General features: G+C 42.5%; 2 protein-coding genes across 2 annotated transcripts; one reads left to right on the top strand and one right to left on the bottom strand.

Moving 5' to 3' along the window:
• Nucleotides 1–228: 228 nt before the first annotated feature.
• On the bottom strand, nucleotides 229–31,984 carry zpax2 (zona pellucida protein AX 2). The gene is made up of 21 exons (XM_055232085.1): nucleotides 31,802–31,984; nucleotides 31,677–31,726; nucleotides 31,457–31,543; nucleotides 30,203–30,324; nucleotides 29,218–29,346; nucleotides 28,936–29,028; nucleotides 27,660–27,833; nucleotides 27,464–27,566; nucleotides 23,622–23,842; nucleotides 22,833–22,989; nucleotides 22,001–22,212; nucleotides 18,943–19,063; nucleotides 12,912–13,105; nucleotides 10,541–10,655; nucleotides 7,658–7,827; nucleotides 6,626–6,714; nucleotides 6,428–6,558; nucleotides 5,232–5,421; nucleotides 2,365–2,500; nucleotides 930–1,017; nucleotides 229–322 (listed from the first exon to the last, which is right to left on the bottom strand). Exons 1-21 carry the CDS (start codon nucleotides 31,822–31,824, stop codon nucleotides 267–269), a joined length of 2,661 nt encoding a protein of 886 aa, XP_055088060.1. The 5' UTR covers nucleotides 31,825–31,984; the 3' UTR covers nucleotides 229–266.
• Nucleotides 31,985–40,946: 8,962 nt separating this feature from the next.
• Nucleotides 40,947–67,471, top strand: kcns3b (potassium voltage-gated channel, delayed-rectifier, subfamily S, member 3b). Its single transcript, XM_033991030.2, has 3 exons — nucleotides 40,947–41,092; nucleotides 61,744–62,103; nucleotides 66,327–67,471. Exons 2-3 carry the CDS (start codon nucleotides 61,748–61,750, stop codon nucleotides 67,465–67,467), a joined length of 1,497 nt encoding a protein of 498 aa, XP_033846921.1. The 5' UTR covers nucleotides 40,947–41,092; nucleotides 61,744–61,747; the 3' UTR covers nucleotides 67,468–67,471.
• Nucleotides 67,472–121,896: the final 54,425 nt, after the last annotated feature.

The raw sequence follows: 121,896 nt of genomic DNA, 5'->3' as shown, positions 1-121,896 counted from the left end.
GAGATGGATACATTTAATGCTATACTGGGAAACATTCTAGGCTATGCATCAGCAAATGGTGGATCCTCTACGGAACATTTACGAAGCTCTTTTAAAATGATTTGACAGAAGCTGTAACATATCTTCGACAAATCCTTTTCTGATATTTCACACCAGATGTCCTCTCAGGAAAAACTCTCCATGAATCTGGCCGCGGAGAAATGCTTTGTAAAACATGACAGAAGCACATTAGTATTAAAAGCCTTTTATTGTGATAAAAGTTTGGTTCAGCTGATGAAGATGGGTCCTGAGGAGACTTCTTCCTGTGCAGACACTCGGGGACCTGAGGGAGAGGACTGCATTAGGAAACTGAGGAATGACTTCGGGGGAAAAAAAGTAAACAATGTTTTTTTTGAAGACCTGTTGAGCTTATGTGTGCTCTATAGTTATAATCTATGACAACTGTGAATCATTGTTATAATTTGCATATTTTGAATCTCAATATTGATCTAAAATGACTTCAACAAGTCGGCTGATTTCTGCGTTAGAAAACTGTGGTGCCAATTGGGGCTGACCTCGCCGTGAACATCACAAAGCGCCACATTCTCAGCACCCCCAATAGACAGCTGCACATCACACTAGTGATCTGGATTTGTCTTCATTTGTATCAAAATGACTACGTAACCCTGCTGAATCTGAAAAATCCAGATGCATAAAAGTGAAGCACAACTTTGAACAACTGCAAACTTTCACATTTACATGATTTTTTTTATGGTGCAATCCTCATAATCTCTTCATAAGTCTCTGATATAAAGCAGAGACTCGAAAAGTTTTCACATCAAGTACCAGAAAAGGTTTAGATCTGGAGGTACTCAAATCTAAGTCTATAATAGTCTAAAACATCATACACAGAGGCAAACCCATAAAGTTGAGGGCAAGCCTGCTCTCACCTTGCAGCTGGCCGGAGCACTGTCCAGAACACACGGGGTCCATAGGGTTCCTGGGGTCACAGATGGTCACGTCACAGTGGACAAAAAGCTGCAACACACACCACTGTTAGACTGGCCACTGACAGTTTTTACCCAAATCAGAGCTCAAAGGTTTTGGAGGCATCAGTTTCAAATTGCTCAGCTCAACCCAATAAACACATTTTTCCACCTCTGACCAATAATGCAAGTCACCATTTGTATTAAAGACCTATTGTGCAAAATTGACTTTTCAGAGTTTTTAACCATGTTATAATTGTAGACTTACTTAACTTTATTGTCCCCAAGGGGAGATTCCTTTCCACATACAGAGCACGTCTGACATACACACAGATAAACACCAAACATCACAGTCACATAAACACATTACAAAAACAGACATTATGCCTCAGCGGGGCCTGTTTAAAAAGGCAATGGCTGCTGGGATCAGGCTTCTACCGAACTGTGCCCTCCTGCACCTAATCCCCCTGTACCTCCGTCCTGAAGGCAGAGGGATTAGATGGTCCTGGAGGGGGTGAGTGGAGTCCTGTGTTATGGCGAGTGCGAAGCGTCCAATAGCCCAATTATTTAGATCTGTGAGATTGGGTGTGGGGAGTCCTATGATTTTAGCAGCTATGCGTGTTACTTTTATGAGTTTGGTCTGGTTTTTAACAGTAAGCATGTTATAGAAGCAGGTGGAACAGTACAGTCCGATGGGCTGAATGATAGATTTATACAACAGTAATAACAATCAGATAATAATAAATAATAGTTGTTTCCACTCAACATTTAGCTTCTCGAAATTGCATTTGGAGTGATTTGTGCACGTTTGAGCCATCTTTAAATAGCTTATTTTCAACAAGATGCCTTTGGAAAAAAATCTCTGTAGTGTGCACATCCAGAGGTGCTGACAACTTCAAGGCTCTTTGTTGTGATGCCATTTACTGCGACATCAGCTCCCATTGGGCACTGCAGTTTTCTAACGTGGACTTGTTTCTTTCAAGTTGTTTTTGATGAATATTGCAATTTAAAATATTCAGATTCCACAGGTAGATTATAACTAGCACAAGCACAATAGGTCTTTAACGCTTTGAGAAAAATTTGCATTTGATTTGCTCAGGACACCAAAATGCAAACTTCTGCACCAAATAAAAAAAAAAAAAAAAAAGGCAAAAGCCCTCAACTACAACGTTAATGTATCAAGACTACACCTGCATGGGAGTTCATGCAAAATCAGTTATTTAACAAATTACACCGTTTCCTAGCACAGTCAACAGTCACAATTTAAATATTTCACACTTTTACTAAGACACCATCGACCAATTTAACTGACTAAATGACCAAAGGCCTTCAGCCCTACAAAATCCATTTGCAAGTGAACCAAGGCTGACAGTTTTCAGACAAATGGGGCATGCCTTACCTGATGACTGGACCACTGGAAGGTTGACAAGGACAGACGCAGCTCAAACCTCTTGAGTTGAGGTGGGAAGGAGACTCTGGAGTCCTCCCAAACGGGGATAAGCTTCACCGGAAGAGGGCTGTCCGGGTTGACGCAGCTGCAGGGACACGGAGGAAGATGACATAGGTTAAATGACAGGACTCATGGACAATCAGCACACTCATCAAATCGATTCTGCTTGGGAAGAATTGAATGATTTTCCTATTTTTTATTAATGCGAAAATAGCAATGGTGAACCAACTTGCTATATAAAATGTTTAAATACACTAATGCAAAAATAACTGATTAGAATTATATTTCAGGTTGAACAGTTATTTTAGGTCAACCTACTACACCATAAATGAGATGGGGGTTGGAGCAGAACAATCTATGACCCCCTTTAGACCAAAAAGCACTTTCTGTCCTCAAGTATCAAATCCTTCCATTAACACATTTTGTAGATTGGTTGAACGAGATGCTATGGATCTATGCAAAAATAAGTATAATTATACTGATAATTTAACAAAGGAAGAAAAGAAAGCATTACATGAGTTCATGAATGATAAAGATATAATAATAAAGCCAGCGGATAAAGGGGGCGCAATTGTCATACAAGACATGGATAAATACGAAGCAGAAATACACTCACAGCTATCTGATGTTACCTATTATAAAAGACTGCCTGCAGATCCCACTTTAGCGTTTCAGAGTGAAATATTCCAGTACTTAGAGACTGCATTATCACGTGAGTGGGTGACCAAATCGGAGTTCCAGTTCTTGTGTTGCAGTAATCCTATTATACCGTTTTTTTACACACTGCCAAAAATACATAATATTGATAATCCTCCGGGCCGTCCTATTGTAGCACAGATTGGCTCGTTATTGGCTCCTTTATCGGAATATGTGGACTTTTATATAAAAGAACATGTACAAAAACTACCAGCATATTTAAAAGACTCTGCCGATATTTTATTAATAAAATCGGTAGTCACAGACCTCCCTGAAGATGTGCACTTACTCACGCTGGATGTCTCCAGCCTTTACACGAACATCCCACATGAGGAGGGGCTGGACGCAATGAACTTTTTTCTACAAACGCGTGAACTGTCTGAGAAGCCCCCTACTGAATTCATCCTGAATCTGGCGACTTTCGTCATGAAATACAATTACTTTAGTTTTAATAAGACATTTTACCAACAGGTGTCAGGTACAAGCATGGGCACGATATGCGCACCTAATTATGCCAATCTTTATATGGGTTATTTTGAACATCTGTATATTTTCAACCCTGAGCATAACCCTTATCACAAGAATATTCTGATATATTTCAGATACATTGATGATATATTCTGTGTTTTTCAAGGCAATCATGAGCAGGTAACAGACTTTGTGAATTTGATGAATCACTTTAAACCTAATCTAAAATTCACAAGTGAAGACAGCAAAAGGAAAATTCATTTTTTGGAAATGTGGATTGAAATTAGGGGCGGTCTCTTGAGTACAACACTGTATCAAAAGCCTACGGACAAGAATACTCTCCTACTGGCCACGAGTGCGCACCCCACGCACTTAAAAAGAGGTCTCCCTAAAAGCCAGTTTTTTCACCTCAGACGGGTGTGCCAGAGTACAGAGGACTTTATAGAAAAGTCCATAGAGATGAGGGCAAAATTCATGGAGAGAGGATATTCTCAACCGTGGATAGAGGAGGCTTATCAAGCTGCGTTATCCAAACCAAGGGACGCACTTTTAACGAACAAGGACTCAGTGAATGAGAGACGTTTTTCTGCAATTTTTAATACAGTGTACTCACCCCAGAGCCACAAAATCAAATCAGTCATTTTGAAACACTGGCACATTTTAAAGACTGATCCGGAATTGACACAATTATTCAAAGATCCACCTCTGTTCACATATAGAAGAGGCAGAAATCTGAGAGATGCCTTGGTACATTCAGACTTCTCTTATGGCATAAATACACCAAACGCGCAAACTCTTATTGCCCCTCTTCCTAATGGTAATTATAGGTGTGGCAGTTGCGCACAGTGCCATAATACCATCAAGACCTCTCATTTCTGCCAGCCTTGTACTGGAAAGAAGTTTCAAGAGTGTCATCACGTGCGCGTCAACCCACGTGGTGTACCTGTTGCGTTGTCCGTGCGGTCTTGCATATGTGGGAAAAACCACACGAAAACTAAAAACCCGCATCAGTGAACACAAAAGCGCGATAAGACGCCAAGATGCGGACTCTCCTGTAGCTGCCCTCTCTCTGAGTTATGAGGGAGATGTAATGGAACCTTTTGGGGGGGTCAGTTATGTCATTTATGTCAATTATGCTGTTTTTTACGAAAATCCAAAGTATATAGTATATATCTGCTATTTTTTTCTGATTGGTAATAATCATTATATTTTTCTGGTTATTATCCATGTATTTTAATTCACAAAAAACGTTCGTAAAGGAAATTATGCACAATCTTGCGGGTGTTTTTTGGGTTCTGATTGTGAATACATGTGTCTTACGACCATTGGTTGATTAAACTATAGGGGGCGGTCCCTTGATTTATATAAGGGGAGCGGAAGGGGCTGTCCTCATACCTGAAGGTCAGAGCGACCGAAACGTTGTATGGAATAAAATTGCATTAAGAGTGAGACAGTGTGCGGGAGTTTTTCTTTAATTTTTAGACAAGTGCTTCACCTCCTACGCACCTGTCGCCCAGTTGGGTGTGCGGAGTTCACACAGAAACGAGGTCAACCTACTACACCATAAATGAGATGGGGGTGGGAGCAGAACAGTGGGGGAGGGGCATGAGCTGTTGATAGGCCATAAATGAGGTCCCGTGTATGTCTGGTACCCATTGGAGATTAGGTCCCATGCAGGCGTCAAGGTCCGGTCCTGGTCCTCCGTAGCCCAGCATTTCTCCAGCTCTAGAGAAACACTCCCCTTCAGCGCTGGCTCCAGCTCCACTTCAAACCACAGCACCTCATGCTGGGCCTTGGAGAGCGGGAAGTCCTCATCTGTGTAGAACTCCCGGAAAGACTCATCTGGAATAGCATCATGAGCAGGCACAAAGATTGAAAATAATACTAGATACAAAGTCCTACAAATTACTCCTAAAAAGGGGGGTCCTCAAATGTTTTCAGTTTAGTTTGTCTTCAGATTAAATAAAAACAGCTAATTTTTGAGTGGCCAGGATTGTTGTCATTGGTAATCTCTGGACTTCTGCGCAGTTTTTAAGCCCATCAACCATTACTGGACTTATTCTACTAGGCTCCATTAGCAAAGCAGTCACTCTCACCTAAATACAGTGGGCCAAAAAAGTATTTAGTCAGCCACTAATTGTGCGAGTTCTCCCACTTCAACTATGAAGTGTCCCTATGATGAAAATTACAGACCTCTCTCATATTTTAAGTGTACCCAAGTTAGAAAATGTGACATATTTCCGAAGGTGTCTCAATGTTTAGAATTGAAGGACGCAAACGTTAACACTATAAGAACACAATGTGTTCTCTAAAGATGTATTGTAGACAAAGGTCTAAACTGGAACTGGCGAGTGGATCGAGAACTATTTTAAAGCAGCACTTCAGCCAAAGACTAATGAGTACCACCAAAGGAGAGCCTCCAACCACAGTTTACTCTAAGAACTAGTGATGGGACCTTTGGCTCCTTTGAAGTGAACTGATCCAAAAGATTTGGATCTCACAAAGAGCCATTCAAAAGACCAGCTTACTGTAATACTGTAGTGCAATTACATTGCACTACAGTATTACAACTAATATAACAAATATATAACAAATATATTTTGTGTACAATTCTCGTACTCATTTTGCCTGCACTGGTTATGTACCGACTCTTATGTTGGTTCAGCGTTAACCAGTGTAAAACAGCATAAATATTAGAAATAAAAAGTCAGTTCTTTAAAAAAGATTATTCAGTTACAGCTGTTCACATTGAGGAACCGTTCAAAAGAGCCAACTCGTTCATTAACATTACTATCAAGAACTGACAAAACTCTAATTTACCCATAAGTAGAGCAACAACAGTCCTCACCGCGAGCCATCCTCATGTGCACCTGTAGCTGGCCCGTGGCGCTCTCTGCAAAGGGCTCACTCGCCCGGGGGCTGACCAGGAGAGAGAGTGCAGAGGTGGTGTTTGTGTCGTAGAAACACGTCACCCTCAAACTGGAAACAAACATCCACATTCACAATGAGCTTGGTGAATAAAAGTATGTTTAAGAATTAAACTCACTGATACTCTGCGTCGTCTGCATCCCTCTGAGCCAGCCCTTCATCAGGCAGAGAGATGTCGTTTTCATAAACCATACTGTTGCCCACAAACTGAAAATAGATTTTAAAAAGGATTATTGTTGCAAAATGTGCCCCAAAAGTCACATATTTGTGATAAACAGCACACAGACTAATGTGTTTTTGCTGATGGGGAGGTTTGTGTGAAGTCAAGGCTCCACACTGCACATCTAAGGCTCATCTCCCTCAGATATTTAGCACAGTCTGGAGAAGAGGACTGGGCTGTGAAAACATTATGGAGGCAATCACTGCTCATCTCACAGATGTTGGGGGGTACTGGGACGGGGTCTTAATCATTCTGAATACTGAATATTGGATTTTAAAAGCGTAACAAAAAAACAAAAATTAATGTAATTACACTGAGCTAGAGGAAAGCAAAGATAAGCCATAATTACCACAAATGCCTTTTTTTGTAAAATTATATGGAGCTTGCGCTCTTACTGTTCAGAACCTCCAGAATTCACTCAGACTGCACTAGCACTGACTAGCTGTAGGTGCTGGGGTTTAGATAGGGACAGAATAGGGAGTCCTTTTAGTTTTAAAGAAACTGGATTTCAGCTTTGAGCTTGGCAACCCAAAAGGGAGACTCATACTGTATGTGTGTCACTCTGTTTTCTGGCATTTTGGCTCTCAACAAAATTATCAAAATTATAACATCAATAAATGTCCAATGTTTTTGTAATCAAGAATAAAAAATCAGCATGGCATTTTTTATAAGTAAAAGCTATTTGGTTTAATTTCATATCAAGGGCCAAGTTTATGGAACTTCAAATCAAAATCTTGAGTTCTTTTAAAAAACGTCTACAGTGTAAAGACTTGAGTCAAGTGATACTGAATCAAGTTGTTTTATTTACATGTTCTATCTCTAGAGAAATTTTTAATAGTAATACTGTTTAATACAATATTATATATTTGCACTGTTTTTCAGTCACTATTGGGGTTAGGGTCTGTCTAAAGTTAGATAAAAAGACAGTACCTTGCGGGTGGTGCCACAGGAGTTGGCAGTGAAGCTGAAGTAGGCGTAGTGCTTGGTGCTGAAACGGGCTCTACATGCAGGGTCCAACAGAGTGAGCTGACCAAGATCCAGACCAGGGACAGACTCCAGCATCAGAGCCAGGGCCGTGATGGTGCCATTAGAGAAACACTCTGCACACAGGGATAGGGCAGTTAGGGAAGCACTCTGGATATAAGGGGTCATATCATGCCGTTTTCTGATACATGTTATGTTGTTTCCTCATCAAAAACATAACCAGAGATGCAGGTTTTGTGCATTAAATGTGTGAATGAAACAAAACGCATGTTTAGGCTGACTGCTTTAACTCCCCTGTATGTATGGCAGATTGGGGTCCCAAGGTGCTCTCGTGACACCAATCTGCCGTACACAAGGGGAGTTACAGATGTTAGGCCCCCATTCCTTTTCCTCAGACATCATTCATCCCCCATTTATAACTCCATCCTCAGATGTCTGTGTAGTCTGTCAGTTGTCCAGGTATGATCCAAAGTAAAAAGAAAAATGCATATCTATCTAACGGACAGCTGAAGGTCTACACAGACACCTATTAGTACTGTCTATATCTGATCCATAGCAAAAGATGAAGTTCACATCTGTCAAGTGGACAAATCATTTCCAGTTTCAGCTGATTGTGCAGTAACAATAATAGAGGACCAGCGACTCCAGGTAGAAGTCTTCAGAATGCCCAAACACACTGGCTTGATTCAGAGATTTACACCATCCACTGCAGCACAAACTCAGAGTGATCCGTACTCTACAAGAGAGCTTAAGTGGTGCCTACAAACCCAGAGGAAAAAGTGAAAGAGGAGCAACATATGTAGAAAGCCCTCTCTGTTGTGGATATCCAAAATGGGCCTTCAACAGATCTAAAAAAAACACAAAACAGGACAACAGGGAATCTGAACCCAGGAGGAAAGGTGTTACCATCCCTTACACAGCGGGTGTGTCTGAAAAACTTCAGAGAATTTTCAGACAGTACGAGATTCCTGTCATTTTTAAATCCACAAATACTTGATTCTTGAAACTGATTCATCCAAAAGGACAAAACCCTGAGCCATAAACAAAGTAATGTAGAGTCTACTCCATTCAGTGTAGTGAAGAGTGCACTGAGCGTTACATTGGAGAAACTAAACAGCTACTCCATTAGAGGATGTACCAACACCGCCATGAGAGTTCCTCTGGACCCCAGTCCACCGTACATCTCCATCTTAAAGCCACCAACCACTCCTTTGAAGATAGTGAAGTTCAGATCTTAGCCAGAGAAAAGAAATGGTTTGAGAGGGGTGTTAAAGAAGTCATTTTTGTCAGGAAAGAGAATCCTTCCTTAAACAGAAATGGGGACCTGAGACATAACCTCTTCCCCATCTATAACTCCATCCTCAGACCCAGAACAATGAGAATAGTAGGGTCATTAAGGGCTGAATAGGGTAGTCTCAGCTGAAACTGGAGACAATAGCTGTTTACAGTTTCAGTGTGGTTAGCCCCTCCCTCAGATAGATATAAGGCAGTGGCCACCAGCATTCTGACCAGAACTGAAGAAGCAGCTTGGATGAGCAGCCAAACATCTTTACTCCTACAACAATTTGTCCAGTTGACAGATTTAAACTTCATCTTTTGCTACAGCGCTAATAGGTGTGAAAGCATCCATTAGGGGCCTGAATGATTATGCCAAGTATGACTCAGGCACAGTGCAGTTAGGGCAGCAAAATAGACCTCACCCACAAACTAACTAAACCGGTGTTTTAGTTTCAGTGTAGTTAGCTCCTCCCTTCAGACAGATATAAGGCAGTTTCCAGCAGTAATCTGACCAGAACTGAAGAAGCGGCTTGGGTGAACAATCAAATTGACAGATTTTACTTTTTCTTTTACTATCCATCCTCAGACCTAAATCAAAACAAGGAAAACAATAGTGATAGCTAGTATGCTAATAAGTGAGCACCCATTAGGGGCTTGAATGATTATACACAAGTGTAAACTGCGCTCGAGTCAACAGACTTAGCCTACATATGGAAACTAAACAAAACTTAGTTTCAGTGTAGTTAGCTCCTCCCTTCAGATAGATATAAGGCAATGTCCACCATTAATCTGACCAGAACTGAAGCGTCTTCATTCAAAAACTTCTGTCAGTTGAGACTTTTTGTTTTATGTAACATAGGAACTTTAAAAGATGTTTTGATGCCTACACATTAAGGAAACTCCAATCTCTACTGAACAAAAAGTATAAAATAGATGTTAACTTGAAAAGTATTGCTTCATGACATAAGGAGGAACAGAGCGTTTTGAGCTTTGGAGATGTAGACTAATAAAGGATTACTCTAGCATGTGTGAATGAAACAAAACTCCAGTTTTGTCAGCTTTAAGCTATGTTATGTTACCACATCAAAAACATGAGTCAATTTTAAAAACACAGCTTAAAGTTGTGTTTGGTTTCATTCACAAGCACAAATCCTGCAGATTTAGGCTGAGTTCTTCTCTCAAACTGCAAACACTTGTGATGTAATTTGTCAATACAGGAAGTGCTCCACTGTGTTTTTAAACTCCACACACCTTCACTTGTATCATTTGGATGATTTCAGCCCTGGAATTGCCAATCTCTACTGAACTAAAGGTAGCTGTGATGTCATGTAGTGGTAGTTTTAAGTTTACAAGTTGAAACAGGGAATTTTGAGCTTTGGAGATGTAGACAGACTGAGTGAATGAAACAAATCAAAACTCCAAGAATGTTTTTGATGAGGTTACAACATTCTAACATGGTTGAAAGTTCACAGCAGTCAATTTGTGTAATATAGGACCTTTAAGTAAAAAATGACTGCATGAATGAAAAAAATCTCCAGGAAAGAGTCAAACCAGTGAGAGTGGTGTAGAATTTGCAACTCAGAGAGAAGTCCTTGATGCGGCGGTTGTCCTCAGGAGAGACCAGAGTCAGCTCCAACCGCGCTGTGACCCAGGACGCTTCAATGGCCTGGAACATGCACACAGGAGGCGGCTTTAATACACCACTTTTTTGGAATTAACTATCACATACAGAGATGAATATAGCAGCTTACAATTAACAAAATGTAAAATGATAATCCTAATTTTAAACTAACAATACCTCAAACCTCCATGTTTCCTATTTGAACCCAGTTCTGGTGAAAACTCCCAAAATCTCAATTCTAATTTGCGTCGAGGACACATCCGATACAGATGCCATAGCCACCTCAACTTGGACATGGAGCAGTTCCTCTACTCTTAGCTTCTCACCTTATCTCTAAGGGTAAGTCACCATGTGGATGGAACATTTCAACCGCTTGTATCCATGATTTTGTTCTTTCATTATCATAGGTGAGGGGACTACTACTACTACAGTCCCTGACAAGTCTTGTCGCCTATCCATTTTGTAGAAACAAAAGCTTATAACCTGACTTTAAATTAATTGATTGGTTTTAGAAATGTCTCATATGAAAGCTAAAACCCTCCCAAATTAACTCAATATACTAAAATAAATTTGCTTCACTGAAGAAAGATTGATCATTTAATGAACACAGAAAGGGCAGATTTTGGCAAGACAAAAGTTTTGTTGCCTACAGAAAATTGAACAAATAATTTACTTCAAATACAAAAATATGTTGCATAATGTCAGTGAATTAAGTAGTGGTGCTGTGAGATCCATATTTAATATCTTATATGACTTCCATGAGCTTGAAGGACTGCATCCATGCGGTTCGACAATGATTCATACAATTTGTTGAAGTCATCAGGAATAGCAAAGAAAGCAGTCTTGCATGCCTCCCAGAGTTCATCAAGATTCTTTGGTTTTGCCTTCCATGCTTCCTCTTTCATTCTACCCCAGACATGCTCAATGATGTTCATGTCTGGTGACTGGGCCAGTCCTGGAGCACCTTGATCTTCTTCGCCTTGAGGAACTTTGATGTAGAGATAGAAGTATGCGATGGAGCACCATCCTGCTGCAAAATTTGACCCCTTTTATGGTTGGGAATGTAAGAGGTAGCTAATACTTCTTGATATTTTAGGTTATTGATATTGCCTTCCACTCTGCAAATGTCTCGCACACCCCCATACTGGATGTAACCCCAGACCATGATTTTTCCGCCACCAAACTTAACTGTTTTCTGGGTGAGTCTTGGATCCATGCGGGCTCCAGTAGGTCTCCTGCAATATTTGCGGCTGCTGTGATGTAATTCAACCGAGGATTCATCTGAGAAATCCACCTTCTGCCACTTTTCCAGTGCCCATCCTTTTAGCAGGCTTTGGGCCTTGGCAAATGCCACACGTTTTTTTAATTGCCTTTTGTTTAGTGCTGGTTTCTGTGCACTGATTCGACCATGGAGGCCATTTCGAGACAGAATTCTCCAAACTGTTCTGGTTGACACAGGGACTTGAGGTGACCAGGCCTGGTGGAGCTCTGCTGCAGTGGAAAAGGGGCTGGCCTTGGATTTTCAAATCAACAAACGGTCCTCCCGAGCAGTTGTCTTGCGGGGTCTGCCAGATCTGGGCTTGTCAAAAACATCTCCAGTCTTTTCAGATCTTTTTCTTATTCTTTGTACTTGACGCTGAGACACATTGAAGGTGTCAGCCACCTCAGCAGTGGATCTGGTCTTCAGCCTCTTGATAATTAACGCTTTGGTCTCAGGGTGGATCTTAGGCATGTTGTCAGAGGTCAAGTTGCAGTTGATGTGAAGGTCTGTGCTGGGGTTCTTTTTATACACACCCACTAATTGACTGATCAGTAACTGATCACAGGTGAGGCTGTAATCTGGGATTGGGTGCATCATATGACAAGGCGACAAGACTTTTGCCTTGCCAAAATCTGACCTTTCTGTGTTCATTAAATGATCAATCTTTCTTCAGTGAAGCAAATTTATTTTAGTATATTGAGCATAATTTGGGAGGGTTTTAGCTTTCATGAGACATTTCTAAAACCAATCGATTAATTTAAAGTCAGATTATAAGCTTTTGTTTCTACAAAATGGATAAGCGACAAGACTTTTGTCAGGGACTGTATACTATGATAAACCACTCCTCGGGGACAAATACTACTACTAATAATAATACATTTTATTTATATAGCGCTTTTCAAGATACTCAAAGACACTTTACATAGAACAATTAAAAAAAATACAAATATACAAACATTTAAAATCAACACTCATTATAATTAAAGATTAAAAGCAGCTTTAAATACTGATTGATTTATAGTCCAAGCTGATCTTCGTACCTCATATATGACATCCGGCGCGAGGATGGGCACAGTGAGGGAGAAGTGCGTGCCATTTTCCACAAAGCCATAGTGTTTGGCCAGATCCGAGGTCAGTGCGCTCTGACCCACCATCATCTGGAACTGCTGAGAGCCGGACTGGACCACGACCAGGAAGTTCTGACCATCACAGGCACCGCTCACTGAAGGAGGCACTGACACACACACACACACACACACACATCATGTCTCCATACTGTGCGGAGACATTACATTGCATCATAACCTTAGCCATAATCACCACTTCCTTAACCTAAACCCTAATCTTAACACATATCTGAACTTTAAAAAGGTCCTATATTACACAAAGGATTGTTGCGAGTTTCATTACTTTTTGCTTACAGGATTACATGTCATTTTCAATGTATAATATACTAGTATAAGTTTTCCAACAGGTTTGTGTTTTAAAACATGTGAATGAAACAAATCAAAACTCCAGGTTTGTGTTTTAAAACATGTGAATGAAACAAATCAAAACTCCAGGTATGTCTTGAAAGAGCCCATATTACTTTATTGATCTGTTTCCTCAAAGTGCACATGACTGGTTAGACTACTAATTTCACTAAAAGTCTTAAAAGCAAAAACCTGAGAGCCTTTAACCATGCTATAGTCATTTCCTCTTATTTACCCTTTTGAAGTTGTATTTGGAGTGACTTGAGCATATTTAAGAAAAATTTTAATTACTTATTTTTCAAGACACCATATTACTGATCAACCCAGGTTTTCGGCGCAACCAGTACATGCCTGCTGCTCGGTACTTCGTTCTCCAATTAAATTTTCTTAATCAGTGATACGTGTAGGATTTAGAAGTGTCATGTAGTCATTTTGTTTAAAAAAAAAAAAAATCTGCTACTCGCTAGTGTGATCTGCAGCTATCCAACGTAGAAGCCAGTAACTTCACGGCTCTTTGTGGTGCCCAATGGGAGCTGACGTACATGAACGTCATCACAGCAGTTTCATAACATGGAGTCCGTGTACTTCTCTGGCCCCCTCCCAACCTACACCAATTGTGAAATGTACAGCCGCTTTTCAGCAGTCAACCAGTGGTTGACCAGTTGGTGCCCACAGAATGGTGTCGTCTTCATAGATAATTGGAGGGCATTTGAGGGGAAGCCTAGGCTTATACGTAGAGACGGCATCCATCCCACGCAGGCTGGCTCCGCCCTGTTAGCTCAGAATATGACTGCTAGTCTAGATTGACCAGGTAAGACTAGCACGCAGAATAGCTCAGGGAAGCACAGTGATAGTGACGTTAGGGAGCAGTTTAGACCAGTGAAGCACAGCTTAGTCAAAGGGAACAGCTCCAAACAGACAGACTGTATGTGCCCCACGTACAAAAAGCACAAAAAAAACACCTCTAAACTCTGACAAGGAAGCTGTCAGAACTTAATAAAAATAAATAAATGTGCCGCAAATAAACAAAATGATAAGTGTGTAAAATGTGGACTGCTAAACATCAGGTCTCTTTCCTCCAAATCTCTTTTAATAAATGAGCTAATTGGTGACCTTAATATTGATCTGTTAGCCCTAACTGAAACATGGCTTCGGGAAAATGACTGTTAGACTAAACAAATCTACACCATCAAGTCACATGAACTTTCAGAGTGCCCGGAGCACAGGTCGAGGTGGTGGTGTGGCCGTCATCTCTCATTCCAGTCTAATTCTCGGCCCCAAACCCAACTATACTTACCTCTCCTTTGAAAGCCTCGCACTCTCCATTACGTGCCCCAATTGGAAAAACCAAAAAGCTGTTATATTTATAATAATTTATCGACCTCCTGGTCCATATGCCGACTTCCTGACAGTTTTCTGATTTCATTTCAAGTTTAGTCTTGAATTGGGAAAGGATTGTTATAGTTGGAGATTTCAACATACATGTAGATAACGGCAGTGATTGCCTCAGTAATGCTTTTGGCGCGCTCCTGGATGGGATCGGTTTCACCCAGAGTGTGAATAAGCCGACTCACTGTCACAATCACACTCTAGATCTCGTTCTAACCTATGGTATTGAGATTAATGAGATTAAATTGTCCTTCCTCAAAACCCTATACTCTGACCATTTCTTAATTACCTTTCAATTTATACTAAAAGACTATCCAGTCCCACAGAAAAAAAACTAATGAAAAGAACATTATCAGATAAATTGGTTACAGAGTTTAAAGAAATTGAGCCATTACTAAAAAATATGTCATGTGACAATGAAAATTTTAATCCAATTGTCACTGATCAATTGGTTGACAGAACAATGCTCACCTTAAAATCTGCTCTCGATGTTGTAGCTAAAACAGAAAAGCATTAAACCAAGACCTCCGGCTCCATGGTACACGTTACAGCTCAGGACACTCAAACAACATGTGAGACGCACAGAGACGCTTTGGCGCCGCTCGCGCTCTGAGCAGTCTCTGAAGGCATGGAAGCTCTGCCTGCTCACTTATAAGGCCGCTCTGCGGAAAGCCCGAACTAGATACTATTCAAATCTAATAGAAGTAAACAAAAATAACCCCAGATTTCTGTTCAGCACTGTAGCCAGGCTGACAAACTCCCACACTGCTAATGAGTCTCTTATCCCCTCCAACATTAGTTGTGATGACTTTCTTCACTTCTTCAATTACAAAATTACAACCATTAGAGACAAAATCAACAAAGCTACTCCAAAAATCAGCTCTGAGCAAATCCAGTCTGTAATGCCAATATCCCACATGGATCCTCTAATATTAGATAAATTTACTCCTGTTGATGAGGTGGAGATTACCTCAGCCATCATGTCGTCCAAACCATCAACCTGTATGCTCGATCCTATTCCAATCAGACTCCTCAAAGAATCCCTCCCCCTAATAATAGATTCCATCCATAACATAATAAATATGTCGTTAGAAAATGGCTACGTTCCTCAGTCCTTTAAGTATGCTGTGATTAAACCCCTTTTGAAAAAAACCTAACCTAAATCATAATGAACTAGCCAACTACAGACCTATCTCTAATCTTCCCTTCCTCTCAAAAATTCTAGAACGAGTGGTGGTGAAACAGCTCTGCTGCCACCTGCAGGACAATAATATATTTGAAAAATTTCAATCTGGATTCAGAGCTCACCACAGCACAGAGACTGCACTGCTTAAAGTAACAAATGATTTACTACTAGCTGCTGATAACGGGCTGGCTTCAGTCCTGGTCCTACTGGACCTCAGTGCAGCGTTTGACACCATTGATCACAACATTCTACTGCAGAGGTTAGAATGTGACATTGGAATCAGAGGGACCGCCCTCAAATGGTTTAAATCCTATCTATCAGATAGGTACCAGTTTGTTAGTATAAACCAGAGCACCTCTCCCTGTTCTAAAGTAGCCTGTGGTGTTCCACAAGGATCTGTGCTTGGTCCAATCCTATTTACTCTGTATATGTTTCCATTGGGTAACATTAAGAGATTCTCTGTCGGACCAGATAATCTCACTCGACAATGTGTAGCTTCTAGCCCTACTGTAAAAAATCTTGGAGTCCTATTTGATCAAAATCTCTCATTCACAGCCCATATAAACCTAGCTTGTAAAACCGCATACTTTCACCTGCGAAATATAACTAAAATTAGAAATATTTTACCTAAAAACGATGCTGAAAAACTCATCCATGCATTTGTTACTTCCAGACTTGATTACTGTAATTCTCTGCTCGCCGCCTGCCCCAAAAGTACTATAAAGTACTATAAAGTACTATAAGGAGCCTCCAGTTGGTCCAAAATGCAGCGGCCAGAGTCCTAACAGGAACTAAAAGAAGAGACCACATCAGTCCTGTACTAAAATATCTGCACTGGCTTCTTGTCGAGCTTAGAATAAAATTCAAAGTCCTCCTCCTGACATACAAAGCCCTAAACGGTATGGCCCCATCCTATCTGCAAGATGCTATTGTCCCGTACCAGCCAAACAGAGCACTCCGCTCTCAGAATGCAGGACTATTAGTGGTTCCTAGAGTGTCCAAAAGTACAGTGGGAGGGAGAGCATTCAGTTACCAAGCTCCTGTGCTATGGAATCAACTCCCTGCTGATGTTAAACAGGCCCCCACAGTCTCTGTATTTAAGACCAGGCTTAAAACCTTCCTCTTCGGTATAGCGTATGACCAGGTTACATAGTGAGGGAGTTAGGGACATTAAAACCCGGGATAAGACAGGCTGCAGTAGGAGATAACTAGCTGGGGGAAGTATGGCAACCTGAGCACTATCCTCTGCTTCCTCCTATTTTCTCATCAGCAATGCTATTCTGTTGTCCCCTGTCCCACTCCCCCTGTGGAGTGTAACTTTCAGATGCCCCGATGACAGCTGGACCCTCTCCTCCTCCCCGCCTGGCTCTCATCCTCCTCGCCTGGCTCTCCTCCTCCTCCTCATCTGGTCTTCCTCTTCCTCGCCTGGCTGATTTTTCCTGTTGTTTTGTTTTTGTGTGTAGGCAGCACGGTGGCTGAGTGGCAACACTCATGCCTCACAGCAAGAGGGTTTGGTTCGATCCCCGGGTCACCAGGCCCTTCTGTGTGGAGTTTTTCATGTTTCTCCCCGTGTCTGGATGGGTTTCCTCTGGGTACTCCGGTTTCCCCCATCAACCAAAACATGAACGCCCTTCGAGACAACTGTTGTTGTGATTTTGGGCGTTACAAAAATAAATGAATTGAATAACACGGAAGTGGACTTGTTTTTTATTTTTTGTCTTATTTTTGGTGTAGTTTATAATTGGGATCCAAGCATGAATGTGTGAGGAGGGTGAGTCAGCGACACATCCAAGAGCCCTGTTGTAAATGTACAATTTTGGGGGAAATGGCAAAAAAACAAAACAAAAAAAACAACAAGCAGTAAACATGCTATATTTATAGACAAGTGGTATCGAAAATTAGAGTTCAAGAAGCTCTAATTTTGAGTAAAGTCCTATAAAAATATTGAAAGACAGCCCAGTAGTGCCACCTCAAGAATCGATTTATATTGTACCAATGGGAGCCCGGCCCAGAAAAATGTCATCACAAATGAAACCTAATAGCATCAAAAATGGATCACGTCAGGATGTGTAAAAAAATATTATGGCCCCACCCTCAAATTTCATTTTAAACAATTCAAAAAAGCCATCTATCTGTCATGGCCTTGTGAAATAATTTACAGAGAGGCTCTTCATAATGGATAACAATGTGACAAAGTCCCATAATTCTAATTTATCCTTTACACATGAAAAAATTATTTCCGCTAGCTAAATTGTCCAAGAGACAGAAAAATTCGTCAAAATCTCAAAATTAGAGATTGACTAAAATTTAAGTTGCATAACAAAGCCAAGAATTCTAGTGGCAGGATGGCTCAGTGGCGCCCTCTTGAAAATTAAAATTGGCAGATACATAGAGCTTCTCAAGAGACAAAACAAGTATATTATGGCCCTGCCCTAAAACACACAGGATGTCGGCCATATTATATCAAACTTGAGACGTCCAAAATCTAGAGCTTGTTCTTTAACGAACGTGTCCTAAAGTTTTGATCAGATGGACTCCAAACTGAGGCAGCATCATCAGGACATATCTGGGATCAAAAGTTGTTAAAAGAATTTACAAGTCTCAGGGTGTGATCATGACGATCTCTTAACGAAGCATCCATTTTGAAAGCATAAAAATGTCTAACTTTTTTAAACCTCAAGAGCTGATTATATAATATTCATGTTTGCAAAATTCAGCTAGGTTCTGTCTGCATTTTATTGTAATCTGAAATAATCTGAAAGAGTGTGGTTAGCATGCTAGTAAGTGAAATTCCACACTGGTCTCAAAGTCATCAAAAGCACTTAATTAGGTTAATTAGGATGCTCGGAAAGGTAAGTCAAGAATAGGTTTGTACCACAGCAAATCATTTAAAATGAACCATTTCTATTTTTCACCTTTTTAAAACTTGTACCTCAGTTCCAAAGGAAAGTGTCACCCTTTGCAAATTATATATAGATTACTTAAAAGTAATGATGTTGCATAATGTGAGTTAACAGAACTAACCTGTGTCCATGAGTTGAGCCTCCAGAGACGTAGAGAGGTAAAATGACTGGAGCTCTGGTAACACCAGGAAGCCAAATGTCACGTGGGCAGAGTAAACCACGAGGTCCGAGTGCTTCTGCATCTAGAGATTAAAACACACACTTTACCAGATCACTCAGTTGCTATAATAATAATACATTTTATTTGTTAGGCGCCTTTCAGGGCTCTCAAGGTCGCCGTACATACATATATACACAATACAAATAGAACAATGTAAAATGATTAAAAATACATTTAAAAACAAATATAGATTAAAAGACAGAGCAGTTATGTCAGAGTGGTCAGGATGAGAAGGCCTTTCTAAACAGATGAGTTTTGAGTTTAGATTTGAAGTGTGGGAGTGAGTGTGTGTTGCGGAGGTCATGGGGGAGGGAGTTCCAGAGCCTTCAGCTGCTCTGCTCCCCATAGTGACAAGACGGGCAGGAGGGACAGTGAGGTGCAGGGAAGAGGAGGAGCGGAGGGAGCGGGCAGGTGTGAAGATGTGAATGAGGTCGGACAGGTATGGAGGGGCCAGGTTGTGGAGAGCTTTGTATGTGAGGAGTATGATTTTGTAGTGTATGCGGTGCGTGATGGGGAGCCAGTGGAGCTGGTGCAGGACAGGTGTGATGTGGTGATGGGAGGGTGTGTGTGTGATAATGCGGGCAGCTGAGTTTTGGACCAGTTGGAGTTTATGGAGTGATTTCTGTGGGAGTCCGAACAGAAGAGAATTGCAATAATCAATACGGGAAGTGACCAGGCTATGGATGAGGATGGCGGTGGTGTGTGGGGTGAGTGAGGGACGGAGGATGTTTCTGATGTGGAAATAGGCGGACCGGGTGATGTTGATATGGGAGGTGAAGGAAAGTGTGCTGTCGAGGATGACACCCAGACTCTTTACCTGAGGGGAGGGGGAGATAGAGGAGCCATCAATAGATATGGAAAAAGGATTTATTTTGCTTAGGGTGGATTTGGTGCCGACGAGTAAGAGTTCTGTTTTATTGCCGTTAAGTTTGAGGTGAACCAGGTTTGTAATTCTGTGAGGCAGTCTGTCGGGGAGGAGGGTGGAAGTGTAGAGTTGGGTTTACTGGAAATGTAGAGCTGGGTGTCATCCGCGTAACAGTGAAAGTGAATGTGGTGTTTTCTAAAGATGGAACCAAGGGGGAGAAGATAGATTAGAAAGAGCAGAGGACCAAGGACAGAACCCTGAGGAACACCTGATGTGACAGGGAAGGGGTGTGAGGTGAATGACTTGAGCTGAATAAACTGAGAGCGATCTGAGAGGTAGGAGTGGAACCAGGAGAGGGGAGTACCAGAGACACCAATGGAGGAAAGTCTGTCAAGGAGGATGGAGTGTGAAATGGTGTCAAATGCTGCACTGAGATCTAGCAGGAGGAGGATGGAGAGTGAACCAGAGTCAGCAGAGAGGAGGAGGTCGTTTGTGATATATATAGTTATAATCTATGACACTCTTAGAACATTGTTATAACTTGCACATTTTAAATTGCAATCTTCATCTAATACGACTAAAAATAAACAAGTCTGCTGATTTCCGCATTAGAAAACTGCGGTGCCCAATGTGAGCTGATGTCATCGTAAATGTCATCACAACAAAGCGCTACCGTCGGCCTCTCCTATGGATAACTGTTGAAATATTCAAGTTTGATTTAACCTCCTGAGACCCGAGCTCTTGCATGACATGCTTTAATTTCTCTTTGTATCTCACAACATGGGGTCAAAATGATCACAAGAACAGTGAGCAAAAATCCCAGAACCACACGGGGCGACCTAGTGAATGACCTGCAGAGAGCTGGGACCAAAGTAACAAAGGCAGCATCAGTAACACCACGCCGGCCAGGGACTCAAATCCTGCTGTGCCAGACGTGTCCAGACGGGCTTAGAGATGTACAGGCTTAAGCAGGTGAAGTTTGCTAGAGAGCATTTGGATGATTCAGAAGAGGATTGGGAGAATATCATATGGTCAGATGAAACCAAAATAGAACCTTTTGGTAAAAACTCATCTCAAAGATTGCCAAGTTGCATCCAAAGAACACCATACCTACTGTGAAACATGGTAGAAAGATCATGATTTGGGGCTATTTTTCTGCAAAGGGACCAGGACGACTGATCTGTGAAAAGCAAAAGAATGAATGGGGCCATGTATTGTGAGATTTTAAGTTAAAACTTCCTTCCATCAGCAAGGGCACTGAAGATGAAACGTGGCTGGGTCTTTCAGTATGACAATGATCCCAAACACACGGACCGGGCAACGAAGGAGTGGCTTTGTCAGAAGCATTTCAAGGTCCTGGAGTGACCTATCCAGTCTCCAGATCTCAACCCTATAGAAAATCTTTGGAGGGAGTTGAAAGTCCGTGTTGCGCAGTGACAGCCCCAAAACATCACTGCTCTACAGGAGATATGGACCAAACTACCAGCAACAGTGAGTGAAAACCTTGTTGGCAATGACAGAGATCAAACATTCTCTGCAAGTCTTATTTTCCACCATAATTTGCAAATAAATTATTTAAAAATCAACGTGATTTTCTGGATTTTTTCTCATCCTGTCTCTCATAGTTTAAGTGGTTGGTGGCTGACTAAATACGTTTTTGTCCCATTGTATGTTGTTAGCTCCTCAATATATAGTCATTTCCTTCACACATTTTTGAGTAACGTCTACATCTCCAAAGCTCAAAATGCTCTGTTCCACCTTGCGATGTCATGTAGTGGTATTTTAAAAACTACCTTACCATTTGTTCAGTAGATTTGCAGTTGCAGGGCTGTAGTCATCCAAATGATCCTAGTGAAGGTGTATGGAGTTTAAAAACACAGTGGTGCACTTCCTGTATTACCACATGATGACATCACGAGGAGGAACAGAGGATTTTCAGTTTGAGAGAAGAACTCATTTAACACACAAACCCTGTATATTTAGACTGTGTGAATGAAACAGCTCCAGGGAGTTTGATGAGGAAACACCATATTTGATTTAAAAGGCCTATATTAAGCCATTTTCTGATCTATATTATGATGTTATTTGGCTCACCGTCTTCAGCACTGCTGTGTCTGTGAGAGGCAGGTGAACAGAGAAGGTCTTCAGGCTGCTGTGCGCCTGGGCCTGCTCCTGCACCTTGAACCCTCTGGAGATGCTCTGCTCCAGGCTCAGGCTCTCCGAGGGGAATGAGATGTTGAGCAGAACCACGTCAGGAGCAAAAGGTCCAATGGAGACCTTAAAAATTTTCTCTGGAGGATCTGTATCTGAGAGAGGGAGGCTCAAATAGAAGGTAGCAGAGTGAAGTACTTTAGATTGCATTGACACTTTGCAGGAACATCTCACAGACCTCTACATGTATCTCTATGGTGGACTGTTCAGCATCACCAAGGTAACAGAATGCACATTAGCAAACACTTCCAAAAAGCTTAAGATAGTTTGAAAACTCAATACAAAATGGATTTAAGCAACACATTTCAGCAGCCTGAGATGAATTTAAGCGTTCATGGTCCTGTCTAGGTGTTTGATTTTCAATAAAAAGCTGACAGTTACTAACTGAAAAACTGTTAGCTAACGCTAGCTAGCAACTAATGTTATTTGAAGGGGACTTGTTTAACAGCACAAATCAGCTCAACTTTTGTCATTTCAGCAAAATTAGGTCAGATTATGTTTAAACAAAGCTCAGATTAAAGTCTAACTTGAGTAACAAAGCTTCAATTCTGTCTGAGCATGGGTGACGTAGGCTTGTGGGCGGACCTTGTACAGGTTCGTACTACTGCCAACTCTAACCCTAACCATGGGAGACTTGGGAGGCAGGTAGAGCAGGGGGGGGTTCTTTCTCTGGGAGACTTGGGGAGGGGTGAGTATGGCGGGGGGTGGTTCTTACCCTGAGAGACTTGGGGGGGCAGGTGGAGCAGGGGGGTGCTGATGGGGAACAGGACCTTGTATCGGGTGCGTTCAAAGGACATGTCCTCTGTCCACAGCAGCTCTATCATGGGCTCTACGCGGTAGGACATCAGGTACATGCCGTCCTGCACCACACTCTGAAACACACAGGTTCCTATTAGGTTAAAAAAATGAAATACCTGAAAATGCATGTATTTTGTTGTTATTTTAATGTTGCAGATGGTTTTAATCATTTAAAAAGGTTCTGTACCTGATTTATACAGACTTAAAAAGCAAGAAAAACAGAACTAGTTCATTTTAAATGGTTTGCAGTGGTCAAAAGTTACTCAACCTTACACATTTAGAGCATCGTAACTATTCATGATGATTATGAGCACCTTTCTTAGAATACAGTAAAGCTGGCAAGTAGCATGCGAACAGCACACTTCCTGACACTCAAACAGTACACAGAACACCTTTGACCTCAAGAACTGCTTATACAATATATCAGTACCGGGACAAGCCACATTTTGCTCAAATATGTGGGAAGAAATAAAAATTTAGATGAGCTATTACACTTTGCTACATAATTCCTTATATCTTACTTCATATATTTGAAGTCTTCTGTATGTATAGAAAATGTAAAAAGTAGTAAAAAAACAAGATTGAATGAGAGGGTGTGTCTAAACACTAACAGGTTGTGTATATCTCCATAATCTTGCACAGAAAGAAATGTTGCTTAATTTTTCTGTAATTCAATGATACAAGATTTGTTTCATTAATAACATACCTTGTAGTGGCCTCCTTCGGCTCCAATGGGGATCTGCACCACGATGTAGGGGTCCCCCACAGTGAGAGTGTACCCACGGGCCTTCAGGTCAGCGGGCCTCAGCCTCTGCCCATTCACGCCCATCCCCACATCCAACAGAGTGATCTGACCTGAGGACAGCAGGGGGGAGATGCGCCAGGGCAGTGACCAGTGGATGGCGCTGTCCCTAAACAAGACACCACCTGCGCACAGAGAACCAAGAATCAATGCCCAGCAGTTATATATCAAATATATCAATTTCTAATGGGGGAGTCCATCACCTTCTCACATCAAAATGGTACTGCTTTGCCTGGAATGTTCCACAGTAGGGTGCACGATACTGGACATTTTTGTGATATGGCTGTTAAGAACTGCAATATCGATATCACTGCGATATTTTAATATACTCTTTACTCTGTAATTTGCTATATTAAAACATACTGTCAAAATAAAAACTTAAATCCAGGACTAAATCTGGGCTAATTTTGAACTTGAAAATCATTGAGTTTTTCTTTATCATATTTTAAAATGCATTTTTATCATAAGCAGAGGAGAACCTCAGTGCCTTGTGTGATATTGAGTTTGTTGCAATATAAAATGTGTCTGCCAACCATATTCTACAGCAGTGTTTTTCAACTACTGTGTCGCAGCACACTAGCGTGCTGTGAGATATTGTCTGGTGTGCCATGGGATATTATCCTATTTCAGCTAATTGGGCCAAAAATATATTTTTTGAAAACAAATTATCTGCAAATAATGTGCCGTTGTCGAATGTTTGCCATCTAGCGATTGGCAGAATAACCATGTAATACTCTTCTATATCAGTAGGTGGTAGCAGGTAGCTAATAAGTAGCTGCCAATTGATTTCACTTTGAGTCAAGAGAATTAGTAATACATGGATGCGTCAGGTGACAGTGGCATTGTGACTAGCGAGACTATACGTTGAGAGTGATGCAAAAGTTTTTGAAAAGGAAAGACGCCAACTTTGAACTGGACCCTGGGTAAAACGCAGACCCAGATGAAGGCCCAAGTATGAGTGGAGGTCAAAAGAAAGCAAAATCTCTAGTGCAAAGCAATACAGCTAAAGCTACATTTCATTTGTATTTACCTTCACTGGAAAACCAATAAAACAGACTCTGTTGTGCTTGGTGTGTGGTGAAAAGCTATCCAACAGTGCTTTGGCCCCAAGTAAGCTTAAACGGCATCTTTAAAACAAGAATGTGGACTATTTTGTTCGCCTGTGTAAACGCATGGAGAAACAGGCAACTATCATGAGGAAAAACAATGGTAAATGAGAGAGCCCTTAAAGCTAGCTACCACATTGCTGAACTTGTAGCGAAGTCAAAAAAGGCACACACTGTGGCAGAGACATTAATACTTCCCGACTGCAAAGCCATTATGAGATGCTCGGACCTGAAGCAGCTAAAGAAATAGCCAAAGTTCCTCTCTGATGACAATTTCCAGACGTATGACATGTCTGCAGATATTGAAAGTGTGGTTTTGGAAAAGATCCGTATCAGTAAAAATTTGCATTGCAGCTTGATGAGTCTGATATTAGTGGGCACGCTCAGCTCTTGGTCAGTGTGTGTTTTATTGATGGAGACGTGATCAGAAAACTTTTTTGCAAGGCATTACCAGAAAAAAACAGATGAAATTTTTCTGGTCATATCAGAATATCTTGAACAAGGAGGACTTAAGTGGGAAAACTGCTCAAGTGTTTTAACTGATGGAGCTGCAGCTATGGTCAAGCGCACCAAAGGCTTTGTAAGCAGAGTGAAGGAAAGAAACCCAGATGTGATTGTTACGCACTGTTTTTTACACCGTGAAGCCCTTGTAGCCAAGACTTCACCAGCAGATCTAGTTCCTGTGTTGGATGTTGTGCGCATGGTAAACTTTGTAAAGTCACGACCCGTGAAAAGTGGCTTATTTGCATCTTTGTGTGAGGAAATGGGAGCGGAGCATAAAGCCGTGCTGTTTCATACTGAGGTCCAGAGATTGTCATGCAGCAAGGTATTGGCCCGTGTGTATGAGCTGCAGGAGGAACTTAGACGTTTCATTTGTCAGAAACACTAATTATGCAAAACTGCTGGCAAGTGATGAGTGGTGTGCAAGGCTGGCATACTTGGTAGATATTTTTCATCATCTGTATGAACTGAACACACAAATGCAAGGCCGAAATGAAAACCTGCTTACAAGTACATATAAAATAAATGAATTCTGTTCAAAGGTAAAACTCTTAACATTTCAAGATTACCACTTTATACATGTTGCCACTCACCAAGCAATGGCAAGATGTTAACACTGCTGCATTGTGATATAATAGTTAAAATTACAGCTTCTCCTCAAAAGTTTTTAAATGTTTTTCTTCAGCCTCCACTGGGTTAGGGACCCCTATAGCTCAGCATCAGATGGTGGAAAGGAAATGACTTTACAGGAGCAGGAGGAACTAAAACAAAACTGTGGTTTAAAGCTAAGCTTCGCTGATTTACCTTTGGACAGTTTTTGGTTAGCCACTGCCAAGGAGTTCCCCATTATGGCAAACAAAGCTATTTTGACATTGCTCCTATTTTCCACGACATATCTGTGTGAGGTGAGCTTTTCAAGCCTGACTGCTATAAAAATTAAAAATGGAGAGTGTCTTTCTTCAATTCCTGCCAGGATATCAGCTCTATGTTCATCCAAACAGGCCCAGGTTTCACACTGAGTGAGTAGAAATATTTTGTTATAAAATGCTTTTTCTTTGATTCCTATTCAAAACACTTCATAGCCTATATTTACAATATAAAGTCATTCTTATCAGTTTAATTTTTTACATTTTCTGCTGATGGTGTGCCTCGTAATTTTTTCAATGAAAAAAAAAAATGTGCCTTGGCTCAAAAAAGGTTGAAATACACTGTTCTATAGCATGGTATAAATGGATCTACCTTTAAAATGGCCTATATTAGACCATTTTCTGATTTTTGTAATATCTCATTACAAACATGCCTGAAGATGTGTCTACATCGTTGCAGATGTATACAGACTAATAAAGGATTAGTACAGAATATTCCCCATTCTCAGAAGTTGTCATACTGTGGAATATTATGACAAAAGGAACAACATTTCCATATAAACAAGCAGGAAGAGGCCCTCTATCAGGCCAAATGAAGAGACAGGCTTGTGGATAAGGATAAGGACATTCATAGGCTTACTCACAAGGAACATAAACAACATATTGGTACTCACTTGGGTATTGACACTGGAGATAGAAATGTAAGGAGCAGAGAGCCCGACGAGCAGAGAGCCCGACGAGCAGAGAGCCCGACGAGCAGAGAGCCCGACGAGCAGAGAGCCCGACGAGCAGAGAGCCCGACGAGCAGAGAGCCCGACGAGCAGAGAGCCCGACGAGCAGAGAGCCCGACGAGCAGAGAGCCCGACGAGCAGAGAGCCCGACGAGCAGAGAGCCCGACGAGCAGAGAGCCCGACGAGCAGAGAGCCCGACGAGCAGAGAGCCCGACGAGCAGAGAGCCCGACGAGCAGAGAGCCCGACGAGCAGAGAGCCCGACGAGCAGAGAGCCCGACGAGCAGAGAGCCCGACGAGCAGAGAGCCCGACGAGCAGAGAGCCCGACGAGCAGAGAGCCCGACGAGCAGAGAGCCCGACGAGCAGAGAGCCCGACGAGCAGAGAGCCCGACGAGCAGAGAGCCCGACGAGCAGAGAGCCCGACGAGCAGAGAGCCCGACGAGCAGAGAGCCCGACGAGCAGAGAGCCCGACGAGCAGAGAGCCCGACGAGCAGAGAGCCCGATCCGAGGATGCAGGAAGGTGCAGAGCAGTGGATAATTGACCTGGCAGGATGGGACAGGCCGCTGCAGCATTGACCTGAGAGGTCAGCCACTTGGTCCCAAACAGAGTGGAGGTCCTCAACACAGTCATGGGCACACTGGACACCTACAGGCGGATACAGGGATGTCCCTCAGCAAACCACCAAAACTAAATGTATGATTTTTATGGGGAAGCACCATTAGAACATGGTTTGCTGACCTGCTGGACATAGGTCTCTGCTGTGGACAGGGGGCTGCGGAGGACGAGTCTGCTGTGAGTGAGCCTGAAGCCGTATCCTCTGCTAAGCACCTCAGTCACGTCCAGGGAGCGCTCCTTGTCTGATGAGAGGAATAGCACAGTGGTGGAGAGGAAGCCTGGGTCCATGGGCTGCTTCTGAGGGACACATATGAGCTTTATGGGGTATTGTGCAGAATTTATTTTATTTTTTTTTAGCTTACTACCATGTTATAACATTGTCCCCTCATTAAAAAAACATGCCAGAAGAGAGGTTTTAAATGTTATCCATGCATTGAGTATTTTAGAGTTCTCTCCCGAGCCCTAATTGAACCCTCTTTACGTTTAGCTGTAAGATTCTGTGTAATGCTCCACCCACAAGCCTACGTCACCCATGCTCCCACATATTTCTCTATAAATATACAAAAGCAGGATACAAAACTATACACAGCAACTTGACAAAGCTGGTGTGATGTGCAGTAGTTTCTTTAGTGAGTTGCAGTTGATAGGGTTGTGATTGAGCTCACACCAAAGAGAGAGGAGACTCAGCGTATTAACATGATTCATAACTATTGATGCTGTTTTCAGCAAATATAGCATTTTCAAAACAGTAAAAAATAACACTGATCTAAATGTGTGTTAGGAGTTAATAGCCCATAGTAAGGAAAATACACAGCTCATTAGCCACACAGTAATATACAAGCAGTGACAAAGTGACAGGTTCACTGTCACTTCTCTGGTGGTGGGTCCATCACTTGCTGGTGTCCATGGAGAGGTTTTCATTTTGATTAGAATGTTCCACAGTATGTGAAACTTCTCCATTACCATGGAGACAAGAAGGTGACGCCACCAGGCCAAGTTAATAGTCGGATCTGATGCAATGAGACCCTGCTCACATAATACATGCACTGCAGCAGATCTGTTTGTAGTGTTCCAAAATGATTCCTCACTGACCTTATGCATTCAGAGCATCCTAATTATTCACCGTGAGTTTCTAAGTGCTTTTCACAACTCTCAGGAAGTATGTGTTAGTGCGCTAGCTCTTGTTAGCTTTAGCATCATGGCACAGCTTTGGTCCCTGATCAGCAGACTTTTGATCTCAAGAGCTGCCTACACAGTATATCTGTACTGCGGCAACACACATTTAGCTGAAAAACAGGTACAGGGCAAAAACATCAATGAGCAATAACATCTCCATGGAAAGTTGGTAGAACACCCTCCATCCTTGAATATACATGTGTGCATGATCAGGTACTCTCACCTGTGCCTCTCGTCTGGGATCCAAGGACCTACTCTCATAGGTCAAGAACTTTGGTAGGATGTGGTCATCTGGCAGCACCCTTTGCACTGACACCTGAAACCACACACAGAGTACTGATTGGGTCTGGACTAGACCTTCACTACACCTGGACAGGTTCAGGTACTGGGCTGATTCAGATTAGTTCAGACAGGTTTTAAATTGGTTCTAAAAATCATTACTGTATTTTAATAAAAATCTCTTGAGGGAAAACTCACAGATTCAGAGTCCTGACGGAGTACCTACCTCCATGTGGTCACTGTGGCAGAGCACCTCCCTCGAGGCCCAGTCTCTGTACTGGCAGCTCTGTGAGACGTTGTAGACCTGGTTTTTCGACAGTCTCAGTTCCAGCTCCAGACTGAACTCCTGGTCCTTCTGTTCCACATGTGAGGATTGTGTTTTTTACAGGGCACCAGTACACTGCCAGAGTATAACCCACGTCTATTCACTTCCACTCAGGGGAGCGGTCTGACAGGGGGGACCGGGGCAGTCTGTCAGACCGCTCCCCTGTCAGACCGCTCCCCTGTCAGACCGCTCCCCTGTCAGACCGCTCCCCTGTCAGACCGCTCCCCTGTCAGACCGCTCCCCTGTCAGACCGCTCCCCTGTCAGACCGCTCCCCTAACCCCTGTCAGACCGCTCCCCTAACCCCTGTCAGACCGCTCCCCTAACCCCTGTCAGACTGCTCCCCTAACCCCTGTCAGACCGCTCCCCTAACCCCTGTCAGACCGCTCCCCTAACCCCTGTCAGACCGCTCCCCTAACCCCTGTCAGACCGCTCCCCTAACCCCTGTCAGACCGCTCCCCTAACCCCTGTCAGACCGCTCCCCTAACCCCTGTCAGACCGCTCCCCTAACCCCTGTCAGACCGCTCCCCTAACCCCTGTCAGACCGCTCCCCTAACCCCTGTCAGACCGCTCCCCTAACCCCTGTCAGACCGCTCCCCTAACCCCTGTCAGACCGCTCCCCTAACCCCTGTCAGACCGCTCCCCTAACCCCTGTCAGACCGCTCCCCTAACCCCTGTCAGACCGCTCCCCTAACCCCTGTCAGACCGCTCCCCTAACCCCTGTCAGACCGCTCCCCTAACCCCTGTCAGACCGGCATACTTATGTTGTTAGAATATTGATTTTAGGCTTATATTCATTGCATTTGGTTGCTCTACCAGTCTTCATAATCTACTTGTCCAAGTAGCTACAGTCTTTCCTGCTGGTCCCTGCACAGACAGTTAGCAGACCTGGTTGTGGGCGAAGCAGCTGAGCACAGAGGCATAGATGTGCACTGTTCTGGAGGAGTCCATGTTGAAGCTGAAACCACACTGAGAGGCCAGGCTCCGGGTCAGGACCACCCAAGATCCATCTGAGAAGTCAGGGGGCAGGAGAGGGGGGGCAGGAGAGGGGGGGCAGCAGGAGGGGGGGGGGGGGGGGGGGCAGGAGGGGGGGGGGGCAGCAGCACAAAGCCAAAGGGTTAGCAGAAGAGAGATAGACAGTCCAGTCCCAAACCAGAGACAACACACAGGCGAGAGTAGGGCTGGGTGATACTGTGATAAAAATCTAATTGTGGTCTAGTCTTCATATTATGATTCAACATTTCTCGTTTTAATTATTATGTTATAATTTGCACATTTTAAAATCGCAATATTTATCTAAAACAACAGGTCTTTTTACTACCAGATCAGAAAACTACAGAGCCCAATGGGAGCTGACGTCGTCTTAAACGTCATAAAAACAAGACCATAAAAGTTGTTGGCACCTCCTATGGATAACTGCACATCACACTAGCATGTAACAGATTCTTTTCTTCATTTGTACCTAAATGACATGACACTGCAGAATCCTACATGTATCACAGATTAAGAATACATTTGTAGAACAAAGTAGAACACAGTGGACGTGTACCAGTGGCGGTGAAAACGGGAGTTGATCAGCAATGTGGGGTCTTGAAAATAAGATTAATGATTGCTCAAGCATGTATAAATCACTCCAAATGCAACTTCAGAGGCCAGATGTATCTCATCCCTGTACAGATATATTGTATAAGCAGCTTTTGAGGTCAAAATATTCGCTGTGTCTGCTGTCCTCATCTAATTCTAAAGGTCTTTATTGTCCGGTAATCAGGAAGTGTCTTTTAGCATGGTAGTTGTTGTTAGCATTACTGTGATGGCAAAACTCTGCACAGCTGTCTGAAAGTTCTGCAAAGAGCTTATAAACTCATTAGGATTATTTGTGATTATTTATGTTTTTATTTGTGTGATTTTAATGTCCTTCTTATTCTGTAAAGCACTGAATTACTTTGTGTACGAATTGTGCTATACAAATAAACTTGCCTTGCCTAGGATGGTTGGAATGTATAAGATAATTGAGGAATAACTTTGGACCACTCCAAACTGTTTTAAATGAACTCGCCGTTTGTCACATAAAAAAGAAAATCTGATACAGTGCCTTTAAATAAAACTCTTTTCATGACAGCTTTTTATATATTTTATACTCACTGTAAAACGCAGCTATCTCCAGTCTGCTTCCTGTTACCGGGCCCACATCAAAACGAAATAGGTTTCCCAGACACTCACTGTAGATATCTGCAAATGGACAGTTATGTTTTCAATCACATTTTCAAATTTATATTATGTATATATATATATATATATATATATATATATATATATATAAAATTTTATTTTTTTAAGGCTAAATATGAAAAAAATTACTCACGTATGGGTGGCTCCTTCTGTGCACAGACTGAAGCTACAACAAGTATCCACCTACAACATTGACAACACTAAACAATGATAATATGTTGTAAATTAATTTGCATTTCAGTTGACAAGGACACTGACCGTAGCATGAATCCTAATCCCATTTTAAAAATACTGCAGTTTTTTTGCTTCTTAGTGAAATAAAAATGAAACAAGTCTAGAGAGAGTAGCAGCTGGAGTCCTGTTGACTGCTCCAGGCTGGCACAGGTGGATCCAATCACAGGCTGATGGAGCAAAGCAGTGTGGGAGTGTAGAACTGTAGAGGGACCGGGCTATGCTCTGTGGCAAATGTGGCGGCCATCTTGGGACAGTTAAGGATTGTTTTAATGGTCTACAACTTACAACAGAGATAGATTTAACAGAAAACACATATTAATTACTAAGCAGTGGTGGAACGTAATGAAGTAAAAGTAGTAGTGTACTGTATGTAAGTACAAACTTTAGGTATCTGCACTTTACTTAAGCACACTTTACAATGGTAAGTAGTATCTATTCTTTCTACTCGACTACATGTTTGCAGTGGACTGAAAAGTAAAAGGATTTTTTATGATTGTTTGAGACCTGCTGAAAAGTCGCAGAGTTTATTTTTAACACCTTTATAATTTGAGCAACAAAAATACACAGATAAAAACGGGTAGAAAATGATCTACCTCTACCTTAGACCTCCAAACCTACACTAAATGCATTTTCTTTTCACTCTTTAAATACATTTTAAACAGGTACTTTAATACTTTTACTTAAATAGATTTTTTTTTTTTAATGTGATATAGTATTTTTCTTTTTTGCTCCGGTATCTGTACTTTTACTTAGGTAACAGAATTCATTACTTCTTCCACCACTGTATTTAAGTGAGATAAAGTGTTAATGTGGTTATTTCAAACAGTGAAGGAGGACTGAGAACTCAAACTGTGAATGCTGATTAATGTGTTATTGATCAGTGACTGAAAGTTCATTAATATATGCAAGATTATGTAAATAAGCAAAAAGTTTAAAGCAGATCTATTCTGCAAAATTTTATTTTATTTTTGTTATAGTTGTTTTCTTCTCAGTGACCCTCTGAAGTTGTTTTTGGAGCGATTTGTGTATGTTTGAGTAATCTTTATTTGTTTATTTTCAAGATGCCATTTTTCTGATTACCCTTGTTTTTACTGCCAGCAGTACACACCCACTTTGATGTACGCACTTCATTCTTCAATTTTATTTCCTTAATTGATGATACTCGTAGGATTCGACAGTGTTGCGTAGTCATTTTGGTACATGTTACTAGAATGATCTGCGTTTATCTATAGGAGGGACCAACAGCTACACGGTGAACTCAGCTGACTTTAGCACAGTCGGTCTTCTTTAATACAAAGTTTAAAAGTTAAGAATACCAGAGCTGCCCTAGTGCAGTACATTATCTACACCCCTGTGTGCAGTGGTTGTATGCAATCCTGAGCCAAATTCAGAGCGCCTGACAGACCCCCGTCCTCCTCCTGTCACTTGCACATTGACTACAATTGTAGTACAGTTGTGAAGTTGCTTTGTACTGTTTTGTATATAGTATTTATGGAGTACTGTCGTGTGGGAGCTTGGGTGATATAGGCTTGAGGGTGGAGCACTGCACAGAATCTTACAGCTAAAAGTAAAGAGGGTTTGAATAGGGCCCTGGAGATATGGCTAGATTACTCAATGGAAGACATCTAAAAAAAAAAAACCTCTTCAGGCATGTTTTGATGAGGAGAAGCATTATAACATGATGAAAATATGCAAAAATTCCAATCCAGTCCAATCCAACTTTATTTCTAATGCACTTTAAAAACAACAGAGTTGACCAGAGTGCAGTACACAACAGACATTTTAAAAAACATGGATAAATGACAAACATACAAATAAATAACTACAAACTGTACACTATAAAAGTCAACATATCAGTCAAAAGCTAAAGAAAAAAAGTGTGTTTTAAGAACTGATTTAAAAGTAGACAGTGACTCAGCCTGTCTAATGTGCAGGGGCAACGTGTTCCACAGTTTGGGACCAGCCACAGAGAAGGCAGGGTCTCCTCGAAGTTTCCTCCTCATTTTGGGGACCACCAACAGTGAAAGATCTGCAGACCTGAGTGAGCGAGCAGGAGCATAGGGTTGAAGCAGGTCAGACAGATATTGTGGAGCGAGGCTGTGGAGGCATATGAAGACAAACAGAAGAATTTTAAAATCAATTCGATGAGAGACAGGGAGCCAGTGTAGGGACATCAAAACAGGAGTAATGTGTTCCTGTTTTTTGTACCAGTTAAAAGGCGAGCAGCTGCATTTTGAACAAGTTGGAGACGTGCGAGAGAAGTTTGGTTCAGACCAATATAAAGAGCATTGCAGTAATCCAAACAATTGGTGATAAAAGCATGAATTAAAATCTCAAAATGATGCTGTGACAGAACAGGTTTGACTTTCGCGAGTTGACGAATTTGAAAAAAGCTAGTTTTGACAACAGCGCTAATCTGGACATCAAGTTTTAAATCATTATCCAACCTCACACCAAGATTTGTCACAACAGGTTTCACATATTGAGCAAGATAGCCAAGATCAGTATTTAAGGTGTTTGCTTCACTAGGCCCAAACACTACAATTTCATTTTTTTTGTCATTTAAGAACAGCAAGTTTAAAGACATCCAATTTTTGATTTCCTCAACACAGTCTCTGAGTGTTTTAGCACTGTAGGAATTTTCCTTCTTAAGCAGCATGTAAATTTGTGCATCATCCGCAAAAAAATTGATTCTACATAGTACCCCCTCTCTCTCTGTCTTCCTCTTGCTGTCCCATCTCCTCTCTTTGATACTCCCTGACTCTCTCTCTTGCTCTTCTCTCTCTCTCTCTGCCCCATTTCATTTGCCTTACTCCCTCTGATAGGTTCACCTTTTTAACCTATATTACAGTTCAAAAGAGAAGACAAGAGAGATTATTTTGTCTCAATATTGAGGAGAAAGAGCGGGGAGGCAGCACCTTCAGTTACAACCTCGCACTCCTTTCTGAAGTCTCCACCCTCTTTCTCCTCCTTTTATTTACTTAGGAACCCTAGTTACAAATGCACTCTCAAGGGATGGGGGACATACTTTACATACTTTGCAAGCAGTGTAAAAACATATGACAAAATTCACAGAGAAATATATTTTGTTTTTTGCATTTCTAAAGGTCATTCCCAAGATATTTCTGTTTTGCAAGTTCAGAGTGACATTCTTCCCGTGGGATCCTGCAACTTTCAAAAGACATTTTCTGCAAGACTCAAGAACAAACATTAGTGCAGATTACATAGTTTACATAGTTGAAATGAATATAATGATTATAGTACCTACAGTTACATTACAGTACCTACAGTACCTTTAAAATTAACAGTGAGATAACATAATATAACTTGAATATATATTTTGAATCCATCACCCTCTCTCCCCCTCCTCTTCTCTCCCCCTTCCTCTGTCTTTTGGACAATATATAAATGTAATATTGCTTACTTTCTTGCTTCTGTTTTCCATGCAGCAGTGGCCATATATCAGAATCAGAATCCTTTTATTGCCATCGTTTGTGAACACAGTTCACAGTTTAAAAATCAAATAAAATACTTAAAGAGAAAAATATATAAAACAGCAGCATCAGAACAACAGTGCAAACATGACTTATTAAAGTGACCGGTGTTATAAAGTGTCCACTATAGTGCAGATATTATAAAGTGTTCATGAGACAAACTGCAGAGGGGAAGAAACTGTTCTTATGACGAGAGGTTCTGGTCCCAATGGACCGTAGCCTCCTGCCAGAGGGAAGTGGCTCAAATAGTCCATGTCCAGGGTGAGAGGTGTCAGCTGCTATACGGCCTGCTCGCCCCTAAGTCCTGGAGACGTACAGGTCCTTTATAGATGGAAGGCTGCAGCCACTCACCTTCTCAGCAGAGTGCACAATGCGCTGCAGTCTGTCTGTCCCTGGCAGTGACCCCAGCGAACCACACAGTGATGGAGGAGGTGAGGATGGACTCAATGATGGCCGTGTAAAACTTCACCATCATCTGGACTGGCAGCTTGCGTTTCCTCATCTGTCGCAGGTGGAACATCCTCTGCTGGGCTTTCTTGATGAGGGAGCTGATGGTCAGCTCCCACTTGAGATCCTGGGTGATGCAGGTGCCCAGGAAGTGGAAAGAGTCCACAGTGGTGATGGGGGAGTCCGTCAGGGTGAGGGGAGGCAGGGGGGCTGTGACTTTCCTGAAGTCCACGATCATCTCCACTGTCTTCTGGGCGTTAAGCTCCAGGTTGTTGCTGCTGCAACAGGACACCAGCCGGTCCACCTCCCTCCTGTAGGCAGACTCATCGCCATCCGAGATGAGTCCAATGAGGGTGGTGTCATCCGCAAACTTAACCAGTTTGACGGAGGAGTCAGGCACATTGAGCTGAGCGAGCTTGTCCTGGAGCAGAGCAGGGAGGATGGTGTTGAATGCAGAGCTGAAGTCCACAAACAGGATCCTGGCATAGGTTCCCGGGGAGTCCAGATGCTGGAGGATGAAGTGAAGGGCCAGGTTAATGGCGTCGTCTACAGAACAATTGGCTCTGTAGGCAAACTGCAGAGGGTCCAGGAGGGGGGAGGTGAGGGACTTGGGGTGGTGCAGGACAAGGCGCTCAAATGACTTCATGACTACAGACATCAGCGCCACAGGTCTGTAGTCATTAAGTCCAGTGATCCGAGGGGGTCCGAGGTGGGTTTGGAGGTAATGTACATGTTGGTGAGGGGGGGGGGTGAAACTTCAAACCTTGCATAAAATCTGTTTAACTTTTCTGCTAGTTGTTTGTTGTCCAAGGCGGGAGGGGCTTTGGGCCTGTAGTTGGTGATTTGGCTAAGCCCTCTCCAGACAGAAGCAGAGTCGTTGGTGAAGAATTGCTGCTCCAGACGTGTATTGTACTTTGCTTTAGCCTTTTCCACCTCTTTGCTAAAAGCATACTTGCAACGCCTGTAGCCTTCACGATCTTCTGCCCTGAAAGCCATCTCCTTTTCCCTCCTCAGATGTCTCAGTCTGGGTGTGAACCAGGGTTTGTCATTGTTAAAAGTCGCCCTGGTGCATGATGGAATGTGTACTCATCCAAACTGTCTGTGGCAGCCTTGAACACATCCCATATCACCCCACTCTGGGTATTATAGAACACTGATGCAATCACATTGTTTGAATTCCTGATGTGATCACATTGTTTGACTGCTTTAAATTTCCATAGAATCCATAGAATGTTAACGCCCACTCTTCGAGTAATATAAAACAGTGGTGCAAGCTCACCTTCCTCAGATTCTGTTAGACTCTGTTAGACTCTGTTAGTGTCATAACGACTGACAGGAGGACCAAAGATTCAGACACGGGTGAACAGTTTAAACAAAGTTTATTTACAGATAGTGGAATGCAAATGAAGGTTGACGGAGCAGACAGTTGAGAGCGGGGTTGTATGCAGTAGACTTCAAACGGATCGTGGGTAGCGTGGTCAGAAACAAGGAAGACCATACTGGGGTCAGAGTGTGAGATATTCTTACCGATTGTGGAGAACTGGGTCGATGGCGGAGATCCTGTGCAGTTTCAGGGAGCAGGATCAGGCGATGAACAAAATATATTCAACTGAGTACAAAAGTCATAAATGCAAAACAAGACAATGCCAAGCAGAGCAGTACCACTGAGGATAGGCGGACAATCTGTCGCTGAGTGTCAGGTGATTTTGAAGGGGCCCAAGAAGCGAGGAGAGAGTTTCCGGGAATCTGTTTTGAGAGGGATATTTTTATCCCTTTACATATTGGGGAGCGGGAGAACCGTGTTTGTCTGCAGCTGCCTTCATCCTGGCCCCAGATTGGAGAAGGGCTGCCCTGGTTCTTTTTCAGACGCTGTGGCAACGTTGGAGATGTTGTTGGACGGAGGGCAATACCAGGTCCTTCTCATCAGACAGAAGAGTGGAGGCTGGTAGCCTAGAGAGAGTTGAAAAGGGGATAGGCCGGTAGCAGAACTCACCAAAGAATTGTGAGAGTATTCGATCCACGTCAGGAAGGTGCTCCAGGTAGAGGGATTAGAGGAAACCACACAGTGTTGTGCCGTCTCCAGGTCTTGGTTTGCTCACTCAGTCTGTCCGTTGGTCTGGGGGTGAAAGCCAGAGATAAGACTAACCGATGCGCCCATGCCCTCAGGAACACCACACTTGGCCATGAATTGCCGATCATGGACCACCAGAAGTGCCGTTTTAACAGTGAGAGTGTTCAATTGACCCCTGGATGGCAGGCAAATCATGAGCAATGAACCCACTCCAGTACCTTGGAGCGCAACAGATTTGGAACAAAGAGTGTACCGGGAGGGCCATTACCTGGAGCAGGCTGAGTATGTTGAGCCTCCCGGACCAGATCTTCAGTCTCCCAGTAAACAGCCGCGACCACCCACGTGAAAAGTGCATCTGGCTTGATATTGCCGGGTCCTGGACGATACGAGAGGATGAAGTTAAATCTACTGAAAAAGAGTGAGTAATGGGCTTGCTGGGAATTCATTCGTTTAGCTGACTGTATGTAAGCTAAGTTTTTGTGATCAGTCCAAACCAAGAAAGGATGCCCCCCTCCAACCAGTGACGGCATTTTTCCAGGGCAAGCTTAAGTGCCAATAGTTCTCTACCCCCCCCCCCCCCCCCATCATAGTTATTCTCTGCTGGTGTCAGGCGTCATGAGAAAAAGGCACAGGGATATAAGCTCTCTGTCCCATCTTTTTTGCCTTACTCCCTGTCTCCTCTTCTCTCCCCCCTCTCTCTCTCTGTCCCATCTCTTTTGAGTTACTGCCTCTCTCCTCCCCTTCATCTCACCCCCTCCCCCTCTCTCTGTCCCATCTCTTTCATGTTCCTCTGTCTCGTCTCCTCTCACCCCTCCCTCTCTCCTCTCTCACTGTCCCATGTCTTTCACGTTCCTCCATCTCTCCTCTTCTCTCCCCTTCCTCTCCTCTCTCTCTGTCCCATCTCTTTCACGTTTCTCCCTCTCTCCCCTCCTCTTCTCTCCCCTTCCTCTCCTCTCTCTTTGCCCTATCTCATTTGCATTCCTCGCTCTCTCCTCTCCTCTCTTTTTCTCTGTCCCATCTCTTTCATGTTCCTCTCTTTCTCTCTCTCCTGTCACCACTCCCTCTCTCCTCTCCTCTCTCCCTCTCTGTCCCATCTCTTTCACGTTTCTCCCCCTCTCTTTCTCTGTCCCATCTCTTTCACATTCCTCTCTCTCTCCTCTCACCCCTCCCTCTCTCCTCTCCCCTCCCCTCTCACTGTCCCTTCTCTTTCATGTTCCTCCCTCTCTCCTCTCCTCTTCTCTCCCCTTCCTCTCCTCTGTCTTTGTCCTATCTCGCTTGCGTTCCTCCCTCTCTCCTCTCCTTTCTCTCTGTCCCATCTCTTTCATGTTCCTCTCTTTCTCTCTCCTGTCACCCCTCCCTCTCTCCTCTTCTCTCCCCTCTCTCACTGTCCCATCTCTTTCACGTTCCTCCCTCTCTCCTCTCCTCTTCTCTCCCCATTCTCTCCTCTCTCTCTGTCCTATCTTGTTCACGTTCCTCCCTCTCTTCTCTCCTCTCTCTCTGTCCCATCTCTTTCATGTTCCTCTCTCTCGCTCCCCTCCTCTCTCTCTCTCTCTCTGTCCCATCTCTTTCACGTTCCTCCCTCTCTCCTCTCCTCTTCTCTCTCCTCTCTCACTGTCCCATCTCTTTCACGTTCCGCCCTCTCTCCTCTCCTCTCTGTCCCATCTCTTTCATGTTTCTCTCTCTCGCTCCCCTCCTCTCTCTCTGTCCCATCTCTTTCATGTTCCTCTCTCTCGCTCCCCTCCTCTCTCTCTGTCCCATCTCTTTCATGTTCCTCTCTCTCGCTCCCCTCCTCTCTCTCTGTCCCATCTCTTTCATGTTCCTCTCTCTCGCTCCCCTCCTCTCACCCCTCCCTCTCTCCTCTCCTCTCTCCCTCTCTGTCCCATGTCTTTCTTGTTAGTCCTTCTCCCCTCTCCCCCTCCTTTCTCCTCTCTCACTGTCCCATCTCTTTCATGTTCCTCCCTCTCTTCTCTCCTCTCTCCCTCTCTCTCTGTCCCATCTCTTTCACGTTCCTCCCTCTCTCCTCTCCTGTCTCTCTCTCTGTCCCATCTCTTTTGAGTTACTCCCTCTCTCCTCCCCTCTCCCGCTCCTTTCTCTCTGTCCCATCTCTTTCACGTTCCTCCCTCTCTCCTCTCCTGTCTCTCTCTGTCCCATCTCTTTTGAGTTACTCCCTCTCTCCTCCCCTCTCCCCCTCCTTTCTCTCTGTCCCATCTCTTTCACATTCCTCCCTCTCCCCTCTCCTGTCTCTCTCTGTCCCATCTCTTTCACGTTCCTCCCTCTCTCCTCTCCTCTCTGTCCCATCTCATTCGCGTTACTCCCTCTCTCCTCTCCTCTCTCTCTGTCCCATCTCTTTTGAGTTACTCCCTCTCTCCTCCCCTCTCCCGCTCCTTTCTCTCTGTCCCATCTCTTCCACATTCCTCCCTCTCCCCTCTCCTGTCTCTCTCTCTCTGTCCCATCTCTTTCACGTTCCTCCCTCTCTCCTCTCCTCTCTGTCCCATCTCATTCGCGTTACTCCCTCTCTCCTCTCCTCTCTCTCTCTGTCCCATCTCTTTCACGTTCCTCCCTCTCTCCTCTCCTGTCTCTCTCTGTCCCATCTCTTTTGAGTTACTCCCTCTCTCCTCCCCTCTCCCCCTCCTTTCTCTCTGTCCCATCTCTTTCACATTCCTCCCTCTCCCCTCTCCTGTCTCTCTCTCTGTCCCATCTCTTTCACGTTCCTCCCTCTCTCCTCTCCTCTCTGTCCCATCTCATTCGCGTTACTCCCTCTCTCCTCTCCTCTCTCTCTGTCCCATCTCTTTTGAGTTACTCCCTCTCTCCTCCCCTCTCCCGCTCCTTTCTCTCTGTCCCATCTCTTCCACATTCCTCCCTCTCCCCTCTCCTGTCTCTCTCTCTCTGTCCCATCTCTTTCACGTTCCTCCCTCTCTCCTCTCCTCTCTGTCCCATCTCATTCGCGTTACTCCCTCTCTCCTCTCCTCTCTCTCTCTCTGTCCCATCTCTTTCGAGTTACTCCCTCTCTCCTCCCCTCTCCTCTCTCCCTCTCGCTGTCCCATCACTTTCGCGTTACTCCCTCTCTCCTCCCTTCCTCTCTCCTTTCCTCTGGCCCCTCCCTCGCTCCTCGTTTTCTGCATAAGGAAGCAAACCGGCCTCTCCCGGCTCTGTCCCGGCTCTGTCCCGGCTCTCACCGCCTGTCCCGTGAGGAAGCGCTCGGAGCAGCGGTGCGCACTCTCTCCGCTACCACTTTACCGCCCGACAACATGTGAAAGTACAATAACTACTTCTAATTCCATGGAAAAACGCCTTCTTTTCCAGGTATTCTTTAAATCTTACTCGAGCTGTACTTCGCGCTGACTTTGCGTTCTCGGAGTGCCATTTTACATAGAATTTGTTTAACGTTAAACGGCGCGTAATATGTGCGTAATTTGGCTCCATACTTGTTGATGTTGTTTGGCGTGGTTGTGGGACAAACCCGGTCTCGCTCCGTCTCCTGGCTCGTTTCCTGTGAGCGGTGTATCGATTTTTCTTTTCCCTTCGGAGAATTCTCTAATGCGGTGTGCAAACAGCGGCAGTAGCGCCAGAGGCGGGTGGTGAACGCTCGTACATGGGTCCATTTGTCAGAGTGGCTGCAGTGGGTCTATTAGAACTAAAGAATTTCAACGGAAAGTGTTAAGTTTGTGGAGTCACTTTGAAAACTTTGGCTCTGCACCACTGAAGTTCTCAAACTGCGGTGCAGGACCGCAGTTTTTTTTGTGATATCGACTTTTATGAGCTTATAGCCATAGTAGAATGCTGTTCCCTCCTCAAAAACAGACCTGGAGTTGTTTTCATTCACACATGTTTGAGTAATATTTTATTATTAGTCTGTCTATATCTGCAAAGCTCAAAATGCTCTGTTCCACCTTATGATGTTGTGACGTGGTAGTTTTCAAGTTAACAGCTCCTTTTACCTCTAGTTCAATAGAGATTGGCAATTCCAGGGCTAAAATGATCCTAATGATTCTAGTAAAGGTATATCTACAAAATAGAACTCCAGGTCTGTTTGTGATGAGGAAACTACATTAGAACAGAGATCAGAAAAAAGGGCAGTACAGGCTTTTAAACCTAAAAGGACTCTCTGGCTCCATCCGCGCTGAAGGCCAAATCAGATTTTTTTTTTACCCATATATGACCTCTATCTGATTTTTTCATGTCAGTGTGAACAGCTCAATTTAGATTGTTTAAGTCTGATCCAGGCCTTATTCATGTGTCATAAATCCGTATCTGATATCCGATATGACTGCAGTCTGGATTGGTATTGGTGCGACTCACACGTCATGAAAGGATGACATTAAAATAGTGTTGTGGTGTGGTGGAGTTGGGGAAAAGCGATCACGTACGTAGACACATGTTCTCTTGCTCATCCTGAAGTCCCATATTCCACATCAGTGCTCCACGGCTCCGACTCCTCATCCATACGCTCCTCCAAATGGGGATGGCAGAAAGGGCCTCACAGACTGGCATAACGGTAATGCCCTCTTCCATCTTGCTATGTTTCATGAAATCACTCAGTTAAGGAAATGTTGGCTCCAGTTGCTCAAATAACTTGAAATAGCCACAAATGTGCCAGGACTGAGACGACTTGGCCATGTTTACTTAGACAAACACAACACGCTGCATGTTCTCTTGTGTTGTGTTCGGCTGTGTTCTGTTGTATTTTCTTCTGTTGTGTCGTGTTGTGTTCTGTTGTGTCCTGCTGTGTCATGTCGTGTTCTGTTGTGTTCTGTCGTGTTCTGTTCTGTCGTGTTCTGTTCTGTTGTGTAGTGCTCTGTTGTGTAGTGTTCTATTGTATTGCGCTCTGTTGTATTGCGCTCTGTTGTGTTTCTCTCTGTTGTGTTGTGTTCTGTTGTGTTCCATTGTGTTCTGTTTCTGTCAGTGTTCTGGTTTAGTGTGGATTTAGTCCTGATTTAGTCCTGGTTGAGTCTGGTTTTGTCCTGGTGTAGTGTGGATTTAGTCCTGATTTTATCCTGGTTGAGTCTGGTTTTGTCCTGGTGTAGTGTGGATTTAGTCCTGATTTTGTCCTGGTTGAGTCTAGTTTTGTCCTGGTGTAGTGTGGATTTAGTCCTGGTTGAGTCTGGTTTTGTCCTGGTGTAGTGTGGATTTAGTCCTGATTTTATCCTGGTTGAGTCTGGTTTTGTCCTGGTGTAGTGTGGATTTAGTCCTGATTTTGTCCTGGTTGAGTCTGGTTTTGTCCTGGTGTAGTGTGGATTTATTCCTGGTTTTGTCCTGGTTGAGTCTGGTTTTGTCCTGGTGTAGTGTGGATTTAGTCCTTATTTTGTCCTGGTTTAGTCTGGTTTTGTCCTGGTGTAGTGTGGATTTAGTCCTGATTTTGTCCTGGTTGAGTCTGGTTTAGTCCTGTTGTAGTGTGGATTTAGTCTTGATTTTGTCCTGGTTTAGTCTGGTTTTGTCCTGGTGTAGTGTGGATTTAGTCCTGATTTTGTCCTGGTTTAGTCTAGTTTTGTCCTGTTGTAGTGTGGATTTAGTCCTGATTTTGCCCTGGTTTAGTCTGGTTTTGTCCTGGTGTAGTGTGGATTTAGACCTGATTTTGTCCTGGTTGAGTCTGGTTTAGTCCTGATTTTGTCCTGGTTTAGTCTGGTTTAGTCCTGTTGTAGTGTGGATTTAGTCCTGATTTTGTCCTGGTTTAGTCTGGTTTAGTCCTGTTGTAGTGTGGATTTAGTCCTGAATTTGTCCTGGTTGAGTCTGGTTTTGTCCTGGTGTAGTGTGGATTTAGTCCTGATTTTGTCCTGGTTGAGTCTGGTTTTGTCCTGGTGTAGTGTGGATTTAGTCCTGATTTTGTCCTGGTTGAGTCTGGTTTTGTCCTGGTGTAGTGTGGATTTAGTCCTGATTTTGTCCTGGTTGAGTCTGGTTTTGTCCTGGTGTAGTGTGGATTTAGTCCTGATTTTGTCCTGGTTGAGTCTGGTTTTGTCCTGGTGTACTGTGGATTTAGTCCTGATTTTGTCCTGGTTGAGTGTGGTTTTGTCCTGGTGTAGTGTGGATTTAGTCCTGATTTTGTCCTGGTTGAGTGTGGTTTTGTCCTGGTGTAGTGTGGATTTAGTCCTGATTTTGTCCTGGTGTAGTGTGGATTTAGTCCTGATTTTGTCCTGGTTGAGTTTGGTTTTGTCCTGGTGTACTGTGGATTTAGTCCTGATTTTGTCCTGGTTGAGTCTGGTTTTGTCCTGGTGTAGTGTGGATTTAGTCCTGATTTTGTCCTGGTTAAGTCTGGTTTAGTCCTGATTTTGTCCTGGTTGAGTCTGGTTTTGTCCTGGTGTAGTGTGGATTTATTCCTGGTTTTGTCCTGGTTGAGTCTGGTTTTGTCCTGGTGTAGTGTGGATTTAGTCCTTATTTTGTCCTGGTTTAGTCTGGTTTTGTCCTGGTGTAGTGTGGATTTAGTCCTGATTTTGTCCTGGTTGAGTCTGGTTTAGTCCTGTTGTAGTGTGGATTTAGTCTTGATTTTGTCCTGGTTTAGTCTGGTTTTGTCCTGGTGTAGTGTGGATTTAGTCCTGATTTTGTCCTGGTTTAGTCTAGTTTTGTCCTGTTGTAGTGTGGATTTAGTCCTGATTTTGCCCTGGTTTAGTCTGGTTTTGTCCTGGTGTAGTGTGGATTTAGACCTGATTTTGTCCTGGTTGAGTCTGGTTTAGTCCTGATTTTGTCCTGGTTTAGTCTGGTTTAGTCCTGTTGTAGTGTGGATTTAGTCCTGATTTTGTCCTGGTTTAGTCTGGTTTAGTCCTGTTGTAGTGTGGATTTAGTCCTGAATTTGTCCTGGTTGAGTCTGGTTTTGTCCTGGTGTAGTGTGGATTTAGTCCTGATTTTGTCCTGGTTGAGTCTGGTTTTGTCCTGGTGTAGTGTGGATTTAGTCCTGATTTTGTCCTGGTTGAGTCTGGTTTTGTCCTGGTGTAGTGTGGATTTAGTCCTGATTTTGTCCTGGTTGAGTCTGGTTTTGTCCTGGTGTAGTGTGGATTTAGTCCTGATTTTGTCCTGGTTGAGTCTGGTTTAGTCCTGATTTTGTCCTGGTTGAGTCTGGTTTTGTCCTGGTGTACTGTGGATTTAGTCCTGATTTTGTCCTGGTTGAGTGTGGTTTTGTCCTGGTGTAGTGTGGATTTAGTCCTGATTTTGTCCTGGTTGAGTGTGGTTTTGTCCTGGTGTAGTGTGGATTTAGTCCTGATTTTGTCCTGGTGTAGTGTGGATTTAGTCCTGATTTTGTCCTGGTTGAGTTTGGTTTTGTCCTGGTGTACTGTGGATTTAGTCCTGATTTTGTCCTGGTTGAGTCTGGTTTTGTCCTGGTGTAGTGTGGATTTAGTCCTGATTTTGTCCTGGTTGAGTCTGGTTTAGTCCTGATTTAGTCCTGGTTGAGTCTGGTTTTGTCCTGTTGTAGTGTGGATTTAGTCCTGATTTTGTCCTGGTTGAGTTTGGTTTTGTCCTGGTGTAGTGTGGATTTAGTCCTGATTTTGTTCTGGTTGAGTCTGGTTTAGTCCTGATTTTGTCCTGGTTGAGTCTGGTTTTGTCCTGGTGTACTGTGGATTTAGTCCTGATTTTGTCCTGGTTGAGTCTGGTTTTGTCCTGGTGTAGTGTGGATTTAGTCCTGATTTTGTCCTGGTGTAGTGTGGATTTAGTCCTGATTTAGTCCTGGTTGAGTTTGGTTTTGTCCTGGTGTACTGTGGATTTAGTCCTGATTTTGTCCTGGTTGAGTCTGGTTTTGTTCTGGTGTAGTGTGGATTTAGTCCTGATTTTGTCCTGGTTGAGTCTGGTTTACTCCTGATTTTGTCCTGGTTGAGTCTGGTTTTGTCCTGGTGTAGTGTGGATTTAGTCCTGATTTTGTCCTGGTTGAGTCTGGTTTAGTCCTGATTTTGTCCTGGTTGAGTCTGGTTTTGTCCTGGTGTAGTGTGGATTTAGTCCTGATTTTGTCCTGGTTGAGTTTGGTTTTGTCCTGGTGTAGTGTGGATTTAGTCCTGATTTTGTCCTGGTTGACTCTGGTTTTGTCCTGGTGTAGTGTGGATTTAGTCCTGATTTTGTCCTGGTTGAGTCTGGTTTTGTCCTGGTGTAGTGTGGATTTAGTCCTGATTTTGTCCTGGTTGAGTCTGGTTTTGTCCTGGTGTAGTGTGGATTTAGTCCTGATTTTGGCCTGGTTTAGTCTGGTTTTGTCCTGGTGTAGTGTGGATTTAGTCCTGGTTTTGTCCTGGTGTAGTGTGGATTTAGTCCTGATTTAGTCCTGGTTGAGTCTGGTTTTGTCCTGGTGTAGTGTGGATTTAGTCCTGATTTTGTCCTGGTTGAGTCTGGTTTTGTCCTGGTGTAGTGTGGATTTAGTCCTGATTTTGTCCTGGTTGAGTCTGGTTTAGTCCTGATTTTGTCCTGGTTGAGTCTGGTTTTGTCCTGGTGTACTGTGGATTTAGTCCTGATTTTGTCCTGGTTGAGTCTGGTTTTGTCCTGGTGTAGTGTGGATTTAGTCCTGATTTTGTCCTGGTTTAGTCTGGTTTAGTCCTGGTGTAGTGTGGATTTAGTCCTGATTTTGTCCTGGTTTAGTCTGGTTTTGTCCTGGTGTAGTGTGGATTTAGTCCTGGTTTTGTCCTGGTGTAGTGTGGATTTAGTCCTGATTTAGTCCTGGTTGAGTCTGGTTTTGTCCTGGTTTAGTGTGGATTTAGTCCTGATTTTGTCCTGGTTGAGTCTGGTTTTGTCCTGGTGCAGTGTGGATTTAGTCCTGATTTTGTCCTGGTTGAGTCTGGTTTTGTCCTGGTGTAGTGTGGATTTAGTCCTGATTTTGTCCTGGTTGAGTCTGGTTTAGTCCTGATTTTGTCCTGGTTGAGTCTGGTTTTGTCCTGGTGTACTGTGGATTTAGTCCTGATTTAGTCCTGGTTGAGTCTGGTTTTGTCCTGGTGTAGTGTGGATTTAGTCCTGATTTTGTCCTGGTTGAGTTTGGTTTTGTCCTGGTATTCTGTGGATTTAGTCCTGATTTTGTCCTGGTTGAGTCTGGTTTTGTCCTGGTGTAGTGTGGATTTAGTCCTGATTTTGTCCTGGTTGAGTCTGGTTTAGTCCTGATTTTGTCGTGGTTGAGTCTGGTTTTGTCCTGGTGTAGTGTGGATTTAGTCCTGATTTTGTCCTGGTTGAGTTTGGTTTTGTCCTGGTGTAGTGTGGATTTAGTCCTGATTTTGTCCTGGTTGAGTCTGGTTTTGTCCTGGTGTACTGTGGATTTAGTCCTGATTTTGTCCTGGTTGAGTCTGGTTTTGTCCTGGTGTAGTGTGGATTTAGTCCTGATTTTGTCCTGGTTGAGTTTGGTTTTGTCCTGGTGTAGTGTGGATTTAGTCCTGATTTTGTCCTGGTTGAGTCTGGTTTTGTCCTGGTGTGGTGTGGATTTAGTCCTGATTTTGTCCTGGTTGAGTCTGGTTTTGTCCTGGTGTAGTGTGGATTTAGTCCTGATTTTGTCCTGGTTGAGTCTGGTTTTGTCCTGGTGTAGTGTGGATTTAGTCCTGATTTTGTCCTGGTGTAGTGTGGATTTAGTCCTGATTTTGTCCTGGTTGAGTTTGGTTTTGTCCTGGTGTACTGTGGATTTAGTCCTGATTTTGTCCTGGTTGAGTCTGGTTTTGTCCTGGTGTAGTGTGGATTTAGTCCTGATTTTGTCCTGGTTGAGTCTGGTTTTGTCCTGGTGTACTGTGGATTTAGTCCTGATTTTGTCCTGGTTGAGTCTGGTTTTGTCCTGGTGTAGTGTGGATTTAGTCCTGATTTTGCCCTGGTTTAGTCTGGTTTTGTCCTGGTGTAGTGTGGATTTAGTCCTGATTTAGTCCTGGTTGAGTCTGGTTTAGTCCTGATTTTGTCCTGGTTGAGTCTGGTTTTGTCCTGGTGTACTGTGGATTTAGTCCTGATTTTGTCCTGGTTGAGTCTGGTTTTGTCCTGGTGTAGTGTGGATTTAGTCTTGATTTTGTCCTGGTGTAGTGTGGATTTAGTCCTGATTTTGTCCTGGTTGAGTTTGGTTTTGTCCTGGTGTACTGTGGATTTAGTCCTGATTTTGTCCTGGTTGAGTCTGGATTTGTCCTGGTGTAGTGTGGATTTTGTCCTGATTTTGTCCTGGTTGAGTCTGGTTTAGTCCTGATTTTGTCCTGGTTGAGTCTGGTTTTGTCCTGGTGTAGTGTGGATTTAGTCCTGATTTTGTCCTGGTTGAGTTTGGTTTTGTCCTGGTGTAGTGTGGATTTAGTCCTGATTTTGTCCTGGTTGAGTCTGGTTTTGTCCTGGTGTAGTGTGGATTTATTCGTGGTTTTGTCCTGCTTTAGTTCATGTTTAGACCTTTAGTTGAATGTAATATCCAGCCTGGTGTAAAATGACTGGATTTCAGATCATGATCATGGGTTTGAGTTTTTATTTTTAATTAATTATGTGATGTAAACCACTGATAATTTAAGTTGCAATTAGAAAATCTATTTTGAAAGTCAAATTTCCCAGTGGGGCGATTGTAGCTCAGTTGGTAGAGTTGGTTGGCGGTCCAAATCCCGCTCTCAACCTAAAAATGTCAATGGTAGAGCGCTCAGATCCACTGACCCACAGATTGGCGGCGCGATTCCAGCTCCCACAGATGATTACTGTTGTTTGTGTCCCTGGGCAAGACTTAATTTATTGAAAGAAGTTAGACAAATCTTGAGTCTAGTTCCATGAGTAAATACATCAAAATGATTATATGTTGAAGTATTATACAAAACTTCTCCCATGTTATAACAATGCACCCTCATCAAAAATATGCCTGAAGAGGTTTTAGATATCATCCAGGCATCTAGCAATCTCTCCCAGGACTTATTTGAATCCTCTTTATGGTTAGTAGTACAATTCTGTCCAAGGCTCCGCCCACACGCCTATGTCACCCATAATCCCACATGATAATTCTCCATAAATATACAAAATATGACAGAAAACTGTACACAACTTCACAAACCTGATGTGATGTGCAATAGTTTCATTAGTGGGACACACGCTCATTGTGTTGTGATAGTGCTCTGAAGAGGGAGGCACTTTGCACAGAAAGCAAAAGGAGGTGGAACTCAGAACATCAAAAACAAAAGTGAAAACTATAAAACATGTTAATACGTTGTTTTGGGTGGACATAACATATTTAGATCACCATGTTTCCTTTTATGGTTTTGAAAATGCTATGTGTTAGCATCTAATACCCCATAGAAGTCAAATACCCCCTCCTTAATACCCCATAGAAGTCCAATACCCCCTCTTTAATACCCATAGAAGTCAAGTACCCCCTCTTTAATACCACATAGAAGTCAAATACCCCCTCCTTAATACCCCATAGAAGTCCAATACCCCCTCTTTAATACCACATAGAAGTCAAATACCCCCTCCTTAATACCCCATAGAAGTCCAATACCCCCTCTTTAATACCCATAGAAGTCAAATACCCCCTCTTTAATACCACATAGAAGTCAAATACCCCCTCTTTAATACCACATAGAAGTCAAATACCCCCTCTTTAATACCACATAGAAGTCAAATACCCCCTCTTTAATACCACAGAAGTCAAATACCCCTCTTTATACCACATAGAAGTCAAATACCCCTCTTTATACCACATAGAAGTCAAATACCCCCTCTTTAATACCACATAGAAGTCAAATACCCCCTCTTTAATACCACATAGAAGTCAAATACCCCCTCTTTAATACCACATAGAAGTCAAATACCCCCTATTTAATACCACAGAAGTCAAATACCCCCTCTTTAATACCACATAGAAGTCAAATACCCCTCTTTAATACCACATAGAAGTCAAATACCCCCTCTTTAATACCACAGAAGTCAAATACCCCTCTTTAATACCACATAGAAGTCAAATACCCCCTCTTTAATACCACATAGAAGTCAAATACCCCTCTTTAATACCACATAGAAGTCAAATACCCCTTCTTTAATACCACATAGAAGTCAAATACCCCCTCTTTAATACCACATAGAAGTCAAATACCCCCTCTTTAATACCACAGAAGTCAAATACCCCCTCTTTAATACCACAGAAGTCAAATACCCCCTCTTTAATACCACATAGAAGTCAAATACCCCATCTTTAATACCACATAGAAGTCAAATACCCCATCTTTAATACCACATAGAAGTCAAATACCCCTCTTTAATACCACATAGAAGTCAAATACCCCCTCTTTAATACCACAGAAGTCAAATACCCCCTCTTTAATACCACAGAAGTCAAATACCCCCTCTTTAATACCACATAGAAGTCAAATACCCCCTCTTTAATACCACATAGAAGTCAAATACCCCTCTTTAATACCACATAGAAGTCAAATACCCCCTCTTTAATACCACAGAAGTCAAATACCCCCTCTTTAATACCACAGAAGTCAAATACCCCCTCTTTAATACCACATAGAAGTCAAATACCCCCTCTTTAATACCACAGAAGTCAAATACCCCCTCTTTAATACCACATAGAAGTCAAATACCCCCTCTTTAATACCACATAGAAGTCAAATACCCCCTCTTTAATACCACAGAAGTCAAATACCCCCTCTTTAATACCACATAGAAGTCAAACATCCCTCCTCAAACTGGAGCGGAGGACTGTTCACATAAATGTCTTAGTATTAGTGTATAATGGTACATGCTTCTCCTCACACAGCAGCGTTAAAACACATTTATGTGAAATCTGAGCTCTCATTTCTACCACAGACTGACATACAAGAGTGGAAAGATGTGCCTAAGCCTGTCACAATAACCAAATTTCAAGTCCAATATATCACTGCAGTAAATGTAGACAATAAAACATCATACTGAAACTCATTTATGCTACTGACATAAAAACCCACGAGGAGATAAAAAACACAACAAACAATTCTAAATCTACAATAGTGTTACAAAAGTCATGAGCTGCAAGAAATAAACAGCAGAATGAAACACTTCAGTTGTGAGTTTGCATGTGTAACGAGTCATTGAAGTTATTTATTCAACCTTTTACAGCTTAAAGGTATAGATGTGCATCCACATACTCTTACCTGTGTGCTGCTGTCATCCCATTGTAGGTCTACTCCAGGATTTCTTCACGTTAGAGTCATGGAGTCAACAGTTATATGCGTACTTATACCTACGTCCTCCCTTCACAAAACTGTGCCCAGTCCTTAAAGTGGGGGTATTATGCAGAATTTTTTTTTTTTTTTTTTTTTTTTTTTTTTTTTTTTTTTTTTTTTTAGATTTCTACCATGTCATAACATTGTTCCCATTTAAAACATGCCTGAAGAAGTTTTAGATGTCATCCATGCATGTTGAATAAGTAATTTATTGATCTCTCCTAGGCCCTGTTGAAACCCTCCTTAGGGTTAGCCAGTAGTGGAAGAAGTACTCGATTTTGTTACTTACACAGGTATCAGAGCAAAAAATGTACTCCAGTAAAAGTAAAAGTATCACATGAAAAAATCTGCTTAAGTGAAAGTATTAAAAGAGTTAAAAGTTAAAAGTATTTCACACAGATTTTCAGATCTAATAAAGCTTCAAATGTGGTGATTTTGATAAAGATTTCAACTGAATTTTGTTCAACAGAAACAACTGAATCTATGTTTTTTCTACCTGTTTTTATTTGTGCTTTTTTTTTTTGTTCAAATTATGAATGTGTTAAAAATAAACCCTCATCCTTTTCAGCAGGTCTCATGCAGGAGGGATTCCACAAAGACACAGTCCCATTAATTAAATTGGACAGACCCCCCTTATTATTAGTGCTACCAGGCCATGACACCCCCCACCCTCAAAAATGGCATCCTCCTTGGGACCAAAACACCACTGGATAACCCAGACACCAAATATTTACACAATCTGGGGGCTGATGTGCTTGGCTAATGAAACTCACGGTGGACTAAAGACATGTCCTACCCATCCACTGGTCAACCAAAAAAGGAGCGTGGCAAAAGCTCTTAAAACTACAGTGGTCCCTTGTTTTTCGCAGGAGTAGTTAGCTTTATTTTTTACAATTATTATATATGTATTTAAGGCTGTAAAACCCCTCACCACACACTTTATACACTTTTCTCAGACAGGCATTAACATTTTCAAAGTTCAAATCTTCGTATATTATATCCCTCTTCCTCGATTATCGCTTTAAATTTGTTTTTCACATGCCTCTGCACCAGCGCTACACGCAGAAGCCCCTCTCCGTGCAGAGAAACATTTTTAAGTTTGAAGTGTTTCTTGAGCAGAACGTTTCATTTACATTGTAGGTTTTGTTGGGGAGAAAACTTGCAAACATACAGCACATTCTGTACTGTACAGGAGACATGGCACAGAGGACACTAATTAACAATGGTCTACAGTCCCTTAGCCAATCAGGACGCAGAACACAATGCACGTTCATACACTGTAAAAAGAAAAAAAAATCACGAAACGGGTGAAAAGGTGAAATTCAATATAGTCAGAGACAGCTTTATTTCGTATCTATGCATCTTATTCAGACTCTCACAAGACTACACCTGGACGGGAGTTTATACAAAAAAAATACTGAAGTGCTGTATTTATATGCTCTCTGTGCTAAGCCCCTTCAGAGCACTATCACAACATAATCCGCTGCCCCCCACTAATGAAACTACTGCACATCACATCAGGTTTGTCAAGTTGCTGTACAGTTTTGTATCATGTTTTTGTATATTTATGGGGAATTGTTGTGTGGGAGCATGGGTGATGTAGGCTTGTGGACAAAGCACAGGACAGAATCTTACAGCTAAATGTAAAGAGGGTTCAAAGAGGGCCCTGGGAGATCGTTAAAGCACTCAGACATGCATGGATGACGTCTAAAACCCCTTCAGGCATGTTTTTGATGAGGGAACAATGTCATAACATGGTAGAGCTCACAACATGTCCTCTCCATTCTACTGTTGTCCTATATATCAAATATAAATAAAGAATTAGTCGACTAATTATGGGATGAGACACATTTTCAAGATACAAGGTTATAGGTCCATGAGAAGGAGACAAGACAAGATTTCGGCATAATGTATAATAGATAAATTGTGGAATTTAGTTGACAATTTTTACCTCACTGTTTTTTTATTTATTAGACCTAAATTCAGGGACTAATTGCTTTCAAAAATCAAGTAGTATACAAGAATGCCATTGACGATATTGAATAATAGAACTTGAGCTCTAATTTTGACGAAAGACCCCGAGAAATGATAATGAAAGACGACTCATTAGAATCACCGTAATAAAACATGCCCGATCATTAAAAAAAATAATATTATGGTCCCGCCTTAAACCTTACAGGAAGTCGGCCATATTGGATCAAACCCGTGACTAGCAAAAGTACACATTATCTTATTTAGGACATCTTCCCCAACAGTTAGTGAACCCAACCCATGAGCCATTAAAGATTCTCAATTAGATCTTTGAAATTTTGAATTTTTTTATTTTTTTTTTCACAAACTTTTAAGTATGAATGTACCCAATAGTTGCGATTTCATTACCTTTTTTCTGTTGCACATTTTGAAGATTTGCATTAGTAACAGGAGGTGGAAACTCATAAATATCCAATCTAGAACCCTTACTTCACATAAAAGTTTATTGGCTCACTTCTAGAGGATTTGGATTTAAGCCCATAACAATTAAAGCACATTTTGGAAGACGGAAACACATTTAGCCGTGTAAACTCATATAGTAAATATAAAACCCATGTGACTGAGGGACTATCAGACTACATACCTGCACTGCACCAAAGTGAAGTGGAGTAGGTATTGGACAAAGTTAAAATAATCCCATCATGCTGCTGTTTCACGTGTTGTTGAGAAGAAAAGAACAGCTAAACATTGTTGCACCACACAATGGTTTAAGTTCAGGCTAAAAACCATTTTTTCCCCCAACTAATAACATGCCCAGAGACACAAGCACTGTTTAATCTTCATTATAAAGTAACTCAAAGTTTATGCTTGTCCAGCATTAACAGTGTAGTGGGACTTCAGCGGTAATTCTTTATCAACTTCAGTGCAGTACTTTGGCAAACACAGAGACAGCAGCCTTTTGCTTGGAGTAAAACATATCTACAGCATTATATTACAGTTTAAAGAGCCGAGAGCTTGAAAGAACCTAATTTGTACATAACACAAATGTCTGCAGTAAATGAGTAGAAATAACAAAGAAAGTGCATCTATCAAAGCCAAACCAATCAGCCACAGTATGTAATCCATGTACCTGTAACTTTAGTAAAAAATTGACTAAAATAAAAGTGTGGGTTTGGTTACGTTTATTGCACTGCATCCTTACTGTGAGTGGGCTTGCATTTCCACAAACCTGATTCTTATTTGGCCTGCGGCAGGGCCTCTGCTTGCTCCTTTCCATGGGAATGTTGCCTATAATCTTCAACAGTATGGTATAAAGCCTATCTCTTTGAACGGTCTGGCCCCAGATTACATCTCGGACCTCATCAAAATTTACACCCCGGTGCGCGCTCTGAAGTCTGAGGGCCAGCTCCAGCTCGTGGTCCCTAAGACCAGACTTAAAACCAGAGGGGACAGGGCCTTTTCTGTGGTTGGACCTAAACTGTGGAACGCCCTGCCCCCCACGTTCAAACAGCTCCCACTGTAGAGTGTTTTAAGTCTCGTCTTAAGACCCACTTTTATTCTCTGGCTTTTAACACCGCGTGAGTTGTGTGGTCCTCTGTGTTTTTTAAAATTTATTTTTATGTGTTTTATTGATTTTATTTTTTATGTCACTTTGTCTCTGTGCAGCACTTTGGAAACAATTTGTTTATGAAATGTGCTATATAAATAAAGTGGATTGGATTGGATCTCCATAGAGATTTCTGTTTGTGCTTTTGTATTCCTCTGCACAAACCAATTTAACATTTCTTTAAGCTTTTCTGAGTTTACAAATGGCCTGTGCATGGCCCGGGGAAATAACTAAAGGTTGTGTTTTTGGAATTTATGCAGAAAATCCAATAAGATTCTGTCACTATGTCAGCTGTAAATGTCACTGGGGCCAAGCGTGTAAAGTGCCAGGCACTGGGGCTAGGCGTGTAGAGGGCTAGGGGTGTAGAGGAGAACAACAGATCATGAGTCTTCACTGGAGAAGAGGTCCATGAATGAGGTAGAGTTGTCATGATACTAACATTCCAAACTCGATTTCCATACACATTACAAAGTATTAGACCGATTCTGATACTGATACCACAATGATAAAAATCACTCTTTCTTTAGACAATAGAATGTGATTTTCACCATTAAATGTTAAGGACTTCCTTTTATGTTACCATGCGCCTGTTCTGTGAACAGGGCCCTAGCCTTTAGGGGGCCCTAAGCTGAATTTGCCCTCGCCACTCTAGTGCCACATACTGATATTTGACAGCATTAAGACATCATCACAATCACATAAAAAGACTGCAAATTCTAGAGGCTCACAACAGCAATAACCACAAGTATAGCAGTATAAAAACCTGTAAGAAAGGGGGGTCTGTCAAAGAAATTTTTTAATTCTGGAAATTTTTGTCTTGGTTTCTGGTGCATTTTAATGTGGTTCCAGTAGACTAAAGTGGGTATATATTTATCGATTCTTTTTGTGACTTAAAGAAGCCAAATGATGTACTTAAGCAATGGCACACTTACTTCAAAATTATATCACTCAGGAAGTACAAAGTAGTGACCTAAGTTAAGAGTTGCATAAGAGAAACAGCCTGGACATAACCTCAGTCTTACAATCAGACTGAACATTAAATAAGAGAGGATTTTAGGATCACATTTTTATGTTTATTGTCAGGTTTTGGATGCTGTGATTTCACATAAATGTATATATTAATGAGTAGGGATGCAGAGATACCAATACCAGTATCGGGTGCCAGTACTCGTACTCGTCAATGGGCTGCTGATACCAAGAGCCGATACCACTGTAACTGCACCGCCTCTTGTTTGATGCTCACAGCTCATCTGTCCACAGAGCAGTAAGCTCTGATCTGAGCACAGAGCAGAGATGGCCATAAACATGCACATTGTTCTGCACATTAAGCGCAGCTGTAATCACATGTGACTGTCACATGAAATTTACAAATATTAAGACTCTAAAGGTTTTTATAGTTCACAGAGGACATCACCGCAGTGCTTGTGTTTACGATAGTGCCGCTGCCGATTATTTGCTTGCTTGTTACTTATTATAATTGACAAAAAATGTACCAACTGAACAGAGCCAAATGGTTCAGACCTTTATAAGAGGTACAGCATATGTGTGAAAGTGTGGCCCTGGTAAAAGAAACAACACTCACTGTTATGCTAACAGTGCCTCATTAACAGGTAGCGAATTAGCAGTTCTGCTAAGAGGAAGTGGTAAATATTAAAGCCAGATGCTAACTACAATGATTTCAGTAGATATGATAAGAATGATAAGATGAAAAAGTATGCTATATAAAATTCTTCCACTTTCGTCCACTTATCCGGGGCCGGGTCGCGGGGACAGCAGTCTAAGCAGGGACTCCCAGACTTCCCTCATCCTGGACACATCCTCCAGCTCCTCTGGTAGGACCCCAAGGCATTCCCCAGCCGAGAGACATAGTCCCTCCAGCGTGTCCTGGATCTTCCCCGGGGCTCCTCTCAGTGGGACATGCCCAGAACACCTCCCTAGGGAGGTGTTCTGGGCAGATGCCTGAGCCACCTCAACTGGTTCCTCTCGACGTGTAGGAGCAGCGGCTCTACTCTGAGCTCCCCCCATGTGACCGAGCTCCTCACCCTATCCTTAAGGGTGCGCCCGGCCACCCTACGGAGGAAACCCATTTCAGCCGCTTGTATCCGCGACTTTGTCCTTTCGGTCATTACCCAGAGCTCATGACCATAGGTGAGGGTAGGAACGTAGATTGACCGGTAAATCGAGAGCTTTGCCTTTGGGCTCAGCTCCTTCTTCACCACAACGGACCGATACAGCGACCGCATCACTGCAGATGCTGCACCGATCCGCCTGTCAATCTCACGCTCCATCCTTCCCTCACTTGTGAACAAGACCCCAAGATACTTGAACTCCTCCACTTGGGGCAGAGACTCCCCACCCACCCGGAGAGAGCAAACCACCTTTTTCCGGTCGAGAACCATGGCCTCGAATTTGGAGGAGCTGATTCTCATCCTAGCCGCTTCACACTCGGCTGCAAACCGCCCCAGTGCTGCAGGTCTTGGCTCGATGAAGCCATCAGGACAACATCATCTGCAAACAGCAGAGATGAAATCCTGTGGTTTCCAAACCAAACCCCCTCCGGCCCCTGGCTGCACCTAGAAATTCTGTTCATAAATATAGTAAACAGAACCGGTGACAAAGGGCAGCCCTGGCAGAGTCCAACATGCACCGGGAACAGGTCTGACTTACTGCCGGCAATGCGAACACAGTTCCTGCTCTGGTCATACAGGGACCATACAGCCCTTAGCAAAGAGCCCCGTACCCCATGCTCCCAGAGCACCCCCTAAATGACACCATGAGGAACACGGTCGAATGCTTTCTCCAGATCCACAAAACACATGTGGACTGGTTGGGCAAACTCCCATGAACCCTCAAGGACCCAATGGAGAGCTGGTCCAGTGTTCCGTAACCAGGACGAAAACCACACTGCTCTCCTCCCAAATCTCATTCTCATGCGATTTAAATGAACTGAACTTTTAGTTTGTAAAACACCCATTCAAATGTCTCTCTGCCGCTTCAGCACACCCACAGCGCACCTCAAGGGGAGGAGCCCTTCACACCGGTGTAAACATGAAGCTGTCCACACCACTGCTCGACTCAAAAAAAAAATGTAGGCAGCCCATGTCTAGCTACTGGAAATAAAATGTATCTAATTGTTTAAGAGGGATATGTAGACGGGTAAAAACAACCGAGTGACATTTAGTTTTCAGAAAAAAAACAAAAAACTTTCAAATCATTATTTTTAATATAAATGTAAGGGCTCTTGGGGGCCCTCTGGTGGCCTCAGGGTCCTAAGTGGCTGTTTAGTCTGCTTATAGGCTGGGCTGCCCTGCCTGTGAATGTGACTTTTTTAGTATTGTCCATCCATCCATTTTTTCCCCACTTATCCGGAGTGGTCGCAGGGGCAATAGTCCAAGCAGGGACTCCTAGACTTCCTTCACTCCAGACACATCCTCCAGCTCCTCCGGTGGGACCCCAAGGTGTTCCCAGGCCAGCCAAGAGACATAGTCCCTCCATCGTGTCCTGGGTCTTCCCTGGAGTCCCTCTCAGTGGGACATACCCAGAATGTCTTGGACACCTCCCCAGGGAGGTGTCCAGGAGACATCCTGAACAGATGCCCGAGCGTGTAGGAGCAGCTCCTGTGACTGAGCTTCTGTCACGATCCCTGTCTGTCCTGCCTTATTTGTTTATCCTTTCCCCTCCCTCACGTGTCTGAGCCTGGAGCTGGGTGGAAATCCTGGCTCCTCCCATGCGCACCTGGAAGCAATCACAATCAGCTGCACCTGCAGTGGATAAGGGGAGCCAGGACCCAACACTGGGCGCCAGATCGTCCACGTGTTCACGTGAATATACCTTCCTTGGCTCAGTTCATGTTTTTCCCTGCTTTTTACCTTGCTTACCGGATACCTTTTGCTCCTCACCTGATCCCGCTCCTTGGACCAGCTCAGGTCTCCTGTCTTTGACTCTGCTTCCCTGTACCGCTACTGTTCTCCCCGTCTCTGACTCAGCTACTCACGCTTTCCCTTGGACCACGGCCAACTCCTCGCTCCGGACACACCATCTGATCTACCGTCATTTGCCTTTTTACATTTTTGTAAATAAACACTGTTAAAACTTCCCAGAGTTCTGTCTTTTTGGTCCCTCGTGCCTACCATTACGACAGCTTCTCACCCTATCTCTAAGGGAGTATTCCTTCCACCGTCAAACGACATCCCCAGTCGAGCTCATCAGCTCTCTGCCTGCACTGCACAGTTTTGGTGAAGCACTGCTTCCTCCTCCTGAGGCGTCGGATGGTTTGTCAGAATTTCTTTGAGGCCGTCCAATAGTCCTCCTCCATTGCCTCTCCAAACTCCTCCCAACACAGAGTTTTTGCCACCACCACAGCACAAGTTGCGGCACGCCCCCGTTATTCCTGTTTTTTATTCCCATGTATTTGAGCAAAATGTGTCTTTCCCCTACAAGCAGCTTTTTAATTATAAACGATCTTATTGTTTGATAAGAAGGACGTGCACTTTTAGCATGCTAGTTTTTGATGGCAGAACCACAAGAGTATTAATAATTCACATTTTTCACAATATTTTTGAGTTTTAGAAACACTACTTAAATGAATGTAGATGGACACTTTTAAAGGCCCTGTACCACGTTTTCTTCAATGTATATATTGTATAAGCAATTCATGCACAACCAGTGCATGAATTGTGATTAAATCTGTCTGCTTCTTCTGAAAGTTCACACTTCACTGCGACTGGGTAAATGCACCTGTCACTCACTCCAAGCATGACTGAGGCTGACTTATTAGGAGGAGTGGGTGGGCATGTTTGTGTTTGAGCATAGAGCTACAGAAAAGCACTACATTAAAGCGTCTTTGCAGATTGGCACAGGGCCACACACTTCTCCATACTGTCATCCCTTTAACACTAACTCCACATCATCTCCACTGTTTCTGGTCGGGCTGCAACAGAAATCGTTATTTGAGTGGTCACATTTAGTAAATTACAAAGACTGCGGTTATTTACTGCAAAGAACAAAACCTCTGATCGTATTGTCTAAAAAATCCCCTGCAAACTAGCTGAGACCTACAAACATACACACCTACAAATGTACATGCTTACAAACATACAGCCTTACAAACATATAGCCCTACAAACATACAGCCCTACAAGCATACACACCTACAAATATACAGCCCTATAAACATACACACCTACAAATATACAGCCCTATAAACATACACACCTACAAAAATACACACCTACAATCATACAAACCTACAAACATACAGTCCTACACTCACACACCTACAATCACACAAACCTACAAACATACAGTCCTACACCCATACACACCTACAAACATACATGCCTGCAAACATACAGCCCTACAAACATACACAACTACAACCATACACACCTACACCATACAGCCCTACAAACATACAGCCCTACAACCATACACCCCTACAAACATACACACCCACAAACATACACACCTACAAACATACAGCCTTACAAACATACACTCCTACACCATATAGCCCTACAAACATACACACCTACAGGCATACACACCTACAAGCATACACGCCTACAAGCACACACACCTACAAAAATACAGACCTACAAGCATACACACGTACAAACATACACACCTACACCATATAGCCCTACAAACATACACACCTACAGGCATACACACCTACAAGCACACACACCTACAAAAATACAGACCTACAAGCATACACACGTACAAACATACAGTCCTACACACATACACATCTACAAACATACACACCTACAAGCATACAGCCCTACAAACATACACACCTACAAACATACAGCTCTAGAAACATACACACCTACAAACATACAGCCCTACAAATATACATACCTACAAACATACAGACCTGCAAACATACAGCCCTACAAATATATATACCTACAAACATACACACCTACAAACATACAGCCCTACAAACATACACACTTACAAACATACAGCCCTACAAACATACACACCTACACCATACAGACCTACAAGCCTACACAACTACAAACATACAGTCCTACACTCATACACACATAAAAACATACATGCCTACAAACATACACACCTACAAACATACATGCTTACAAACATACAGCCCTACAAACATACAGTCCTACAAGCATACAGACCTACACACATACAGCCCTACAAACATACAACCCTACAAGCATACAGACCTACAAGCATACAGACCTACAAACATACAGACCTACAAACATACATCCCTACAAACATACAGCCCTACAAACGTACAGCCCTACACACATACACACCTACAAACATACACACCTACAAACATACATACGATTCTTGTATTATTTTACTAGTCCATATATCAGTCCTATTATGCAAAATCAACTTTATGGAGTTTTCAACCATGTTCTAACATTGCTCCCTAATCAAAACATGTCTGACAATGTTTTCGATGTCATGCATGCATGCTTGAGTCATTTTGTGCTCTCTGCTGAACCCTCCTTATGGTTATTAGCGAGCGCACACCTCTAGTACAAGGCTTCCACAAGCCTATGTCACCCATTCTCCCGCGTGGCCATTTCTCATAAAAGTACAAGAGTAGGATGCAAAACAATACAACCCAATTGTTTTGTGAGGTTCTGTTGTGTTGGGTTATTTAGTGCAGAGAGCAAAGGGAAGGGTCAGAGTCAAAAACAAAGCTGAAACATATTAAACATGTTAATATGTGTTTTCATGAATATAGCATTTTCGAAATTTTAAGAGGTAACAGGGTGATCTAAATATGTTATTTTTTTTGTTTGTTGCGCTTGTGTGAGCTCTGTAGGTATAATCTTGTAACGGTGGGTGTAGCGGACCAAAGATGTGCAGGACTTGGGACAGGTTTACAGTGTTTTATTTACAGGTAGTGAAAGTTCAGTCTTAATAGTTCATGTAACACACACAGGGAGCAGGGAGCGGGAGGCGAACCAGACAGGAGTGGTGCCGAGCAGGGACGAGAAACCAGGAGGAAGAAAAATCCTGCGCTCTGAAAGTCAATTTTCCAGAATAGATCTGCTTTAACAATTCAAACCTCGTACAAGAGTACTGCACCTCTTTAAAGGGCCCATATTATGCTATTCTCTGATCTCTGTTCTAATGTTTTTTCCTCATCACAAACATACCTGGAGTTGTGTTCAGTTTCACATGTTTTAACACACAAACCCTGCATATTTAGGCTGAGTTCTTCTCTCAATCAGAAAAGTCACAATTAGATATTTTGTCCGTAGTGCTAATTGGTCTGTCTCTCATAGGACCATGGGGTTTGGGCAGATCCTCCCGCACTCTGCCTCTGAGGGCCAGGTGCGTCTGAATGTGGGGGGAGTCCGTCACCGCGTGGACCCCCAGACACTGCTGCGCTTCCCCCACACTCGGCTGGGCCGTCTGGTGCTGTGTCGGAGCGAGACGGCCATCTTGGAACTGTGTGATGACTACAGCCCTCTGGAGAAAGAGTATTACTTCGATCGGAACCCGCGAGTCTTCCTGTGTGTGCTCAACTTCTACAACACGGGCCAGATCCACACGCTGGAGGAGCTGTGTGTCTTCTCCTTCAGCCAGGAAATCGAGTACTGGGGCATCCACGAGCTGCACCTCAGCCCCTGCTGCAGCAACTGGTACTACTACTATTACTACTGCTACTGCTGCTGCTACTACTATTTCTACTACTACTACTACTACTACTACTACTACTACTACTACTACTACTACTACTACTACTACTACTACTACTACTACTACTACTACTACTACTACTACTACTACTACTACTACTAATAATAATAATAATTGATCAATCAATCAATCAAATCAAACTTTATTTGTATAGCACTTTACAACAGAAAAACTGAACCAAAGTGCTTTTCATTACAAATCAATAATGAAAAATAATAATACTCCCTCTACTTCTGCTACTACTACAAATCTACAACAACTAGTACTTCTATTACTACTCCCACTCCTGTTATTACTGAATTAATGCATACTTTTATGTATGTGTCATGGCCTCAGGTGTCCAGCCCGTATGAGGTTATGACACTTCATCAATATTAAGAAAGATGTCCATCATTAAAAATACATAACACAAAATGAGTAAATCACATCCTCTGAGGCATAGAGTCTTTAGTCTCAATGTCCAGGCCCTCACCAGAAAACATTTCATTTCCAATGACCCAATACAACATTTGGCCCTCAGACAGCTAAAACAAATCAGGGTTCTTTTGTTCAATAATGTCACAACAATAATCTCTCTGTACAAATTACTACTGCTTCTATTACTCCTTCTACTACTGCTACTACTACAACTCCTAATACTACTACAACTCCTAATACTACTACAACTCCTAATACTACTACTACTACTACTACTACTACTACTACTACTACTACTACTACTACTGCTACTACTGCTGCTACCTGTACTACTATGTGATTCTGATTAGAGGCACATGAGCAATGTTATCTATTACTGGAATTTCCGGATTATAAATCGAAAATGTTTTCATAGTTTGTTGGGGGGTGCAACTTGTACTCAGCTGCGACTTATATGTGAAATTATTACAATTTAAAATTTCACATCTTTGTTATTGTCACAGTGACAATTGCGCAAGGGCACTCTAGGCTTGTGTATCAGTACCACAGCCACGCGAAAGTGGCTCTTCATCTACCGTAAATTTCGGACTACAGAGCGCACCTGAATATAAGCTGCACCAGCTAAATTTGAAGAGGAAATCAATTTTGTACATATATAAGCCGCACCTGAATATAAGCCGCAGGTTTTCATATTGTAACATGAGATATTTACACAGAAAGACGGTGCACCGACACGCTTTTTTTAAAACTGTGCCTGAAAATTGGCACCAACACGACAACAACACGGGATGAACACATCTGCAGGTTTAGAAAATAAAACTGCACCAACACGGAAAATCTGCTTTTATTTCCTCTGAAAACTTTTGTCATCTTTTTACATTGACCAAGTTGGATTCATTGATGCCGAGCTCACTTGCAGTGGCTCTATTTCAGGGGTCGGCAACCCGCGGCTCCGGAGCCGTATGTGCCTCTTTCAGCCTCATACTGCGGTTCTGCGTGGCTGAAGTGTATTTTATTTGTGTTAGCTCTTTTTTGTTGTAGTTTAAATTGGAAGATTATTATGATCTTAAAATAAAATTATATTTTCTTATTTTTCGTTGCTCAAAATAAGCGTCACACTCGCGGAACAATGTTCAAAACAAACACCGCTCACGTCTCACGTCTCACAGACACAGACACAGCTCACAGTCCTGCGTAAAGAGCCCTGATTTTCAGACGCTGTGCACAGGGGTCAGGAGCAACTTTGGCCCGTCCCTAATGACACACTAATAAGCTCGTCCGTAGATGTATCATGAAAATCCTGCTGGAAATCGCCACAGAAATCTATTTGATGTAGTAGCAAGTATATTATCTGCTCTTGTCTCCGCGATGACGTATCACGTATAACACATCAGACACGTCGCCCAAAAGTAGAGCCACAAGCGAGTGAAAATGAGCCAAAACAAAAGTCTTTGGAGAGCTTTTAACAAAGGGGAAAAGGACAACTGAGGAGCCAGAAGAGGAGACTACGACCTCCAAGAAAAAGAAAGATCAATTTAACAGACAATGCCTACTTAAAGTCTGGGTTTGTCGCTACAGGTGACTCTCACGCACAGAGTCCGCTCTGCGTAACATACGGGAAAAGCAAATGAGGCAATGAAACCTTCAAAACTGCTTTGGCACATGGAGAATAAGCACCTGGGATTAAACGATACGCTTTTAGAGTTTTTTTGTTGTTGTTTTTTTTAAAGAAACTGCGGAGCAGAGTAGACATAATCACATAATCAGCTCACACTGATGCAGCGATTTGGTGAGTTGTATTTTTTTAATGCACTTAAGTTGTTTTTGCCATATTTATCTGCCACGTGTAGAAGGCTTGTCCATGAAAATAAAATCTACATTATTCCGTTATATTATTATTTTACACAGTGTTATCTTCATTTTAGATGTCAAAAAGTATTTGCGGCTCCCAGTGTTTTATTTTACGTGGAAAGTGGCTCCAAATGGCTCGCCAGGACAGAGCAGAGCTGGTGATGTTGATGGAGGTCTTGAGGCGAGAGAGGAGGATGGTGTGACTGATGGTGTCAAAGGTGGCAGTGAGATCCAAGAGAATGAGGGTGGAGAGTTGGCCTGAGTCGGAGGAGAGGAAAAGATCGTTTGTTACCTTGAGTAGTGCTGTTTCTGTGCTCTGCTTTTGACGGAAACCTAACTGAAATGGTTCATACAGATTGTTGGAGTTTTTTGTTTAGCTTTGACTTATTTTATTATTTTTAATAATTTTAGATTTGCCAGTGTTTCCTCTGAGGAGCCCTCTGCACCGGGAGCTGTGTTTGGCTGTGGCTCCTGGGCCCTGGCTCCTGGGCCCTGGCTCCTGGGCCCTGGAGGTTTGGTCTTGACCTCATCTCTTCTCTGGGCCCTGGGCTGGTGTCCTGTGGCTGCAGGTGACCCTGCTCCTGGTGCAGATGGTTCCTCTGGTGGTTCTCTCTCATCTGGTTCATCTTTATCCAGCCTATTGCACTTAAACATATTTTAATGAAACCAAAGGTATTTTAACATGTGTTGGGGTGGGGGGTGGGAGTGTGCGTTGGGGTGGGGGGTTGTCTGGTCATGTTTATTGATGTGTTGGGGTTGGGTTGTTTGGCTGTGGGGTGGTTGGGTGGGTTTGGTGGGTGGGACTGTTTTTAATGCACTGTAAAGCACTTTGTGTTACATTTTCTGTATGAAAAGCACTTTATAAATAAAGTTTGTTGTTGTTATACATATAGATAGCAGTATATCTCATATCTAAAAGTTCCTTGAAAATCAAACCCCACAGTCTTCAGAAACGTGAGCACAGAATAAAGCAATGGCATTGTATTGTATTGTATGAGAGTCAATAGGAGCCAGGCTTGGTGGAGCCGGACACGCATCTCTGCTTAATCCAGTGTTGACGCTTGTTCAGAGCAAATTTGCATATGGATGATTTGTGGTTTTCATGACCCGTCTGTGATCCCACTTAAGATTTGCCTGGCTCTCTAGTCCTTCCAGTAGAGTCTGGGACCAGATCAGACAAACATGCAATTTTAGGATGGCGCAATCACAGCCTCCTGTTTGTAGAATGTGTCTCTCCATATAGAAGACTTCGTTCACCTGATATATTTTTTAGGCCTTCGCTCGCTGATTCTGGAGAAAATCCTTATATTTTATGTATTGAATGGCCTATGTATTTCTCTGATTGGTTACTCAGTGTCAATAACTCTCTGAAACAGGTCTGCTTTAACAATCAATACCTCGTAGAAGTGTAATGGCCCCTCTTAAAGTGCCCACATTATGGTATTTTCTGATCTATGTTATAATGTTTCCTCGTCACAGTCATACCTGGAGCTGTGTTTTTTTTAATTCACACATGTTTAACACACAAACCCTGCATATTAAATTTTTCTCTCAAACATAAATCTGTTCCAGCTCGTGATGTCATTTGGTAATACAGGAAGTACTCCACTATGTTTTTAAGCTCCATACAACTTCACTAGAATCATTTGGATAATTTCGGCCCTGGAATTGCCTATCTGTACTGAACTAAAGGTGAAAGGAGCTGTTGAGTTGAACTTGAAAACTCTCTGAAATCATCTTGAGAGAATCAGCTGGCGGGCTCTCCATCAGTCACATGTGCTTGAGTACATGTTGTTGTCAACTTTTCAAAATTATCATCACAGAACAAGAATTTTACAGTTTGAATAATTTATGTAATAATCAGGTTTGCTATTGTGCCTCCTCTCCTTTTCCACAGGTACCATGAAAGGAAGGAGTATGTGGAGGAGCGAGACTGGGACAACCGCAGTGACGACCAGGCACAGCCCAGCTTCGATTCTTCCATGGAGGAGCTCTCTGCGCTGGACAAGGATCTGGCCAAGTTCAAGGGTGCCTGGTGTGGGGAGGTGCGGAGCTACGTGTGGCTGAGGCTGGAAGACCCTGCCCACTCTTGTGCCTCCAAAATCATTGCCGTGGCCTCCCTCAGCGTTGTGCTAACCTCCATCATAGCCATGTGCGTACACAGCATGCCTGAGTTCCAACAGCATGACGACAACGACAAACTCATCGAAGATCCCGTTTTGGCCATTTTGGAGGAGATCTGCATCGCCTGCTTCTCTGCCGAGTTCATCATACGCCTGATTGTTGCTCCGTCTCGCCGCAAGTTTTTGGGGAACCCTCTAAACATTATCGACGTCGCCTCTATTTTGCCCTTCTATGCCACACTCGCCCTGGAAACTGCTGACGAAGACGCGGAGGAGAACGAGGACATCGAAAATGTTGGCAAGGTGGTTCAAGTTCTGCGACTGATGCGAGTGCTTCGTATCCTCAAACTGGCACGACATTCCATCGGACTGCGAGCCCTCGGAGCCACCATCCGTCATAGCTACCATGAGGTTGGCCTGCTCCTGCTCTTCCTCTCCGTGGGGATCTCCATATTCTCTGCGCTCATTTACTTTGCCGAAAAAGAGGATCAGGACGCGGACTTGGGGACCATTCCTTCAGGTTGGTGGTGGGCTACCATCACCATGACGACTGTAGGCTATGGCGACACCTGCCCGGTGACACTGCCTGGGAAAATAGTAGCGACTTTGTGCATCATTTGCGGGCTGCTGGTGGTAGCCTTACCGATTACCATTATATTCAACAAGTTTTCAAAGTACTATCAGAGGAACAAAGCCATGGAAGGTCAGTGTATTGAGAAGCCAGAAAGGAAGGATCCAGAACTTCCATATTATAGCATCCGAGACCTTTTCACAGAGAATTTGTACCCGTTCTTAGGAGGACTGGCCTACAGAGACAGTGTGAGCTCCAGAGGGGAGGACACTGACGCCTCCAGCCTTCAGGACATGGAGATGTACGAGAATGATGGCTGTGAGAAAGTGCCCAAATCAACATGAAGCCATCCACAAAATCTAGACTCATGTACACTGATAGGTGTGGAACCCACGAGAGCTGGGTACTGTTTAAAGGTGGTACCATACCAAATATATATGTTTGGTTACTGTGGATATTTGAACTGAAAATTGGTACCAAAAGTAGGCTGATTGCCATTAGATATGGAATTCCAACAATAGGATTCTGTTCAAAGTTGACATTTTAAATGCATCCACAAAAATTGACAAAAATACTGAACTGAAAAATTAATACAACAATGGCATTTCAGAACAAATTTACAGTCTTTGTGAGTTGCTAATGGCTTCCTTTCAAATTGCAATTTTGATACTTTCAGCCCTACCAAAATAACACATTTTCTCTACTGTCGAGTGGGTCCGGGGAGAGCGTTATAGGTACTGAAAATGTGGGTATAAAGTACTGGTATCTAAAAGAGCTTGAAAAGTACAGACCCTCCTCTCCCTCACTCTTAACCACACTGTATCAGTAAGCGTCTATTTTGGTTCCCTGGCATTTGTTTCCAATGCACTACGCTCCAGGATGACGGTTCACTGTTACGTTATGATGACTAATGTGACAGCAAACAAATTATCAATAAAAGGAGGCGTTGCCAACAGTGAAATGTACTGGGGTGGAGATAAGATTGAGTGTTGACATTTCTGAACTTTCTGAACAGCTACAATTTCTGCACTTTTTTATAAAATGTTGGATCTTGTAAATACTGAAAAAATCTAAACTAATTTTATCTTTGATTTCAATTGCATATATAGCCATGAATGGCCATCTTATTTTGACAAGCTTCAAGGCCAGTATTAAAGATGCACAATGTAACTTTTCAGTATGAAAACATTATTTCAAGATATTTTCATTTTTCAAATAATCCTCCTGTGGTTCTTATTTCTAGCTTCCTCTTGGATAATAGATAAAAAAAATATGGAAACTAATTTGAAATAATTTCAAATCCAAACCTCGATTTCTTTACTTGACCAAGTCCCACCCTGCCCCTCAGTGCACCTACCCTGCAACCTAACCTCCTCCTCAGTGCATCCAGGTCACACCTCCTGACCCAGCCTGCCCCTCAGTGTAACTGCCCCTCAGTGTACCTAGGTCATTCCTCCTAACCCAGACTGTCCCTCTTACCCTGACCCAGCCCACTCCACAGTGTTCCCACATCACTCCTCATAACCCAGCTTGCCCCTCAGTGTTCTCAGGTCACTCCTCCTGACCAAGCTTGTCCCTCAGTGTTCCCAGGTCACTCCTTCTAACCCAGCCTGCCCCACAGTGTTCCCAGGCCCCACCTCCTGACCTATCTCGTGCTTTACCTGTGACCCAGCCTGTACCCCACCTCCTGATGCAGCCTATGGCTCAGCAGACCCAGACCCCGCTCTGCCCCTCTCTGCCCTGCTACGTCTTCCCTCTGAACCACCACAGAGAGACTCACTGTTGTCACAGTGAGTCTCTCTGGGAGACTCTATCTCTGGGAGGGAAAGAGACTTTGGCATCATCTGGAGCCAGTTTTAAAAGGCCATTTTGTGCTTGAGAAGCCCACACTGATGCATGCACGAGGCCTAATGTTTTCAGCTTAATGTCCTGTATTGATCCATCCAACGCTCACTCGCTGCTAAAGTTGAGCCTGGAAGTTAGCTGAGTCTCGGATGACAGCAGCAGTAAGGGATGGCTGGGAGTTTGTTATGACTGTGAGGTGACGGATGATACTCTCTGCATGAACTAAAATTATATTTGATTTGGGCATCACTGTGGTTTCAGGGCTGGGCAATTGATCCAAAAGTTGTTTTTAAAGACTTGTAATGGCGTTGTGTTGACTATTAGGAACTTTATCGACTTCGAAAGAGGCATCATTTATCACAAACAGAAGTCTAATACATGACAAAGAATATTTTATATTTGGGACAAGTAAGTTTCATCAAGCCATGTCAGATAATACATTTTATAAAGGGCTTGTTATCATTTTGACAGATACACACTAGAGTCCAAACAATTGGAACCAAACACTAAATTAACTTTTTTGGCTACTCCTTAACCCTTTAGTTCTCCACACCCTATCCCTCGTCCTCCCTCACTCTCCCATTTATTCCTTCAGACCCCTTTCCTCCTCCCCCTAACTCTCCACTTTAGTCCTTCATGCAACCCTCCTCCAGACCCTGCCCCTTGCCCTCCCCTTTAGTCCTCCAGACCTCACCCTTCTGCTCCTCACTCTCCCCTTTAGTTCTCCACACCCTGCCCCTCCTCCCCCCCTCACTCTGCGCTTTCATCCTCCAGACCCCACCCCTTCCTCCCCCTCACTCTCCCCTTTAGTCCTCCGTACCATGACCCTCCTCTCCCTCACTCTTAACCGGTCTGTCTCTGGGAGATGCTCTTATCCAACAAAATGCCCTTTAAAATGTATTGACCATACTATTCAATCAATGTTTGTTTTATTTCAGTGTTACACAAAGGGCTGCTTGTACAATAAACTCAATGCAGTAAAAGGCAGATGTAATTCAGCTTTGATTTCTGTGCACACAAAGCACAGTTACTGCCAGCAGATGGGTCAAATCAATTTAAATAATGCTAAAAACAATAGCTTCTACCGTTTAGCAAGACATACTTAGTAGTTCAGTGCTTTGAAATTATCTGAATGAATGAGTGCAATATATGCATGTGCACTGAGGAACTGACTTCATAATGGTTTAGTTTAATACATTTGTTGCATAAATCCTATCTGAAAAGTGGAAGTTGCCACCAGTAAAAATAACACACTGAAAAGAACACACTGAAGGTTCAGATTTAGAGTGGTTTTATGGAGCTCGATATATGAAAATACTAAACTAATGTAGTGAGAGGGTAGTGCAGCCTCTCCACTACTGCACAGTGTTTTGTTTTATTATTATTATTATGATTATTATTATTATTATTATTATTATTATTATTATTATTATTATTATTATTTATTTTTTGTTTTATTTATCACAGCTATAAAACAATACATTTGATACAATATATCAGCCATATCAGGGAGTTTTTTTCCACATCAGTATATAATGTCTGGTATTGGAAATATGACTGATATGTAGCACTAATATTTAGGTCTAATGCTTCAGTCTTTATGTGCCCCTGTGGCATTCCCAGTTTGTCCTCAGTGCATCAGATCGGTCTTTCTAAAGTGGGACTAAACACCTAAACCACATTTCAAATAGGGCTGCTAAACTGGGCAGTACCTGGAGGACTAAAGGGGAGAGTGAGGAGGGAGGAGGGGTGGGGTATGGAGGATTAAAGGGAAGAGTGAAGAGGGAGGGGGGCGTCTGGAGGACTGAAGGGAAGAGTGAAGGGGAAGGGGGAGAATGATTGGTCTAACAGGTACCCACACTTCAAACTCCACCCCTGCAGATAGGTGTTTGTAATCAGAAATACTTGGCTGTAATTAAGGCAGTCCTGTGTAATGTCACCAAGTACTTGAAACTGCAGTGGCCACTGGAGGCACGGCCACTGGTCAGTGTTTTACCAGAAAGCTGCAAATGTACCTAGTTTACTCTAAAATTACCACAAAAAAAATGATTTGGCGCAGCAGACAATGATATTCAAACGCCATGTACACCCTGTTTAGCTGATGATTTAGTTGATGAAGCTGATTTAGTGTTTAGCTCTACTTTAAAGAGACGTATGCCATTGTTCTTCTAATTCCATTGCAACTCACTAAAGAGTTATCTTTTATCCTTCATAAATACATTTTTGAATTATTTTTTTATTTATACAATTTTATTTTTTATTAGTTTTAATTTATTATTTTATTTGTATCAGTGGTTTATTGTGTAAGTTAAACCCACATCAGGCCATTCCTAAATGTGCGGTCATACACACGTTTCTTACTAATAATGGTAATAATAATATGCATGGGATTTATATAGCACTTTTCCAGACACCCAAAGTGCTTTACAGTGCGTTTATTCATTCACTCAATTGGTGGTAAACTACTGTTGTAAGGCAGACTGATGGAAGCGAGGCTGCCAATCTGCACCATAGGCCCCTCCTACCACCAACACTCACTCACACTCCACATTCATACTAAGCAACAACAGAAGATGTATTAGTATTACCAGCTATCAGAAAACCCATTTTGTTTATGCTACAGAAATGCTTCTCAAACTGTGGTACACAGACTTCTGTGGTTTTGATAAATTGATGTTTGCTTGAGTCCCAATTCTTGTCAAGATTTTGTCCTGGTTTGGGAAATTTTAGACTTGTTTTGTCTAGATTATCCTATCGTATTTGGAAAGAAAAATGTATGAAATGAAAAGTTTGAGAAGCTTTGCCATAGAACATTGTAACCTATTCAATGTGCTCTCATAAAAGTGAATGTGTTGACCTCGCCCAGCCCTGCCCTGCATCTGGTTGTTGAGATTTTGTGGATTCCTGGTGGCATGCAGCACATGTTTTGTATTTGTGATAAATAAAATACATTCTATGCAAATCTGTGTCTTTCTTTGAGAGGTCAAGAGCAACAGTTTAATAGGCCAGTCAAATTACATAAAAGTCAAAGGGGTCATAGGGGTGGGATTTATTAAGTTTTCTTCTTTCCACTCCCGTTCGACCTTATATAAGGAATCATTTGTGAAATGTGCTTTAAGCGTACCCGATACGTGTGCTCGAAATAAATAAATAAATAAATAAACAAAAAATATATATACACAAAGAAGTGAACAGTTTTAAAGTATTTTTCTATCTGGATATTGATGTTATATTACAGCCCCACTGTGTAACTTTTTAGCCAAAAAATAGACTAAAGCTTGTATTTCCATTGTCTTTATTGCACTGAAAACTTGCATCCTTATTGTCAGTGAGCTTGCATCTCCACAAACCTAACTCTTATTTGGCTTGATGCAGGGTGTCCTTCTGCTTGTTTCCATGAAAATGTTGTTCCTTTGGCTATAATCTTATAGAACTCAACAGTGACCGCCCATCCCCAGGTTCTGCAATTAAATTTCCCATGAATTTTTCTCATAGACAGAAAAAAATTATTAATATTAAAAGTTTGAAAGCTCAGGACAAATCAGCTCAGTGGCAACTAAGAACTATTGTATTATATCTAAAATCTGTTTCTGAAACTTTATAAACCGCTAAAGTCATTAAAACATTAGCAGAATGTGCTTTTTGGACTTAAAACCACTGTGTTATGGATATTAGTTAACATATTGTTTTTATCTGTGATACCTTTGAATTCTTAATATCAGAATTTTTCGAAATGTCTATGGGAAAAATTAATGGAAAATTAACTTCCAGAGTGGAGCGGACTTTGAAGTGGCCACAACTAAAATGAATAAATATTTAAAGATGAGGTGGTGGACAGGGTGGTGGATAGGTGGGTTTGGGGTCAGGGGTCAAAGGTTAGGGGGTTAGGGTCACGTAATGGTACGTTCACTATGTCCTACACCCTCAGTCTTCAGCTCATTTCTGTCGACACAGTGAGGTTGTCCCCCAGAGCAGAGTGGGTGTCCTGGATGTGGGCCAATATCGGTGCATTTGCTTAAAGCACAGAATGTGCTGAGGCAGATGTGGAGATTTGCAGTCATTGGTCACTCAGAGCATTGATTTTACGTCTGCAGTGATCATTTCGCTTCAGTAACCAGACAGTGCAGGTTCAGGACACTGGAGACACTGGAGACAAATGCATGGATAAGTCTATCCAAGTCTGGTTTTGACAGTATACCTTTAATTTTTGCAATGTTTTTTTAGATGGTAAAAAGCTGCAGATATTGATCCATTATTACCCCTAGATTTCTAGCCTGATTTGAAGGTTTTAGAGAGACTGGAGGTGACTGCTAACACTTTCTATATGTTTCTGTGTTTCAAAGACTATTACTTCAGTCTCGTCTGAGTTTAGCTGGAGAAAGTTGTTTTGCATCCACACACTGATCTGTTGATGCAGTGGCAGATTGAATCCACTGGTCCATATTCACCTGCTGCCAGTGAGACATAGATCTGAGTGTCATCTGCAGAGTTGTGATAAGACACATTATTGCTGCATATTAACTGGTCCAATGGCAGCATGTAGGTATTGAACAAAAGGGGTCCTAGGACTGGCCCCTAAGGCACCCCACAGGTCAGGGACATTTTATATTAAACATATTTTCCAATTTCAACAAAACACTCCCTGTCTTCTAGATAGGACTTGAACCAGTTTAGTGCCATATCAGAGATGCCCTCCATGCCCTTTAGTCTCTGTAAGAGGATCCCATGATTGACAGTGTCAAAAGCAGCACTAAGATCTAAAAGGAGATATTGCCTGCATAAGTGTTCAAGCGGATGTCATTTGTCACCTTGTCTCAGTACTGTGGTGGGGCCTAAAACCTGACTGTAAAACACCAAAGGAGTTGTTCATTTTGAGAAAGTTAATAAACTGTTGGTAAACACCTTTTTCAAGGACTTTGCCTAAAAACGGCAAATTTGAGATTTGTTGGTAATTGTTCAGTGTTGTAGTATCAATACTGCTCATCTTTAGGAGAGGCTTGATAACCTCAGTTTTCAAAGCTTTTGGGAATGTTCCAGATTGAAGTGACATGTTAACTATGCAAGCAAGTGGTGACAGCAAAGTATTAAGTGTAGAGGCTTGAAAAACGCCAAGTATAAAAACAGACACCCCTCTAAATTTTATTTTCTTATTTTAGTACTTTATTTTCATTTAATAATCCATGTGGTTCCATTATCTCTTTTGAGTTAAAGTGCATTTCCTTCACTGGCCAGTAGATGGCGAATGTCACGCAGTGTTGGTAGAGAGTAGACGCTGCAGAGGAAGAATCAATCCTCCGAGTAGTAAACACAGCTCAACACATGTGCTTTGTCTATTCTTCTATTAACAGGTTGGTAACACTAAAATCACGAGTTTCATGTCAAGTATCAAAGTTATAAAATGTCAAAGGTTACACTGAGAATTGTAGAAAAAAGTGGAACAAAAGTTTACAAAGTGTTGTTGAGTATATTGTGATCGTGTTGTATGCTAACCTTCTAAACTAGTGTCAAGTGTAAGGAAAGTACAATGTGGGTAAAACTAATCCAAGCCAGCCTAAGGTGTAGGGAACCACTTGGATGATATTAATTACGGACATTTATGAAACGTTTTCATATACAATATTGCATTTACTGGGGTTTATGATACATTAATGTGTACATTTTGAGTTTATGACCAAGTACCAGAAAGGCTATTGTAAGGGTGTTGTAAGCGGTCATGGTGGTCATGTAAATCTTAGAGAGACTAGCGCCATCTCATGGACACTTGTTAAATTGTTTTCATTGGACATCGTGAATTAATTAATATGTCATGGGTTATTGCTAAAAATATAAATATTGATACAAGTTAAAATGAGTTAGAGATAAAAAGGAATGAAAGGAGGAAGGAAGTAATTCATTGCATGTAAGGTTTGTATTAAAAGAAATGTATTTACAGTCTATATGGTTAATATGTACAAATGTCGATTAATATGTTAAGTATATGGATTCATGTTACTTGGATTGTAATATAGTGTGAAAGAGGAAGAATCAATCCCCCGAGTAGTAAACACAGCTCAACACATGTGCTTTGTCTATTCTTCTATTAACAGGCTTACTTCAGCGAGGCCCTCTGAACCGCTGGTCAGAGGAGCAACATAAGCACAGACAGAAATCTAGTGGGTAACACATGAAGGAAGCATGTAGATGAACTCAGACTGGTGATGATCTCTTGGACAGTTTTGTCAGTTACAGCTGCAAAGTGAGTCAGCTCTAAGTGTCTAGGTGAGTGCTGGGTTGTTATTTGCATTGTGGAATTAATGGCATTTTTAATGCCGTGAACCTTGTCATTAAAGAACACTGCAAACTCATTGCAGTTAGATGTGGAAATTAGTTCTAACGGCAGCAGAGCTAGAGGGTCGGTTTACTGTTGCACGAAAACACAAGAGTTGTTACTGCAACTTCCAATAATGTCAGAAAAATACCTCTCCCTTGTTCTACATAAATTGTGCTTGTGATTGTACATCTTTTCTCTGTAAATCTCATAAGTCAGCCACAAGAGCAGCCAACCATGACCATGGCAAACACAGTTCTATTTCATCCCTTCTGACCGCCAGAGGCGGTGTTTCAAGCACTGGATGATCACTCTTGCGCATGCGCAGGTCGAGATTTAATAACAACAAATTCACCTATGACCTTCCGGTGACCCACGTGAGGCTATATAGTCACGTGACTCCGGAAGCACAGTCCCTTTTTTCTTCTTGCGCTTAGGTCGAATGTGTTGTGGCTACTCGCGAATACTGCTTCGTACCACAATTGTTTCTCCCTTTGGTGACAGCTTACTGCTCAGAGTCCCGTGACTTGTGAATTGAGTGCAGTCTATCACAGTCGGGGTAGCGAGTGCGACTCGCCCCTCAGGGGCTGCGTAAGCTGCGCGGGGCGGAGTGCCTCACCTGGAGCGGGTGTTTCCCTGACGCCAGTGAGGTGCACGTTTCACAAGGACCGTATGGTAAGTAGTTACTGCATTTTTTTGTTGGAAGCGACACCGGGTCGGTGGAGATGGTTTGTATTTGCTGCCGTGTTCGGTTCAGCTCGAGTGTTACTGTTTGCTTTGAGTTTTGAGTCTACCACCAGTGGCGTTTTCGGCTCGACGTGGTATTTTTTAATCCCAGCGTGCGGATCAAGAGTGGGGTTTTCAGCTCGACCTGATCTAGCGTCTGTTGTGATGGAATCCATGTGCTGTAGAGCTTGCATGGCCCCGCTTCAACCGGAGGATGGACATGATTTATGCCCCTTATGTTTGGGTGTGGACCACCTTAAGGAGGGCTTGACGGAGAATGCTTGCATGAGTTGCAGCATTATGCCGAGATCCCTGCGTGCTGACCGCCTGGCCGCGTTTGGAGGAGCTGGGCCCTCTGATATACAGGACACCCAGTTGCCGGCGAGCGGGAAGGTGAGGAGAAAGCGCTCTGCTGTCGACGCTTCCCCTACTCCGCATAAGCACAGCAAAGGGGATCGCTCTGCGGGATTATCCTCGAAGGTGGATAGCCTTACTTCAGAGCTCACTAGAATGAGAGCTCTCATTGAGTCCATGCAGACCTAGGATAGCGACCAGCGAGCTGCCCAGCGGGATGTGGTTTCTGTTTGTGAAGACGATGCCTTGTGTAATGAGGACTGTAATATGCAGTAACTTGAACCCTGGCTAGCAATCACTGCAGGGTGTCGGGTCAGAACAGCGATTAGGTATGTTCAGGTGAGGCTTAAGAATGAGGGAGTCCACAGGCAGGTACAGGTAGAACGTTCCTTTTAATGTCCTTACTTGGGGTGTGGGCGTATATGGGTGAGAAAGAGTGGGTTTGTGTGTGTGTGGTGTGTGTGGTTATATCTAAGGGACGCACACTATAATTCAGACATTAAGTCAGTCCGAGAGAGAGCCGATGCACGTAACGTTGTGCAACCATGTAAAATAATAATCTGCATGTCTGCGGCGCACTGGTGTACACTCGCGCTCCCTCTAGTGGTGCAACAAGGGATAACAACAATTAAGAACAACTAAACTAAACCAGTAATATAACAGAACTAAATGGGCTTTATGGATAGTCTTTTATACACCTTGTCTGTGGCGGCGTCAGATACGCACTTCCACGACACTGACCCGCATACTGGGGACGGTTTGGATGCGTGTTTTGACATATCAGAGTTGAGCTCACACAACTCCACCTGCTCACAGGGAGGTGACGATGACTCAGCTGCCTCCTCTTTACGCGTGGCTTTTGCACGGTTACAACTGGAGGCACCGACGGCGCAGCCTATGGCTTCTAGTGCATTTTTTAGACGACAGAGGTCTGCGTCTTCCTTTTTGGTTCCTCCCTCTACGGAGTATATTAAGGAACTTCATGCCTGCTGGTCAGATACAAAAGCGTTTTCTAAACCGACGTCTGATGGAAGGGTCCTTGCTGCCATGCAGGAGGCGCCCAAGTTTGGATTGGGACATATGCCAGCGATTGAACCAGCTGTGGCCTCCCTTATTGTGGCTCCAGACGAGGCTCTGAGACCCAATGCCAGGTGCCCGCGACCTCAGTGTCGGGTTACTGACAAATTGCTGTGTAAAGCTTACGACTCTGGGGCACGCATGGGTCGTATTGGCAATTCCCTGTCCCATTTACTGTTAGGTTTAGCGACTTCACTAGAGGCCTCTAATGTCGATGTGGCTACTCAAGGCTTGGTTGACACGTCCCTACAAGCATTTGCTTTTATGTCAAGGGAGCTGGGCCGCCTGCTGTCCATCCTGACCCAGGCGCGTCGGCAGGTTTGGCACAATTTCCCTTAACCGAGACGTGTAGGGGAACTGCTGACGTCATTTCCGGGTGAGTGCATTCTGTTTTGCGAGTTGTATATCTAGCATATCTAGCGTATCTAGCGTCTCTCTCCTGATATTGTTAATCCACGAATCTTTACAATTTTAAAAAGCAATTTCTAACATCTACACTAGTGCCTGAATACTTCGCTAAACCACCGAAGTTTCATTCAGCCTGCAGCTTCCACGTGGTGTTACCCTGGAGCCAGACTGGGTGACATCGAGGGGAATCTTAGGCTTTTAAAGAAAAGTAAGAATAGGTACCGCCGGATCGTTATACACGCGGGGGGGGGGGGGGGGGGGGGGGGGGGGGGGGGGGGGGGGGGGGGGGGGGGGGGGTAACGATACTCGGCGCGGTCAGTCAGAGGTGGTTAAGTTACAGATAGCTGCAGTCTGCGAAAGCTCAGGGAAGCACAGTGATAGTGACGTTAGGGAGCAGTTTAGACCAGTGAAGCACAGCTTAGTCAGAGGGAACAGCTCCAAACAGACAGAGACTGTATGTGCCCCACGTACAAAAAGCACAAAAAAACACCTCTAAACTCTGACAAGGAAGCTGTCAGATCTCATAACTTAATAAAAATAAATGTGCCGCAAATAAACAAAATGATAAGTGTGTAAAATGTGGACTGCTAAACATCAGGTCTCTTTCCTCCAAATCTCTTTTAATAAATGAATTAATTGGCGACCTTAATATTGATCTGTTAGCCCTAACTGAAACATGGCTTCGGGAAAATGATTATGGTAGACTAAACAAATCTACACCATCAAGTCACATGAACTTTCAGAGTGCCCGGAGCACAGGTCGAGGTGGTGGTGTGGCCGTCATCTCTCATTCCAGTCTAATTCTCGGCCCCAAACCCAACTATACTTACCTCTCCTTTGAAACCCTCGCACTCTCCATTACGTGCCCCAATTGGAAAAACCAAAAAAGCTGTTATATTTATAATAATTTAATTATCGACCTCCTGGTCCATATGCCGAGTTCCTGACAGAGTTTTCTGATTTCATTTCAAGGTTTAGTCTTGAATTGGGAAAGGATTGTTATAGTTGGAGATTTCAACATACATGTAGATAACGGCAGTGATTGCCTCAGTAATGCTTTTTGGCGCGCTCCTGGATGGGATCGGTTTCACCCAGAGTGTGAATAAGCCGACTCACTGTCACAATCACACTCTAGATCTCGTTCTAATCTACGGTATTGAGATTAATGATCTAATTGTCCTTCCTCAAAACCCTATACTCTCTGACCATTTCTTAATTACCTTTCAATTTATACTAAAAGACTATCCAGCCCCACAGAAAAAAACTATAATGAAAAGAACATTATCAGATAAATTGGTTACAGAGTTTAAAGAAATTATTGAGCCATTACTAAAAAATATGTCATGTGACAATGAAAATAATTTTAATCCAATTGTCACTGATCAATTGGTTGACAGAACAATGCTTACCTTAAAATCTGCTCTCGATGTTGTAGCTCCGCTAAAACAGAAAAGCATTAAACCAAGACCTCCGGCTCCATGGTACACGTTACAGCTCAGGACACTCAAACAACATGTAAGACGCACAGAGAAGCTTTGGCGCCGCTCACGCTCTGAGCAGTCTCTGAAGGCATGGAAGCTCTGCCTGCTCACTTATAAGGCCGCTCTGCGGAAAGCCCGAACTAGATACTATTCAAATCTAATAGAAGTAAACAAAAATAACCCCAGATTTCTGTTCAGCACTGTAGCCAGACTGACAAACTCCCACACTGCTAATGAGTCTCTTATCCCCTCGAACATTAGTTGTGATGACTTTCTTCAATTCTTCGATTACAAAATTACAACCATTAGAGACAAAATCAACAAAGCTACACAAAAAATCAGCTCTGAGCTAATCCAGTCTGTAATGCCAATATCCCACATGGATCCTCTAATAATATTAGATAAATTTACTCCTGTTGATGAGGTGGAGATTACCTCAGCCATCACGTCGTCCAAACCATCAACCTGTATGCTCGACCCTATTCCAATCAGACTCCTCAAAGAATCCCTCCCCCTAATAATAGATTCCATCCATAACATAATAAATATGCCGTTAGAAAATGGCTACGTTCCTCGGTCCTTTAAGTATGCTGTGATTAAACCCCTTTTGAAAAAACCTAACCTAAATCCTGATGAACTAGTCAACTATAGACCTATCTCTAATCTTCCCTTCCTCTCAAAAATTCTAGAACGAGTGGTGGTGAAACAGCTCTGCTGCCACCTGCAGGACAATAATATATTTGAAAAATTTCAATCTGGATTCAGAGCTCACCACAGCACAGAGACTGCACTGCTTAAAGTAACAAATGATTTACTAATAGCTGCTGATAACGGGCTGGCTTCAGTCCTGGTCCTACTGGACCTCAGTGCAGCGTTTGACACCATTGATCACAACATTCTACTGCAGAGGTTAGAATGTGACATTGGAATCAGAGGGACCGCCCTCAAATGGTTTATATCCTATCTATCAGATAGGTACCAGTTTGTTAGTATAAACCAGAGCACCTCTCCCTGTTCTAAAGTAGCCTGTGGTGTTCCACAAGGATCTGTGCTTGGTCCAATCCTATTTACTCTGTATATGTTGCCATTGGGTAACATTATCAGAAAACATGGCATTAATTTTCACTGCTATGCTGATGACACTCAGCTGTACTTATCAATGAAACCAAATCAGACTGATCAAATAGATAAACTCAGTGCCTGTGTGAAGGACATCAAAACCTGGATGACCTTGAATTACCTGCTCTTAAATCCTGAAAAAACAGAGGTCATTGTCGTTGGTCCCAAAGGTCAAAGAGATTCTCTGTCGGACCAGATAATCTCACTCGACAATGTGAGTATAGCTTCTAGCCCTACTGTAATAAATCTTGGAGTCCTATTTGATCAAAATCTCTCATTCACAGCCCATATAAACCTAGCTTGTAAAACCGCATACTTTCACCTGTGAAATATAACTAAAATTAGAAATATTTTACCTAAAAACGATGCTGAAAAACTCATCCATGCATTTGTTACTTCCAGACTTGATTACTATAATTCTCTGCTCGCCACCTGCCCCAAAAGTACTATAAGGATCCTCCAGTTGGTCCAAAATGCAGCAGCCAGAGTCCTAACAGGAACTAAAAGAAGAGACCACATCAGTCCTGTACTAAAATATCTGCACTGGCTTCCTGTCGAGCTTAGAATCAAATTCAAAGTCCTCCTCCTGACATACAAAGCCCTAAACGGTATGGCCCCATCCTATCTGCAAGATGCTATTGTCCCGTACCAGCCAAACAGAGCACTCCGCTCTCAGAATGCAGGACTATTAGTGGTTCCTAGAGTGTCCAAAAGTACAGTGGGAGGGAGAGCATTCAGTTACCAAGCTCCTGTGCTATGGAATCAACTCCCTGCTGATGTTAAACAGGCCCCCACAGTCTCTGTATTTAAGACCAGGCTTAAAACCTTCCTCTTCAGTATAGCGTATGACCAGGTTACATAGTGAGGGAGTTAGGGACACTAAAACCCGGGATAAGATAGGCTGCAGTAGGAGATAACTAGCTGGGGGAAGTATGGCAACCTGAGCACTATCCTCTGCTTTGTCCTATTTTCTCATCAGCAATGCTTTTCGCATGTTGTCCCCTGTCCCACTCCCCCTGTGGAGTGTATCTCTTTCAGATGCCCTGATGACAGCTGGACCCTCTCCTCCTCCCCGCCTGGCCCTCCTCCTTGCCTGGCTCTCCTCCTCCTCGCCTGGCTCTCCTCCTCCTTGCCCGGCTCTCCTCCTCCTCGTCTGGTCTTCCTCCTCCTCGCCTGGCCGATTTTTCTTGTTTTGTCTGATTTTTCCTGTTGTTTTGTTTTAGTGTGTAGGCAGCACGGTGGCTGAGTGGCAACACTCATGCCTCACAGCAGAAGGTTTGGTTGGATCCCCAGAGTTTTTCATGTTTCTCCCCGTGTCTGGATGGGTTTCCTCCGGGTACTCCAGTTTCCCCCATCAACCAAAATATGAACGCCCTTCGAGACAACTGTTGTCGTGATTTTGGGCGTTACAAAAATAAATGAATTGAATTGAATTGAAACTTGAGGGGATTACCTGTGATTCCGGGTGAACTTTTTGGAGAGGCAGCGCTGGAGGCTTTGCAAGGGACAGCCCAGGCCTCTCAGACTAGACATCAGCTGGCGGGCCTTCACCGACGAGCTCCTCCTCCTATTGCTCCTGGGTCATCTACTACACACCAGCAGACATATGCTGTACCATCAAGCCCATTTTTGGCTCCCCAGCTGCCTGTTACAAGGTCTGGGCGCTCACAGAGTGATCGGCCCAGGGCTTCACATGTGCCTCGGTCATCACAGTCTGGTCACCAGCCCTCCAGGCCTTCGAGAGGCCAGGGGGGCCGTAGGTGAAGCCCCCAGGCCGGCAGTCGGTTGTTTCACCCCGGAACAGCTCCAGTACTGGGCTGCCAACACCCCAGACATGTGGGGGTTGACCACCTTATCACGGGGATACCGCCTACAGTTCCGACGCCGGCCTCCTGTTTTCGGCCAGGTCCGAATGACTGCCATTCGGACCCGGCAAAATCCGTGGCACTCAATCTGAAATAGCAACCTTGCTGGAAAGGGTGCAATTGTACACGTAGACCCTCGGCAGGATCCAGGTTTTTTTTATTCAAGATACTTTCTTGTCCCAAAGAAAACTGGCAACCTCCGTCCAGTTTTAGACCTGCAAGGTCTCAATGTGTTTTTAAAAGTCATGCCTTTTCACATGCTACGCACCTCAGAGGTGCTTCAGGCACTTTCCCCAGGCAAATGGTTCACGACAATCGACCTGAAGGATGCTTATTTTCATGTACCGATCGCACGCAATCATTGGAGGTTCCTTCGCTTTGCTTTTCAGGGGAGACATTTTCAGTTCAGGGTCCTCCCGTTTGGGCTGTCCCTGTCACCCAGGGGGTTCACCCGAGTGGTGGCAGCAGCCTTGTCTCCACTACAGGCGCGGGGTTTGAAGATTCTACCTTACCTCGACGACTGGTTAATTTGTGCACCCAGCCGCGACCAGGCCATTCGCGACACAGGGCTTGTACTCGAGCATGTGAGCCGAGCAATCTGGATACGGATGCATCCTCCACGGGTTGGGGTGCAACATGGCAAGGTCGTGTGATACAAGGGACATGGACCTTGAGCCTGATCAAAGAACACATAAATGTGCTGGAGTTAATGGCTGTGGACTTGGCACTGCACCATTTTCTGCCGAACTTGTAAGGCAGGCATGTGCTTGTACGTTCAGACAACAGGTCAGTGGTTTACCATATAAATCACATGGGAGGGACCAGATCAGTGAATCTCACACAGAGAACACAGCAGCTTCTCAGGTGGGTGTCCATCCATTTTGCCAGCCTGCGGGCAGCCTATCTCCCGGGGACGCTGAATCAGGTGGCAGATTTCCTCTCTCGCCAGACTCTCTTGCCGGGGGAATGGAAGCTTCACCCAGAGGTGGTCTGCACCATCTGGAGGGTCTTCGGCAGGGCCGAAGTGGATCTGTTCGCCTCACAGGAAGCGACCCATTGCCCTCTCTGGGACAACACCAGCCCGCTGGGTCAGGACGCATTGGCTCACGACTGGCCTCACGTTCTCCTCTACGCCTTTCCTCCCTTTCCCCTGATTTATCAAACACTCCTGAGGGTTCTGCAGGAGGGACACAAGCTTCTGCTGGTTGCCCCATTCTGGCCAGCGAGGATCTGGTTCTCACTTCTGCACAGACTCTGTTGCAGCTCTCCAATGTGCCTCCCCGCCAGGACGGACCTCTTGTCCCAGCTGGGGGGACGAATGCTGCATCCCCATCCCAGCCGCCTTCAGCTCTGGGTTTGGCCTCTGCAAGGCCCGGTGTCGCATTCTCAGAGTATGCTGGAGGAATAGGACATACGATCTGTAATGCCTGGGCACCATCGACACGGCTGCTGTACACAAACAGGTGGAAACTGTTTGAGGAATGGTGCAAGGGACATGGACAAGATGCGGTGCGCTGTTCAGTCTCTGCTATCTTGGCGTTTTTGCAGGAACTTTTGGATCGTGGTCTGTCGCCTTCGACATTAAAGGTATATGTGGCTGCAATATCTTGCTGGCACAGTGGGGTGAATGGTGGCACTGTGGGCAGTGACAAGAACGTTTCCGTTTCTTGAAAGGTGCTAGACGGCTTCATCCACCCTACACGACCAGTGGCTCCATCATGGATCTTTCACTGGTCCTGGAGACTCTGCAAGCTCATCCATTCGAGCCTATTGCCCAGGCAGACATTAAGTGGCTGTCGTTTAAGATGGCATTTCTCCTCGCCATGGCTTCGGGTAAGCGTGTGGGTGAACTGCAGGCCCTGTCTGTCAATGAGTCCTGCTGTAGATGGCATGCTGATGGCTCAGGTGTAACTCTCTGGCCTAATGTCGCTTTCCTCCCTAAGGTGTTATCGTCTGCTGATAATGCCCAACTGCTTCAGTTGGCAAGGTTTGGCACGGAATTCACCACAGAACCTTTATGCCCTGTTCGCTCATTGGAGGCTTATATACAGGTTACGGCAGGTATAAGACGGTCGGAAAATCTGTTTGTGTGTTATACTGGCCCACGTAAGGGTAGGGCTCTCTCTACACAGCGTCTCTCTCGGTGGGTTGTAGAGACCATTAAACATGCTTATACCTCGCAGGGGCGGCTGATGCCTGAGGGCGTGAGATGCCACTCAACCAGGGGCCTTTCTACCTCCTGGGCTGCTATGCATGGGATTCCCCTAAATGTGATCTGTGCTGCGGCCTCCTTGGACCTCACCCTGCACGTTTGCCAGATTTTTACCGGGTGAATGTTGCGGTCCCCCATCCCCTGGATGGAGTGTTACGCAAGCATCATGCTTCATTATGAGGAGGTAGGTTACTTGTCGTGGTCTATGGATTCCTCGTGACCATGTTGTTACAAGTCATCCAGTGCTTGAAGCACCGCCTCTGGCGGCCAGAAGGGATGAAATAGAACGAAAGTTACGTATGTAACTACGGTTCTATGAATCCCGGATGACCGCCAGAGGTCTCTGTCCCTCGGAATCCTCGTGCCCTCGCGAGAAGATTTAGGGACTGTGCTTCCGGAGTCACGTGACTATATAGCCTCACGTGGGTCACCGGAAGGTCATAGGTGAATTTGTTGTTATTAAATCTCGACCTGCGCATGCGCAAGAGTGATCATCCAGTGCTTGAAGCATCGCCTCTGGCGGTCATCCAGGATTCATAGAACTGTAGTTACATATGTAACTTTCGATCTCCCATTTGATGCGTTAGCAGTGACAACCTTAACTTCACAGATTTTAACCAGAGTGGTGAGCCAGGTTTAATTGTTGACATGATTTTTTTTTTATACTCACATTTATTTTGCTTGCATGTTTCATTGTTCCATATAAAACAAATTGATCTGCTGTTCATTTTTACCATTAGGCTGGACACCATGCCAGTGGCGCTCATACTTGCAAGTGTGTTTTTAGCCATAATGCATCTCCAACCACAATACATAACCTACAGACATAGAAACCATCATTTTCTATACATTTAGGTGGCCTTTGCTCTATTAGGGTGGAGGAGATTATCCGCTTGCATGTGAAGGTCAAACTTGTAGCAGAAAGTACTTACACACAGAGAAAATGGAAATGGCTTTTTTGTGGTTCTTTCAGCCCGAGGGGTGGGGCCTGCTGGAGGGTCAGGTGCAGTTGATTGGACGTGATGGAGCAGAAAGCACTGAATGAAGGTGGCACAGTGGAGAGGGGTACACAGAGGACAAAGGGGAAGTAGAGATTGTTTTTAAAAATCAAATTTTATGCTCCTCCTCTCTCTCTTCACACCACTCTTCTTTCTTACTGCCACATGAAGTTTCTTAGTGTGTTTTGCATTAAAGAACCTGTATGTAGCCTGTGCTCTTACAGTTTAAAGGTCCTATATTACACTAAGTTGACTCTTGTGAACTTTAAGCCACTTTACAGCCTCATCAAAAATATACCTGGAGTTGTGTTTTGTTTCATTCACACGTTTGATTGCTCAAACATGTGTGAATTCATTATTAGTCTGTCTACAGAAACTCAAAATGCTTTGTTCCACCTTGAGATGTCATGAAGCAGTTTTAAAGTTTACAGCTCCTTTTACCTTTCATTCATCCAAATGATTCTAGTGAGGGTGTCATACAGGAAGTGCTCCACTGTGTTTTGAAGCTCCACACAAAGAAGAACAGAATGCTTTCAGTCTGAGAGAAGAACTCAGTCGAAATGTGCAGGGTTTGTGTGTTAAACATGTGGGAATGAAACAAGACACAACTCCAGGTCTGTTTGTGTTGTAGAAACAGCATTATAACATGGATCAGAAAATAGCCTTTTACAATCACATCTGAACCTGTGCGGCCAGAGCTTTAACCTACAGACAGAGAACACATACAAGTTTTTCTCATTCTCAGTATATGGACAGGCCATACCTCATGAGAAAGCTCAGAACCTCCAGAATTCACTCACTGAAGATCAGAGAGTCTAATTTAAAACAACTAGATGTCACTATTGAAAATGGCAACCAGAATCAGACTCATGTGAGTCTGCTTTCTGATTGGATAATCATCTTGAGAAAACAGTCTTTATTTAAAGGGATAATGTACAGAGATAATATCTTTACATAATTTCTGGGGAGACAGTCAGGTAATGTTTATGGAAAGGTGAACTATCTGAACCTGCCCACTTGTTTCCATGGAAATGTTATTGTTTTGCCAGCTATCACCCAGAGTATGGCAGTACACACATTTATGTAGCATTTATTCATTTAAGTGTTTTAATGCTCAAATATACCTTAAAAACATGCATGTATATATATATATATATAAGTAAACTTTATTTATATTGCACCTTTCACTGATAAAATCACAAAGTGCTTTACAGAGTGCAAATAAAAATAGATAAAAATAGATAAAACAACAACAATAAATGTTCAACAGATAAAATAAGACAAAGATTAGTAAATTAACTAAAAGCTTGTCTGAATAACAGTGTCTTCAGCTGCTTTTTAAAAGAGTCAACAGAGTCAGCCACACGAAGGGACAAGGGCAGGGCATTCCACAGTTTAGGGGCTACTGCTTGAAAGAAAAGGTCTCCTCGAGTTTTAAATCTTAGGGACCTTCAGAGGGTTTTGGCCCGAAGACCGGAGGGAGCGGCCAGAGGTGTAAGGAACCAGCATTTCTGAGATATTGTCATGATGCCTGTTTGTTCCTGTCCTCCTGTGCTCTCTCCCCCTCCCCTACCTGTCTGCCTGGAGCTGGGCGGAGTTCCAGACTCCTCCCGCATGCACCTGGAGCACATCAGCGCAATTACCGTCACCTGCTGCCGAGTATGAGGGCTTGGCAGAATACACTCGGAGCCAGACCGTTCGCGTGTAAACATGAATGCTCCAGCTCAGCTCGTTCCTGCTTCTGCCTCTGTGCTCCAGCTCCGGTACAGTCATCCCTCTGTCTTGCCACCTGTCCTGTCTTGGTCTCCGACTTGCTGCCTGCCTCCTGCCCTGGGTCCCGCTCTCTAGACTACGCTGGCCCCGCCTGTCCCGGTCTCGTCCCGCTCCTGTCTTTACTCCGGTCCTGGCTTTCCCGTCCCCGACCTGCACTCTGCCCACCTGGCCTGCCTCCCGCTCCCTGGTTCCTCGTGTGTTTGAATGAACTTTTAAAGGCTGAAATTCACTATTCTGTAAATAAACACTGTCAACTTGCCCTGAGTCTGCACTCCTTGGTCCGCACCCGCACAAGCCGTTACAACAGATATATTCAGGGGCCTGTCCATTAAAAGCTCTAAAAGTCAAGACTAAAATTTTAAATCAATTCTAATTTGATAGGTAACCAGTGTAAAGAGGATAAAACCGGTTGTGATTCTGTTGGTTCCTGTTAAAAGCCTTGCTGCAGCATTCTGGACCAACTGGAGACGAGTGACTGCAGATTTGTTAAAACAAGTAAAAAGAGAATTATAATAATCTAAACGGGAAGAAATAAAAGCATGAATAATCAATTCCAGATCAGATTTAGATAACATTGCCACTCAGTTTAGAGATAGATCTCAGATGGAAGAAGCAGTTTTTAACCCACTGTCTAGAATGGCCGTCCAGGGACATTGACTGGTCAAATAGAACACCAAGGTTTCTGAGGCTAGGCTGGAAGAGGAGCCCAGAGAACCCAGGTGTTGTTTGATTAAAGGAACTTTCTTTTCAGGGAGCAACGAGAGTTTCAGAGTTTCAGTTTTCCTATAATTTAATTGAAGACAGTTGTGAGCAAACCAGTCCTTAATAGATGCAGACACAATTTAATAGCTCGGCTAACTTATGTATGAATCATTGAAGGAGCAGTACAATTGGATTTCATCAGCATACAAATGGTTAAGACACATTTTTGAAGGTGCTTATAATTTTACCGAGAGGGCTGATGTACAAAAGGAACAGAATTGGGCCTAAGACTGAGCCCTGTGGGACACCGTTGTAACAGGGGAGTGACTTTCAGACATTATATTATTCACAAACATGGCAAAAGTTCTGTTGGTCAGGTAAGAAGAAAACCATGAGAGAACAGTCCCAGAAATTCCCATCTCATTTTGCAGTCGACATAACAGTATTTTGTGGTCAACTGTGTCAAAAGCTGAGAACAGATCTAATAAAACCAATACATTGTACTGACCAGAGTCTGCAGCCATAAATATATCATTAGAGACCTTTAGCAGGGCAGTCTCAGTGGAATGCATCCTGCGGAACCCAGACTGAAACTTATCAAGAATACATTGACTATTCAGAAAAGTGGTCAGCTGCCCTGCAACTACTTTCTCCATAATCTTAGCTAGAAAAGGCAATTTTGATATTGGCTTGTAATTGCCTGGATCCAAATTTGGCTTCTTCAGAATAGGACTTAAAGCTGCCTGTTTAAGAGACCTTGGTACTGACCCCGTTGACAGAGAAATATTTATCAATCTGACAATATGTGGACCGATCACATCAAACACCTTTAAAAACAGTGAGGTGGGCACAACATCAAGTGGGCAAGAAAAGGGTTTCATCTTTTTTAGTAAAGCACTAACATCCTCCAAATTCACAGGCATAAATGAAGACCAAGAGCACAATGGAGAACCAACACTGGGGCTACTACCCGGAGATGGTTTCACACTTGCCCTGATATCATCAACCTTTTTCACAAAAAAGTTTAAAAATTTGTTACAGTCTTCTGTTGTGTGTATGGGCACCAGAGGAGCTGAAGGTGATACAACGTTGTAGATGGTATCAAACAAGATTTTTGGATTTTTCTTGTTCAAATTTACAAGATTAGAAAAATATTCCGATCTGGCCTGTTTAATCATTTCATTCAGTGATGAGATCAACTCTCTTAAATGTAATCTGTGCACCTCAAGCTTTGTAGATTTCCACAGACGCTCTACCTGACGACATGTTCTCCTAAAAGCCATAATGTTCTCGTTCATTCAGGGGCAGGGTTTATTAGGACGAGATATTTTGTGCTTGACAGGAGCAACCTCATTTAAGATAGACAGGCAATGGTTATTAAAAGACTGGGCAAAAGAATCCACTTCACTGCAACTGTCACAACAACTAGGTTCAAATAATTCAGAGAATTTCTCAACTGCAATTTGATTTATAATTCCCCTTTGAGAAATCACTTTATGCGGATGGCTGTCTATATCAAAAGACAAATTAAAATACACACAGCTGTGGTCTGTAACATGAACATCCACAATAGTGTGCTGGTCTATGTTAATGCCAAAGGGGAAAACAAGGTCCAATGTATGTCCTTTCTTATGTGTGGGACCAGACACATGCTATTTAAAATGAAACGACTCTGTGAGTGACAGCAACTCAGAGGCTATACTGCAAGAAGGGTCATCAATGTGTATGTTAAAATCCCCAAGAATTAAAACTTTCTCAAATTTAATAACAGAGGATTAAAAACTCAGAAAACTCATGTAAAAACGCACGTGCAGGACCAGGAGGTCTATATATTAAAACACAATAAAATGAGTCAATATTTCCAACCTAAGTCAACTGCAGCTCAAATGAGTTGAAAGGGTCCGGCTTCATAAGTCTGCATGAGAAACAGACCCGGTAGATGAGGGCGAGTCCGCCTCCACGCCCAGCAACACGCGGGGTCCCAAACACGGAACAGTCCGGAGGGCACAGCTCATTCAAATGGGTGTATTCCTGTTCTCGTTGCCAAGTCCCCGTCAAGAACATAAAATCCAAGCCTTCTTCTTTAAACAAGTCACCAAGGAAAAAAACTTTATTTGCTATAGAGCGAGCGTTCAACAGGGTGATCCGTATCTGCTTTGCGCATTCGGCCGCAGATGCGCGCTGGCCAGCTGGACATCGCAGAGGAGACAGGAGACCTTCCACACAGTCGGCTTGACAGGTGACCGCTCGTAGGATCCGCTCACGCGGTGCTGGAAGCCTGGCTCGTCGAGTCGGGAAGATCTGGTTAGAGTGCCACAGACGCAGCGACGCACGGGACAGTGGTGACGCATGGGCCGGGTCCCATCCTGGCTCGCAGAGTGGAACCGGCTGGAGGCAGCGCTCGTCCCCAGCAAATCCGAGTCTTCTTAAAACCTTTCAGTTAAGTGCCTCTCCTCCAATGCACCTATCGCCCAGTCAGGTGTGCAGAGTCTAAACAGAAATGAGAACCAGTCAATGGCAGTGGTAAATTATTCCATCTTTGCAATTCTGCTTTTGTATTTTCAAGCAGTGACAAACGGTTTTCTTCATAAAATAATTCATTGAGTAACCTCAACACCCAAGTTAAATAATCACATTTTACTTTAAAGTGAAAATTTGTAAAAGAGATATTCTTTGCTTTTGAACTGATTCAGAGCAATTTTATGCATATGTAGTGGGGTTGTCTGCTTTCCCTTGCTGTCCTTGAAAGCACCCCTGTGGGCTCCACCCTTGATCCCGCCTTCCTAGTTAGGAACTATTTAAGCCACCTGTACCCAATATGACACTCTTGGCGACTGGCGGTTGGTGGCAACTGGATTGTGAATGGACAGGAGATGGCAGAGGGAAGTGACTGATCAGGAAGTGAGATGGGAATTGAATGGGATAGCGGGAAAGATAAAACATTTGCTCTTGTAGATTCAAGTAGAAGTAGAAGAAAATGTAAAAAACAATCAACACAAATCAGTCCAACTCAGAAAGTACCGATGGAGAACGAGATGTGGTAACGCCTGAAAGAGAAAGGAAAAATAGGAAGGTAATTGTAAAGCTGGTACAAGACGGCGCATCGTTTGGTGAGTGGAATCCGATTCAACTAACATTGTCCCTAAATAAGGTGTTGGTTGAGATTGAAAATGAAAAAGTTCTAAGAAACGGATCATTGTTGATTGCTTGTAAAGATACTGTACAGCAAATGAAAGCCATCAGGCTCAAAAGTTTGGATGGGAAGAAAATTGTGGTCTCGGACGTGGAGGAAAAGATGGTCAGAGGTGTTATCACTGGTATTCCGACAATGGTGACAGTAGAAGAAATCAAAGAGAGCACAAGAGTTGGTGCTAAGGTCGTGGACGCAAGGCGTCTTAAAACCACCCGGTATGGGGAAAGATGTGACAGCTTGTCAGTACTGTTGAAGTTTGATGAAAAGCATTTACCTGATAAAGTCTTCATTAACTTTATGAGTTATGAAGTTAGACCGTATGTCCCGCCACCCCTGCGTTGTTTTAAATGCCAGCGGTTTGGTCATGTGGCAGCTATTTGCAAAGGCAAAAAAAGGTGTGGTAGGTGTGCAGGTGAGCACGAATATGGTAAATGTCAAGAAGGAGCTAAACTAAAATCTTGCAACTGCGGGGAAGAACACACCTCTGCCTATCGTGGGTGTGAAGCTAGTAAAAAAGCAGCTGAGGTACAGAAAGTTAAAGTTTCCCAAGGTATAACTTATGCCGAGGCAATTAAGAAAGTGTCAGGTAAGGAAATGAGAGTGAACCCAGAAAGAAGTAGTGTTAAAGTTGTACAAAGACAGTGTGAGAGTTGTTCTAAAATCAGAGGAGATACCCTGGTTGTAAGCCACACTGGCTTTGTGCTTTTTATGGTGGATATTATCAACTGCTCTGCCCAGACAGACAGGAAACCTGAAAAAATAAAAATCATCGTTAAGGCCGCGGAGAAGTACCTAGGAGTCAAAGGGCATTGTTGGGAAACAGTAGAGGAAATATTAAGTAGGGGACCCCCCTGTTTCGCAGCCATGTGCTGGTGGCTTCTGATGGCAATAACTATACTGCAATGGAATGCCAGAAGCCATGTTGCTAATGGCCAGGAATTCAAGCAAGTTATTTCTACTTATATAGTAAGCCACAAATCATATGCATACAGGAGACGTGGTTACAGCCACAATGGGATTTTATCATCCAAGGCTACACTTCTGTAAGAAATGACAGGGAACAAGGAAAAGGTGGAGGCGTAGCTACATTTATACAGAATGGGATTAATTACTCTATTGTGAGCATCAATAAAACTCAAGAGGCTGTTTCGGTCAAAATTTGGTCAGGTAATGATAGCCTCACAATAGTCAATTTCCACAATCCGTGCAATAATTTAACTAGTAATTTGTTAAATAGTGTAGATGAGAGCACACAGAGGAAAACTATTTGGTGTGGAGATTTTAATGCACACAATGCACTATGGGGTAGTAGAAATACTGATAATAATGGGTTAGTGGTGGAGGAATTTATTGATCAAAAGGGCCTGGTTTGTATGAACAATGGAAAAGGTACTTGGTACAATGCAACAGACCTCACACTTACCTCGAGTGAGACAGCAGGCATCAGTCAGTGATGTAAGCAAGTTCTTAATCAGTCATTGCTAGGAAGTGACCATTATCCAATATGCATCAAAGTTGGCTTGGAAATAAGCCAGGATAAAGGAACAAGGATTCAAAGGTGGAAATTGAGGAGCGCAGACTGGGAAATCTTTCAAAATAAAACAGATGTTCGTGGCACAGCTGTACTTTCAGAACAGTGGTCAGATGTGGAGGAATTAAGCACAGCAATTGTTTCAGCCATTGTCTAAACAGCAAAGGAAACCATTCCAGAGAGCAAAGGTAACAACAGCAGAAAGTGTGTACCATGGTGGAATGATACCTGTACTAAAGCCATTAAAACTAGAAATAAGGAAATTAAAGTCACAACACAATGTAGGGTCTCTAGTTGAGTACAAGAAAGCTTAAGCCGTTGTCCGCAGAACAAAAAGAACAGCTAAGCGAGTATTGGAGGCAGTTTTGCTCTAAAATTGTGAGGGAAACTCAACTAACAGAGATTTGGGGGATGATTAGACGCATGAATGGAATTAAAAGGAACTATGAGATGCCAATGCTACTGAAAAATGATAAAATAGCAATCAGTAGTGAAGACAAAGCCAAACTTTTAGCCTCTACATTCGTAACAGTTCACAGCTCGGACAATCTCTCACCAGCAGCAAGGCAGTGTAGAGACAACACTTTGGCGCAGCATCCAGGTTTAATAGAACAACAGCCAGCATCTGGGGACGACCTTGATCTCCCGTTTAACCTGTTTGAATTAAGGAGAGCGCTTTCAAAGGCTAAACAAAGAACTTCAGGAAAGGATGATGTGTGCTATGATATGCTGGCCCATATGTCTGACCATACACTTGCTGTAGTACTGGTACTTTTCAATTGCATCTGGGATACAGGGTGCATTCCGATATCTTGGAAACAGTCAGTGATAGTGCCAATACTCAAGCCAGGAAAGCCACCGTCAGACCCCTCGAGTTATAGGCCTATAGCATTAACATCACAGCTAGGAAAGACAATGGAACGCATGGTAACAGAAAGCCTTAACTATTTTTTAGAAAGTAAAATTCTGCTTTCCACTCACCAAAGCGGCTTCCGTAAAGGCAGAAACACTATGGATTCTATATTATGTCTTGAGTCAGAAATCCAAAAAGCCAAAACTAATAAAGAAATGATTACTGCAGTGTTCTTTGACGTTGAAAGGGCCTACGATATGGTTTGGAAGGAGGGTCTTCTCATTAAATTATGCAAGCTTGGAGTAGGAGGGAAAATGTTCAATTGGGTGAGGAGCTTTTTGTTTGGCTGACAAATTCAAGTAAGGGTAGGTACAGAATATTCTGATGTATATGCTGTAGAAAATGGAATTCCACAAGGCAGTGTGTAGTCCTATTTTGTTCAATGTTATGAATAATGATATCTTTGAGGAGGTTGATGGCTCAATTGGCAGGTCACACTATGCGGATGATGGTGCATTGTGGGTGAGAGGAAGGAATCTTCAGTTTATCCAGAAGAAAATGCAAGGGGCAATAAAGCAAGTGGAGCAGTGGACATTGAATTGGGGATTTAAATTGTCTGTGGCAAAGTCCCAGACAATTTGCTTTTATAGCCATCACAAGGAAGTATCCCTGAAACTTTATGGACAGGAGCTTGAACAGGTCAAAGAAGTTAGGTTCCTGGGAGTCATTTTTGATGAAAGGCTCACTTGGAAGCAACATATAGGAAAAGTTCAGAATAAGTGTAAAAAAGTATTTTACTGTGGTCCTTAACAGGGCAGGACTGGGGAGCTAACAGAAAGTCTCTTCTAAACATCTACTGGGCCATTATGAGAGCCACGTTGGATTACGGTTGTATCGTTTACATGTCTGCAGCGGAAACAAACCTCAAGAAGCTTGATGTAGAGCAGGCCCAGGCCCTTCGTATCTGTAGCAGGGCCTTCAGGACGTCACCTGTCTCTGCAATACAGGTTGAATTAGGAGAGATGCCACTCCGGCTTCGAAGGCTTAAACTCATGCTGGCCTACTGGGTGAATGTACAAGGTCATTGTGGGGCTCACCCTGCAAAAGAAATTATCAAAGAATGTTGGGAACATTACAGAACTGATTACCACAGTTTTGGCTGGGTAGCAAATGCAAAATTTGCAGCTTGCTGGCCTGTGTGAGCTTAATCTAAGCCCCACTGTGCCTTTATCAACTGTTGCCCTGTGGAAATTCATTTTGGCTCCAGTAGATATTAGCCTACACCAGAAGCTTAAAGGAAAATCTAAAGTCACCTTAATTTCTTGTCCAAGAGCAAATCAATCAGCTTTCTGATAAGCTGTTCATATTAACAGACGGCTCAAAAGACCCCGAGAGTGGGTGCACTGGGGCGACCATCTTTCAGTCTTCACGACAGAACTAACTGCAATACAGTTGGCACTGCAATGGGCAGAAACAAACTCACCAAATCAAAGCATAATAATAGCCTCAGACAGATTTTCCAGACTTGATGCTCTGTAATGCTGAAAGACTGATTGTAGACAGGATCTCATTCACTCAGTCCTCTGTTCAGTCCTGGTGCTTCTTAGCAGAGGCCTGAACTCCTCCTTTCTTTGGGTTCCTCCCCATGTTGGAGTGGAAGTTAATGAGATAGTGGACATGCTGGCTAAGAACTCGCTGAAACTACCCTCAATTGATATAGTCGTCCCAATAAGTAAATCTGAGGTTAAAACCATCATTAACAGCCACCTATGGAGAAATTGGCAGGAATACTGGGACATCTCAGACACAGGAAGGCGCCTTTACAGAATTCAGCAACACGTTGGCTCATGCAGTTCTGTGGGCAGGAGCCCAAGGGAAGAGAGAGTTTACACCCGTTTAAGAATAGGCCACACTGGATTAAATTATTCCCTCCATAAAACATGCAAGCACCCCACTGGATTATGCACCCACTGTCACAACCTAGAAACCGTTGACCATGTAATAGTCCACTGCAGCCGATATGAGAGAGAGAGGGCAGACTTAGTAACATGGTGTAGGAACAACAGACAAGAATTAACTCTTACAAATCTTCCAGGGGCCCCTTCGCAGAAACTTTGGAAAGTCATTGTCCATTAACAATAACAGGTTTAATTGATAGAGTATAGTTTGGTTTAGGACATAGTATTTACTTTTTTTTTTGCTGTTTATCTCCTATCCACACTCCAGTCCAGTAGGTGGCGGTAAATGTACCTCTCAGCTAGTTGCCAACCGCCATTAAAAAGAAAAGAAGAAGAAGAACAAAGGCCGGAAGTGCCTCGCGCCTCAGCTTCTTCTGCTTCTTTAGCGTCATTCATTCTGTATGACTCTTTTTGCTGCTGCCACTCTGTCCGTTGCTGTGCCTTGACTTTGGTTGATTGTGAGGTAGGAAAGAGGCTCTTAATACATGTCTTAAATTGTAAGTTAATCTAATGGTTTATTTTCATTAGTAGTCCTGCTCTGCACTGTTGGTTTGGGGGAGTCCAACCCATGGTAAATCTGCAACAGAGGGCTGGTTTAATTCCTGCGGGGCTTTAAAGGGTGGTAAGTTGGTTGTAAGGGAGAAGGATGTAAAAAAGGTGAGCCTTTTTAACAGATTTTGTTGTTTTTCAGACTAAACCTGCTGTTTTGCAAACTGTTTTGCACACAGTTTTGTTTTGCATTGATTTTGTTTTGCAATTATCAGCAGGTTTGACCCAACTGGATCAAGTCTAATTATTTTGTTTTGTTTTAGCGAGGCTGGGTGCCTTCTGGTGGTTGGGCTAGGCACACTGGTGAGGTTCCCCCACCTTTGCATGTGATTTAGTGCAGTGGGATCACGAGTTTAGTTTTATGCACTTTCATTTTGCTGTGCCATTTGCTGTGTCCACTGAGGTGAGTATGTGGTAGCACCTCTGGGCACACCACTGGTGGCCCCAGCTAGCTTATTTTGGTTTTGGTCATTTTAAACTGCTTTTTTACTCCTAGGCCTATTTTAAGTAGAAATTCAACTGTTGGCTTGTTTTTGTAATACAATTTTAATTTTTCTACCTTTTTTAACTTACTGTTATAATATATTTTCCTAAATTTAGTTGTCTTAACTTTATTTATTTTTTAGCCATATATTAGAATTTGAATTTTAAAAATGTTTTCAATAAAATAATAAATTGTTCATCACATCTCATCTGTTTATTCAGGATCTTACCAGTGTGTCTGTCTTTTACACTGTAAATTTGATTGTGACCCCCAAACGTACCCTCGGTGGGCGACCGTGCCACACGTATTTAATGATCAAAGTGGTAAAAGCATGGGGAAGAGGGCATCGATGGTAAAATTAGATTTTAAAAAAAAAACATACAAGTACAATTAATATAAAATATTAACACCCTTGACTCTGTCGTCTGCATGCAATTTAATCGCCAGGGGCTCATTTGATAGAGTAAAAAAAAAGGGGGAAACGGAACAATCTTGTTTCATTCCAGGGTGGAGTGGAGATAAAAGGGGAGTATAGCGATTTTTGTCCTGACACGTGCCATGGGTGAAGAAAAGAGTAATCAAATCCAGAAGATGAATTTAGGTCCAAAACCAATTTTTTAACAAAGGAAAACAAATAATCCCACTCCACAAATGCTTTTTCAACATGAAGTGATAGGGCTACATCTGGGGTTATAGCTGACTGTGTGCTATATATTGAAAAAACTCTGCAAATTCAAAAATTCATGCATAACCCTTGACAAATGTAGTTTGTTCAAGGGTTATGCATGAATCAAGAAGGGCAAATTACATTCAAGTTGGAGAGCAAGCAATTTAGATAAGATCTTTAAATCCACATTTAATAGGGATATCAGTCAATATGCAGCCATTACAGGTTGAATAGGGTCTTTAAAGCTGAAATTGGATACAATAGCTGTTTACAGTTTCAGTGTAGTTAGACCCTAAGGCAGTGTCCACCAGTAATCTGGACAGAACTGAAGAAGCGGCTTGGATGAGCAGCCAAACATCTTCACTCCTACAACGATTTGTCCAGTTGACAGATTTAATTTCGTTGTTTGCTATGGATCAGACCTGACACAGACAATGTTTTTAAAAGTTTTTAAAAATTCAACTGGGAAGCCATCTGGTCCCATTGACTTTCCACTGTGCATTGCTCTAATTGCCAATTTAACCTCTTCAACAGATATTAGCTCTTCCAATTTGAGTCCGGGCTCCAAGGTAGAAATGGGGAAATTCTCAAAAAAGTTGTCAAATAAAACTGGTGACTTAAAAAAAAAAATTTGGACTGGTGGGTATCATTTATGGTTTTAGGGTTGGACTTTCCCGTCTTGGGACTTGATTTCAGGTATCATCTGCGTAGATTTATGCAGCTGATGTGCTAAAGGTTTAGATGCTTTTTCCCCATGCTCAAACCATAATCTTCTAGACTTCTGAATTATTCACTTAGAAATCAAATTAAATTCAGTTTGCGAGACCAAACACTATATATACAACTCTGGAGTAGGGGTTATGGAATGCTGATTATCCAGCTGCAAGATTAAACCTGTCAGTAATTTCAGTAATGCAATTTTGTTTCTGATTTTTTTTTTTTTCTGAGCAATACAATATTATATGGCCCCAAAAGAATGCCTTTAAACTTTCCCAAATTGTACTGTAGGTCACATCAGGGGTCATAGTTGATTTTATAAAGATATTGCTTTGTTTGTACAAATAACATATCAGATAGTAATAGAGGGTTAAGTCCACTAATACATAAGAGTTTTATTTGGAAAGCTTTGTCCTAAAACCAGTGGACTATGCTTGGATATGAGTATGCTCTCATACCTGCTTTTATCATTGGAAATAACCAATGTTATGGTTATGTGGATAGAGAAGGTCATAGCATACTCCCTCTTTAATCCAAAGCAACCCTTTTACCTCACTGAAAGTCGCACGGTGTCTGTTCAAGTTGGTTCTAAAATCTGGAAAAATGAGGATCTCATTTTTCCCCAGAACTCCAGCCAACACAAATTTATTCCCGCAGCATGACATTTTCTTCAACATTTTCTAACTTTAACAATGTCATAGAAAGCTTAGAGTATGTCAGTGGATTTGTTTCTTTTAAATAATTTTAGATGAATAATGCAATTTAAAATGTCCAAATTATAAATCCACAGGTGTCATAAATTATAACTATATAGCAGACACAACCACAATAGATATTCTTTAAAGCATTCCTGGCAATTCCATAGAGATAAGAAATTAAAGCCAAACTTGGAACGTTCATTGAGAGCATTTTTGTGCCTTTCTGCAAGACCTTCCAGGATTGCAATAACATTTCCATGTAAATGATAGGGGACCTTCTTCCTTCTTCCAACCAAGCAAAGTTACAGATCATGTTTGTGCAGATGCAACCTGTGACAGTAACAATGTGTTGTTGTTGATTTTTTTATTTATTTATTTTTTTAATATATAGTGCAATAAAAACACCCGTGATAATAAAGGCTTTAATTTGTGCTTATGCTTCATTGTAATTTTACACAGTGGGGCTTTAAGTTAAACTATATAACACCAAAGCTAAGATGTCTAAAGTAGATTTAACAGCCTATCAAATTAATGAGTGATACAGATCCAGTAATATTGTCACATAGTCTCATGATTAGGATTTCTATTAGTTCACACACATGTTGTTGGAGTAGATTATGGTCTGAGCCCCTTCAGTCAGTACAGTGCACACAGGCCTGGGCTGCTTCTGTAAATAAACACTGCTCAAACACAGACAGGTGCATGAACTTCCTTCAAACGTGCTCACTTCCTGGAAACCTGATGTCACACCTAGCTCCTCTTACAGTCATAGACATTCATAGACACAAAATTCTCTATCTCTGCCCGTTGCTACAACTCGATCATTTGGTTAGCCACTACTACCCAGAGTTACATCAAATCATTCCAGTACATGCAAATGAATGGTGAAGCCAGTCCCTATTTTCAAGTATATAACATGTTTATTTCATGATATTTATGTCTTTTATCTGGTCTCCTCACCAGTCACATGGAAAAGAGTTGGTTTAGTGTCACAAAATTTTTACCAGAACTAAACAAACTCCCAAAAAAAGAATAAATGCTAAATCAATTTAAACAACATATTTGCAGGAGTCTATGATCAATACAAAGATAAAGAAAGTGCCATAGAGGAATGATGACTCAGGGTACAGAAAAGGGAGTGTCGGAGGGCCAAGATTGGAGCAAGTCAAAGCTCCAGGTTCATTATAAGAAGAAGCACATGACATTATTAGAAGTTGCAGTAACAACTCTCCGGTCCTATTTACAACACTAAACAAATTCTCCAACTCTGTTAGAATTAATTTCCACATCTAAGTGCAATGAGTTTGCAGTATTCTTTAATGACAAGGTTCAGGGCATTAAAAATGCCATCAATTCCACAACGCAAATATCAACCCTGCAGCCACCTAGATACTTAAAGCTGACTCAATTTGTACCTGTAACTGACAAAAGTTCTGACTTAAGTTCTTTAACAACAAGATCACAACCATTAGAGATAAATTAAACAAAATGACTCCCACCATTAATACTGAGCAAGCCCAACCTGTAAACCCCACCAAAGCATGCAGTTTTTGTTAAGCTGCCTTAGGAGCAGTTTTGGGGGAACTATGGTGACCTGAGCACTATCCTCTGTTTCCACCCATTTTCCCTGTCAACAGCATTCACTATTCAGTTCAGTTGTTCCCTGTCCCACTCTTCTCTTCATCTGTTTCAGATGCCTGGCCGCTGACCGCCCGGTGATGACTGGATCCTAGATGCCCTCCTGTGCCCTGATTCTGTTCTGTGGACTCAGACCCTCCCTTTCCTCGCCTGGCTGGATGGCCCGGTGCCTGGCTGGGGTGGCTCCTGTCCTGCCATGGGTGGGCCCCTCTCTGTACCTTAGTTGTGTGGGATCTGGTCCTATAGACTTGAACGCTATCTGTAAATGGATGCCCATTAGTCCTGGACACATCTGCAGCTGCCCGTCCATGGGAGTATATCTCTCCTTCACTGTGGTTCTCTTTAAGGTTTCTTTTTCCCACGTTTTTTTTTTTTTTTTTTTAGTTTTTCCTTGCTGAGAAGGAGGGTCTAACCCTTTAGCGTCGGATCCTATCGTCGGCGATAGCGCGCGGATGCGGACTTTTCAGCAGCGTAACTCCGCAACCAGTCGTGCTCTCAAGTAAATTCAAACAGCGTCTCAAAGCGGAGGCACGGGGCTATTTAAATATTTTTCCGTGAGTTACGGTAATCTGCCTCTGTTGCTCCGCGAAGGTGACGAATGAGAGCGCGGGTGCTGCGGGGATTTTCCCAGTCATTTATTCGATGCGTAAAAGAAAAAATACCGATGAAAATGAAAAATAGAAGTAGATGTGTGAAAAAATGGAGTAAATTCTGATACTTCCTTTAATATGATTTTTATGGCTAACAAAAATCTAAAAGTCTAGGTGACCTATACTGGCCCATAGTGTGCTCAGTCCTTAAAGGGCTAAGGACAGGGGATGTTCTGGGACAGTTATCCATTTGCTTGTTTTCTGTTGATTCATTTGCTTGTCTGTTTCTGTTTCGTTGTTGATTCTCTAACCTTCTGTTGGTTAAATCAATTCTCATGTTCAGCCCTAAGAGGCAACTGCTGTTGTGATTTTGGGCTTTATAAAAATAAATTGAATTGAAAACTGTCCAAGAGATCGTTACCAGTCTGAGTTCATCTACATGCTGCATCCATGTATTACCCACTAGATTTCTAGATTAGAAGTCTATGCTCAACTGTTTACTATCATCGCTTTCTTGCATAGTTAACATGTCACTTCAATCTGGAACATTCTTAGGAGCTTTGAAAAGTGTGATTATCAAGCCTCTCCTAAAGAAGAGCAGTCTTGGTCCCACAATACTGAACAATTATCCACTCATCTCAAATCTGCCATTTTTAGGCAAAGTTCTTGAAAAATGTTTTTACAGCTTATTCACTTTCTACAAATGAACAACTCCTTTAATGTTTTAAAGTCAGGTTTTTTTTTACCCACCACAGCACTGAGACTGCTCTTATCAAGGTGACAAGTGACATCCACCTGAACAATGATGCAGGCAAAGTCTCAGTCTTGATCCTGTTAGATCTTAGTGCTGCCTTTGACACTGTGGATCATGGGATCCTCTTACAGAGACTTGAGGACTGGGTGGGCATCTCTGGTACTGCACTGAACTGGTTCAAGTCCTATCTAGAAGACAGGGAGTACTTTGTTGAAATTGGAAAAGGTGTTTCATATAAAATGTCCCTGACCTCTGGGGTGCCCCAGGTGTCAATCCTGGGACCCCTTTTCTAGGTAATAATGGACTGAGAATTGAATTTTGACAGCCACATCAAATCAATAACATCTGCAGCTTTTTATCATCTAAAAACATTGCAAAATCAAAGGTATACTGTCAAAACCAGACTTGGAGAGACTTATCAATGCATTTGTCTCCAGTAGGTTAAACTACTGTAACGGCCTGCTCACTGGCCTCTCCAAACAAGCGTTAAGCTGTTTGGAGAGTACATCCAAAATTCTGCTGCTCGGGGCCTGACTAGAACCAGGAAGTACAAGCACATAAGTCCTGTGCTCAGGTCTCTGCACTGCTTTATTGTGGCCCAGAGAATAGACTTTAAAGGCGCTCTGCTAGGGAATGTTGATTACATCAGCTACAAGTATCAGGGTCTGGAACCAGCCAAAGCAAACAGTCGTCCTTAATTGAGACGGTCTAATGTCACTAATGCTGCTGAACCAAATATATAAATTTGTGATAGCTGATTCTGCAGAAATCCTTGTTGTGTCTTAGTCCTCTGTGTTATTTCTTTTTTTTTTCTTTCTTACTCATGCCATGTTTGTTTTGACAAAAACTGAAAAGTTTAGTCTGATTTCATGTCAGACAGTGAGAAAAAAAAGCTGTCTTTTTTATATAGTGTATGTAAACTTCAGGTTTTAATTGTACATATTTTAGTCTGTAGTAACAATACAACTCATTTGTTTTGTTTGCTCAAAGTTGAAGCTTGAACTTGAAAAGTTTAGTCAAGGTACCTTGCAAGGAAAGCATTCCGGGTGATTTTGGTGAAATTGCCTTTGTTCTGACCTCTCCAAATTAAAATAATCACCATTATTGAACCCTCAGTAGTAACTGCACTAGTTTGGGGTCTTTGTAAAGGTAACACCCTATAGTTTTACCCACAGGTGTCAGAATCACTGTAAGTTTGTCTGCTGAGCATTTATACACTTTGGAACACACATTAAAATTTTTTTTTCTCATCCTCACCAAAAACTTTTTGTGAAAATGAAGGTGTAGAAAGCTGCAGTGGGGAGCTGGGGACAAAAATACACCATACCTCAACTGACAAGACTGTTGACCATTTACATTTCAAATTTTAGGTCAATACCTATAAAAATGAGAGTTTTACAATAATTTTATCATGAGTAAGTCCAGGCCTCTCCAAACCTATCCGAATGAAGACATTTGGAGAACGTTTGGAAAAAGTGCAATAACTTTTGAATGTTTCAACCCACAGACATCAGTGAGGCTCAACTGAAAACTCACACTGAGAGGAATCTGTATCTGCAGCTGCTCTATTACTGTACATTTATATATCAAAACACAATATAAAATGTATATTTGTATATAAAATACAGTCAAAACAAGTGGTATGGGTCAAAATAAATATATATTTACAAACCACACACTGCAAACAATCAACAAACACACACACGCTTCAAAATGTAAACAAACACACTGGAAACTAAGAACACGCTGTACATGATTGTACAGTGAGACAGTCATTCTGCAACAGTGGCTCAATGGTTAGAGCTTTGGTGGATCGAGTCCCACTCGGACCAATTTCTGTCATTGTGTCCTTACTTCTGTCATTGTGTCCTTAGGCAAGACACTTCACCCAAGTGGTGTGTGCGTGTATGATTGGTGGTGGTCGGGGGGGCGCAGATTGCTAATGATTACACATGATACACATTTGACCCACAATTAAGTCAATAGCAGAATAAACCACGCTTACCGATCAGGAACAGCATCCAGTCCATCAGCACATCAGGTCCTCTACTCCTGAGTCCACCATGAGATCTTCACTCGGCTCCACGAACCGCTCCGGGTCCGAGATGCCTCTAGTTTAACTTGTACAAACATCCACAGTGTTCTCGGTCGCGCACTTCCTTTGTTTTGTCCGTTTCGTCATGTTTAAAACGCAAAACTGCTGCGTAAAATTACGCAACTCGCGCGCGTAATTTTACGCGCGGATCTTTATATCCAGCCTCGGCTTGTTACGCACGCAGCAAACTCCGTCTGTTTGCAGTAAACCACTGCATGTCACGCATCAGCGTGTTCCGCAGTTCATGGGCTTTAAGAGGAAAACATCACTAAACGTGTGTAATGTAACAGCTTGATTCTACAAGGGGGAGAGTGGGGCGTACTCTTTCAGTCATCTGTAGCTCTCATTCACTGTCCGCGGCTCCAGTAACCCACAGCCCCCACCTTATTGGCCAACTTTGGTGTCAATCACAAGCTAACAAGTTTGTTTTGAACTGAGGAACAAAGTTGGCGCTGTCAGTAGTTTATTATGCCTGAAACTGTCAAATGAAATGCAGAGAAGCGACGGAACAGATTTCACTTTCCTGCAGCAGATTGGGCATGGAGGCTCTAACTTCCTTTGTGGACATAATTTCTTGACTGGATTATATTCTCTGGACCTTTACGGAACGAATGAGACCAACTTTGTGTGAATATGTTGATGTTTGACAGAACCAGAGCGCTCAATGGTAAGTGAAGTCCAAATCCACATTTCTGACTTCTCTGTAAAAACGGCTTTCCTGTCAGCACTGCGGTGATTAGAGGTGTAAATGGTTTACATATTCAGAAAGATGAATGTCGTAGCTTTCATTTGATGTGTAGAATGTTTGTGTGGGTGACGCAGAAATACACGTGCATTGCTGTAAAGTTGTAACGTAAAGGCGACGCGGGCGGGCCGTCGGAACGCCAAAGACAATAAAGGTAAAGTAACTAAACACAAATTTTACAGTAACTAAAATCTTACACAGTCAGTACTGACAAATCGAAGTCTCTCAAAACAAAAGCCACTATCCCCGGTAGTGACTGAGCGAACAAGATACACAAACAAAGGCATACTGGCCACTTCAGCCCAGCAGCCCCGAGCAGGTGTCCCCAATCTTCTTAAATGGGGAGGGTGGAGGCTGGAGGTGGGTGAGGCTGAAAACGGTCGTCCAATCATGACCCAGGGATCCAGCAGCCAGGTTTAAGGGGAAGAGGAGACTCCTCACATACTCCTCACATACAAAGCTCTCCACAACCTGGCCCCTCCATACCTGTCTGACCTCATTCACATCTCCACACCCGCCCGCTCCCTCCGCTCCTCCTCTTCCCTGCACCTCACTGTCCCTCCTGCCCGTCTTGTCACTATGGGGAGCAGAGCCTTCAGCTGCTCTGCTCCCCAGCTCTGGAACTCCCTCCCTCATGACCTCCGCAACACACACTCACTCCCACACTTCAAATCTAAACTCAAAACTCATCTGTTTAGAAAGGCCTTCTCATCCTGACCACTCTGACCATAACTGCTCTGTCTTCTAATCTATACTTGCTTTAATCTATATTTGTTTTTAAATGTATTTTTAATCATTTTACATTGTTTCAATTTATATTGTTTACGTATGTATGTACGGCGACCTTGAGAGCCTTGAAAGGCGCCTAACAAATAAAATGTATTATTATTATTATTATTGGGGAGCACACGCACAGTAAACAAAATACATAAATACAAACAACAAAACAAACTTCAGGCCCAGGGCCGTAACAAGGCTGCTACAACAAACAGTAAAAATTAAAAAATACTTTTTACTTTTCAGTTCTATTGAAAATGTAGGAGTACAAAGTACATATACCTGCGCACAAATGTAGTAAAGTAAAAGTAAAAAGTATACACAGTAAAACTGACATAAGAGCATAGATACCTAAACATTTTATTCAAGTTCAGCACTTCACTACTTGAACTTCGTTACCTCCCATCCATGTATGTACCTGATTTCAAAGTTTGAACTTTTAGCCCCGCCCACTCCGTCCTTTTTGGCAATGTAATGTTGCACCATGACACAGAAACTACTGTCTGGGATAGTGCCATGTCATTGATTTTGTATTAGTGATGAGAGATTCAGTTCTTTCATGAAATCTGAATCTTTTGGATCTATTCATTTCAAAGAGCCGTTCACAAGACTGGCTCTTTTACTATTTATTGATATAACAGAAGTCAATGTGATAACTCATGTTATCTACAAAGTAATCACAGAGAGGGAAAAAACAAGGCTCAGATCTGTTAAAAATGTTCAAACAGAGTGGGATAGTGTTTACCCTATGAAATAATGAAAATCTAAATAAAACATTGCACTATAATAATAAAAACTGTTATTATAATGCCAAAAATGCACAAAGCTCTCACTCCTGTCACCTGCTCTGCTTCTGTGCTGATTCTTGTGATGGTTCAGGGTTAATCACTTTTAAAATGTATAGTAGAAAGAAAAGTATTTAGTTATTTAAAAATATATATATATTTTGTTGATGCATGAGTCTTTCAGTTGGTTTCCCATGATTCCTGTAACAATATGTCTGATAAGATGAATATGGTGACCCTGTCAGTAGCTTCTGTGTTAGCTTTTATTTGAGAAATGTAAAATGAATAGATTATGTTTTACAGTCTCAATTGTTTTCTTATTTTGCACTTTTGTGGGGTATTAACTGCTAACACATAACATATTTAGATATCCATGTTTGCTTTTATTATTTTGAAAATGCTGTATTTGTCAAAAGCAATGTTCAAGTTTCACTTTCGTTTTTGACACTGTGAGTGTCCTTCAGAGTGCTATTAAAACACAATCACAAATGCACATCGCAAATTGCATCACATTTAGCAAGTTGCTGTGTACAGTTTTGTATCAGGTTCAGGATGTGTTTATTTACATCTCCTCATGGTGAAATTTGGCACGGAGTAGGGGTCAGTAGCATTAACAGACATGAAAAAACATGCAGAACTAGATATGAAATCACTCAGGATCCACAGATCTGCAAACTCAGCCCATGTTATTAATCAATTGTATGGATTGGGGCACAAGCCAGTTTTTATACCTGTTATTTTTACATAAATTACATTTGTATCTCCTTCCAGATTGCAGGAGCTCATACTGTGGGTTGGGCACATGAGAGGGATCTCTGATGATCTTCAGGGCCTGTCTCATAACTGACTGTTCAAAGATGGTCTGTGGGCCAGTTAGATTAAAACACCCATGATGTTACCAGTCTAAGGATCTGCGATTTATACTTGACAGACAAGTTTCCAAACCATCTGTCTATTCCATACTTCAGGTTGGCAGAATATTTTGGCTGACTCCAAACACTCTTAATCTCCTAAAAAAGTACATACGCTGGTTTGTTTTGGCACACACACACACACACACACACACACACACATGCACGCACACACACGCTCACACACGTCACATGCTCATGCTCATGCCTACAAACAGTTTTATTTTGTAGGCTAGGTCTAATGACCTACACTCAGGCACAGTTCACACTTAGAGTAGCTGATTAGACCTAGCCTACAAACAGAAACTGTAAACAAACAGGTGGGTTAGTTTCAGTGGGGCACCCCTGGGGCACCCCTGTGCTACATACAGTTTCCTTAGAAAACACAGATTTGATTCTCACCTTTTGTGAGTGTTTGGTTAGACAGGAGGAATACAGCATAATAAGCCAGGAGTTTACCTTAAGATGGGCAAGCTTACAAAACAGAATGTGAGGTGTATTAAACACTGAACTGACATAAAAAAAATTCAAAAAATACAAGTCTTGCATAAGCTCCATAAGATGTTTCAGAATAAAATTAGTATCATGCTTTTGTATATGTATGTTTCTGAAAATGTGGCATTGGTTACAATGAACTATACCAGTGACACTTTACTGCCGATTACCCCACAGTAGCCTCATCCTCATCTTTTTATGCACCATAATGAGCAGGAAGCAAAAATCAATAAAGTGTTTAACTGGCCTAATGATTACACATTTAAGCCAACATCCCCTTCACCTCACCTTCATCTCAGCAGGACACAACCTCCGATTGGTCACACAATGGTCAGATAAGGGACTTTAATGGTGTGCTGAGGCAGATAGGCAAATCCAAAGGATGTAATACTCCAGATGTACCCAAAAATGACCTTCTCAAAGTCCCGTGGGGCTCATTCTATTGGGTGATGTGGTTTTGAAGAGCTCCAACCATTGTATTCCATGAAATGTATGCCTTTCCTCACCCCCAGATAATACAATATAGTACAGCTGATGTGACTTTACCCCCATCCAATAATATTGTTAAAAGTTAGCTCTAACCAAACAGTGTACACATTTATTCGATCAAAAAGTTAGCTCTAACCAAACAGCGTACAAATTTATTCGATCAAGTTGGCTGTTAAAATAGAGCTCTATGTTTAATTTATCTGCTTTAACCATGAACACAAATTGGATACACCAAAAATCTAAAACATTTGACACCCCTCCTTGTTAGCGCACAGTTGTCTGCCCTGGAACCTTCTTAAGGTGCTCCGGCTCCCCAGGAAATTCTAAACTATTCAATTATAAACATTTAGCTGATACAAAACATTTAATCAATAACACATTTTAAACTTCTTTGTGTATTGTCCTTTTTTCTGTCAGCTTCAAGGATAGGCCCATGTAATGGACTAGCTACATTACAGTGACGCTATTGCATTAAACCCCAGTCTCTGTCCACCTTAGCATAACTGATACTGTCTTTAATTTATCTTTTATTGTCTTGAAAATGTTATATTAACATGTTTTATGAGTCTCCTCCCTTTGCTCCCTGGATTAAGTCACTCACACTTCAGAGCGCTATCACAACACAATCAGCGTATGTCCCATTAATGAAACTACTGAACATCACATCAGGTTTGTCAAGTTGCTGTGTACACTTTTGTATTTGTTGTGTGGGAGATTAGGTGACGTAGGCATTGCACATAATTATAAAGTATCCACATTTAGCTATGCGCTTGACTATTACACTCTTATCTCTATGTACTAATGCTAAAGTTACAATCGGTGAATACAAGTAAGTTTCACACACATAGAACACATTGTAGCTCTGAGTTCCTGTGGCTCTGTTATTACAACCCCAATTCCAATTAAGTTGGGATGCTGTGTAAATCTTAAAAAAAAAACAAAAAACAAAAAAAAACAGAATACCTACCTAAGAAAATCCTTTTCAACCTATATTGAACTGAATAAACTACAAAGACATGATATTTAATGTTATATGTTATGTATAATATTTAATATTGTTTTTATGCAAATATTCACAAATTTTCAGTCCAGACCTTTCTCCCATTGAAAATGTGTGGAGCATTATGAAGCTCAAAATACGACAACAGAGACCAGACTGCCGAGCAACTGAAGTTGTACATTCAGCAAGAATGGGAAAGGATTTCTCCTGCAAAGCTTCAACAATTAGTGTCCTCAGTTGTAGCACTGTGGTGAACATGTCCCTGCCCCAGCTTTATTGGAACGTGTTGCAGGCATCAAATTGAAAATGAGTCAATATTGAACATTAAATATCATGTCTTTGTAGTTTATTCAGTTCAATATAGGTTGAAAAGGATTTGCAAATCATTGTGTTCTGTATTTTTTTTTTTTTTTTTTTTTTTTTTACAGTTTTACAGTGTCCTATCTTCATTGGAATTGGGGTTGTACATTGGAGCTCACGAAGATAACATTCTGCTAACCAGAAGATCCTGATTCTGATTCTTCATGGATATGCTCTATAAAAAGTGTAAACACACACTCTTCAGGGCTCTCCCCCTGTCCTTTCTGCATGGCCTATAGCTATGCTGCTACCTTTACCTATGTGAGGCTCAATTCAATTAAATTCAATTCATCTTTATTTCAGACTCGTGGTTCTTTTTTTTTTTTTTTAAACAGACAGACAGTAACAACACAAACAATAAACCCTTCTGACTTTACATTTCAGATTCAGGGCCGTCTTTGACACTTAGGCCAGAAACGAACACCCTTACAGAATCTTATTACTAACCGTAAGGAGGGTTCAAATAGGGCCTGGGAGAGATAGCTAAAATACTCAAACATGCGTGAATGACATTTATTTTTGATAAGGTAACATTATAACATGGGAGATCAAAACATCTATTTTGCAGAATACCCCTTTTTTTTAGTCCATTTGCGCACCATTTTGTACGTCCACATTTTTCCCCTCCAATTTCAGCTGCTGTCAAAAAAGACATTTAATTTTCTAAGTCCAAAATATTTGTTTGATCTTATTATCAAAATAAATTTAAAAAAAGAATAAGAATCCAACAATGTTTTCCTAGTATATTAGTTTAAGCATTAAATTTAAAATTGAAACCTTCTCAACATTATACAGTCCCTGACAAAAGTCTTGTCGCTTATCCATTTTGTAGAAACAGAAGCTTATAACCTGACTTTAAATTAATTGATTGGTCTTAGAAATGTCTCATATGAAAGCTAAAACCCTCCCAAATTATTGGCAGACAAAATTTTGTCGCCTACAGAAAATTGAACAAATAATTTACTTCAAATACAAAAATATGTTGCATAACGTCAGTGAATTAAGTAGTGGTGCTGTGAGATCCATATTTAATATCTTATATGACTTCCATGAGCTTGAAGGACTGCATCCATGCGGTTCGACAATGATTCATACAATTTGTTGAAGTCATCAGGAATAGCAAAGAAAGCAGTCTTGCATGCCTCCCAGAGTTCATCAAGATTCTTTGGTTTTGCCTTCCATGCTTCCTCTTTCATTCTACCCCAGACATGCTCAATGATGTTCATGTCTGGTGACTGGGCCAGTCCTGGAGCACCTTGATCTTCTTCGCCTTGAGGAACTTTGATGTAGAGATAGAAGTATGCGATGGAGCACCATCCTGCTGCAAAATTTGACCCCTTTTATGGTTGGGAATGTAAGAGGTAGCTAATACTTCTTGATATTTTAGGCTATTGATATTGCCTTCCACTTTGCAAATGTCTCGCACACCCCCATACTGGATGTAACTCCAGACCATGATTTTTCCGCCACCAAACTTAACTGTTTTCTGGGTGAGTCTTGGATCCATGCGGGCTCCAGTAGGTCTCCTGCAATATTTGCGGCTGCTGTGATGTAATTCAACCGAGGATTCATCTGAGAAATCCACCTTCTGCCACTTTTCCAGTGCCCATCCTTTTAGCAGGCTTTGGGCCTTGGCAAATGCCACACGTTTTTTTAATTGCCTTTTGTTTAGTGCTGGTTTCTGTGCACTGATTCGACCATGGAGGCCATTTCGAGACAGAATTCTCCAAACTGTTCTGGTTGACACAGGGACTTGAGGTGACCAGGCCTGGTGGAGCTCTGCTGCAGTGGAAAAGGGGCTGGCCTTGGATTTTCGAATCAACAAACGGTCCTCCCGAGCAGTTGTCTTGCGGGGTCTGCCGGACCTGGGCTTGTCAAAAACATCTCCAGTCTTTTCAGATCTTTTTCTTATTCTTTGTACTTGACGCTGAGACACATTGAAGGTGTCAGCCACCTCAGCAGTGGATCTGGTCTTCAGCCTCTTGATAATTAACGCTTTGGTCTCAGGGTGGATCTTAGGCATGTTGTCAGAGGTCAAGTCGCAGTTAATGTGGAGGTCTGGTGTGCTGGGGTTCTTTTTATACACACCCACTAATTGATTGATCAGTAACTGATCACAGGTGAGGCTGTAATCTAGGATTGGGTGCATCATATGACAAGGCGACAAGACTTTTGCCTTGCCAAAATCTGACCTTTCTGTGTTCATTAAATTATCAATCTTTCTTCAGTGAAGCAAATTTATTTTAGTATATTGAGCATAATTTGGGAGGGTTTTAGCTTTCATGAGACATTTCTAAAACCAATCGATTAATTTAAAGTCAGGTTATAAGCTTTTGTTTCTACAAAATGGATAAGCGACAAGACTTTTGTCAGGGACTGTATTACTATATTACCAACTGTTGCACTGTTGTTCTGATGATGCTGTTGTACCTTTAAGTATTTTATTTGATTTTTTTAAGCATATCTTTTTTAAGTTTGTGCATGCCCTTATTTGTATTTGTATGTATTTAGTGTGTTTTATGTTGCACTTTATCACTTTATCACCGAAGTTCCTAGTTTGTGAACTGTGTTCACAAACGATGGCAATAAAAGGATTCTGATTCTGAGAAAGTAGGTCTGTACGATGGTTTAGCTCACCTAGCAAAGCATTACATGGGAGGCAGGGTTTCCAATCCCACATCCTGTTGGTACAATAGGCAAAAATGCACTTTTCTTCTTGTCTGACAAACCCAGACTGATACAGTGGGGCAAAAAAGTATTTAGTCAGCCACCAATTGTGCAAGTTCTCCCACTTAGAAAGATGAGTAAGGCCTGTAATTTTCATCGTAGTTACATTTCAACTATGAGAGACAGAATCCAGGAAATCACACTGTAGGATTTTTTATTAATTAATTGGTAGATTTCTCTGTAAAATAAGTATTTGGTCACCTACAAACAAGCAGGATTTCTGGCTCTCACAGACCTGTAACTTCTTCTTTAAGAGGCTCCTCCACTCATTTCCTGTATTAATGGCACCTGTTTGAACTTGTTATCAGTATAAAAGACACCTGTCCACAACCTCAAACAGTCAGACTCCAAACTCCACTATGGACAAGACCAAAGAGCAAAGGAACCACAAACAAAACTGTAGACCTGCACCAGGCTGTGAAGACTGAATCTGCAATAGGTAAGCAGCCTGGTGTGAATAAATTAACTGTGGGAGCAATTATTAGAAAATGGAAGACAAGACCCCTGATAATCTCCCTCAATCTGGGGCTCCACGCAAGATCTCACCCCATGGGGTCAAAATGATCACAAGAACAGTGAGCAAAAATCCCAGAACCACACGGGGGGAATGACCTGCAGAGAGGACCAAAGTAACGAAAGCACAATCAGTAACACACTATGGTGCCAGGGACTCAAATCCTGCAGTGCCTGACATGTCTCCCTGCTCAAGTCTGTCCATGTCCAAGCTGGTCTGAAGTTTGCTAGAGAGCATTTGGATGATCCAGAAGAGGATTGGGAGAATGTCATATGGTCAGATGAAACCAAAATAGAACTTTTTGGTAAAAACTCAGCTTGTCATGTTTAGAGGAGAAATAATGCTGAGTTAAATCCAAAGAACACCATACCTACTGTGAAGCATGGGGGTGGAAATGCTTTTGGGGCTGTTTTATCTACAAAGGGATGACTGATCTATGTAAAGGAAAGAATGAATGGGGCCGTGTATCGTGAGATTTCCCCCCCATCAGCAAGGCCACTGAATATGAAACACGGCTAGGTCTTTCAGTATGACAATGATCCCAAACACACGGACCGGGCAACGAAGGAGTGGCTTTGTCAGAAGCATTTCAAGGTCCTGGAGTGACCTATCCAGTCTCCAGATCTCAACCCTATAGAAAATCTTTGGAGGGAGTTGAAAGTCCGTGTTGCACAGTGACAGCCCCAAAACATCACTGCTCTACAGGAGATATGGACCAAACTACCAGCAACAGTGAGTGAAAACCTTGTGGAGACTTATAGAAAATGTTTGACCTCTGTCATTGCTAATAAAGGGTATATAACAAAGTACTGAGATGAACTTTTGTTATTGACCAAATCATTATTTTCCACCATAATTTGCAGATAAATCCTTTAAAAATCAGACAATGTGATTTTCTGCATTTTTTTTCTCATTCTGTCTCTCATAGTGGAAGTGTACCTATGATGACAAATACCCCCTCTTTAATACCCCATAGAAATCAAATACCCCCTCTATAATTCCCCATAGAAGTCAAATACCCTCTCTTTAATATCCCAGAAAAGTCAAATACCCCCTCTTAAATACCCCATGGAAGTCAAATACCCCCTCTTTAATACCCCATAGAACTCAAATGCCCCTCCTTTAATACCCCAGAGAATCAAATACCCCCTCTGTCAATCAGATTTATTTTTCTCAAATTCACCCCGGGCATCTTTTATCTGTGGTACTAAATCACACACCAGTCGAGCTTGAACACGCAGTTTTGTTTTGTTTTTCCCACACATTCAGACCATTAAAAGTCTGCAGATTCCACTTTTACTGGAAAAGGTAGTAACTGAACAAATTAAACACCTACATAAAGCAGCAGTGACGCCGAAAGTGCAAATAAAGTTAGGATTTAAACTTTATAAGAATTTTGGGAAAGGAATATGAGAACATCAACTTCAGCCTGTTTAAAGGTCCATATTACACTATTCTCTCATCTGTTCTAATGTTGTTTCCTCATCACAAAGAGACCTGGAGTTGTGTTTTGTTTCCTTCACACATGTTTAACACACAAACCCTGCATATTTAGGCTGAGTTCTTCTCTCAAACTGAAATCATTCAAAATGCTGTGTTCCACCTTGTGATGTCATGTGGTAATACAGGAAGTGCTGCACTGTGTTTGTAAACTCTATACACCTTCACTAGAATCATTTGGATAATTTCAGGCCTGGAATTGCCAGTCTCTGCTGAACAAAAGGTGAACAGTAGCTTGAAAGCTATCACTGCACACTGCACTTGACATCACAAGGTGGAACACAGCATTTTGAGTTTGGGGTTACTTAAATATGTGTGAATAAAATAAAACAATTCTGGGTATGTTTTTGAGGAGGAACAGCATTATAATGTGGCTTAAAGCTCACAAGAGTTAATTTTGTATAATATAGGATCTTCAGGAAACAGTCTTATATTAGTCTAACAGCATAATTCCTGGTTTGGTCCTGTCCTCTTTTGCACCTAGACCACTTCAGGGATCTTGGGTTCACAAATGAAAACTGATTTTAATTTTTTTTATTAGATTTTTTAAGAATATGAACGACTTCCTAAAAAAACCTGAGAAACAGCATTAAGCATCAAGATCTGCAACGTGAACGTAGTGCCGACCACACAGAATCGCTTTTGACCTATTCAATTCTCCAGTACAAATTCAAACCTAGACTGAACCTGAACCAAACTAGGCCTATCCATGGTCGGGCATTCATGAAGATTTATAATGAACCTATCATGCAAAAGTTTTTGGAAGTTTTCACTTTTATTTGAACTAAGTGAGTCACCTATAGCTTTCAGCTCCAGTTAAATGAAGCTCACCAAGACTAGAGCCAAGATGCATATTAGTAATTCTGACTGCGAGTATCACAGCAAGAGCCAATCCGGAGCGAGGCTGTTGAAGGTAATGGCCCTTCCTTCCTGAGCCAGAGTCAATGGAGAGAGAAGCGCACCCATGCTCAATTCCTATGTGGAACGTGGCGGCTAGCAGGTTAGCTATGTTTATTTATATATACAGTCTATTGTGACATCACTACACAATCAGTGTGCATCATGGTTTTGTATGTTTATGGAGAATTGTCATGTGGGAGCGTTAGTGACGTAGTCTTAAGCATTGCATAGAATCTTACAGCTAACTGTACAAAGGGTTCGAATAGGGCCTTGGAGAGATCACTAAAAACATGTATGGATGACATCTAAAACCTCTTGAAGAATGTTTTTGATGAGGGATAGCGTTATAACATGATAGAAAACTCTTTAATCCCAAACATTGTAGCCCACAGTATGTTCATTAAAACCATCAAATGAACTGTGACCTGCACTGTAAAGACAACCCCTGTTAGATACTATGATGATTATTCGATTATTGTAGCTCCTCTGTCATGCGTCAGATTCTATTTCCATTGTGTTGTTAAGGTCACAGAGGGCTACATCTCTAAAGTTAGCCGGGTACGTGTGAAGTTCCAGTGCTCTGTTTGCATCTGCTCCTGACTGAAAGATACACTGGATTAAGCCCTGGTCCAAGCACACGAGGGTCGGTTTGTCCCCTCCAGAGGCCTGAGGACAGTGGCCCTAAGGACCAAGGCTCAGGAGCGCAGAAAGGGAAGTATTTATGTCAACTGATACGCTACAGTGACACGGGGCGCTTCTACATGTATGTTTCTGGCGGAATGTTTAGCAGTTACCATGGGGGCATAATACACACATAAGTGAAAAACAGTTAGCTAATGTTAGCTAACTTTTGACTGTAATGTTATGTGAGAGGGACTTGTTTAACAGCAGCTCACCTGTTGTAGTTCCAGAGTCAGTTCTTTATGGTTAAATTGTGTTAAAACAAAGGTCAGAATAGAGTCTAACTTGAATAACAGAGCTTCAGAAAGAGCACTGCCCCCAGTCAGCATCACTATCCCATGGAATGCTGGTGACATCAACTCTAAGTATGTTTTTTAATGAGGAAACAACAATATAACATAGATCAGAAAATAATTTTATATGGGCCCTTTAAAATATGAAAAACAGAACTTGTTCATTTTAAACTAAAGTTATTCCTTTACTTTAAGCATTCACTGTGATGAGTTTCTAAGCTTTTGTTGATGAGTTGTGATGAGTTTGTGATGAGTTTCTAAGCTTTTCTTTTTGTTTTGCCATGACTGAAAATCTAACAGCAAATAGCATGCTAACAGTGCACTTCCTGATTATAGGACAATAATGCGCTTTATTAAACACAGACAGCACTCAGCAGACATATTTTGAGCTGTTTCCATACAATATATCTGTACGGGGCAAGACAAATTTTGCTCAAACACATAAATAAAAACTTGGGCCCATTACAGAATAGCCAATACATGTGGTCTTATTCTCCAAATAGCTGCAAATTTTTTTATCGTCGTCCCTGTATATAGTAATTTTGCACAAAGCCTAGTAATGACAATGCAGAGCCACTTGCACACATGAGAGCAGCTCAGTCAGTACTGGTTACTTTAATGGGGTGTTAGCTGCTGATACATAACATATTTAGATCACCATGTTACCTTTAATAGTTTTGCTAATGCTAAATTGTAGTAACAATGTAATAACATGTTTTATAAGTTTCATTTTCATTTTTGACAAAAAAAAGTTTTTGACATTTCTGAATCAAAAGTCACTCTCCTCGCAGCGCTGTCACATTACCATCGCTGTCCTTTACACTAATAAAACTACTGCACTTCACATCAGGTTTGTGAAGTTGTAGTGTTGTAGTGTATTGTTTTGTATTATGTTTTGTATATTTATGGAGAATTGTTGTGTGAGAGCATAGATGACAGCGGCTTGTGGGCAGAGCATTGGACAAATCTTGACATCTAAAACCTCTTCAGATATGTTTTTGATGAGGGCACATTGTTATAGCATGGAAAGCTCCAAAAAGTCGATTTTGCACAATACCCCCTCTTTAAAGCCCACTTTTAGTTCACATTAATCTATGCTAATCCAGTACACAGAACAGAGCATCTGCTTAACCCATGAACTCATGGGACTAGGCCACTCTCAGTGTCCATGTGTGAGGTATGTTTGTGGGGATCACCCGCTGGGATAATTAATACGACAGTAGCTCAGTTGGCAGACCGTATGTACACTGATCTGTTGGGTGTGTGTGTGTGTGTGTGTGTGGGGTGTGTGTGTGTGTGTGTGTGTATAAAAGCTCTATATAAAAGCCAAAAGTAAACTCAACTTAACGCAATACACTTAACACGCTAGCTCCACACCTAAGACTTAACACACCTAACACTTTACATTTGTGGGGCGACAGTAGCTCAGTTGGCAGACCGTATGTACACTGATCTGTTGGGTGTGTGTGTGTGTGTGTGTGTGTGTGTGTGTGTGGGGTGTGGGGGGGTGTGTGTGTGTATAAAAGCTCTATATAAAAGCCAAAAGTAAACTCAACTTGTCTTGTCAACTGGACAAAAAGTTGTAGGAATGAAATGAGTGGCTGCTCATCCAAGCCGCTTCTTGTGTGCACACTTGAGTGCACACTTAGCGTAGCTCAATAGACCTAGTCTACATACAGAAACTGTAAACAATTGGTGGTTTTAGTTTCAGTGTAGTTAGCTCCTCCCTTTAGATAGATATAATGCAGTGTCCACCAGCAATTTGACCAGAACTGATGAAGCCGCTTGGACGAGCAGCCAAACATCTCCACTCCTACAAGTTTTTGTCCAGTTGACAGATTTTACTTTTGGCTTTTACTATGGATCAGACCTGGACGATTGAGGGATTACAGACACCATATAAACATGTGACCTTGTACAATTTTTACAATTATCAGAGACCAGATAGCGACAACCACTAGCATGCTGACAGTGCACTTTCTGATTATAGGACAATAAAACGCTTTATAGTTAGATGCAGACAGCATGCAGCAGACATATTTTGGTCTGAAGAGCAACTTATACAATATATCTGTACTGAGCAAGACACATTTTGCTCGAATACATGGCGAAAAAAATCAGGTACAGGGCCTTTAAATATCTTGATTTAAATAATAACTTGGGCCCATTACAGAATAGCCAATACATGTGGTCTTATTCTCCAAACAGCTGCTATTTTTTTTCTGTCGTCCCTGTATATACTCATTTTGTAATGTGATGACTGTCAGTCAGCATGTGTGCTGTCATGACAGTGTCAGTGTCTTGGAGTCCTACCTCTGCGTGACTCTGCCCTGGCTGTGTAACTATGTGGAATTCTGCACTTGCCGTACATCCCTGAGTTATGTGCTAATGAGAGTCTTGTTGAAGCTCCTGAGTGTCTGATTTGTCTGGTCACTCTAGTTACTGCAGCATATGATGTAATACTATCTCACTGATTATGAGATAGTATTACATGTATATGGCACAATGTAGATGGCAGTCCTGTGTGGTCTTTTGTGGTCCCGCTCCTCTTTGACTGTAACGTGTGGTGTGCCAATCCTCTGCTTTTCAACCAACCTAAAAGAACAAAGATAACTTATCATAAGTGACTTTCATAGGTGGCACTGCGTGTTTATCAGTCAGCCTGTGTGTCCTCTAGTTTAGTTTATGTGAGTTATACCCACAGATATTAAAACAGTTTGATGATGTGAAACATTTAGGAGAGATAAATATGCAGGAAATTCAGACATCATGAAGAGTGCCATTAATACCTGTTAGAGGAAACAAACGTGTGGGGGTCAAAGGGCACCCACCAATTACAGTGTGAAAGTGGCTGAGCCTGGCGGTGCTGATGGAGACTAAGTTCTCCCACAGACAGAAGTGACAGCCTCTCCCCAGAACATGGACAACATGGAGCAATTCATTTATTTTTGTAACGCCCAAAATCACAACAACAGTTGTCTCGAAGGGCGTTCATGTTTTGGTTGATGGGGGAAACCGGAGTACCCGGAGGAAACCCATCCAGACACAAGGAGAAACATGAAAAACTCCACACAGAAAGGCCTGGGCGACCCGGGGATCCAACCAAACCTTCTTGCTGTGAGGCATGAGTGTTGCCACTCAGCCACCGTGCCGCCAACACACAAAAACAAAACAACAGGAAAAATCAGACACAACAGGAAAAATCAGACACAACAGGAAAAATCAGACAAAACAAGAAAAATCGGCCAGGCGAGGAGGAGGAAGACCAGACGAGGAGGAGAGCCGGGCGAGGAGGAGGAGAGCCAGGCGAGGAGGAGGAAGACCAGACGAGGAGGAGGAGAGCCGGGCGAGGAGGAGGAGAGCCAGGCGAGGAGGAGGAAGACCAGACAAGGAGGAGGAGAGCCAGGCAAGGAGGAGGAGAGTGTCCAGCTGTCATCGGGGCATCTGAAAGAGTTACACTCCACAGGGGGAGTGGGACAGGGGACAACATGTGAATAGCATTGCTGATGAGAAAATAGGACAAAGCAGAGGATAGTGCTCAGGTTGCCATACTTCCCCCAGCTAGTTATCTCCTACTGCAGCCTGTCTTATCCCGGGTTTTAATGTCCCTAACTCCCTCACTATGTAACCTGGTCTATACCGAAGAGGAAGGTTTTAAGCCTGGTCTTAAATACAGAGACTGTGGGGGCCTGTTTAACATCAGCAGGGAGTTGATTCCATAGCACAGGAGCTTGGTAACTGAATGCTCTCCCTCCCACTGTACTTTTGGACACTCTAGGAACCACTAATAGTCCTGCATTCTGAGAGCGGAGTGCTCTGTTTGGCTGGTACGGGACAATAGCATCTTGCAGATAGGATGGGGCCATACCGTTTAGGGCTTTGTATGTCAGGAGGAGGACTTTGAATTTGATTCTAAGCTCGACAGGAAGCCAGTGCAGATATTTTAGTACAGGACTGATGTGGTCTCTTCTTTTAGTTCCTGTTAGGACTCTGGCCGCTGCATTTTGGACCAACTGGAGGCTCCTTATAGTACTTTATAGTACTTTTGGGGCAGGCGTCGAGCAGAGAATTACAGTAATCAAGTCTGGAAGTAACAAATGCATGGATGAGTTTTTCAGCATCGTTTTTAGGTAAAATATTTCTAATTTTAGTTATATTTCGCAGGTGAAAGTATGCGGTTTTACAAGCTAGGTTTATATGGGCTGTGAATGAGAGATTTTGATCAAATAGGACTCCAAGATTTTTTACAGTAGGGCTAGAAGCTATACTCACATTGTCGAGTGAGATTATCTGGTCCGACAGAGAATCTCTTTGACCTTTGGGACCAACGACAATGACCTCTGTTTTTTCAGGATTTAAGAGCAGGTAATTCAAGGTCATCCAGGTTTTGATGTCCTTCACACAGGCACTGAGTTTATCTATTTGATCAGTCTGATTTGGTTTCATTGATAAGTACAGCTGAGTGTCATCAGCATAGCAGTGAAAATTAATGCCATGTTTTCTGATAATGTTACCCAATGGCAACATATACAGAGTAAATAGGATTGGACCAAGCACAGATCCTTGTGGAACACCACAGGCTACTTTAGAACAGGGAGAGGTGCTCTGGTTTATACTAACAAACTGGTACCTATCTGATAGATAGGATTTAAACCATTTGAGGGCGGTCCCTCTGATTCCAATGTCACATTCTAACCTCTGCAGTAGAATGTTGTGATCAATGGTGTCAAACGCTGCACTGAGGTCCAGTAGGACCAGGACTGAAGCCAGCCCGTTATCAGCAGCTAGTAGTAAGTCATTTGTTACTTTAAGCAGTGCAGTCTCTGTGCTGTGGTGAGCTCTGAATCCAGATTGAAATTTTTCAAATATATTATTGTCCTTCAGGTGGCGGCAGAGCTGTTTCACCACCACTCGTTCTAGAATTTTTGAGAGGAAAGGAAGATTAGAGATAGGTCTATAGTTGACTAGTTCCAGAGAATCCTCCAGCAGCAGCAGATCTACTCCAAGCTCCTTAGAAGGAGCTTGGAGTAGATCTGCTGGTCCTCAGGGACTTTTGAAACAATGAGATCCACCAGAAGAGCTGGGGAGAGTGTCAAATCAAAACAAAAATGTCCACTATTTCATATTCGTGAATAGAATACAATAAATGTTTTTTTGTTTTTGTTTTTTATCTCAACCTAAGTTCCACTTAAATGGGGTCAAAAGGCAGAACAACCCTCACAATCAATAAACCCAAGGCCTGGACTTAGGACGGAGGACCAGAGAAGGGTTAAGGGTCCAGAGGAGGGTTGAGGGTATAGAGGAGAGCTGAGGTTCAAAGAAGGTATGAGGTCCAGAAAGCAGCTGAGGGAATAGATGAGGGCTGAGGTCCAGAGAAGGGATGAGGTCCAGAGGAGGACTAAGGGTAGGGTCCAGAAGAAGGCTGAGGTCCAGAAAGGGGCTGAGGGTCCAGAGGAGGGCTGAGGGTACAGTCCAGAGGAGGGCTGAGGCCCAGAAAGAGGCTGAGAGTACAGAGGAAGGCTGAGGGTAGGGTCCAGAGGAGGCCTAACGGTACAGAGGAGGGCTGAGGCCCAGAAAGGGGCTGAGAGTACAGAGGAAGGCTGAGGGTAGGGTCCAGAGGAGGCCTAAAGGTATTTTTGTGTGTTTATTGTAGAAAAATGTCCATGTGACCTTTTCAAATCCTACATGAGACTTTGAATAATTGTAAGTACAGGTGGTGGAAATAGGAGGTAGGCTTAAATGGGCATTTTCTGAGCTCTTAAAGGGATTATTTTTATTCTCTCACCAGCCACCACATGTATCCATATCATTAATAAACATCACAAAGAGCAAACCCCACCATCACTTTAGTCAAGAAATAAGTGAAAATATCCCAGAATACACTGCAGTCTTATTTATCTGCAGCCCAGGTGGTGATTCTTCCACAAATCCACAGAGAGCTGCTTAAATCCTACTCTTTATTGTAATAGGATCAATAGAAGCCATTTCTCTGGAGCCTTAGA

This window comes from Periophthalmus magnuspinnatus, chromosome 24 (genome assembly GCF_009829125.3).
Source record: "Periophthalmus magnuspinnatus isolate fPerMag1 chromosome 24, fPerMag1.2.pri, whole genome shotgun sequence".
Classification (NCBI taxonomy): domain Eukaryota; kingdom Metazoa; phylum Chordata; class Actinopteri; order Gobiiformes; family Gobiidae; genus Periophthalmus; species Periophthalmus magnuspinnatus.
Note: the sequence above shows the minus strand (reverse complement) of the source record. Positions and strands in the feature narration are given on the sequence as shown.

What these genes read in the sequence shown, in the direction of transcription:
- zpax2 (XM_055232085.1), bottom strand. Translation starts at nt 31,824, where the DNA reads ATGGGATTAGGATTCATGCTACG. An exon ending in GGATTAGGATTCATGCTACG is followed by an intron (nt 31,727 to 31,801) that starts GTCAGTGTCCTT and finishes TCAATGTTGTAG; the next exon opens with GTGGATACTTGTTGTAGCTT. An exon ending in ATTCTACACCACTCTCACTG is followed by an intron (nt 7,828 to 10,540) that starts GTTTGACTCTTT and finishes CCCTGTGTGCAG; the next exon opens with AGTGTTTCTCTAATGGCACC.
- kcns3b (XM_033991030.2), top strand. Translation starts at nt 61,748, where the DNA reads ATGGGGTTTGGGCAGATCCTCCCGCACTCTGCCTCTGAGGGCCAGGTG. An exon ending in AGCCCCTGCTGCAGCAACTG is followed by an intron (nt 62,104 to 66,326) that starts GTACTACTACTA and finishes CCTTTTCCACAG; the next exon opens with GTACCATGAAAGGAAGGAGT.